The 108,882-nt window shown below is 54.4% G+C and overlaps 6 protein-coding genes across 16 annotated transcripts; 5 read left to right on the top strand and 1 right to left on the bottom strand.

The window, feature by feature from the left end:
• The first annotated feature begins 1,583 nt into the window (after nucleotides 1-1,583).
• ING5 (inhibitor of growth family member 5) lies at nucleotides 1,584-19,068 on the top strand. 5 transcript variants are annotated; one of them, XR_008557466.1, is made up of 9 exons: nucleotides 1,584-1,638; nucleotides 4,100-4,171; nucleotides 6,231-6,397; nucleotides 7,475-7,586; nucleotides 7,749-7,842; nucleotides 13,143-13,278; nucleotides 13,530-13,591; nucleotides 15,715-17,529; nucleotides 18,344-19,068. XR_008557466.1 is itself a non-coding variant. In XM_008138487.3 (8 exons), exons 1-8 carry the CDS (start codon nucleotides 1,602-1,604, stop codon nucleotides 15,755-15,757), a joined length of 723 nt encoding a protein of 240 aa, XP_008136709.1. In that variant the 5' UTR covers nucleotides 1,584-1,601; the 3' UTR covers nucleotides 15,758-19,068. The 5 variants fall into 5 exon arrangements, 2 of the variants coding, with proteins under 2 accessions (XP_008136709.1, XP_054579215.1); XR_008557464.1 differs by having other exon boundaries at nucleotides 18,070-19,068; XR_008557465.1 differs by having other exon boundaries at nucleotides 15,715-18,204.
• A 2,315-nt stretch (nucleotides 19,069-21,383) lies between these two features.
• Nucleotides 21,384-44,211, top strand: D2HGDH (D-2-hydroxyglutarate dehydrogenase). 7 transcript variants are annotated; one of them, XM_054723248.1, is made up of 10 exons: nucleotides 21,384-21,489; nucleotides 22,854-22,961; nucleotides 25,945-26,002; nucleotides 27,754-27,893; nucleotides 28,769-28,962; nucleotides 30,376-30,544; nucleotides 32,466-32,609; nucleotides 34,327-34,469; nucleotides 37,184-37,349; nucleotides 43,069-44,211. In XM_054723248.1, exons 2-10 carry the CDS (start codon nucleotides 22,955-22,957, stop codon nucleotides 43,326-43,328), a joined length of 1,281 nt encoding a protein of 426 aa, XP_054579223.1. In that variant the 5' UTR covers nucleotides 21,384-21,489; nucleotides 22,854-22,954; the 3' UTR covers nucleotides 43,329-44,211. The 7 variants fall into 7 exon arrangements, with proteins under 7 accessions (XP_054579223.1, XP_054579222.1, XP_054579225.1 ...); XM_054723247.1 differs by having other exon boundaries at nucleotides 22,594-22,961; XM_054723246.1 differs by lacking the exon at nucleotides 21,384-21,489 and adding an exon at nucleotides 25,184-25,324 and having other exon boundaries at nucleotides 22,901-22,961.
• Nucleotides 44,212-51,579: 7,368 nt separating this feature from the next.
• On the top strand, nucleotides 51,580-64,237 carry GAL3ST2 (galactose-3-O-sulfotransferase 2). Its single transcript, XM_054722839.1, has 4 exons — nucleotides 51,580-51,611; nucleotides 59,529-59,714; nucleotides 61,971-62,235; nucleotides 62,955-64,237. Exons 1-4 carry the CDS (start codon nucleotides 51,580-51,582, stop codon nucleotides 63,771-63,773), a joined length of 1,302 nt encoding a protein of 433 aa, XP_054578814.1. The 3' UTR covers nucleotides 63,774-64,237.
• A 5,453-nt stretch (nucleotides 64,238-69,690) lies between these two features.
• NEU4 (neuraminidase 4) lies at nucleotides 69,691-71,991 on the top strand. Its single transcript, XM_008138488.3, has 3 exons — nucleotides 69,691-69,891; nucleotides 69,988-70,243; nucleotides 70,997-71,991. Exons 1-3 carry the CDS (start codon nucleotides 69,691-69,693, stop codon nucleotides 71,989-71,991), a joined length of 1,452 nt encoding a protein of 483 aa, XP_008136710.2.
• Nucleotides 71,992-86,176: 14,185 nt separating this feature from the next.
• Nucleotides 86,177-98,336, bottom strand: PDCD1 (programmed cell death 1). Its single transcript, XM_008138489.3, has 5 exons — nucleotides 98,261-98,336; nucleotides 88,774-89,136; nucleotides 88,280-88,423; nucleotides 86,714-86,748; nucleotides 86,177-86,407 (listed from the first exon to the last, which is right to left on the bottom strand). Exons 1-5 carry the CDS (start codon nucleotides 98,334-98,336, stop codon nucleotides 86,177-86,179), a joined length of 849 nt encoding a protein of 282 aa, XP_008136711.2.
• Nucleotides 98,337-105,264: 6,928 nt separating this feature from the next.
• Nucleotides 105,265-108,623, top strand: RTP5 (receptor transporter protein 5 (putative)). Its single transcript, XM_008138490.3, has 2 exons — nucleotides 105,265-105,416; nucleotides 107,265-108,623. The coding sequence occupies exons 1-2, from the start codon at nucleotides 105,265-105,267 to the stop codon at nucleotides 108,550-108,552; spliced, it is 1,440 nt and encodes a 479-aa protein (XP_008136712.3). The 3' UTR covers nucleotides 108,553-108,623.
• Nucleotides 108,624-108,882: the final 259 nt, after the last annotated feature.

The following is a 108,882-nucleotide window of genomic DNA, read 5'->3' as shown; positions in this document are numbered from 1 at the left end:
TGCCCCCAAACTGCTACCATTTGCATTCAAAGGTGAACAAGACAGTCACAGTCCGGTACCTTCCAGAGGTGGGGAAAACTCCTTTGTAAGTTCCTGGATAGTTTGAATTTTCATAATGAATGTAAAGTGGGCAAAAACATTTCAATTTTTAAAAATTTCGGGTTTAGGTGTCAACGTAAGAAACATTCAAACCTATAGAGAATTTTTGTGAGTTTATTTGAGCCGAACTGTCCACAATTGCTGGGAAGCAAAATCTCAATGGATTGAGAAAATGCTCCAGAGAATGGCAGTTTCACACATTTTATACATTATCATAAAAAGACAAAAGTGGGTCACATGAAATCCGTTGGTAATAGATTAGGGAGGCAAGAGAAAGCAAAGCAGGAGAAACCTCTGGGATTGGATAAAAAGTATAATGACAGACATACACATTTTTTAAATAGGTGGGTGCAGGATAGTTAACAGTCAACAATTAACTCAGTAAGGAGAGGATGTGTGGTCTTGCTCTGTTGCAGTACCTATGTTTTGAGGCGTCTGGAAAAGAAATCACTTTGACATTCCAAACGTATGTTATCCTAGATGCAAAAAGACGACAGGTTTAAGGTGAAGATTTACCTGTCAGGGAAGAGTCTAGCCTAGGACATGTTACCCACCATAAACTGATTTTAGTTAAAAAGTTTTAATCTCAGACCATCCTTTGTGGTTATTTTAGGTTTCTGAGTTTGTAAGGCCAGCATGCAGGCCTGCCCTGAGCTTTCCAGGATTAGTATGTGGCCCCTTTTCGTCCACATAGAGAAGGGGGTACTTTTTTTTTTTTAAATTTTTGAAAGGGATAGATTGATGAGAGAAAAATCAATGGGCTGTCTCCTATAGGGCCCCCCTGGGGATGAGCCCTACACCCAGGCAAGTGCCCTGAGGTGGAATCAACTGGTGACCTCTTAGTGCATGGGAGGATATTCAACCAACTGAGCCACACCGCTGGGCGGGGGCTGGTGTTATAGATGCATTTTCAATAAGAAAACTCATTGGTCAGGGCTACCTGAATCCCAAGGGAGGAGGATGGGGGTGTGCGGTTCCGGGTCCTGGATCCTCCCATCCAGGAACCAGTGGTCCCTCCCGCACGCGGGGGTCGCGCGGAGCCCCTCCCCTGCACCCCCGTGAGGGGCCTCGGGCGGCTAGCGCTGGGCCCAGCGTTTCCCTGACCCCCAGCGACACGTGCTGACCCCGTGACCCCCCGTTTTTCTGCGCGCATCCGGTGCACTCCAGGGGACCCTCTCGACCGCTGGACCACGTTCTTCACTCCTCCCAGGCTTCCGCCAGACCTGACCCTGCCAAAAGGACGACCAGGCCAAAAGGGGATTAGGAACCTCCCGTCCCTCAACGCTGCCACAGGGAACGCCCTCGGCCCCCGACCTCGCTTCCCCCGAGGTGCGGCACGCACCCCTGCGGCCGGAAGCCAGGGGGCGGATCCCGCCGGTGGCCGCCCCGCCTGCTGACCAATCCTCACGCGCAGCTCATTAATAGTGAACGTGCCGGCCCCGCCCTCTACTTCTCGCGGCTCCGCCCGCCTGCGCAGACCCAGAGCGCGGCCGCGGACGAAGATGGCGACTGCCATGTACTTGGAGCACTACCTGGACAGTAAGCGCTCCCCCCTTCCGCGTGTCCCCCGGGCCGTCGCCCGTGCGGGGCCCTCTCCGCCATTTTCCCCCGCACGCTAAGAGCCGCGTGCGGATCCCGGGTTCGTGGGGGCTGTGGGACGGCCCAGGGGCGGCGGAGGCGGACGCGGATCGGGCGGGTACAAGGGTGGGAAGCGCGCGGGGGGTGCGGCGCCGGGTCCACCGACACTGCCGCGCCAATTTCTAGGTGCGTCACGGCGGGGCGGGGCCAGTGCGCGGTTCCACCCCTCAGCTGGGCCCGGCTCTCCTGATAGGCCACGCCCTCACAAACAGGTCACGCCCCCATATAAAACCACGCCCAGTCTAGTTCTAGCCTCCCCGAGTAGGCCCCGCCCTCCACAGTCTTGTCTTGGTCTCAGGCCTTGCTCTTACTTGATTTGGACCTGCCTCCCACCACTCAGGCCCCAAGATGGTGGTGAGCCCCAGCCCCCTTGAATGCTGAACTGGGCCTGGGTGGCTCCGGGCCTGGGGGGCTCCGGGCCTGGGGTCCACGGAGTCGCTTCCGGGCACCGAGCCTCAGCTTGTGCATCTGGAAGATGGGGAGGCGATGCTGGCCTGGAGGGTCTCCCAGGATGCCTGCCTTTTCGCGGGGGTACTTACGGGACTGATGATGTGTGCAGGACTGACGTCCATGAGGCTCCTCCAGCAGGCATCCTTCTGTCTATCTGTAGCTCAGGGTGGACCCTCCTGACCAGATGGTTATTTCCGCATTTCACGGAGGCTGAGTAGCTTGTCAAGGTCACACACATTTTGGGAGTGTCTGGCTCTGGCTGGGGCATGGGGCACCTTGCTGCACTGGGGATATTCATGGTCACCCCGGCCTGGGCGCCCCAGGAGTTGCTGAGTAGGAGTGAGCCCCTGCTCTGAAGGAGACAGTGGGGATCAGCTCTCCCCAAGAAGGGGTTACCCAATCTTGGTCGTTTGTTCTGCTCTCCTGGCCCATCCTAAGCACAGGTCAGGTGGGAGAGCACTGGAGGGGAGCCCTCCCTTCATTGTCACTAGAGAGATCTGCACTCAGGTGCCTGCTTGGGAGCACTGGGGCTTGCCCTTTCTGTCCCACCACCTGCCCAGTGGCCCCTATGGGAGGGTCTGAGGAACCTGAACATGAAGGCTGGGAAAGGAGGCACCTGCTTCTTTTTTTGTTTTGTTAATCCTCACCCGAGGATATTTTTTTCCATTGATTTTTAGAGAGAGTGGAAGGGAGAGGGAGAGACATAGAGAGAGAAACATCGATGTGAGAGACACATTGATTGGTTGCCTCCCACACGTGCCCCAACCAGGGCTGGGGATTGAGCCTGCAACCAAGGTATGTGCTCTTGACTGGAATTGAACCTGGGACCCTTCAGTCCGCAAGCAGACACTCTATCCACTGATCCAAACTGGCTAGGGCACCTGCTTGCTTCTTGAGCATGTCCTGTGTTCCAGGAAAGCAGACATGATCCCCATTTTCCTAGAACTTACTATCACATGGGAAGACAGATTATTTTTAAAGTTTATAGAAAATTAAAGGCCACGAAGGAGCCCCATAAGTCTTGAGAGCAGGGAGTGGCCTGTCCTGCAGAATCCTGCAGAGCAGGGATGTCTGGGGAGGGCATGGTGAGCCCTGAGGCTGTGTGGGGAGTTTTCATGGCTCTCTGGGGGCTGAGGAGCACTGGGGCTTTAAGCAGCAGCTTCTAAAGATTAGATTGAGCTCTTGAAATGATCGCTGGCACATGGGGAGAGTGGAGGGTGGCCAAGACTGGACACAGGAGTCCAGTCAGGGCCTGTTGTGGCTGTGCAGGTGTGTGGGGACGTTGGCCTGAACTATGAGGATGGCAGCACAAACAGGTTAGCAGCATTGCATGGGATCCTCCACCTGTGAGGTTCAGCATGTCCTGTTTAACCTTAAGTGAATAAACTTGAGTGAAATTAGAAGTTCAGTCCCTCAGTGGGTTCTCGCCCATTTCACATGCTCAGTAGCCCAGTGTGGCCAGTCCCACATTTTTGGACAACTTAGAGAACGCTTTCATCCTTCGATAAAGTTCTACCAGCAGTGCTGGTTTGCATTACCCAGTGCAGATTTCAGAGTAAGGTGGGGAAAGATCAAAGAGGACCCCAGGGTTGGACTGGGTGGCTGTGGTGGGGTAATCTAGACTGGAGGGTCTGGGGTGGGAGTCAAGAGGCCATCTTTCCTGCCTCTGCTCGCAACTTGTTTCTAAGTTCACCTGTGGCTTCTCCAGCATTTGGCAACTTCGGAAGTGTCAGCCTTGTATCAGTGTTTGGTACTCACACGCCACTAAAAGAGGGTATCTTAATCCTTGTCCTCTTCAAACCCTAGCAGAAAGAGAAGACAAAGTGGGCTTATTATCTGTTGACTTCAGGGTTAAAGCCCAGCAGGTAGATTTGTGTGCCTCTCCTGAGAAGTCCATGTCCTTGTGTTTCAGGTATCGAGAACCTTCCTTGTGAACTTCAGAGGAACTTCCAGCTGATGCGTGAGCTGGACCAGAGGACAGAAGGTGGGCTCAGGCCTCCAGTACATCTGGGGAGAGGAGGCACCAGGATCCTGGGGTGGCACTGGGTGACCAGCCTTTGCAAGTGGGGCTGTGTGGCCTAGTCCTAGGCTATGGCTTCGGATGGTGTCTAGAGAGAGTTGCTGATACTTTAAACCAAACTTAGTTCCTTGGATTCTTACACTTCTTCAAATCAGATCTATAAGGATCATCCTTTCCATACCGTCAAAATATCTGTTACCTTTTCTTTCTTTTAAAAGACTTTCTAATTTCAAACTGTGTATGCATAGTTTAAAAGGTTAGCTAATACTTCTTTTAAAAAATATATTTTTATTGATTCAGAGAGGAAGGGAGAGGGAGAGAGAGAAACATCAATGACGAGAGAGAATCATTGATTGACTGCCTCCTGCATGCTCCCCACTGGGGACTGAGCATGAAAACCACACATGTGCTCTGCCCAGGAAACGAACCATGACCTCCTGGTTCATAGGTTGATGCTCAACCACTGAGCCACACCGGCCGGGCTACATTTTTTGAATAATAGTTTTTCTTGGAGTTTCTAATTGCTTTGTTTGTTGGCTGTGTTTTCCACATTTCCACTGCGTTTTCAGTGTGTCTGCTGCACAGGGTTCTCTGCTGGCTCTGCCTGCTCTGCCTGGAGACCTCTCCAGACGCAGGTCCTGCAGGTCCGTCCGAGCTGGTGGTTTCCGGGCCTGCTGCACATGCAGGTGCTGGGTTTTCTTGGGCTCTCCCTTTGCTCCTCTTCAGTTGGGACTCCATTTCCTGGGTCATAAGCATCCTTTTTCTTTTTTTAAACACCCTTTTTCTTGATTTGCCCTCATTTCGGAGGAGCTTTTCCCCCGATAGCCTCCTGAAAAAGGGTACCTAGGAAGGTAAATGTCTTCTAACGTTGCGTGTCTGAAGCGTGTTTGTTCTGGCCTCTAGTCACTTAATAGTTTGGGGGTAGCATTTCAGATTGATAGTCATTCCCCCAGGGTGTGATAGGCATTGCTGACTGGTTCTTGGCTTCCATGTTGCTTTTGAGAAATCGGAGGCCATTTGGATCCCTCGTCCTTTATACATGCCATCTTTTTCTTGTCCTGTTTAGAAGTTTTGGGTTGTCCTTAGCCCTGAGGCTTTATATTTTGTGATGATGAGCTTGGGTGTCAGTGGTTTTCATATTACCATTTAATTTTCTTATTGGAGTAGCTGCGGTTTTTCACTAAGATACAGCAGCCTGACTAGCAAATACAGAGACTTCTTTTATTATGAAATACAGATTTGCATTCAGAAATAAGCATAAACATTTACAACGTATTACCTGGTGAAACTGTCCCCAGGTAAGGTGGAGCTTCTGGCTCTTGGGGACCTGTGTGACCCCCCTCTGGGGCCACCACCCTGAATCCCACCTGCAACAGGTGTTTTCCCACCTCTAAACTGGAGTTAAGAGTTGTGTCTGTCCCACCTGGATGTTTATGAGCCACACAGCGTGTCCTTTGTCCCTTTTCTTGCTCATGGTCACCTTTTGTGGATTAATACGTGGTGTTCTGTGAACCAGCAGCTGGTTCTTTTTGTTGCTGGAGCAGAGCTATTTGTCTGTTCGAGTGAGGACTGGACATTTGGGTTGTTTCTTGTTTCCTGAAGTTATGGATGTTTTCCCATGTGTATCCTGGCATCTAAATCTTTAGGGTGGGTACCTAAGAGTAGTATGCCAGGTCTTAGGTAAGGTGAGCACACACTTCATTGTTCCGATAGGGACTTTTATGAGTCAGAGCAGGCGTGATGCATGCTCCTGGGACAGCAGTGGTATGCAGAACTGTCCTGGGCACCTTGCCCTGGCCAGAGCCTCTGTCCAGCTCCGAGGTGCCACGCTGTCTGTAGACACACTGCCTGTAGACACGTTGCCTGTGGAGTGCTGTGCCCTCGTGTCCCCACCTACAGTACTTCGGGGTGCTTGTCAGTCACTCGCCGACACTTGATGTTGTCAGGCTTCATTTGTTGCCAGTCTGGTGAGCCTGTTCTGGCATCTCATGCAGGGACTAGCTTTCAGCCATTTCTCTATCAGATAAGAAAGCGGAGATTGATATCCTGGCCGCGGAGTACATCTCCACAGTGAAGACTCTGTCCCCAGAGCAGCGGGTAGAGCATCTGCAGAAGATCCAGAGCGCCTACAGCAAGTGCAAGGAGTATAGCGATGACAAGGTGCAGCTGGCCATGCAAACCTACGAGATGGTGAGAGGCCAGGCGGTGGGGTGGGGGTTGGGGGTAGGAGGGGGGTGGGGATGAGCTGCTCAGGGATCCCAAGGGCAGGGACGGCTGGGGGCTGGGGACAGTTCAGACTCTGGCAGACTGATGCTTCCAGAGGAGTACAAATGGGGGGTGTCATTCACCCCAGACTGTGACTGCGTCTTGTTTTCTCTGCTCTTTTGCTTATTTAAATATCTGTGTTTTCCGATGGTCTTAGGCGACCCTGCTAGCGGTTCTCAACCTGTCAGGCCTAAGACCATCGGAAAACACAGATATTTACATTACAATTCATTAACAGTAGCAAAATTACAGTTATGAAGTAGCAACGAAAATAATTTTATGGTTGGGGTTCACCACAACACGAGGAACTGTATTAAAGGGTCGCGGCATTAGAAAGGTTGAGAATCACTGCTCTAGAAGGAGACCTTAATGCTTGTATTTGGGATTTTGATGCCCCAAGTGCTACATCTTTGGAGTATGCAGTCTGCTTTCTGAAATATTGGCTTTGGTCAATTGTCATTGAGTCAGATTTTTACTATGAGGCAAAACGAAGATTGTAATTCATTTCCACATGTGGAAGGTACTGTCACTCTCCCTGGTGGGCTGTGACTTCAGGATGGGAACAGGCTCGGCTCCTCTCGCTGCCCTGATTGCAGTGCCTTCTCTCCCTTCCTTCCAGCTCATCCATAGCCAAAGCACTGGAGGAATTTTATTTTCCTTTTTTTTGTTTTTGTTTTTTTGTTACTCTGTTTAAGAACCTATATGTTCTTCAGGTTTTTAAGTTAGGACTCGATCTCAAACATCCTCAACCCTAGTCCATTGTGTTTCACAGCTCTCTGTCTCATATTGCCGACTCATGGTATTTCCTGAGCAGGATTTATTTGGTTGAGGTGTCAAAAAGGACCATCTTGTACACTTTGACACGGTGGCCACACTTTAGCAGAACTTTGTTAATGGAAGGCTCAGGTAGAGGCTTAGATAGCGCGGAGTGGTTGGCTGGTGCTGGGCTGTGACTCCAGGCTGTTTGCTTTCATGTTAAATGTGACTTGACCTCCTGTGCAGGTGGATAAACACATTCGGAGGCTCGATGCAGACCTGGCGCGCTTTGAAGCAGACCTGAAAGACAAGCTGGAGGGTAGCGACTTTGAGAGCTCTGGAGGACGAGGGTTAAAAAGCAAGTCTGTCCATTTTTCTTTATTTTGTTACTTTTAACTGGAGTTTTGAAGAATTGTCTGATAAATATGTTAGGAACCTGTCAGTAAATACCATATTTGGGTAAACCTTGTCCTGCTTTAGTGAATTCTGTGACAGTAATTGAGTCTTCATTGTCTTTCAGAAGGTCGAAGCCAGAAAGAAAAGAGAAGTTCCCGGGGGCGAGGCAGAAGGACCTCAGAAGAAGACACTCCAAAGAAAAAGAAGCATAAAGGAGGGTGAGAGGCCTTTTTCTTTTCTATTTTCCCCCAAGGAACACCATTAGTATTTGCTAGATCTAAACACCAGTGACAGCCACCCTGAGGAAGTGCTTACCACGCCCAGCATGGCTATAGTTAGTTCTGTGGACTTTTCGTGTGTCAGTCTGTCAGTCCCTTAAGCAGCCGAGGTGAGCAGCGTGGTGGGCAGTGATTCCCAGGGAGTGCGCCTGCCCCTGCCTGGTGGCCCATGTGCAAGAGCATCAGGCTGGTTCCACAGCCCCTTCTCTGAGCGTATGCCTGCCTCTCGAGTGTGTATTCGGGCTAAGCCGCTGTTTAGTAGCTGCCTATGTATCAATTGATCATTTTATATATAAATATATTTTGTATATATTCCTTATTGTGTGATTGCATTTATTAAACACACATGCCATTTAACTCGACCTTGAAGATGTTTCATGTAAAGCCTGCCACCTGACGCCCTCCCCTGTACTGTAGTGTTGCTTCTCAGAAATATTTAGACTAAAGACAATATGGTAAAATGCCAGCTGGCTTCTGTGGAGATGATTCTGACAGTTATGGGGAGAGGTCTGAAGAGTTAGATCTTGACAGAAAAAGGAAAATTTTTGGTTATTAAACCTGGTGTTCAAACTTTCATCTTTTAAAAACACCCAGATGCCAGCCTTTGTATTGTAAAGCACTACAGGGATGCAGAACATGACACAGAACAAACATAGTGTGATGAGTTGCTGTGAGGGGCGTGTCCTTTGACATGCCTGCCAGAACCATTACCTCCTCACTCTGCCCAAACCAACGTGAGCCACATATACAGTATATATAGTATATGCCCTACCTGTTCTTTCTAGTTTTTTCCCCCATGAGTACACTCCTGGACATTAAACTTTGAGATGGACTTTATTAAGGAACTAGAAGCCCGATACATGAGAGTAGGCCTTTGCAGCCTCAGTGGCTGCCTCGATCCCACGGCTGCAGCCCCGACTTCGTCCGGACTGGACGGTCGTTCCGCTGTTTGGCTGTTCAGTTGATTTGCATACTATGCTTTTATTATTATAGAAGATAATTTACATACAGTAAGATGTTCTCATTTTAAGTATATGGTTTGATATTTTTTTCTAAATTATGGAACTATTTGGGCTTTTTGTATCTTTTTGAGTCAGTTTTGGTAATGTGTCTACAAAAATTTGTAGTTTCTTGTAAGGTGTCTGACTTATTGACATCAGGTTGTTTATAATATTATGTGATTCTTCTAATGTTATAGGATTTGTACAGACGACTGCTCTTTCAGACCTGACATTGTTAATTTATGTCTTCTCTCATTTTGTCTTGATTGAGAACTAGCTTTTGGTTTCATTGATCCCCACCCCCCCCCTCCTGTCTTCTTTTGTATTTAGAGAGAGTAGAAGGGAGGGAGAGGGAGAGAGAGAGAGAGAGAGAGAGAAACATGGATGTGAGAGTGGCACATCGATTGGTTGCCTCTTGCATGCTCCCTGACTGTGGGGCTGGGGATTAAACCTGCAACCCAGGTACATGCCCTTGACCAGGAATCGAACCCAAGACCCTTCAGAGTGCGGGCAGATACTCAAACCGCTGAGCAGCACTGGCCATGGCACCCCTCTGTTTTCTATTGCATTTATTTCTGCTCTTATTATTTCCTTCCTATTAAGCTACTTAGATTTACTTTGCTTTTTAAAAATATATATATATATTTTATTGATTTCAGAGAGGAAGAGAGAGAGATAGAAACATCAATGATGAGAGGGAACCATTGATTCGCTGCCTCCTGCACATTGGACTGAGCCCGCAACCCAGGCACGTGCCCCTGACCAGAATCGAGCCTGGGACCCTTTGGTCCGCAGGCCAACACTGAGCCAAACCAGCCCGGGCTTTGCTTTTCTTTCTCTAGCTTTTTAAGATAGAAGTAGCTTAGATCTTTGATTTTCATATCTTCCTTTTCTAACAAGTATTTAAAGCTGTAAGTTTTCTTCTAATTTCGGTTTTAGCTACATCTCACAAATTTTGATATATTTTTAAATTCCATTCAAAATACTTAAAATTTTCCTTGGTGGTTTTTCTTTGACCCATAGCTTATGTATGAATAGGTTTCTCAGTTTCCAAGTAATTTGGGGTTTTCCTTGTAACTTTCTGATTTTAATTTCTATTTTTGTTAGGATCAGAGAACATTTCTGTAATTGAAATCTTCTACAATTGATTAAGACTTGTGTTATGGGTTATGGTTTGTCTTGCTAAACGTTCCATATCCACTGAAAAGAATATATATTTTACTGTCGTTGGCTGGAGTGTTCTATAAATGTGAATTCAATGGCTAGGTTAATAGTGTTGTTCAAGTCTTCTGTATTCTTACTGGTGTTCTGTTTAGTTTATGAACTATTGAAAGAGGATTGTTGAAATCTCCAACTCTAATTATGGATTTATCTGTTTCTCCTTTCTGGTCTGTCAGTTTTTGCTTCATGTATTTTGAAGCTCTGTTATTTGGTTCTACATGAGCATTTAGTTTTAAAAAAAGTAATTGACTTCTTTATCATTATGAAATTTATTTCTTTATTACTTATAATGTTCTTTGTTTTGAAGTCTGCTCTGTCTGATATTACTACAGCCCTTCCCACTGTCTGATGGTGAGTTTTTGATGGTGTATGTTTCCTTTTTCATTCTTCTACTTCCAACATGTATATTTTTTTTGTATTTAGAGTGGGTGTCTTGAAGGCAGCAAGTAGTTGCATCTTGCATTTTCATCTAATCTGATAATCTCCGCCTTTTCATGCAATATTTAGATTGTTCAGATGTTTACTATAAGAACCTACACACATATTTTTCCTTCCTACTCCTGTTTTTGGTGTTATTGTCAGAATTTTTACTTCTACATGTGACAAGCCCCACAATATATTAGTGTTATTATTTCAGATCAAACCATTGATTATCTTAAATAGATTTTAACCCATTGTACGCCATAAGCGTCCTTTTTAGGGGACTCCAATTACATGTTTGTTATTTAGCTTGACATTTTCCACAGATCACAGGCTCTGCTTAATTTCTTATCTGTGCTCAGTTTAGATAATTTCTATTTCTTTGTCTTCAAGTTCTTTTCCCTTGGTGTCTAATTGAATTTTAGCCTCCTTTAGTAAATCGTTCATTTAACATATTTTCTTCTCAAGAAGTTCTATTTGTTTCTTTTTTTTTATTTTTATTTAGTTATTTAAAAGAAATACATCTTTATTGATTTCAGAGAGGAGGGGAGAGGGAGAGAGAGATAGAAAAATCAGTGATGAGAGGGAACCATCGATTGGCTGCCTCCTGCACACCCCACACTGGGTATCAAGCCCGCAACCCGGGCATGTGCCCTGGCCGGCAATCGAATCATGACCTCTGGGTTGATGCTCAACCACTGAGCCATACTGGCTAGGCTGTTTCCTTGCCTGGCCATGCTGTCTTCTGGCAAGGCAGGAGCTGTGTGTGGACTGGGGACAGTTCCTCCTGTACCCCTCACATCCCAAAGCTTGGATGAGCAGCCGCCCCTGCTGGAGGGCTACTTGCAGTGTTTGGGAGGGGCCCCTGTCACTGCCTGGGAGGGATGTCCCCTATGTCCACGGGAATAGCTTGGAGGACAGCTCTGGTGTCCAGTCAGGCCAGAGCGAGCACCTCAGGCAGTGGGGTCGCCTGGCCTGCTCGAAGGACAGGCTTGGCAACTTCCTATGTGCTTCCCTCCAGGGGTAGCATGAGCGCCCACCACCCTGGAGCCCCCTCCATTCTGGAGTCCCCTCTGTTGAGATTGGAGACGAGGTGGCTCAGGACCAATCCCCAGGCCTGATTGCTGGCGAGGTGGTGACCTTGTCAGGTGGTGCCCTAAGTCCCTCAAGCTTCTCTTGCTGCCACCCACATCTGGCCCGTGCCCTTGAACACAGAGTGACAGGCGAGGGTCAGGGGGCAGCTGAAACATAGTCTGCAGAAGTGTGGAGAGTGCCACAGAGCGAGAGTGTGCCGAGTATGTGTGGTTATTCAGGGTGAGCACCTGGGAGACAGGACAGAGCCAGCAGGTGGGTGAGACAGTGTCATGGGCCGTGGTGACAAACCTAGGTTTCAGTGCAGCAAGGAGCCAGTGTCGTAGCCTGAGGGCTGCTGTGACTGTTGCCTGAAGTAGTGTTAAAGCACATGGATGGGGCAGGTTCTTGTGACATTTATGACTTTCAGATCTAAAGAAAAAATCCTGTCTATTCCCAGAGACGGAGCAGAGGGAGGAGACTCAGATGTGCCTGGAGCCTGCATGGGCGGCACTCATGCTGGGGGGTGGGCAGCACATATGGGGCGTCATGTGGCATGCTGGGGGCATTATGGAGCTTGGTATGTGACCACAAAGGCACAAAACCTTCCTAGACCGGAACCGGTAAGGGGGGGTTCCCTTTGGGAAGCAGACTTCTCATGTCACCCACGTCATGATGTCAGTTGTCCTGGCCTGCCACTTGCTCAGCTTCCCCTCTGCCGTGCTGCCCTGTGAATTAGTGTACATAGCACGTGTGTGTTCAGTGAACATATGTGTTCTCTATCTGGGGGCAGGTCTCTGTACTGATGGGAATATACTGTCTGTGTAACCTGCAGCTTGCAGCTTTATTTAAAAAATACTGAAACACATGAAGAGTAAATGCCCTAGTCCCTTCCCTGTAACAGGTGGACGTCTGTCCCACCACCCCGCTGCAGAGCTGTGGGGTTGGAGGGAGGTGTGGGCACGGTGGATCCTGGCTGGGCCATGCGTTAGAGACTCTGAGGGGAACTGAGGGGGGATGGCAACAGGCCTGCTTCCCAGGTGAGTGGGGAGGGTGGCTGTGGTCAGAAGCATTCCTGCTGATGGGTGGGCAGAGGGGGACTCCTGAGATTAAGACCTTGGAGGGTGAGGGGAGCTGGTGGGCTTCATGGGTTTTGGGGTGAAGAAGATACGTGGGGATGTGAGTGGGAACTCACAAGCCATTGTCATGGGAGAAATGGAGAGAGCTGGTGGGGGCAGGCCTGCTCAGACTGCCGGACCTGTGTGGGTGGGATCCCGTAGGGTGCCTGCCCTGGGTGGGGAGGAGAGGCCCCTTGGAGGTGCAAGAGGGTCGACCTGGGGTGGGGGTGAGTCCTGGGAGCAGGTCCTATCCAGGTGGAGGGACTGAGGCAGGATGGCTTCATGTGCCCAAGTGGGCTGGACCCCGAAGCCGGAAGGTGAATGTGCCTTTGCCCCCACTACCAGTCAGGTACCACAGGAGCAATGTGGTCCCATCTAACTGCTGCTCAACACTGCTGTGTCCCTGCAGGTCGGAGTTCACTGACACCATCCTGTCTGTGCATCCCTCTGATGTGCTGGACATGCCCGTGGACCCCAACGAGCCCACCTACTGCCTCTGCCACCAGGTGTCCTACGGGGAAATGATTGGCTGTGACAATCCAGATGTGAGTGTTGGGCATGCTGTGGTGGGGTTCTGCCGCAAGATGCGGGGCCTTGAGACGGGAAGCCAGACACTGCGGCATCCCTCCTCTCCCCCCCGCCCCGTGGGACCCTGGGCAGGGTCTTGTACCAGGTGGGCTGGGATGGGGAGGGGTGAGGGGATGGTGGGATGAGGAGGTGGCAGACTCTCTGTGTCTGGCACACAGCAAGCCAAGTGCTCACTGCAGCTCTCCCCCTCTCCCCTGCCGCCTTGCAGTGCCCGATCGAGTGGTTTCACTTTGCCTGTGTAGACCTGACTACGAAGCCCAAAGGAAAATGGTCAGTATGGGGCACTGTTCTATCTCCTTCCCGAGAATGAGGTGGGGGTGGCTGGGCCTAGTAACCTTCCCTGCTCTGGCCCCCGGTGGGTTTGGGGATCTGGCTGTGTCACACACTGGTCCTGTGACCCTGGCCAAGTCAATGAGGGTCATTTGCTGCCCACCTAACCTGGGGCATCTTCTATTATATTTGCAGAACACCTACATTTCTGTTGTTCTATATAATGGCCATTCTGACTCTTTTGAGTGAGGTAGAGGTAATCCTAAATAAAAATGAGAAATGAGGGGTTCTTTTCTGCTGGGGAAGCTTTCAGAGAAGATGAGGAACACAGTATTAAACGAATGGGACCAGGTGGGCGGGCGCTGTGCCTGGTCAGGGACTTACATGCTCTGGACTGAGCCCCTCCTGTTCTTCATCCTGGTATTCAGTTGTCCCTATGATGCCATTTAAGTAAACACCTGGTTTTGTTTAGTTGTGCTAAAGGCAGGCGTGTTCTAGGCTGCAGCTGTGGAGATGTCACCCTCCCTGTTTGTGTGTGTGTGTGTGACACAGTTGCTGTATGTAGCCGGGGACTAGATGCCCTGAGGACAGTCTGCCTTATTCTGGGTCCTCAGTGGATGACAGCAGGGCCGGGTGCGGTGCTGTGTCTCAGCCTGTGCAGTCTTGTCCTGGCAGGGGCTCCCTGGGCACCGGGACGCACCAGCAAGTCTGAGAAGTGATGCAGCAGCCCTGACAGTGCCCTTTGGCGTGGGTGATGGGAATGTGATGGGACTGTGGTCAGGGCCCTGGCTGATCAGGGCGGCCCTTTGGGCTTGAGGAGGCCGACCCACGGGGCAGGCTTGGCCTGTGATGACGGGGAGCTCCTGAGCTGATGGAAGGGGCATGAGGCAGGAGGAGTTTGATTAGAGTTTGATTCTGGACATGTTGTGTTTGAGTTGTTTGTGGAGCTCCTGCTGGAAGTTTCCTAGCAGGCCTTGGAAAACAGTTTTGCCTCTGGGAGAACAGGCAGAGCCCGGAGGCATGGTGGGGACCCAACCCGGATGTCCTTCTGATTTCTTTGGGGTATTTTTATTTTTATATGTTTGTATTGATTTCAGAGAGGAAGGGAGAGGGAGAGAGAGATAGAAACATCAGTGATGAGAGAGAATCATTGATTGGCTGCCTCCTACATGCCCCCCACTGGGGATTGAGCCCACAACCCAGGCTTGTGTCCTGACCAGGAATCGAACCAGGACTTCCTGGTTCATAAGTCAATGCTCAACCACTGAGCCACGCTGGCTGTACGTCTTTGTGGTCTTTTTAGAGATCACCGAGTGTGCATGCTTCTTGGTCAGTGAGATGTGAGCTGATTGCCGTGCTTGTACTGTGTGTGCCGTGTATGAGCATGATGCTGGGCGCTGCTTCTTCAGGGCTCAGCCAGGGCATGGGCAGTCGGCAGGCAGGGGCCAGGGGCAGGGGTAGGGTCAGGGGGCAGGCAGGGCAAGGGGCCAGAGGGCAGGGTAGGGCCGGGGGCAGGCAGGACTAGGGCAGGGGCAAGAGCCCTCTTGAGGGACTGAGGCTTCCTCAGGGCCCATTCGCTAGTGTAGACCTGGCCTGGGTGAGCTCAGCTACATGGTAATCAGCTGCCTTCTGATAGGGAGCTCAGGAGGGCTGAGGTGGACAGCAGTTTGGACTGTCCTTGTGTCCCTGTGTGCTGCCATGGTCCAGGAGTGACTGAGAAAGCGCTCTGTGTCTGAGACTTCTGGAACTTGCTTGCGCAGGGTCACCTGACCACAGTCTGCAGGATGGGCCGGAGCCTGTGGCCTGCCTGGTCGGCGTGCACCTCATCCTACACCCACACTAGGCCACCAGCTCAACAGCAGGTGTTGTCTCTGTTTTGGTCAAGAGGAATGCTCATGTCTGAAAGCAGTTTTGCTGATGGATTTATATCTATCTATTTGAAAACAGCCATGCTAGATAGAGCGACTTGCTAAGGAGATTTTTCCTGGTGGGAGAGCTGTGCACTGTGTTTGTGGGTCTCTCTTCTGGTTCTGGTGCTGTTTCACTGGGAGGCAGGGTCTGGGCCTCCCGAGTGCTGGCGGAAATCTGCAGAGGGCTAACGAACACTGTCTCTCTCATCACAGGTTCTGTCCTCGGTGCGTCCAGGAGAGGAGGAAGAAGAAGTAAGGAAGAGGCTGACACCAGGCCAGAAGAGCAAGTTGATACACTCCTTTATTCACGTTGCAATATTTTACCTTCATCTTAAAGCTACCTTGTTTTGAATGATATTTAATAACTCAGTGGCCAGTTGTAATTCTGGATATTTCCTAAAACCAACAAGAACCCACCTGATACCCTGTTTGCACAGAGGAGGGATCTTGCCACAGTGACTTTGTTCTCATGACTTTTTGTACAGACCCAGCACTGAGCACAGCAGTCCCACGAGCCCGAGTGACTACGTGGGTGTGTGCATGCGGTGTGCTGGGTATGGTGGGACGTGCCAGCTCGGAGCAGATACTGCCATCAATTTGCAGCTAGAGGTGTGAGCCTTGTGTGGTCTGCAGTTTCCTGGGCTTCCCCTGAGAGCCCACACCACTCTATGCACATTGGCCACGCTGAGTGCACGGGTGTGTAGTCTGGTGGGCGTTGCCGGAAGGCGCCCTCCCTACTCAGGTGCGCTCGGAGCTGGCAGCTGCACCGGAAGGGCTGCGCCTCCCAGAAGGAACTCTGCTTGGCTGTGCACTGCCTTTTAGTCTGGACTGCCATTTCTTCCCTGAGGTTTCACTGTCTGGAGTAAACCGCTCTGGATGGGCAGATGGGCCGTAGGTGACCATGACCAGCACCAATGAGAAACAGCGTAACAGACTGGCAGATGTTCCATTTCTCTGGGAATTCCGGATGTTTTTACTGTGAAGATGAAATTATTGTAATTGCATGAAGTCTGTTTGTGAAGTGAATCCAGTCTACCAAGAGCCGATTTTGAACCTGCTTCTGTTACACACTGGGTCAGCACTTTGTCTCCCAGAGGACTACAATTATGTGATGTGATTTGTGAATTTCTTGTGCCACAATAGCAGTTCTGGAATGAAGCTAGGAAACTAGAGTGTACTTTCTGTTTAATCAGCATTCACCAAACTGGTTTTAAACCATCTCTTTGGTACTAGTTGGGGACATCGCATACATTTGGTATGTTGAGATCCACTTGTGATGGTACCTAGAGTGGGGCCTCCGGGAGCGTCCATGGACTCTCCAAGACCCACCCTGCGTGATTCAGACAAGTCAGGGTTTCTTTTGCCAGAAAAAAAGATCCAAGAGATAGAATCAAGGTGTGAAATGCCCAGCTTCAGAAGAATCTCGTTCTCTTTGTGAGGAGTGTCCTCTGGAGTGGTCCACCTGCTTCCTTCCAATGGCCTCCTGTACCACATCCTCTCCTAGCCTTGTGTTTCACCACAGAGAGGACATAGGGCAGAGGAACTGGTGAAGCTGCATCCTAGACCAGCCCCTTCCTGCAAATGAGTTACTATTTGGCAATTGGGAGCAGATATCAGAGGGCAGCTGGGGTCCAGCTGGAATCTGTGGCCCTTAGTGGGTCTTACCCTGCACGGAACGTGTCCGGACTGCTGTCCTTTCTAGAGCCACCCGAGGGAGCAGGACTTGCTTCCAAATGACTGCTGGCGGGGGTTACTTAAGCTTGTGTGCTGGTGGTTAGAGTAGGGGTCACCAGCTGCCACAGCCTGTCCCTGGTGGGTTCCAGGCCTGATGCACTGTCTCAGAACCGATGTCTTCTTGCTGCTCAGGAAGAAGTTGGGGGCGCACCTGTAACTCAGCTGCACTGGAACACGAGGCCCGCTTGTATTTAGCAACTTAGTTTTTACATTACAGGTGTCTAAAGATTGTGAGGAATCAGTTGTGGAAATTTTTTTTCTTCATTCTTTTACCAGTTTTTGTGGAGAGGATAGGTAAGTACATTAAGTTTGTGATGATTCTTTGGAAGCGAATTTAATATTTGCACTTCATCTTTGAACACACTCACTTGCCACTGGAACACAGTGTGTTTGTGGATGCAGGTTAATGGCTGGCTAGTTTCAATTGTCACCTGGTTTCCTGAGGCCATGCTCATTTCCTGAGAATGAGACCAACTTCTGTCTTAAGCTTTTGTTTAAAGTTCAGTGTTGTCATTCTGCTTGTCACTGTGCAGCACCCCATGTGTCGACTTTTTGTAAGTTTCTGTGCTTATCTGTTTCTAGTGTTTACTTTTGCCAGTTACAATAATATTACCAAAATAATATGCAGACAGCTTTGAAAAAAATGGAAATCATGAGCATGATAGGAAGGTCCTCTGGGATGTTTGGAGAATGCCTGAACGCCATTCCTGACCATTAATACCGTCGGAGTCAGAAAGACGAAAGGGTGTCTCTCTGGTTGAGAGAGAAGGTCAGGCCACCTGGCTGGCTCTGGCCCTGGACGGCTGGAGCACCACAGTGATTTGCTCCCCACAGCTTAGCTGCCCTTGTCCTGGGGGTGATTCAGGCTGGAACCCTGACTGTGCCTGCCAGGTCCCATCTCTGATCCTGAGGACAGCTGTGGAGCCAACCCCATCCCTCAGGTTGCAGGATCTGGGCTGGGCCCAGCAGGTGAGGGTGCGGCCTCCAGGGCTGGGGTTTACTGGTAAGGGAAGAAGTATCTTGTTCAGAGGAGAAGCAAAACCATTGTTCTTATTCTCAGTGCTATGTTTTCAGCTAGCATTTGAGAAACCTCCTTGTTTTCCAACAGGACACATCTACACTAACAGTTTTTTAAGCTGAGCTCTGCATCTCTGGCTGTGCTAGTGGAGCTGTTGGCTGGGCTGAGGCCTGAGTGACTGTCCCCACTGTGCAGGCTGGGCCCCAGGCAGGTGGACGTGAGACTGGGACTAGCCAGGGCCCTGGAAGCCGGGTGTACAGCCGTGTGTGGTGAGATGCATGGGGATGCCGGCCAGCCTTGTGTCAATGCTGTTCCAGGGAGCTGCACTGCACTTGCCTCCTGCCCTGTCCCTGGCAGCCCTTGGTAGGGGCTGCTTCAAGCAATAACTGTCCACATGCCACAGCCAAGGCCTGCCCCGTCACAGGATTCGGACACTTCTCATGGGCATTCTTGAGTTAAGGTTTTCCTCCATTTTTAATGAACACTGATTAGTTGACATTACCTGTGCTGAGAGGCATTTAAAGTGGGAAGTCTAAGAAATGTTCTCATTCAGGAGACAGTCCTATGAAGTTTCTTCCTTCGTATGTATTTTGTGGTGTTCACTTTTACCACATCTCATCCAAAAAGATGATGCAGCTTTAACATGAATGTTACATTTTATTTTCAAGGAATTATTACCTATGTTCCCTTTGTAAAGGAAAGATAATATTGTAAATCTTTTTATTAAATAATGTAAAGATGTATATCTGTATTTTTTGATCATGTTATAGATTATGGATATATTGTTTAATAAATAAAGTATTTTTTTGAACAAACAGTAGAGAATGCATCACTTTGGGAAATGATAAGACTTCAGCGTTGTGTCCAGAGGTGGTGAGTGTATCCTATGTTGAAATTTGAAGGGCCAGGGAGAAGTATCTGGGTTGTCCTGCCCTCTCCCTGCCAAGACAGTGATGCAAAGGCAAACACATTCCTGCAGGGAGGTGCAGTGGGATATACTCAACACCCCCGATTTACGAAGTGAGGTGAACTGGAGGAGAGCTGTTTGCTGGCCATGGGCCCGAGTAAGACCCTGGCCTCACCTTGATTACTGACCAGCTCTGGGCTTCGGCTGTGTTGTAGCGTCAGAAGTTGGTTCCCAGGCTTACAAGAAAGACGTGTGTGTGGATGAGAGTGCCGTGAGTTGCTGTATGGAGACTTAAAAGTGCTTTGTATGGAACAGGATTGCCATCAAGACCAGCAGTGTGTCAAGATCCCTTTGAGGACTAACTAGTTCTTAGGACATTCCTTGAGAGTTAATGGTCAATGTCCAGAAACCCAACGTGGTCACCATGATGGAGAGGCACAGCCTAACTTTCCAGGTGAAAATCATTCACAGACCTGGAGTGAACCACAGGCTGTCCCCCTCTGAGCACTCCAAGGGCAACTGTAGCCATTTCTTTGGGTGACTCCCTGGGAAAAGGACACACCAGCTCTTTGTTTGGGGATGGGGGTGGCCATCCTCACTAGTTCTAAACTGTTACCAGTCCCCAGAGGTCCCAGATGCGGGTCTAATCAGTGTGGGGCCTACGGCTGTCGTGGCAAGTTACATCTGAGTGGTTGTCTCCCTGGGGCCCACCTGTGTCACTGAAACAGACCTGACAGCTGGCGGGATTCCCACAGCAACTGACCTGTGAAGCAAGGGCCATTAAGGCAGGAAGGGCCAGGTAGAAGTATCTGGCTTGTCCTGTCCTCTCCCTGCCAAGACAGTGATGCAAAGGCAAACACATTCTGGCAGGAAGGTGCAGTGGGATATACTCAACACCCCCAATTTACCTGTGGGAGTACAGGTTACAAAGACAGGTGTTGACTCCAGCTGCAGCATTGTTGCCAGAGCACGTCCGCACTCTTGGCACTGGGCATGTGGCCAGTGGTCTGGCAAGGGCCTGGCTATTCTTGTCAAAGCTATCAGTGCAACTCTGGAATTATGATTACATGAACACTCTTGCTGTCTGCAGTCTGGCCACAGATCCTCATCATTGGGACATAGAAGAGTATCCCTCCTGTGGGCATCACTGACCACACAGGGAACTGGAAATGCCTCAGTAGGACCCCTGGGAGCCAGAGGGTGGGAGAGACCCCTATTCGGCACCAGGACTGTATTGTCAGGAAAGCAGGAGCCACGTGTTACTGCAACAGTTTAATTCAGGGTACTGGAGGGCCCAGGGAACAGTAATTGCAGGAAGCAGCTACCACCCCTAATCCTGGGGGGCCAAGGGAGGAAGCTGGAGTTTCTGGATCTGACAGCGTCAGGGAGGGGACTGATTAGGACTCTGCTCTGAGGGGGGCTGGCCTCACAACTGATGGGCAAGTGCTCTTAGGCGGGATTCAGCCACCTGGGGAGTAGGTGCTACCTGGCTGGTGGAGCAGAAGCTTAGGGAGGGGGTGCCCGTGGATCTGGGACTCAGACGTCTGGGGCGAGGGCAGCACCTCTGAGGCAATGGGGTGAGGCTGGGAACTGGCACGGGTGCCGCTGGGGTGAGGGCCATTACTGGGATGACAGAGGAACGTCCATCGGGCTCCTGCCCTGTCTCCCGAGCTGCCGAGCTGCCGAGCTGCCGGCGGGCGGAGTCTATGTAGCAGGCCACACAGAGAGCTGCGGGCGGCCCGGCAGGGGCAGGTGGGACCTGGAGGGGCTGGAGAAGGCTGAGGTCCTGCTGTGGCCTCTCCCAGCCCGGTCACGCCCCCGCCCCTCTGCGGTCCCCTCACTCGAGTCCCAGGCCAGGGCCTCTGTCCAAGAAAATGTTCCCGCTGCTCGGCAGGCAGCTTGGGGAACTAGCTCGGGTTCTGCCTGCCCTTTGGCGGGAGCGGGCCAAGACTCGGGGCTCCTGGAGAGAGGGAGCGGGCAGTTTCCCTGTGGGGCCCGTCCGGCGGACTACGGAGGGGCCGGCCTCAGGGAGGGGGTGGGAGTGTGCCGAGACCCCTGCTGGGCGGTGCGGAACGCGGGTCGAGGCTGGCGGTCCCCGCAGTGAGGGGTGTGGACAGCGCCGTGCGCCTGGTCGCCGGGGGCCCGCCCTCGGCCTGGGGGCGGGACCTACGGGAGGGGCGGGTTTGAAGGCGGGGCTTGAGGGAGCGGGGCGGGGCCGGGCCGGGCCGGGAGGGCGGCAGTGCGCAGGCTCAGTCCTGCCGGCTCTATCCACTGGCTCCGGTTGCTGGAGGACGGCGACGGCCGCTGCGGCCGGGACGGGGACGCGGACGTGAGTGCGCGCGCGCGGCCGCCAGGGGTCTGACCGGAGGGGCCGCGGGCTGCGGGGCGGAGCGGCGACCGTGGTCGCGGATGGCAAGGACAGGGAGCGCAGGCGCGGTCCGCGGGGTCGATCCCGTGCGGGCTGCGTCCAACACGTGACCACGCACGCTGCGCGCGCCTGGCGGTTCTCGCGGGAAGAGCCTGAGCTCGCTCCGCGTCCTTCCGAGCGCGAGGGCCCGAGGCGGTGCGGCGGGTCCTCCCCGCGCGGGCGGCACGCGGGTGCCGTCGCAGGGCACCGAGAGGCCGGCTCATTTCCCCAAGCCACGCAGCGGGCGAAAGCGCAGCCCCCGGTGCCGTCCTGGTGGTCTGAGCGCCGGGTGAGGGCAGGTAGCCACCTGTCACCTCTCACTGGTGCGGGGTCAGTGTGCGAACCGTCTCCACCACGTGGGCAGCCAGAGAAGCTCCCTCATCTGTCCTTTTTTTTTTTTTTTGATTCTGCACTTTTTAAACTTGTGGTAACATATACATAAGACATAAAGTTTACCATTTAGCCATTTTTAAGTGTACAGTTTCGTGCCATCTGTCCCTTTCTTTGAACGCCTTGAGTCCTGGTCTTGTTCTGAAGGAAGAGGGCTGAAAGGAGGCGAAGATCAGCCACCTAGGGATGGACAGCTGTGAGTCCTCAGGAGGTGCAGGGGGACCACACCCCGGGCAAGAACAAGGGCAGAGCTGCCACCGCTGGCCTCCTGTCCCCTGTCCCCTCCAGCCCGCCTCTCCCCGCGTCCTGTCCTCACTTTCCCAACTTCCGCCCTTCCTTGGGCAATTACTTCATATATATATATATTTATATATATATATATGAGTTCAGAGAGGAAGGGAGGGAGAGAGAGAAACATCAGTGATGAGAGAGAATCATTGATCGGCTGCCTCCTGCACACCCTTCACTAGGGATGGAGCCCTCCCCTGGGCATGTGCCCTTGACCAGAATTGAACCTGGGACCCTTCAGTCCGCAGGCCGATGCTCTATTCACTGAGCCAAACCGGCTAGGGCAATTATTTCCTTTTCATGGCTCATAGTAGTCCAGGGTTACAGGTCCCATCACTTGCTTTGTAGGGCAAGAGCTATGGTGCCCCGTCTGGCCCCCAGGTGGCCTGTGTGGCTCTTCCAGTGGCGGGTAGCCTGCACTCCTGGAGCCTTCGTGCAGCAGAGGACATGGGCAGGGGCCTCCAGAACCCCCTCGTGGGGCAGACTTCGTGGGGTCGCGGGCATTAGCCCCCTGGTTCGCAGAGGCAGCTCCTCCACGTCCTCCCAAGCCCCCGAAGTGGCGCTGACCTGCGAGCGCTACCCTGTGCGGCGGCTGCCCTTCTCCACAGTGTCTGAGGAAGACCTGGCCACCTTTGAGCGCATCATCCCCGGGAGGGTCATCACAGACCCAGAGGAGCTGGAGGCTTCCAATGTGGACTGGCTGAGAACCATGCGAGGTGAGCAAGGACCCCACACGCCTTTCTTATGCTGCCGAAAGCTGCCTAAGAGGTGACTGTAAGATGCTCTGAGGACAGAATTTACAGAAGTTTATTGGTGGTTGTCATGGACACTCTGGCTGTGAGTATAGTCTTTCCTATAAGTCACTCGATGTCCTGACCCCCAGATAATATCAGAGGTGCTTGATCGAGGCCCCTTGGCCCTCTAGGTTCTCCACACCAACACAGGTGACTATGCCGTCCATTTAGCTTTTATTACTTGCAGTTTTAATCCAAATTACAAACACATCAGAACACATACACACAAGTATTGGGGGTTAACAAATTGTTCTTCAGTCCAGGCTATTCACAGAGCAGTGTTTACTGGTCATTTGGAGTCACAGAGGCCTCAGTGTCCGGGGATGGGGTGGGGGGTGTATGTCTTGCAAGGAAGACTGCTGAACTACCTTGAGACAGCAAGGCCCCGAAATAATCAACAGTCACCAAGCCAGACACACGAGCTGTCAGCACGGTTCATTCACAGGAGGACAAATAGCAAGTGTCACCTGTTCTTAGTTTCACTTTTATCCTTCTTGTCGAGGTGTCTTCCTTCATCTGCACTTGTTGGATTAGCTTGTGGTCTCTGAGATTAGCCCTCGAAATCCAAATAAAAATATTTGGCACTGTCCACGAAGATGCTGGGTCATCGTTATAACTTACACATGTGGGTTGCCTCCCTTTTGTTGGCAGCCCAGGACTTGGCTGTTGGCCTAGGCCCGTGGTCAGCAAACTGTGGCTCGCGAGCCACATGAGGCTCTTTGGCCCCTTGAGTGTGGCTCTTCCACAAAATACCACGGCCTGGGCGAGTCTATTTTGAAGAAGTGGCGTTAGAAGAAGTTTAAGTTTAAAAAATTTGGCTCTCAAAAGAAATTTCAATCATCGTATTGTTGATATTTGGCTCTGTTGATGAATGAGTTTGCCGACCACTGGCCTAGGCTTATATGTGTTCAGATGATAAGGTTCAGACACAAGTCGGGGTTAGTTATTAACTGCTCTCCACAGCGGTGCGTGACACCTTCACATTAAAGGACCAGACAGTCCCCTGGCGGCTCTGAGGCGGTCTGTGTGTTTACTGCTTGCTTCCTCTCAGCTCCTGTGTTGGCTCCTGGAGTCATTGTGACAAAGAATCACAGACGGGGCTGAAGAGAACAGAGATGGGTCCTGCCAATTCTGGAGGCAACAAGGCTGAGATCAGGTGTCTGTAGGACTGCACTCCCTCCTGAGACTCCAGGGAGGGGCCTTCCTTCCTCCCCCAACTTCTAGGGGACGTCCTTGGCTTGTGACAGCATCAGTCCAGTCTCTTCCTCTTCCATTACATGGGACCTAAGAAACGGCCCAACTTGTAGAGAACTTTTTAAAATTTATTTTTATTTTTAAAAATTGATTTCAGAGAGGAAGGGAGGGGGAGAGAGAGAGAAACATCAGTGATGAGAGAGAATCATTGATTGGCTGCCTCCTGCATGCCCCCTACTGGGGATCAAGCCTGAAACCTGGGCATGTGCCCTTGACTGGAATCAAACCTGGGACCCTTCAGTCTGTAGGCCAACGCTCTATCCACTGAGCCAAACCAGCTAGGGCCTGTAGAGAATTTTTATAAGAGCTTATTTGAGCCAAACTGATGACATATACCGGGGAGCAAGATCTCAAATGCTCCAGAAAATAACAGTTTTGCAGCCTTCGTGCATTTGAAATTAAGGAGGGACCATAATGAAGATTACATGAGGGTGGGAGAAAGCAAGGTAGGGGTTGAATTACAGGATAGTTAAGATTAGTGCTCGCTTGATAATGGTAAGATATGTACACATATAATGCCTTAATAAAAAAATTTAAAAAAATATATAAAACAATTAAAAAAAAAGATTAGTGCTCGCTTGAGAGTGGTTATGCTTATTTCAAAAGTGTGTTGATGTAGAAGATGCACAAGAACAATTGGCAGGGCTTGCTTAAGGCAAAGGTAAACCTTTTACTAAAGTTATCTGCAATGGGGCGTGACTTCCCAGTTAGGAATTGAAAAAAAACATTTTTATTGATTTCAGAGAGGAATGGAGAGAGAAAGAGAGCAAAACATCAATGATGAGAGAGAATCATTGATTGGCTGCTCCCTGCACGTCCCACACTGGGGATCGAGCCCACAACCCGGGCATGTGCGACCGAGAATCAAACCATGACCTCCTGGTTCATAGGTCAAAGCTCAAGCTCTAAGCCACACCCACTGGCCTGATCTCACGGCTTCGTGAAGAGTTAATGATGTAAGAGGAACATGCTCGGTGCTCCTCCTGCCTCTGCAGCCTCCACTCATCTAGAGTTCTTTCAACAAAACAAAGGTACAGAAGGGGGGTAGTTGTTAGGGATGCCGACGGACTAGTTCAGGGGGCTCCCACCAGCCTCATCTGGACCTCAAATCATGGCAGCAAAGAATTGTAACCAGTGAATAAAAGAAAAATGAACCCATGAGCCCACACTGTTATGATTGAATAGCTAAATAAATAAATACACGAGAGAGAAGGAAGGCCCCTTCTTACAGTACAAGGTCAGCTGTTCAATGCAGGATGGGTGAAAATCCCCGTTTGGCAACTATCCTAAGAACTGCTTCAGGCAGGAAAATCAATAGATGCTAAAGCCCTGGGGTGAACTTGGAGGAGCAACAGGCTATCTACGTAGTGTCAAGTGTCTGCCCACAAGATCCTTAGTAACTTGCAGTGGAGAAGCCAGGCAGGTGCCCCTCCCCTCACATCCGACCACCTTCACCATTACTGCAATCGGGCACCCTCTACTGGCCTCTCCACCTCCTCTCAGTGAGCAGACGGACTGCTCTTGTCCTTGAGGTTTGTGGGTGACCGTGGTTGTGCGGGTCATCTCACTGAGGAAGGAGAAAGTGCTTTTGAAGAACCGTCCTTTTCCAAGGAGGGCCCCTTCCCATGTCTAACGCCCTTTTCTGTCTCAGGCTGTAGCAAGGTACTGCTGAAGCCCCGGACATCGGAGGAGGTGTCTCACATCCTCAGGTAAGAAGCCCGCCCTGTGGTACGTGAGTTTGTGTGATTCCTCCTGAAGACACACAAACACAGACCCCAGGAAGCTGGCAGCCTGTGCAGAGCCAGGCCTCAAACCTCAGAACCTCAGAACCTTGGGTGTGGAGTGGGAGTGGCTGCAGACTCCAAGGAAATGGACCTTTTCTTGAAATATACCTTTTTTAATTTTTTTATATCAATAATCTATTATGTTTATTATAGGAAAACTAGCAGCCCGTTTGCATGAAGATTCGTGCAATAGACCTTCATTCACCTGGCTGCCTGCACCAGTTTTCTGCCGGCACCGGGGACCCAGGCGTTGGCTGTGGCCACCGCCTTCTGCCTTCTTTCAGGGTCCGGGCTTGGCCCCGGGCGGTGGTCTTGGCTCTGCTGCACCCCAGCCTCCCTGCTACGGATTGTAGGAGCCGACCCCTGTGGTTGCCTGCGATCCATGCAGGCTCCCCGCTGGTGCCCAAGGCCGGGAAAGCCTCTGCCCCAGGCTTTCCCAGCCTTGGGCTCGGCCGCACCCAGCGTCCCTGCTATGGATCGTAGGAGCGGACCCCCTGGTCGTTGCCTGCGATCCGTGCAGGCTCCCCGCTGGTGCTCCGCCACACCCCAACGTCCCTGCAACAGTTTCCTGGTGGGCGTGGCTTGTGGGTGTATCGAAGGTACGGTCAATTTGCATATTACTCTATTATTAGGTAGGATTGGAAAACAGAAAATCATAAAGAAAAAAAATGCTGCCGTGGCCAGTTTTTCTCAGTGGTGAGAGCATCGGCCCTCGGACCAAAGGGTTGCCTGTTCGATTCCTGGTCAAGGGCATGTATCTTGGTTGCAGGTTCCCCAGCGTTGGTAGAGGTGTGTACAGGAGGCAACCAATTGATGTGTCTCTCTCCCCCGCCTTAGTTCCCTCCACTCGCTCTAGAAATCAGTGGAAACAATATCCTCAGGTGAGGATTAAAAAAAAGAAAAGAAAAAAATGCAGCTATGGTTGGTGTGGCTTAGTGGTTAAGAATGCTGGCCTGTGCACTGAGGGTCTGATTGCTGGTCAAGGGCATGTACGTGGGTTGCAGGTTCAATCCCCGTGTTTGGTGGTCGGGTCACAGGTGGGAGGAAACCAATCAATGTGTTTCTCACATCAATGTTTTTCGCTTCCCCCTCTCTCTTTCCCTTCCTCTCTTCCCTTCCTTCCCTCCCTTCTACTCTCTCTAAAAATCAATGGAAAAAACATCCTTGGAAGAGGATTAACAAAACAAAAAAAGCAAAAGTAGCCATTAATTTCACTTCCAGAATTAACACTTGATGACATTTGATTTATGTAGTATCTTTTTTGCTGCATGTGGTTTTAAATGTTGTCACATTGTATCTAAGACATTGTCATCTTTTTTCCCCTTCCCATTTGGCAAATCCATGGCCATTTCTTGGTGCAAATTATTATTCCATGCCATTTTTGACCCACCTCACAAGTGCCCTACATGTTACAGTCCCCCAAAGTTGCCAGATCACATCAAGGTGGCCTCGAGTTTCACATTATTATATATCATTGTCCATGTGTGCCTGCTCTCAGAATTCATCACTAGAGACTGGCACCTCACAGGGTGGGTTTACTTGATGCACGTGGGCACGCCTGTTGCTCCTTTGGATTGTCATCGCTGCTCTCAGATGTTGGTCCAGAGCATGTCTCACAGGATGGTGGTGTGGGTGTGGGGATGAGGGACCTGATACACCTCCTGTGCTTGTCCCAGGTACTGTCATGAGAAGAACCTGGCCGTGAACACCCAGGGGGGCAACACGGGCCTGGTGGGGGGCAGTGTCCCTGTCTTTGATGAGATCATCCTGTCTACTGCCCTCATGAACCAGGTCGTCAGCTTTCAGGACATATCTGGTGAGCCTGGCTGCCTGTTGGTGCCGTCCTCATCCTTGTCATCTGCTGGGGCTGGGCGGTAGGGGACCTGGGCCCTGGAAGGAAAGGACCAGGGCTGTCCATGCCCGGCCCTCTGGACATGTCCTCACAGGGGGTGTTATTTAGTTGGTCACTTAGTGACATATTGTGGGCTTGAGGTGAAGGGGATGGGCTGTCACTGTGGCCCTTTGGACTCAGACATTTTCTGGCCAGGACCACCTTTTGGGAGTGTGAGGTCACATAGCACGAAGGGGCTTCCTGCTCAGGATGCAGCAGCATCATGGTGTAGGCTTCTTGAGTGGGACGTGCGGGCTGGATCATTCTCTATGCTGGGGACACCTGGGCACCCTAGGGTGTTGAGCAGCATCCCTGGCTTCTACCCACTGGACACCTATGCTCCCCCAACCAAAAATGTGTTGTCACATGTGCCCTGGGGGGAAGATCACCCCTAGTTGAGGACCACTGCCTTATAACAACCCTCTCTTTTCTGCTCCCTTCCGTAGGGCTGCGTATATGCATGTACGCATGCGTGTGTGAATACATGTGCATGCATGTGTACAAGGGCACATGAGTGCATGCGCACGTGTGCATAATGGGCACACACATGCATGTGAATGTATGCAGGTGTATATGTGTGCATGTGTGTTTCCTCTCATCTTTGCCTTACGAGTTTTCCTCTTTTTCGCAGTACTCACAGAGATAACTTCTTGGGGAGGGATGGGGCCCAAGCTCCTTTTCTGGGTTCTGTGTTGGATCGTGAGGTGGCTGCTCCTTGGGGGTGGAGGGAGTTCGTACCACAGGCTCTGCCAGAGTCACCCTGTGCTGAGAGCACCGTGGCAGCTCTGCTTGCTCTGCAGGGATCCTGGTTTGCCAGGCGGGGTGCATTTTGGAGGAGCTGAGCCGGTACGTGGAGGAGCGGGACTTCATCATGCCCCTGGATTTGGGAGCGAAGGGCAGCTGCCACATCGGGGGGAACCTGGCGACCAACGCAGGTGGCCTGCGGTTCCTGAGATATGGTTCTCTGCGTGGGACTGTCCTGGGCCTGGAAGTGGTGAGCCGGAGCCATTGCTGTGTGTGCAAGTGCAGTCCCGCTCCCAGGGACACCCGGCCTGGCACCCGGTGTCCAGGTGCCAGTTTCAGGGCTCTTCCAGCCTTTTCCCAGCTGTCAGTGTGCTCACAAGGCCTGTCAGCTCCACACCCTGTGCCTTCGGGTTAGTGTTCATTCCTCTTGTGAAGGCCCACAACTGTGTGGACACGGGTGGTGCCCAGGCTGCCCTCAGGCCTCAGGTGGTGCAGGTGATTGGGCTCCCGTCATCCCTCCCAGGCCGGGACCTGTGTGTTGCACATAGCACCTGCTCAGGGAGGCCCTGCTCTGGGTCCGTGGCTTCTGGGTCCACGTGAGGCGCTCTAGGCACCCTTCACCTCGAGCAGGCTCCCACGACCCAGCAAGTCCCACCAGTCAGCTTCCCAGGTGGGCTGTGTGCAGAGAAGGAGCAAGGTTCTGTTGGCCTTTACTCACACCATCGCTGGCTGCACCTCCAGGGGCGTTGGAGTCCCTTTCCCTGAACCCTCACTGGCTCCTGCTTAGACACCTCATGGTTTTGTTTTTTTAAAAATATATTTTTATTGATTTCAGAGAGAGAGGGAGAGAGAGAGAGAAACATCAATGATGAGAGAGAATCATTGATTGGCTGCCTCCAGCACGCCACCTTCTGGGGATCGAGCCCACAACGTGGGCATGTGCCCTTGACCAGAATTGAAACTGGGAGCTTTCAGTCCGCAGGTCGACGCTCTATCCACTGAGCCAAACCAGGTAGGGCACACCTCTTAGTTTTTTAAAGCTTGGAACCTTCTGTCCTGTTTCCCAAGGGTGGACTGAACATAAATACACACTGAACTTCCACCTGCTAATTTACAAAGTTTCAATAGCTTTGTTTTCTGGCCAGCTGCACATTATTATTTTTTTAAATATATTTTTATTGATTTCAGAGAGGAAGGGAGAGGGAGAGAGAAACATCAACGATGAGAGAGAATCATTGATCAACTGCCTCCTGCACTCCCCACACTGGGGATTGAGCCCGCAACCTGGGCATGTGCCCTGACTGGGAATTGAACTGTGACCTTCTGGTTCATAGGTCGATGCTCAACCACTGACCCACGCTGGCTGGACTGCACATTATTTTGATTGTAACTCACTTTGTCATATTTATGAGGTGTGTCCTGCTCCACCCTGTTGTACCCCCAGGTGTGAGTCCTGTTGTAGCAACAGGTGTGGGCCCTGCTCCATCTCCAGGTGTGGCTCTGCTTCGGGCCAGCCTCCTTTGAGAACTGGGCCCTGAGCCTCATGGTTGTGGGTGGGGGGATTTCACTCCAGCCAGGGAAGAAAAGTCCTTCCTTCAGCCTGATTGTCCCCACCCTGGAGCCCCTGCTTTCCTAGACACCTGTTTCTCTTCTCCCTCGCCAGGTGCTTGCCGATGGCACCATCCTGAACTGCCTCACCTCCCTGCGGAAGGACAACACCGGCTATGACCTGAAGCAGCTCTTCATCGGGTCAGAGGGCACCCTGGGGGTCATTACCGCCGTGTCCATCTTGTGTCCGCCCAAGCCCAGGGCTGTGAACGTGGCTTTTCTTGGTAGGTGGAGTGCCTGCCGCCCCCATGGTTTGAGAGAGCGGATGGACAGGGCCCTCACAGGACTCCCCATTTCTCCTACCTTCGCGCTCTTTCCAAAGGGATCCAGGACCTGGCCTTGGTGTTCAGTCAGGTCTGGAGTCATGCTTGCGGGTTCTGGGCATAGTAAGCTCACTCTGTAACAAAGTCGAGCTTCCTCAGCTCTCTCACCCACTCGTCATTTACGGAGCGTGTACCTAAGATTCTGTGGGAAACATTGTCATTGGGCTTAAGGCCAAGGACACCGATCTTCATTATGAGGGGTGATCAGATGGATGCCCTTCCCAGCACCTCAGCAAACGCACACGTGATGTTTCCACCATGGAGGAACCGTCACCACCTGCCTCCCTTCCCAGCGGACTTGAACCACAACCTTACACCTGCTTCCCTCAGTCCCTGCCCTTCATCTGCTCCCACCTCCTTTCTTGCCTTCATGCCATTGGGTAGATGTGTGGTCCGTCTCCTCCTGTCCTCGGTCAGGAAGGATGCAAACCACCAGTCTTCTAGAGGCTTCTGCAGGCCTCTAATGGACTGGTGTGGTCAGTCCGTGCATCAGTGTCTTCCCGCTGGGACAGTCAGGATTGTGGGAACATTAGCTGTTTCTTCCCCTCCTGACTTTAAATGTCCCCTCTTCTGGATTCTTGATCCCATTTGTCTTAATCTCTCAGATAATAATTACCATTATTTTATAAATGTGCCATTTTCCTTCCTCCTCATTCCTTCTTCATCAGACTTCCTGCTGGGCTCATCTCCTTGTAAACACATCCTCGAGCATCCTTTGGGGAACACCCGCTGGCGATGAGTTCTCACTGTCAGTTTGTCTGAAAATGTCTTAATTTACACTCATTCATGAGAGGCTCGATCACTAGGTGTGCAGGTTCAGGTGGGCACTCGTTTCCTTCTTCCACTGAAAATACTCCACTCTGGGCAGCCTCCACGGCTGCTCTGAAGAGGTCTGTCTCTTTCTTTCTTTGGACCCTTGGTCTTTCGTGGTTTTCAGTACATTTCTCTAGGTCTCCCTGGCCCGGTGTCTTGTCAGTTGCAGTATTGCCCATGTCCTTTCCTCCACCTGTGATTACACACGTGGCATCGTTTGTCTGCCCTCCTGTCTCTCACCCTCTTCCATCCTTTCCATCCCGTTCACCGCCTGTGTTGCATGCCAGCTGTTTCTTCCGATTTGTTCAGTTCGCTAATGTGTTCTTTTGCTGGTGTCCCCATGCAGCCGCACCCTCAGTGCAGCTTCCGCGGGCCTCTGCAGTGTTCACGTGAGGCGCTGCCTTCTGACCTCATTTAACTTTCTTAAAGGCCTGATCTCCAAATGGTCACATTGGGCTTGGGTTAGGACTTCATCATGGGAATTTGGGGGTGGCCGGACGACGACACAATTCAGTGCATACAATTATAAATATGGAAAGACTCCAATTTTGAATGAGATGCTACTTGTAGTATCTTCCCGGGCTCTTCTCTCTGGGACACTCTTCTTGACATCTCTGTGACCTCTGATCCCTGACCCCTTCCCAGTGCCATCCCAGCCCTTTCCACCTACAGCAGTCCATTCGGTCTCTTCTGCCTTCCAGCTGGAGGGTCAGCTCCCCTTGTCCTGGCACCACAGTGACCTCTCAGTGTTCTATGAATATGTCTTGAGCGAGTCACGAGGAAACCGTGGGCAACCTTGGCGAGCCTTCTCTGTCTTCATCATCTCCGCTACCTGTGATGTCCTTGTTGGCTGACCGGTGGCATTTCCCTCAGCAGTGCTTCTGCAGCTCCGAGAGGCTGCCCCGCACGCCAGCTGCGAGCTGGGTTGGCAGGCTGTTTACAGGGGATCTGGGTGGGCTTGGGTGAGGCTCTGGACTGGCGTGTTCCTGAGGTGCTGTGCCCTGTGCAGGTTGCCCAGGCTTTGCTGAGGTTTTGCAGACTTTCAGCACTTGCAAGAGGATGCTGGGGGAGATCCTGTCAGCGTACGAGTTCATGGATGCTGAGTGCATGCAGCTGGTCAGGCAACACCTCCAACTCACCAGCCCAGTGCAAGGTACTGACCCCACCCACCTGCCACTCGTTTTAGGCTGTCTGCACAGGATGGCTCAGGCTGTCAGGCCATTCTGTGCGAGAGAGAGGGCGGGAAGGAGGATACTGGCCCCTCTGCAGTTGTGGTGTCACCACTATTGGATGAGCACAGGATTCTCATTTACTTTTGTTTTAACCTTTTGCACTCGGATGTTGAGTGTGACTCGACATGGTTAGCATTAGAATAAAGGAATCGAGTAAAAAGCAAGCGAGTGCAAAGGGTTAAATGTGCCCTCGGTTAGTTCACTGAATGCAGTCCATTGGGGCATAGCTTTGGGATCTTCAAAACAACCAAGCACACTTCTCAGAAATGTTGTTCTGTCTCCAGAACCAAGAGATGTGCCGTTCCATGATACGCTCAACCTCTAACCTCAGCAAGCAAGTCACAAGTGCTGGGTGTGACTCAGATAGGGTTTGGAAGGCAATTTGCGTTGTGAATCTAAAAATATTCAGCTGGAGGTCTTGGTGATTTTACTTCTGAGATCCATCCTAACAAAATCGTTATTGTCTTAGCTGCCCTGATAGAACCCCATGGTTCTGGAGGCTGAGTTCCATTAGGGTTGATTCTGGGTGAGCCCTACTTCCTGGCATGCAGGTGGCCACCTTCTCACTGTGTCCTCACATGGTGGCCAGAGAGAGAGCTCTGGTGACTCCTCCTCCTCTTAGGAGGGCACCAGCTCTACAGGATCAGAGTCCTGCCTTCTGACCTCATTTAACTTTCTTAAAGACCTGATCTCCAAATGGTCACATTGGGCTTGGGTTAGGACTTCATCATGGGAATTTGGGGATGGCCGGACGACGACACAATTCAGTGCATACAATTATAAATATGGAAAGACTCCAATTTTGAATGAGATGCTACTTGTAGTATAAAGTAGGAAACAAACTAAATGCCCAGTGGTAAAGAAATAAGACATACACAACCTTTGGAAAGATGGTGGGCCCCTGTGTGAAGGGTGCTGCCGGGGTTCTTTTCCCAGCCTTACAAAGGGTTCAGCATTCTGGAGAAAGGGGCTGTGCATAGACGATTAAGGAGTCCAAGGACGAAAGATAATTTTGAAAGGCATTGGGGGTCAGAGGATCTTCAGCTGAAGGAGCTAAGGACCCATGACCAAGGAGCCCTGCTTTTTTATTCAACACAATTTGTCCTAAGGCAAGGTGGACATACACACTTCAAAGGGTAGGGTATCAAAGGATATTGTCAGATTGGGGAATAGCCTATAGCTGTTCAGTTGTTCGGCCAACAGGAGGCAATAAAATGCCCTGAGCTGTCTGGCAGCAAACTATTATCCTATTCAGGTTTGGGGGAAGTGCCGTTTAGCCGTTTCCAACAGGTGAACTGCATATGTGGCTCACCCCTGTTGAGCCGCCCAAGCTTCACCAACCTTTTGGTAAAACTTGTAATTATTACATGCTGGAATTGGTTCTCGGCAGGGCGTGTCTCCCTCGGTTGGTAAGAGTGCCTCCTGCAATGAGGGCTTCACAGTGTCACCTGGGCTGTTCCTGTGTTTCCAGTGAATGTGGTTTGTTACAGTGAAAGATCTGTTTTTAAACTGCCTGGATTTTAGCCTCAGCAGAGCTCCTGCCCTGCTGGCCCCTGCTCTGCAGGCTCCTGGGCCCAGAGCTTCCTGACTCAGCCTGACTGCCCTGCCTCTGCCCATCTTGCTTTCTGCCCTCTCCAGAAAGTCCGTTCTATGTTTTGGTGGAGACCTCAGGCTCCAAAGTGGAGCACGATGCCGAGAAGCTGAGCAGCTTCCTGGAACATGCATTGGGCTCCGGCCTGGTGACTGACGGGACCCTGGCCACCGACCAGGGGAAAACCAAGGTGTGTGTGTGCTGGCGGCCCTCGTCCTCTGCCCAGCCAGGCTCAGCTGGGCCGTGTGGAAGGTTCTGTGTCCACTGTGAGTGTGGCTGGTGGCTGGACCTGAGTGGCTGTCCCAGCTTTGGTAGAAGAACCTCTTTGGAAGTGCACTCTTGGTGTCCAGGTATTTCAGCAGTGTTTTAAACAGGCAGAGAGAACTGCGCGGGCTGTGGGAGGGTTAGTGTGATCCTGAGCTAGTTGTGGGGGTGAGACGTTTCCCTAAGGATGACTCAGCACCAAGAGTGACTTGGCCTCTGAGGCCAAAGGAAGGAAGTGGGGGGCCTGGCACAGGGGAGCCATCATCACCATGGGGGGTGGGGCTAGGGCAGGGGAGCCATTGTCACCATGGGGGGCAGCTAGGGCAGGGGAGCCATTGTAACCATGGGGGGCGGCTAAGGCAGGGGAGCCATTGTCACCATGGGGCGGGGAGGTGAGGGCCGGAGCAGGGAAGCCATCCTCAACAGCACAGGGCCTTTGTCTCCCCCCCCCCCCCCCCCCCCCCCCCCCGTGGTCCCTTGAGCTGCAGTGTGGAGAGTGGCCAGCAGGGGGCAGGAAGTCCACAGGACAGTGGCAGGAATGGGAGCCAGGTGGGTCAGATTTGGGGTGAGTGGAGAGTGGGATCTCGTTTTCTTTTCTTTCTTTTTTGTTGTTAATCCTCACCAGAGGATATTTTTTCCATTGATTATAAGAGAGAGTGGAAAGGAGGGGCGAGGGGAGAGAGAGAAAGAGAGGAGAGAGATCTGTGTGAGAGAGCCACGTGGATTGGTTGCCTCCCGCACACACTCTGACCAGGGCCGGGGATCAAACCTGCAACCCAGGTACGTGCCCTTGACCGGGAATCAAACCTGAGACCCTCTGGTCCTCAGGCTGACGCTCTAACCGTGGAACAATACTGGCCAGGGCTCATTGTCTCCTAGTGGCTGCTTATTGACTCTATTTCTCTACTTTATAATTAAACCCTTTTCTGTACAGTTACTTTTATGTTAGTTAGATGTTATATGTAAGGAGTTATAGCAATACCTGACCCAGGCCCCTAGTGAGCGCAGTGGCTGGGCAGCCTGAGCTGCCGCTCTGCCCACAAGTGCCCTCCCTCCCTATCCCCCGGCCCAGGCAGAGCCGCCTCCATTGGTCTTGCTGCAGAAGACAAGACAGACACCACTGTGCTCCGGGGGGAGCAGGTCACATGAGCCTCAGAGGATGACTGCTATCCCATTGGGGGGAGGCAGGAATACGCTGGTCCTGGCCTGGCAGACTGCTGGCTCCACAGCCCTGTTCTCAGGTGGTGGTGGGGGTGGGCTGGGCCGGCTTTCCTCCCAGGTGAGCAGGAGTTGGGGGGGCATCCAGACGGGGAGATGGCTAGGTGTAGGGGCTGGGAAGGGGCATTGAGCAAAGGTGGGATCGAGGGGACGCCCCAGGAGGCCTGTGCAGAACACCCCTGAGCTGGTGGGACAGAACAGGGTGGGCAGGGAGAGCAGTCTTGTGGCCGTGCACTGGCAGTGAACGTGAATGGAGGTGAGCGGAGCCTGCAGTCAGCAGTGTGGGCATGACAGCTGTGCAGCAAGTGAGGTTTGATCCCGGCCCTGGTCAGAGTGTGTCTGGGAGGCAACCAAAAAATATCCTCTGGGGTCCCCGGGGCTCCGGCATCTCTGCGGGGACGTCGCTGGGCTCTGGGTGTGTGAGGGGCCAGGCCAGTAGGACCTGCTGAAAGTCAGGGCACGGATGACCTGCGAGGCTATAACAATCGATGAGAGAATTGGGGAAATCTTTTATTTTTTTTGTTTTATTTTTTTAAAAAAATATATTTTATTGATTTTTTACAGAGAGGAAGAGAGAGGGATAGAGAGTTAGAAACATCGATGAGAGAGAAACATCGATCAGCTGCCTCTTGCACACCCCCTACTGGGGATGTGCCCGCTACCAAGGTACATGCCCTTGACCAGAATTGAACCTGGGACCCTTGAGTCCGCAGGCCGACGCTCTATCCACTGAGCCAAACCAGTCAGGGCGGAAATCTTTTATTTTTAGAGGTGCTTATGTTAAAAACAAAAGGAGCATCCTTACCTAGTAGAAATTTCTCGGTGATGTTTCCTGAGATGGTGGGGCATGTGGGAGCAGGAGTGGGGGCAGGGCCCGGGGGGGACAGAAGCGCCCAGTGGTGGCACAGCACACTGTCTCTGCTCCCCCACAACGGCTTCAGATGCCCACAGTGACAAGTTAACAAGTAAACCACAGCTGGGTTTGTGTGGGAGGGCAGCACTGCCGTAACAAGCTCCCCCAGACCCCAGCCCCAGGCCCTGCACCCCCCACTTTCCCTGCTCCAGCATCCCTGTCCCACCCGTGCCCCATGTGTCCCCAGCCAGCCTAGGGCCCATCCTTGGGGGCCTTCCCAGCCCCTCGCCCTCAGGCAGCCCTGACTAGCCATGCCCACCCTATCACCCAGACCTACAGGGCATGCCTATAGTGTCATTGCCCGTCCCCTTCAGAAGGGGGCTCAGTGACTCAGTCGCTGGCACTCAGTGCTGTCGTGGGGCTGCATCTAGGACCTTGTCGCATATGGCAGCCCCATGCCCGCTACACAGAGCAGTGTCCCCCCAAAGCAGCTGCCGTTGTTGTGCCCATCACTGTGGACACACATTGCAGTCAGGTGTGGACTTTGCCTGTTTCTTCCTGTCCCCCAGATGCTGTGGGCCCTGCGGGAGAGGATCACGGAGGCGCTGGCCCGGGACGGTTATGTGTACAAGTACGACGTTTCTTTGCCTGTGGACAGGCTCTACGACCTTGTGATCGACCTGCGTGCCCGCCTTGGCTCGCAGGCCAAGCACGTGGTGGGCTATGGCCACCTGGGTGAGCAGAGCTGGGCAGGTGGACCGTGGTTAACTATGGGCTAGCTCAGCGCCACGTCCGTGCTCTGAACAGTGATTGAGGAAACCTGGGGTTGAGAGATTCCTAACCATTTTTCTGAGTCGTTTAGGTGTTTGGGGGAAGAATGACACTGGCCGTGGGGAGCTCCTTGGAGCGCGGTAGGGCATGGGCCCTGAACCCAGAGTCTGAGCAGGTCTGAGATCCCTGACCACACCGCATCACACTGTCTCATGTGGGCTGGAGGTCCCCAGTGAGGGCAGCAGTGACCCTGGTTAGGGGACAGCACAGGACAGTTGTGGGACTCGAGTCGGTGTGAAGCATCAGGAAGGATTGGTAACTTCGGCTACATGGAAAGTGAATGATCCTGTTCCTCAAACAACCTTTAGGGGAATGATGGCTGGCAAAGCTTGGATCTCGAAACTCTAGTGTTTGGGGAGAGGGCGGGAGGTGGACACAGAGTCACTGGAATAATGTGAAGGTGGCTGTTTTCCCCTGAGAATTTGGACTCTAGAGTGGGTGAGTCCTCTTCTGGGGAGAGCAACTCTAACCCATCGTGGTCACAGTGGACTGAGGGCTCTCCCTCTGTGAAATCAGGAGCGAATGTTGGTTTTTTGGTGCTTCTCCTGTAATAGTCAGGGATCAAAGGACATTAAGCCCTCCTGACTGACGGGGCCATATTCCTGGGATGGGCTTGCTTGGCTATGGTCCCTCCGGTATCTCGACTCCATTTATTTAATTCTACATGGGATATTTTTAGGGTGATGTTGCCCTGTCAGGATCCTTGGTTCTGTCTGGGTTGATGTTGAGGTAGTGTTTTCCATCTCTGGAAGTCTGTGCACGGTGGAGTTTTCTCCTCGAGTGTTTGGAGAACTTGCCAATGAAGATAAGTGGCCGGAAGTTAGTGTTTGGGGGCAACTGCAGACCAGTTTGCTGAATGTCTGCAGGTTATTCCAGCTTGCCTTTTCCTCTGAACTGGTCCTGTCAATTTTTCTTTCTAAGAATTTTTCCATTTCTTCTAGACTTTCAAATATATTACATAACAATGTTCATGGTATTCTCATGTTTCCTTGCGTGGTATCAGCATGGTCGGGGAAGTACTCAGCCAGGACAGTAGCTGTCACTCAGCCACAGTGACTCTGGTCCATGTGTCATCGTAAGCAAAGCGTGGCTTCCCTTCGGACTTCAGTGGGAGGGCGGAGTGTCCATGCATGTGATGTTTGGAGGCCACTTGCTGGGACTCTGTTTCCTGGCCTCTCCGCTGCCCTGTCCTTCTGCAGCCCTGACCTCAGCCCCAGGCTCCCAGAAGGCCTGGCGGAGGGCGACTCCAGGTCAATGGCTCCGGGGCGGGTCCGCCTCAGCAGCTAGAGGTGCCCCAGCATTTGTGCGGAGGTCCCACAGTTGTTGTTTTTTATTTTTGTATATTTTTATTGATTTCAGGGAGGAAGGAAGAGGGAGAGAGAGAGAGAGAAACAACAATGATGACAGAGAACCATTGATTGGCTGCCTCCTGCATGCTCCCTACTGGGGATCAAGCCCGCAACCTGGGCATATGCCTTTGACTGGAATCGAACCCGGGACCTTTCAGTCCACAGGCTGACGCTCTATCCACTGAGCCAAACCGGCCAGGGCTATTTTTGTATATTTTTATTGATTTCAGAGAGGAAGGGAGAGGGAGAGCGAGATAGAAACATCAATGATGAGAGAATCATTAATCATCTGCCTCCTGCACGCTCCCTACTGGGGATCAAGTCCGCAAAACCGGGCATGTGCCCTTGATCGGAATCGAACCTGGGACCCTTCAGTCCGCAGGCTGATGCTCTATCCCAGTGATGGGCAACCTTTTGAGCTTGGTGTGTCAAACTTGGCCAAAAAACTGAGCATAACTCGGGTAGTGTGTCACTTTGAGGAAAAAACATTATTTCGCAAATGTTTCATCCTCAGGAGCAGCAAATGTTTCATCCTCGGCATGCGGCCGCCTCAGCGGCCTTGTGTCATCAGAAATGGCTACGCGTGTCAGTGCTGACACGCGTGTCATAGGTTCGCCATCACTGCTCTATCCACTGAGCCAAACCGGTTAGTGCTGTCCCACAGTTTTGATGGCACTTTCATCATCTTTAGTTCTAAATATTTTTTCATCTCCATTGTCATTTCTCCTTTGACCCATGGGTTAGGCAGAAATGTGTGTGTGTTTTTTCTTTTTTTCAGAAATGTGTTTTTAAATTCACAAACATATGTGAATTTTCTAGTTATTTTAAAAATTGTTGACTTGCTTTTAATTGCACTGGAGCCAGAGAACTGGGCCTGTGTCACACTGAAACCAGTCAGCGGCCCAGCGGGCCCAGCGTGTGGTCTGATTCCACAGCTGTGATGACTACTTGGAGAGAACTGCCCTCTGAAGTCCTGGAGCCGTGTTTGCCTAGATCCACAGAGAAGTGCTCACGTGGAGTTTAATCCTCCACATCCTGCTGGCTGTCAGAGCATCAGTCCCCAGGTGACAGGATAATCTGTCTCTTTATAGCTGTCAGTTTGGAAGATAGGAGATTAGAACTGTCCTTTCATTCTACTAAATGAATCTTTTAATCTTATTATTACAGTTTCATTTGCCATGGAGCCTCCTTTGTTTGATGTTCTACAGGAGCATTAGCTTTCCTCTATTTGCCTGACGTACTGGTTTTCCTCCTGTGACTTTCAGCTGTTTTCTGTCCATGACTTACATAGGTGTCTTAAAGACAGCATGGAGCTGGGGTTTCTTCTTTATCACTGGCCAGTCATTGTCTTTAAACTAAAGCGTTTGGTTTGTGTTGGGCAGGGAAGGCTCAACTTCTCCCCTACCCTCCTAGAGTCTTTGGGGCCCTGGAAATAAGACCCATAAGACACAGAGTACAAGAAATAAACAAATTCACTAACAGGTGCATATCACACACACACACACAGGGCTCAGCGATGAGGAGTTCAAAGGGAGCTCAGGACACGGGCATCTCATCAAAGAAGTCACAGAGGAAGGATGAGGACTTGTAGCTTCTCAGGCAGCAAACCGTGGGAAGGTCAATAACTACCTGGGGAAATGGACCACCAGCTGTTATGTGATTCCTCTCCTGCATCTCAGGCTGATCAGGGTCCAGCATTTCTGACAATGATCTCCATTCTTCCTGGTAGAGGGGGGGACAGCGGGGACACCTTTACACGGATATCCTGCTTTAGGTGAAAGGCTGGCCAGGTTATCACCCGCCTGTTCATACACTGTTTCTGGAGTAGATCTGTCTAGCCTTGTGTTTCAGCCCACGTGGCCTTGCTGTTGCTGGTATTCGTGTGGTCAGTGTTGGTCCGGACCTGGGTAAACCTCTAGTCCTGCTTTGTCTGCTTTCATAGCCTCCGTCTGGGCCTCATCTTTTAGAATTTCTTACTAGTGATGTTGGTGACACATCTCAGATTTTATTTGCCTGAAAAGGTATTGATTTTGTTTTGAAACGAATTTCAGCAATTTGGGTCTGACAAGTTCTTTTCTCTCTGCAGCATGAGGTGTCACTGGGACTTTAGCTGCCAGGGCAGGTGTCCCTTGGAAAGGAATCTGTTTTTCCTTTCTTGCTGCTTTTATGACCTTGTGTCCTCTGGTTCATCTGGGTGACAGCGTGTGTCCTGGCGGGTCTGCCCTTGTGTCTTCAAACGCTCTTCTCCCTCATCCTGCTTCCCCAGCTCTGTTTCTGGAACTGCAGCCCAGTGCTTGAGGTCTCCTCCGCCATCACTGATGGCAGGTTCCTGTGATGTGGGCCTCAGTTCTTGCTACATTCAGAGCATTTTGCCATCTTGCAGGTCACGAGTCTCACTTTGCTGTGTGCTGTGTCCTGTTAAACCTGTTCACTGAGTCGTGCGTTTCAGCCATTACACTATTTTTTCTAATGTGTTTTTACTGATTTTTTTTTTTTTAAACAGAAAGGAAGGGATTGGGATAGAAAAATAGAAACATCAGTGAGAGAGAAGTATCAATTGGCTGCCTCCCACACACCCACACTGGGGGGTTGAGCCCACCACCCAGGCATGTGTCCTGACCAGTAATCAAACTTTGACTTCTTGGTGCATGAGATGATGCTCAACCAACAGAGCCACACCAGCCGGGCAGTGTTTTGTATTTTTTAATCTCTCATTTCTTTAAACATATGAAACATTTACATTCTGTTTCTGGAAATGGCCGGATGGCGAGTCTCTGTGGTCGGATTCTGCTGCCCTGGCTCTTGGTGGCTTTGTTTTGTGTGGATGTAATCTGTGGCCCGGGCTCGTATGTCTTAGTCCTTTGCCTGTGGAAACGTTGAGGCCAGGGTTGGAGTCGATTTGCTCGTTTGTGCAGTGGGTGGGTGCAAACGTAGGCCGCCCAGCCTGGAACCTCCCGAATGTTCTGAGCTCAGTGTCTGTGGACCACCAGGTAGTGTGAACTTGGGTTGTAAACTCTGCGCTGGTTGATGGTTGTGAATATCCAGGTGTTAGTGGCGGTGGGTCTCCTCCCACACACAGTTCCCTGGGCAAAGAAAGCCCGTGGTGGCATTTTCAGTTGCCTTTGCCCTGCGTGTGTCAGTGTGAACCATTTTTAGTTGAAGGGGTCCCTGCTGTGCACCCCACATTTGAAACACCCTCATGGAGGGAGGGGGTATAAAAAGCTCAAGGTCACTGGGTCAGAGGCCACATGCCTGCCCCCCATTGCCCCCTGTGTTGCCCTAGGTTTTTTGTGCTTTTTCCTGCCTCTGGGAGCCCCTTCCTCTGGCCTCCAAGGTCCCTGCCCTTCAGGATGGATAGCAACCCTCACTGGGCCTGGCCCACTATCTGCTCAACCCCTCTACTTTCCTGACTGCTGACTATGGTCATGGGGCCTCTTCTCTGTATGTGTGCACTGGTCACATCCAATGCTTCCTGGGTGTTACCTCCCAGGACTCCCAGGGCCAACATAATTCCTGCCCCCCAGACTCCCTGCAGCGCCCCCCCCCCCATCAATGGTAACTCCACTGTCTGCTCTCGTGACCCCACTGGGTGCAGGCACACCCTAGGCTTCCTCCAGCCACTCATGGCCCCCGCCAGCGCACGGGTTGCATTGACTTGGGTTAATCTCATGTCTCTTGTTGTTGCTTTGGGACCCCGGAGAGAGGGTGCATGTGTGCGGTGAGCCCGGCTATCCCTAGGGCCAGAGTCAGCATGTGTTTGGACAGTTCTGGAAAGCCAGGGCCCAAGGGGTCTCATTGAGAGCAACAGGGGCCAAGTGGACCTGAGAGGAGGCAGGTGGGGATCCAGGACTTTGTGGTGGGTGTTGGCTGGGCAGCCTCAGAGGAGGCATCCGGGGGTGGGGGAGGCCCCCATGGTGTCCGTAGAGGTGTCTGGTGGGGATGGGATCATACTGGGCGTTGTTGGAGATGTGAGTCTGGTAACAGCCATCAGTGTGATCAGATTCCAGGGCTCTCAGTTGGGAGCCCATGGAAGATATTGAGCTGATGGAGGAAGGAGCAGGTCGGGAGAACTGGCGAGAGAAGTGAGCAAAAGCCAAGGGATCTGGGGCCCCCCGAAGAGGCTGCTTCTGTCACTGCAGGTCAGTGGCTGCTGACCTGAAGGGCTGGAACCAGACAGGGCGGGAAGGGGCTCTTTGGGAGGGGCTTAAGAGGTGGAGAGGACAGGGCTCTTGGGGGCCCTGCCCAGCCTGACCCATGGTTCCCTGTCCCTCCAGGGGATGGCAACCTGCACCTCAATGTAACAGCAGAGGCCTTCAGCCCGTCGCTGCTGGGTGACCTGGAGCCCTATGTGTATGAGTGGACAGCGGGGCAGCGGGGCAGCGTCAGCGCAGAGCACGGTGTCGGCTTCAAGAAGCAGAGCGTCCTTGGCTACAGCAAGCCACCTGAGGCCCTGCAGCTCATGCAGCAGCTCAAGACCCTCCTGGACCCCCAGGGCATCCTGAACCCCTACAAGACGTTGCCCACCCGGGCCTGACAAGGCATCGGGGTCACCAGGAGTGGCCTTGGTCCAGTCCTAGTTTTGCCCATTGGGATGGGTGCACAGGGCTGGCATGGGCTCAGGCCTCCAGCCCATGGAGCCCCCTGGTTGGAGGGGTTGGGAGCTGGCTCTCAGGATCTGGGACTCACTCTAGGGCAGTGAGTGGCTCCACAGGTTACGTTGTGTGAGCAGAGAGGAGAGAGCGGCTTCGTGCTGCCCTGGTCACTCTGCCTGGCCTATAAGTAGACACCTCATGTCCCTGCACAGGCGGGGAATGGGGTCTCCTGCCAGCATGTCCTGGATGGGCCGGTGTATGAACGGTTCTGCCCACTCAGAAATAGGCCAGGCGGCACCAGCCTTGCTTGAGAGCTGAAGCCCTCGGAGGAGCATTGTGGTCCTGCCCCCCTCATCCCCCGACCCCTGGCCCAGGCTGTGCAAGCCACTCGGTCGGGGCAGTGGTGTTCAACTCCATGTGAACAGCCCAGAGCACCCATCCCTCCAGGGCTCTGACCACCAGGGCCTGGTTCACCAGGTGCTTTACCGGGACATGGAATGGGTGACTGCTGGGCCCTGGAATGCATCCTTTCCCTCGACAGTTGTCAGAGCTCAGGCGTTCATTTCTCACACTTGGCGGTCTACCGTGATGAGTCCACACAGATGGGCTGTGCTGCAATGAACCCCCCTCAGGCACACGTACTAGTGCACGCTCACTACACACAGCCCTCTTGTGCTCCTGCTTCTTCAGTGACCCTAACTCAGTTGTCCCTGCTGACCTGTGGCCCCGGGCAGCTGCTAGGGCTGTGGAGACAGTCTGGGAAGTGGGGCACGTTTTCTCCTTCTGGCTGTTGTGAACTTCCAGTAAAAACTGAATTATTCAGGACACTTGCCTTGCTTTTGTTACTAGAGAAATAATCTAACAGCCCGTGGTGAAGTGCCCTAAGCACCGAATACTGGGGGCTGCCAGAGAGACTGGGCCTGACCACCTCTGGGGGTGTCTGCCCCTCCCTAGACCCTGTCCTGTCCAAATCCCGGCCCCTGCCCCACCCTGAGGCTTAGAGCCCTGACTCATGGGGCCCCCGTGGCTTAGGTTCAGGTGGTTTTCCCACCATCCGTTCATGTATGCAATGACTTGCAATAATAGTTTTGTGACTAAGCAAGTTTATTTTGGAGAATTCAAATAATGCATGAAATATTAAAAAGCTAAGAATTTTGAGGCATTTTCTGCTAGAGTAGCAGCAGGGCTTTGCAAAGGTGGCCCACGGATTCTGGGAGCAAGTGTTGGAGGATCCTCCATTTCCCTGGGACACATGCTGGTCCCCAAAATGTCAAAATGTGAAGTGCTCTGCAGTTCACTCCTGGGGTCGCCCTACAGAATCCACCTGTGCACAGGTATATACATGTATGCAGTACATACTAGCACACATGCACAGATACTACACAGACGTGGTTCACACAGGCCCACATAACATACATATACACATACCACACACACACAGGCTTGTCACCAGGACATGCACAGAGCACTGTCTGTACCTGGCATCCGTTGCTGGACAGGTGGGGGCTGGCCTTTTAGAAAAGGAGGTGACGTGCGCCTCTGAGACCCCCAGACAGGGACAGCAAGAAGAGGGGAGAAGGGGACAACCACCTGCTCCCAAGAGAGGACATCGGCTTGAGGAAGCTGGTTGCACACAGAACCTTCCGGTGTGTTGAGACTGTAGCTGGGCTCCCTTTGGGGAAGGCGCCTGGGTAGGAAGGAGATTATTTTTTGTAATTTTTGGATGCCTTGCACTTTTTTTTTTGGCTAAGTGCATGTACACTTTAGAAACAAAACAGGACAAACCAGGTGACAAGCTGATTCAGAGATCCGGGTCGGGGGAGCCAGCTGCCTCCTGCATGCCCTCCCCCACCCCCCATCCCCCACTGGGAATGAAGCCTGAAACCTGGGCCCAGGCATGTGCTTTGACCAGGAATCTGACCGGCCGGCAGAGGCATCTTATCTGTTTGCAGCCTAGATGTTTCATCCTTCAGTTTCCCCAGGTCTGTAAGCAAACTGAGCTATGCTTAGGAGGGTGAATAATTATAAAACAACTGTGGCTATGTTAATACGAGCCCTCCCCACTACCTTTCCACACACCCAGAAAATCCTGTTGGAACCAACAGGAAAATCTGACTAAATGTCTGGACGCGCTGCAGACCCACTGGGCCAAGGCCGCATGCCCTTGTGCTCTTGAGGAACTCGCTCCCTGTGGCCCTGACTGTCACCAAAGCTGGAGGAGTGCCCATCAAAGCAGAGCGCACCGTCCAGGCCACACCGCACACGAAGCATCACATTGAGCGGTCGGGAATGTCTGCGAAGCAAAACCTGCCTTCCAGTCCTTGAGCCCCGAACCCCAGGGCCCACGCCCTGAACGCTGAACCTGGACCCTGAACCCCTGGGAGTGGAGAGACAACTCCCCTCCGGGAGCCGCTCCCACCAGGTGGGGCATCTGCTGATGACAATCTCAACAATCTCGAATGTCCTGGACGTGTGGAGCGATGGCCATTGTGTTTGGATGAGGAAAAGCTTATGATTTTTGCCTCTAAACTGAAATGTGAGAAGAGGTTATGTAAGGGGCCCCCGGGGAGGGATCCTCCTGGAGGGGCCCAGGGAGTGGTGAGGAAGCCCCAGCCAGAGGGCAAGCGAAGGAGAGGGTGATTCAGTGGTCTCAGCTCTGGGAGCAGGTTGGGGGAAGGTGGGGGGCAAGGAGTCTGCCCCTCAACCTTAGGATGTGGCTGGGGATGGGCAGCCCCACGCAGGTCTACAGGGAGCAGTCTCTGAGGATAGCAGTCTTCCATGATTGTGGGCCTAGAGGGCTCAGGGGGAGAGTTTGGGTTCTTGTGGCCTGCAGGGCACCTGAGGACAGCCACCAGGATGCTGCTTTATGGAATGGGGGAGATGACAGGTCACAGCGCAATGTGCCTGACCCCTGACCTCAACCCCACTGACAGGTGACAGACCTCACAGTGGACGCAGTCCCAGGCTACCTCACCATCTCCTCTCTGACTCCCTCCCACCCTCACCTAGTAAATCATCCACCATCCACAGCTGGAGGTCACTCAGACTTAGGGGACTCAAGGGCCTGGAGCAGAGCAGGCTCCTCCTTAGGGACACGTGGTGGTGGGAACAAGTGAGTCACGGAAGTTTCTGGAACGGCTCCTGGTGCAGGGGTGCATGAAAAAGGGGCTTCCCGGACAGGCCCTGTAAGGCCTGTCTCCTGGCTCCCCGCCCCACTGGCCCTGGTCCAGAGGTGCAAATAGGTGTTCTGGGGACGTGGCTGGGAAGTCAGATGATGTGCCCTTGTTTCTGGGCAGAGTTTGCAGCAGCCATTAGCCCTCTGAGCGGGGGATGGGTCATAGTGGGTCTGAGGGTGACTGGTGGGAGGATGGGACATTAGACCTGGTGGCTCACATTCCAGCTTACTGGTCTGAGGCAGAGGGCTGGGCTCTGGCCCTAGTCCTGACTCAGGCCTTGGGGTCATTTCATCAAAGCCAGGGCCTAGAGGGGCTGCTGCCTGAGGGGTCCTCTGTGGCATATGGCCAGCTGGCAGTCCTGGTGCTCACTCCCCTGGCAAAGAGGGTGCACTCCTGATTCTGTGGATGGGAGCCCATCCCACTCATGGTCCTGCCAGCCCCTTGCCTCTGGTTATCCCCACCCAGGGGAGGAGGAAACACGTGGCCTGGCTGGCCTCCCCTCACGCCTTGGGTCTGCCCCAAAGGCCATCCATTCGCACTGGATCCAGGCCACACACCTGGCACAGAGGTGTGAGCGTGAGCGGCTGGAGGCAGCCCTGCACAGGAAGCAGGTGGCAGAGTGGGCTTGGAGGTGACCCTGTGTCCTCTGATCAGGCTCTTCCAGTAGGGTTGCCACCTGCCCCCAGACTTCATGGTGGTTTCTCTGTGCTCCTACACCTCTGACCTGCTCTCATGGGGGCTCCAGCCAGGTCCCACAAGTCACAGGCGGCCTCCCTCTCCTTTCCCAGGTCACCTGGGTGGCTAACCTCAAAAATCCCCATCACGGGCTTTGTCTGAGCTGGGTGGCAGCCAAGGGCTCTGGGCCTCTGGCTTCAGCTCACACTTCCTGCCTGGATCCCGGAGCTGGGACCCAACTGGAGTGCAGTGTCCCTCGGCCCTAGCACGTGCAAGGGATCAGAGTGGTGGTGACACCTGAGGTGTGGGCGGCTGGGTGGAAAGAGAACGTTTCCTTTAAAGGAAGAGCAAGGCAGCCCCCGGACCTTCATGGAGAGAGGAATGGGGGGACGGGGGGCGGGGTGTGGGGTGTGGTGGTGCAGGAGTGTCCAGGTGGAGAGCTGCACCATGACCTCGGGGTATAGACGGAGGAAAGCAGGGATGATGGGCCTCCCACCACAGTCGGATGCTCTGGGTGAGGGAGGTGGGGCTGTACACCCACCAAGGGTCTTTGATGCTGGAAACCAAGATCAACAGTAATTAATATAAATGCGAGGAGTCCACCAGAAGGCTGGGTTTGGACTCCCCTTTGATATTCACTGGTGAATATTTACATTTTATTACCTACTGCTGACTTAATGGCCTAAAGCAAGCTCCCCCAAACCTGATAATCTTACTGTTGACTAAACATTACCATTGATATGTCTGTTTGCATTAACAAAAGGGAATTGTGGATTCTAGTAAATAAAAGCAGCTGGGAAAGGAGACTCAGTGAAGGAACTTGACTGCTACAGTTGAGCTTTTCCCTGGCCTCCCCCCATAATCAAATTAATATTTCTTGTGTATCAATTTGTGCGTCAGCCCTTTCTCCAAGCCTTTGAACCCGAAAGCCATGCTGGCCATGGCTTTTCACACTTTGAGGCCAGGGAGGCCAGGTCTGAGCATCTCCTGGAGCTGCGTCCACACGGCCTCTGGACCCCCCTGTGGTGGGTGACGTGGCTGTCCTCCTTCCAGACCCCTCCGCTGTGTGACACCCAAGCCTGGATGCATTGAAGGTGAGTGGCTGTCTTCGCCCTACATGCAGGGTTGACCCCCTCCCCGCAGGGCAGAAGGCACAGGGAGACAACAGCCTCACAGGTACCTCTGTGCAGGCTACACAGAAAGCTCCTCCCTCCATTCTATCACCAAGTCCTCCAACCTCTGCAAGGTTGTCAAGGGGCTCAGGCCACCCAAGGACCCCCTCTAGTCCCCTTCTCTCCCTACACGCCCCCCCCCCCCAGACTTGGAAGGTCAGAGGAGGGGCATTGAGAGCCAACAAGACCTCCCAGTTTGGAGTGGGAGGGGAGGTGGTGGGGTTCAGGAGGTCCAAGGTGGGCTCTTGATGGGGATAGAAGGACAGGCAGGGGATGACATGGCTCCTGGTCCTCCATTCCCTGCCTCCTCCTTGACTCCATAGGGTGTGGGTGAGGAAGGGGGCTCAGGTGAAGGACCCAGCTTGCTAGTCAGTGAGCCAGGCCTCCTGGGGGCACAGTCTCCCTCCGTCGGCGGGCAAGAGATGGACTGGCCAGGAGAGACGTGTGTTCCGTTGGTACAAACCAGGCTGCACATGGCTGCTCCCCAGCCCTGGTCTCCATGGGACACCCTTTGCTCAGGACAAAGGAAGGCCAAGTCCCTGCCACCCACCCCTGGCACTCCTCTCGCTGCCTTCCAGGTTTGAAATCAGTTCCTCTCCTGGAGCCCCAGCCGTCCCCATCACCCTTCACCGGCTCCCCTTCCCCCACTGACCCTGTGGTCACTCCTTGGTCCTCATCCACCTGACAGCTGACCCCCAACCCTCCCCCCTCAGCGTCCTTAGCTGCTGCCTCCTGCTCTCCAGCCTTCAAGCCTCCGACAGCTGAGGCTGAGCCCCTAACCCCTTCTCTCTCCTGCTGGCTGCTCCCAGGGGCCCTCCTGGGGGCCCTTGGCTTTGGACACCAGGAGCTGAGGCTGTGGCCTCCATCCAGGCCTCGTCCTTGACCCGGCATGCAGCTGCGGTCTTTCTCCACAGACTCCGTGCCTTGGGCCAGCCCATCGCCAATTGTGCCAACACCTCAGGACCTGCACCCCCTGAGGGCTGGTGGTTCCGGGGTTCCCCTGTTCCCTCGGGAAGGGGCCCTGTGGCGCTTCTCACGGGTGTTCACACAGCTGCCCTTTCTCTGGGGTTCCCTCACCAAGTGTCCTGAGAATTTGACCTTGTGAGGTGTGGTCACTGTCTACACCACGGCGTTGGGTTAGGGTTGGGGTTACAAAAACACACAACAAATTGGGAGGAAAGTACACATTTGTCACAACAGCAACAAAGTCTGAGGCCCCAGCAGGTGGGGATGGGGCCTCGGCACTTGGGCCCCGAGATGTCCCCACCTGTGGCACTGTGTGTCCCCCCGCCCCCCGCCACACCCGGAACCCCTTCCCAGCTGTAAATGGATGAACAGTTGGCTGCCCTCGGTCGGTCTGTCTGTTAGAATAACTGTCCTTTTCCCCGGCCCAGTGCCCTGAGTGTGCCCCAATGAATCAGAGGAATGGCATTTCCAAGTATAACCACGCAGTTTTCCCCGGCTCATTTGCCCCACTGGGGCTCCCTGAGGAGCTAGGCTGATGCCTGCATCGGGCCCAGGGAGGGCTGGCCCTGAGGAAGCAGTGGGAGCCCCGTGCCCTGAACCCTGGGGCTTCTGCCTCGGGCAGGACACAGGAGAGGTGGGCACCGTGGCGGGGCCTGGAGGAGGGAGCACCACCCCCAGACTGCCCTGGGCCTGGCCCCCTCCTGCCCATCAGTGAGCCCTTCCCTGTCTCTCACCTGACCCAGCAGCTTCTTAGAGAGGACTTGGCACTCCCCCGAGAGGCGCCCGTGGGATTGCTGACCCTGGCTGGCTTCACGACTTTCCCCGGGACCTCGGGCTTGGCCGTGTGGCTTCGCTGGCCTGTGAGATGGGAGGGCCTCCCCGCTACCCTCTATGTAAAGAGCGTGTAAGGCGGCTGCTAGAGCGCAGGGCAAACCCCATCGGAAACCGAACCTCGGACTGACAGTGAGCTTGCGGAGCCACGCCTGCTGCTGGGCCTCCGAGGTTCTGGGTGGTTTGTCACGAAGCGTGAGTGTGGGGCTCGCTGGCTAATCCACCGGTATCCTAACCTGCTGGTCAGGTGCAATCTCCTTTGGTTTGTGCTGCTTGGATTCCTGGCCAGGTGGGTGCTGTCCACGCACTGCCTGCCTTTCCTTGGCGGCCTAATGCCGTTTCTCTTTTCAACTCCCACCCCCATTTTAGAAGTGAGGCCCAGGGTGCTTAGCTCCAGCTCCTCTGAGAATGGAGGCAGGGCCTCATGCTTCTCCTCATCCTCTTTCCCTTGAGGGCTGTCCTGGGGTGCAGACCCCATACCCTCTGAGCCCCGGCCCCGGAGGTCTGTGTGTGTGGAGATGCCAGGGTGGAGAAGGAAGCCCCACCGTGGTGGCCTGTCCCACCAGGTGTGCAGTGTCCCCCTCCCCCAGAGCCTGGCCTCCTCCACATGGCTGTCTGTCCTGTCCAAGCCCCTCAATGGGCCACGGGACCCTTTTTTTTTTTTTATGGACTTTGCACGTGGTCAAGTGCTGCAAACATTTCCCCAATCTGTTGTCTGCTGTTTGTCTTTGAATGAGATTCATTTATTTCCTGAAGAAAGAAATGAGCTTTTATGCAGTAAAATCTACTAGTATTTTTGTTGAGTTCCTATGATGGAATCCTCATTGAAAAGTTTTTTCCAGCCCAAGATACACGAAATAGTAAATGTCCTCCTGGCATCAAGCACACTTTTCAGAAGAAAAGGAGAGGGAGAACAGCTCCTGAACTTGGTCTCATATTTCCCTTTTTCCTCCTCAACAGTGTTGACTGACTTTGCTTCACACTCAAGTATTTGCACCTCCTGAGTTCTGGATCCAGAGGCCCTGGAGGCTGCCCACAGCTCCCTCCAAGCTCACCCTAGGCCGACTGACCCTTGAGGTGGGCAGGGAGAGCAGGTGTGGACAGCGAGGGGAGCCTGGAGGAGAGGCTGAGAAAGAAACCAGTTCCCACCTGTGCCCAGGGAAGGGCTGGTTCTTCCTTTGGCACGTAGATAATCCCTCCCATTGGGGTGAGGGTGGAGGGTGTGGCCTCATACCTGAGCTGGCAGGTGAACTTCTCTGGGAATCAAATTCATACTCTGCAAGGGGCCACATGCAGCCGGTGGCCTGGGGCAGGAGCTGGCAGGGAGCCTGAACCCACCTGCCCTGCTGCGCCAGCCCCCAGGACCCGCCAGCATGCCGCTGTCCCTGCGGGGCAGCATGCAGAGGTAAGGCAGGGAGTCGGGGCGGCGGGGGGGCGGGGGGTGGGGGGGAGAACTTGGGTCCTCCAGGGGAGACAAAGCACTTCTTTAATCCTCGGATGTCCTGAGAACCTGGCAGAAAGGAGTCATTCTGTGTTTGTCTTAAAAAGGGAAGTCACGCGGTTGGGGGCTCTAACATCCCCCTGAATTCACCCCCAGGCTTGGGCCTCTGGGGGACAAGAGCCCAGGGCTGAGGAGAAGATGAAGATTTGAGCTTTGGGGTGAAGGCCTGGGTGGAGGACTGCTAGGGGCCCGAGATTTGTAGTGATCTTCCATCCTCCTTCATGGCATTGGCAGTTACCTGCATTTACATTTTGGTGTCTCCCTTCCTGTGAACTTTGTCACCGTTCTGTGAGGAGGAGGCATGAAGGCTGGGGGGTAGGGTCACTCTAGCTGGGACCAAGCTGGGTTTCTCTGGCTGCTCAGCATCCCGTGCACAGGGCAGGTGAGGCAGCGTGGGGAGCCCCAGGCTGTCTGGTTGCTCTGAGTGTCCCAGGCTCACGGGCTCAGCTCAAAGCACTTGGAGGAAGGGGCTCCCAAGTCACTGCAGCCACAGAGTCCCTGTCCCCACAACCCTGCCAAGGGCCACCCAGAGCCTGTTCAGTTCCCTTGAATTGTGCGAACGTTTGCAGGCTTCTCTCGCTTGGCCCAGCAAACGGTGTGCTTGTTTGTTGAGGGGCAGAGAGAGGACAACCATGGGCAGGGCAGCTGGGTGGGCAACCTCGTGGCCCTGGGCAGTCCGAGGAGCTGAGAGCAGAGCCAAGACTTTCTGGTCAGATGGGCTGTGGCGTCTCAGTGAGTCAGTCCCCTTGCCTGTGATGAATTTAGGCACAAACCCTCCTCAGTGACTTCAAGGTTTTGGGGGACCCCTGATTTGGGGGGCATCTCCCCAGGCTCTCATGGCTGCTGGGGACCCCAGCCCAAGACTGTGGACTCGTTGGCTGTATGGCAGTTGTTGGATGTCTTTGGGATATTCGCCTGGGCCTCTAAAAACTGGCATTTCTGTTTGTTTGGGACTCAGTTCTGTGGGAGCAAAGAACCCTGAGAGTGCTGAGCCCTGAGGATCTGTGCTGTGGGGGCTGTGTGGCCTGTGGGGGCTCCATGCATTTCAGGATGCTTGCTGGGGGGGGCTGAGTGCTGAGAGCACCTCCCTGCCAGCTCTTGGTGACACGTGGCTGTTCCCTTTATAAGCAGAGGAGGTAGAGTCTCAGACACAATGAAGTTGGGAGGGAGGCCAGCTGTAGGGGGGCTCCCAACCAACCCTGACAGGACCCCACTTGCCGATTAGGCAGCAGAACTTTGATGGGGATGGTGCTGCCTCCCTGGGGGACCTAGGCAATAGGAGCTCTGGGTTTCTGGGTGTCCTGTGGGGCTGAAGGAGGAGCCACTACAGGCCCACAGCCCTGATACTTCCTGTTCTGTCCTATAATTATTTATTCTATGTTTATCCTATATAATAAAAGGCTAATATGCAAATTGACTGTCACTCAACACATAAGATGGCTGCCCTCATGTGGACACAAGATGGCTGCCCCCATGTGGACACACGATGGCTGCCACAAGATGGCCAGCAGGGGAGGGCAGTTAGGGGTGACCGGGCTGGCAGAGGAGGGCAGTTGGGGGAGACCAGGCCAGCAGGGGAAGATAGTTGGCGGGGGGGACAAGGCCTGCAGGGGAGGGCATTTAGGGGAGGGGAAACCAGGCCTGCAGGGGAGGACAGTTGGGGGGAACCAGGCCAGCAGGGGAGGGCAGTTTGGGGGGACCAGGCTTACAGGGGAGGGCAGTTGGGGGGACCAGGCCGGCAGGGGAGGACAGTTGGGGGGACCAGACTGGCAGGGGAGGGCAGTTAGGGGTGACCAGGCTGGCAAAGGAGGGCAGTTAGGGGTGACCAGGCCGGCAGGGGAAGGCAGTTAGGGGCAATTGGGCTGGCAGGGGAGCAGTTAGGGGGTGATCAGGCTGGCAGGGAGACGCGGTTAGGGGCAATCAGGTAGGCAGGCAGGCGAACGGTTGGAGCCAGCAGTCCTGGATTGTGAGAGGGGTCCCAGATTGGAGAGGGTACAGGCTGGACTGAGGGACACTCCCCCCATGCATGAATTTCATGCACCGGGCTCTAGTTATTTTATATTCTACATCTAGTATATATTTATTCTGTTCCATCCCATCCTACTCTATAATATTTTATTGTATTCCATTTTTATTTTACTGTTCTATTTCACTCTAGTCTACTCTATTCTGCTCTATTCTATTCCTCGCCACTCCTCTCCCTTCCATTCTATTCTATTCTGTTCTACAAAAGCTCTGGCTGCATTCCCTGCATTGATAGTGAGACCCACTGAATCGACTTCTCAGCAAATGGCATGCAGCCCACAGTTGAGAGTACACCATCCTAGGCTGCTGAGCGTGAAGCAGTGATTGGGAGGAGGATCGGCGTCCTTTGGGGTAATGGGGACATGGGCTGTACTGGGCTCTCCTTGTACCAGCAGTCTGTTAACAAGCCCCTGGGACCCAGCCGCTGGAAGAGAGGACGTGGCGTTTCTCAGGGACAGTGGCCCCTCTGTGCCCACTCCTGGCACCCCTCTCCCCCCAGTGGCTGCATTCAGCCTGACAGTTGAGGGGCTGGAAGGCCCTGGACAGCCTTGTGCTCACTGACTGTTGGCGGGGGTGCCTCAGTTTCCCCCACATGGCCTTCCAGGGGTATAACAGCTTCCTTGGGTGGCTGTCTTGAGCAGGGTCTCAGGGCAGCAGAAGCAGACGCTGCATTATTCATGCTGTGCTCAGAATCGCACAGCGTCACTTCCGGCACATTCTACTGGTCAAAGCGACATCCTGTCATTCCCAATTCAATGGCAGTGAAATGGGCGGCATCTTGATGGGAGGGTAGCAGGTCGGTGGCCACGTTTCTCCTCTGCCACATCCTGCAGGTGGTGACAACGTGGCCTTCTTTTCCTTTTCTAGATGAAGTCCCCGGGAGCAGGGTGACCCACACTCCTCTCCTCTGTGATTTGGGGGATGTTGAGTTTGGATGCCTGGCACCCCAGCACTTTCTTTTTAAAAAAAATACCTTTTTATTGATTTTAGAGAGGAAGGGAGAGGGAGAGAGAAATAGAAATATCAGTGATGAGAGAGAATCATTGATTGGCTGCCTCCTGCATGCTGGGCATGTGCCCTGACTGGGAATTGAACTGTGTCCTCCTGGTTCATAGGTCGACGCTCAACCACTGAGCCATGCTGGCCGGGGGCCCCTGTTTCTTTTTGATTTGGCCTTTATATGGATGGCTCTGTGCTCTGAACTTGCTGACCCATGGTCTCCACTCTGCACTGACTAGGTCTCCGGCACTGGGAACTGCCCCTGGCCTCCGGGAGCCCTGTGCCTGGCCTCACGCAGGTCTCTCTGGGAGGTACTGGAGGCTAGCTCCTCAGCCCACTGAGTTGGCAAGGCGTCTAGGCCGCCTGTTCCTGAGGATGCAGCCTTTGCTGCCAAGTGCTTGTGTGTGTGTATGCGTGTGTGTGTATGTGTATGTGTGAGTGTATGTGTGTTGAGTGTGTGCGTGTATGCATGTGCGAGAGTGTGTGCGTGTGTATGTGTGTTGAGTGTGTGTATGCATGTGTGAGTATGTGTGAATGTGTGAGTGTGTGCATGTATGTGTCTGCAAGTGTGTGCACGTGTATTGTGTGAGTGTGTATGTGTGTGAGACTGTGTGTGCATGTATGTGTGAGTGTGTGCGTGTGTGTATGAGTGTGTGTTTGTGTGTGAGTGTATGTGTGAGTGTGTGCATGTGAGTGTGTGAATGTGTGAGTGTGTGCATGTATGTGTGTGTGAGTGTGTGCATCTATGTGTCTGTGAGTGTGTGCATGTGTGCGCGTGATTGTGTGCATGTATGTGTAAGTGTGTGCGTGTGTGTTTGTGTGTGAGTGTATGTGTGAGTGAGTGTGTGCGTGTGTGTGTGAGTGTGTGTATGAGTGTATGTGAGTGTGTGTGTGTGTGTGTGTGTGTGTGTGTGTGTGTAGGGAAGCCCTGAGAAACTGTTCAGTCTCATCCTTAGCCCTTGCTAATTAAATGCTCTCTCTGCACTCACACCCTTCCAGCTAAAGTGCCATTAGGGTTCCATAAGGACCAGGCGAAGGGACAATAGATGGGTGGATGAGCAGTGACTACTGTTAGGGGATAGCTTTATCTGATGATTTTGGATCCTACACATGAGCTCTATCTAGGTGGGGGCCCTGCATTAGCTGAGGAAGAATTTTTTCTAAGAAAGCCCAGAGCCCAGAGGCCAGATGGGAGCTTCTAGGCCATGTGTGTGGTTGGGGGGTGGCAGTGTCCCTTTCCAGTCCATTCTGCTTCCCTCCGGCTCTGGCACCCTGACAGGAAAGAGAGGATGGGGCAGGTGACCGGGTGTGTGATTCTTCTACCTGTAGTGCTGGATTTTGGGGGTGATTTATAAGATCACCCCCCAAAAATTAGAGATTAGGCTGGGTGTTGTTTTTCTAGATTCCAGCTAAAATTGGCTGATCGCTGAATGATGGTCAGACATTGGGTTCCATGTCCTTTTATAACCCTACAGAGGGCAAATGTTTGTCCATTTCTCATGAGCTGGTCAGATGGGCCTGCAAGGTGTAACCCTGGATATAAAACCATTGTGAATCTTGCTCATATGCTGGCTGTCTTGCCTGTTTATTGCTCACAATTTTATATATTTTTTATTGGTTGTTACCAGATGCCAGGAATTCTTCCTGAGCAACCTGGGAATGGCCTCACCTGGGGCACTCACTGGTCAGCCCTCGGCTCACCGGGGCGTGGGCTTGGGCCTGGGCGCCTCACGCTCTCCCCACTGGCCCCCAGTGGAACTGGACCAATGCCAAATCCTGTTCTCAGTTCCAAATGCGGGGAGTTTGAGGCTCCTGAGCAACGCGGGCCACCCCCAAAGGGAAGGGGGTGCCACAGAGAAGTGTTTGAGTGGTGAAGTTTTAGGGATTGCGGTGGCCCCTTCCAGCTAAAGGCACTTGGAAGCATGATCGCATGGTTTATACTTTTCAACTATTTTTCATAATTTTTCTCACAATTATTGGCTTTAAATTTTTTTTTAGCAGCTGGAGTCATTTAAACAGTGTTAAAATTTTATTTTTTCAAACAGCTTTATTGACATGTAATTCACATACCAAGCAATTCATCCATTTAGCCTTGTGCAACCAGTGGGCACTCGTTAAAGGCTAACCATCTATGAGCAACTCCTGGTGTCAGGACAGGCCGGAGAGGGACTCCCTGCCTCGGCCCTGAGGGTTGCTGGCCCCTCTGGGCTGACCACTGGTCCCCCCTTGGCCACTGCCTTCCCAGGTCACTTCAACCCCCACAGCCCTACTGACCCCACGGGCGGGTCTTGGAGCTAGAGCCAGAAGAGCCTCTCTTTAGAAATGGGGAGTTCTCTACAAGACTTCCTGGTTGTCACTGAGCAGCTGCAAAGAACTGAGACACATTCATGCTGCCTCAAGGCCAAAGAGATTACTGTAAGTTCCAAACAGATGGTCAGTGTGAGCAGAATCTTATTAAAGCCTCTGCAAGGAGTCGGTAAACCGCAGTATTTGTGGGAGGGAGTTTTATGGTGGAACAAAATGTCGACTGGAGAGTATCGTAAGGGAGACCAGCCTGGCAGGCGTCCCAGCAGGGGTTAAACCCAGCAGGTGTCAGGGGACAGCACACCGCTTCCCTGGGAGGGTCTCATGAGTTCAGTGGAAATGACTGTAGCACAGTAACCCTGTGGCTCTGTGACCACAGTATGGCCTTCTAGAAGGGCAACCCTCTGGGGTTTGGAAACTTGTCCCTTCTCACTCTGGTGCAGGCTACTGGTTCCCCCAGATCCGTGCACCTCACTGGGGCCCTGCTTCTCCTAAGTCCCCCGAAGTCCCCCACCTGCTTCTCCTGGTCACTCCCCTTTCTGCATCTCAAGGGGTCCCTGTGCTGCTGCCCACAGGCCGCTGCTGACTTGGGTGTCCTTCCCTATTGGGCCCCACTCACTGCTGTTCTATCACTTACTAAAATATATATATTTCAGAGAGGGAGAGATAGAAACATAAATAATGAGAATCATTGATCGGTTGCCTCCTGCATGCCCCCTACTGGGGATCGAGCCCTCAACCTGGGCATGGCCCTTGACCGGAATCGAACCTGGGACCCTTCAGTCAGCAGGCTGATGCTCTCTATCCATTGAGCCAAACCAGCTAGGGCTATCACTCCCCCACCCCCACATTTATTTATTTAATTATTTATTTTGCACTTAACCATACAATATACAAACTAAATCTATTACCAGGTTGTAGATATAAGATAATTAGCCACTTACGTGCAAAAAAATTAATATTTCAAGAAAAATGAATTTAAATATAATAAAATCGTATCACTTATTTAAAAAATATTTTTATTGATTTCAGACAGGAAGGGAAGAGAGATAGAAACATCAATGATGAGAGAGAATCATTGATTGGCTTCCTCCTGCACACCCCACATTGGGGATTGAGCCCACAACTCAGGCATGTGTCCTGACTGGGAATCGAACTGTGACCTCCTGGTTCACAAGTTGACACTCAACCACTGAGCCATGCCAGCCGGGCTGTTCTATCACTTACTAAGGATCAGCTATTCCCACCTGTCATAAGGACTGCGGCAGCATCAGGGAGAGAATTACTTGGAGAACAAGGCTGAAGTGAGGGAGGGAAAAGCTTATCTAGTGTCCGTGTGTGTGCATTGTGTGCAATGTGTGTGCAGCACGTGCAGTGTTGACAGTGTCCACAGTGTGTGCTTTGTGTGTGCAGTGTCCACAGTGTGTGCACTGCGTGTGCTTTGTCTGTGCAGTGCCCACACTGTGTGCAGGGTGAGCAGTGTGCTCAGTGCATGCAGAGTGTTAAGGGTCTGCAGCGTGCACATTTCCCTTCCTGGGCGAGCCCTCAGGGTCTCTGGCATCCGCCTGAGCTTGTCCCTCCCCACATGGTGCCGCTGTGTCCTGACCTGGTTCTTTCCACTGGACGTGCTCTGCTGGGCGTGCCTTGGCTCTTCCGGCGCCCCAGGAGGCTTCCCCACCTGCCCGTGTGGAGAGGCGCCGGTGCGTGCGGGTGGGGACAGTGTGGCCTGCTGATGAATGTGTCTCTGGGCACAAGCCTCTTCCCCAGCGAGTGGCCTCAGGCGAGACATGGGATCTTCCTGAGCCCAGTGGGTACCAGTGACCCCCTGGGACTCCATGGGGTAGAGCAGGTCAGGTGCCATGGGGTACTCGGTGACTCCAGGACAAATCCTTGCACATGTCCTCTCTGGACAAAGGCTCTGTGCACTTTAACTCAGAGGTCCTGAGAGGTGGTGTCAATCACAACAGTGAGGGACAGCCCTACACTATGGGGTGCCCCTGTCCTAGCCTGTCTCTTCCCTGATCTGGTCACAGTGTCTCCCTTGGGTGTCCCAGCCCGGGGACTATTGCCTGAACCCCACCTGCTGCATTCCTGGAACCCAGGCGGGCCCTCTAAGTGTCCTCTTTTGTGGGGCTTCTCCCCTTCTGTGTGTGTGTGTGTGGGGGGGGGGCGGAATGCCAGGATGTACTACCTCTAGGCCCCCACCCAGGATGTGTCCCTGGGGTATGAGTTCAGGGGTCTCAGTCAGGCCAGTCTCCAGGGACCCCTGACCTGCTCTCACCTCCACCTGTCAGATTCCTGCCCACTTCCCGGAGAATGGATCTGCCTCTTAGCTTCCCCTGGCTTTGGGCAGTGGGTAGTGTGGCAGGGGGCCAAAGGGGAGTAGAGTCTGATGATCCATCCACCCAGGGCCTGCACAGGCCGGCACACAGTACAGGAGCCCAGCCTGTGGTACATGAGGGGCAGAGGGTATAGCCACTTAGGGTTCAACAGGAGCTGTTACACATGTGATGCTGAGCTGAGGTGGGTGGGGTGGGTGACACCAGTCCCTCCTGTGCCCCTGACTCGGGGGCTCACTGGCTCACCTACCCACAGGTGCTTCTGGACCCTCCTCATCCTGACCCTGCTCCTGCTCCTGCTGGTTGGCCTCCTGCATGTGGATATGGAAATGCTCACACCGTGAGTGCTGCATTGGGTGCTCTGTGGTCTGGGCACTGCTCCCTCCCACACCAGTACAGGGCCCCAGCCTGCTTTTCTCCAAGCACTGGCCAGTGACCGGGCAGGTCACACCTCCTAGATGGGGTGGGCCCTTCCTTTTGGGGACCCATTAGCTTCTTGAGGCATGGCTAGGGCCTAGGTTTGGGGAGATCAGGACCCCTGCTCCCTGCCTGTCAGTGGTATGTCCTCTGTGAAGCCCAGGGCCCACGGGGATGGCCACACAGGCCCAGCACTTGAGCCTGGTTGCTGGGAGCGTTTTGTGACCTCAGGTCACCTCCCCCTGTCCCTACCGCCAACTTTGGTTGGATCTCCTTGGGGTACGGGGGAATGCCAAAGTCCCTGGGTCTCTTTGCCACCCCTGCCTCCTCACTGTCCCCAGGGCCAGTGCAGGCCTCTGGACCCTGCCTCTCTCCCCCATCCTGGATCTCTCTTATTGGCCCTGCTTTGGGGTCTTGCTGCTCCAGGCTGGCGTCCACCGCTGGGGGCACCAGCCTCCACTCTTGCCCTGAGGTCAGGTTGGCCCATCCTGATATGAAGAGTCAGCCAAGAAATGCCAGACACATGGCCCAGGCCACAGGGCCAGCCCCATGTCAGGTGCCCCAGCAGCCAGACAAGAAGTTGGGGGGCCAAGAAGGGTGCCAGCATCTAGGGGTCCAGCCTGTAGTACATGAGGGGCAGATGATGCAGCCACCTAGGGAGAATCATGTTTGTGCCAGTGGGTCCTTGGGTAAGGTGACCAGACGGCCCACTTTTGGTGGGACAGTCCCGATTTTTAACAATTTGTCCCGCGTCCCGCGGCGTTTTTAAAAAGTCCCGATTTTTGGAAAGAATGCACAACAAGCTAGGGAATAGCGGGAGAACGGGAAGGGAATATACGGTTTTCGGCGGCCATGTGGCTATTTAGCCAGGATATGAGTTTTATATTATTTTTGTTAATTTTATAATGTTAAACTTTAATAATAACAAATAATTGTTGAGAACTGATTATCGAGAACTGCTTATCAAAGTTCGCATTGTTGATCAGTTGTTAGAATTCGACCACCATGGTTTGGACTTAATGAACAATGGCATTTTTTGGGATTGGCAACGACGAAAACATTTTGTAACTGTCTCTCAGACGATACACATCGTACTGCGTGCTAGTAAGCTAGTTAAACAAGTGATGTCATTACAAATCAGCTATTCAGATAATTTAGGTAAGTAATTTATTTATTTATTTCAAAAATACATAAATTTTCTTGAATTTAGCAGACAGTACTCGTATTATTTATATTTTATAGTGGCGGCAAAAAGTCTAGCACCGGCCTTGAAAGTGACACTTATGACTTACGTTACGGCAAATTCAGAGGAAAGATAATACAAGTTAGTATTGTTATTATTTAGAAAGAAATATAGGATTAAAATAATTTTTAAAATATAGTTACTTTATAACAATCGAATTAATTTAATTTATAAACTAACAATAAAATATGTTCATGTAATTATGTACCTACTTACTGTGTTTTTAAGCAATATGTATATAATAATTTATAATATAATTTTAAATTATTTTTTTAGATTTTTAACATAATGAGTAAGAAAAGAGGATGCAAATTCAATGATGATCTAAGAAGTGAATTTCCTTTTATTAAAAAGAAAAGTGATTACAATATAGACCAAATTTTTAATCAAGAACCATCCCCTCCCCCCCCCGCCACCAGGCCGAAACCGGTTTGGCTCAGTGGATAGAGTGTAGGCCAGTGGACTCAAGGGTTCCAGGTTCGATTCCAGTCAAGGGCATGTACCTTGGTTGGGGGCACATCCCCAGTAGGGGGTGTGCAAGAGGCAGCTGATCGATGTTTCTCTCTCATCGATGTTTCTAACTCTCTATCCCTCTCTCTTCCTCTCTGTAAAAAATCAATAAAATATATATATTTTAAAAAGCTTCCCCCCCCCCCCCGTCAATGGTGTCCCGCTTTACCAATGTTAAAATCTGGTCACCTTATCCTTGGGGGCTGCAGGGTTGGGGGGTCTCTAGGTTAGAGGGACCACAGTGATGCAGCTGGGAGGGTTGGGATATCACCACTATGGGGAGTGCGGGTTGGGAGGCTGCTGGGTTGGAGGTCATGTAGTTGGGGGTCGCTGGGTCATGCAGCTGGGAGGTTTGCTGGGGATTTCCGGTTGGGGGGTGCATGGGGGGCAGTGTCCCTCACTGATGGCAGCATGCTGTCCTCCCAGCCTCCTCGGCGGCCAGACTGAGGGGCTGCCCATCACCAACATCATGTTTCTCAAGACGCACAAGACCGCCAGCAGCACGGTGCTCAACATCCTCTACCGATTTGCTGAGATGCACAACCTGTCGGTGGCGCTGCCAGCCGGCTCGCGCTTCCACCTGGGCTACCCCTGGCTCTTCCTGGCGCGCTACGTGGAGGGCGTGGAGCAGGATGGCCCACAGCGGCACGTCAACATCATGTGCAACCACCTGAGGTTTAACCCGCCCGAGGTGGGGCTGGGGGCGAGCCCTCTGCAGGTGGGAGATGGGGCGTCGTGGAGGGGCAGGACTCCGCCGCAGGCCTTGAAGGCACTTTGTGGTGTTGAGGCTGACCATGCGGGAAGGCGTCAGGCCTGGGCTCGGGAGAGACTGTGGGGTGTGTACAGGGACCTGGCTGGAGGGGGCTGGTAGCGGTCCATTGGAAGACCCTGCCACTCCAACCCCCACTTCTCTTGGCCTGCAATTGCTCTTGGAATCAGATAGGGGTGCCCTCACAGCCTGCGGCCCTCTCCTCCTTCTCCAGATTCCTCTTGTTCCCAAACCGCACAGTCTTCCCACCCCAGGACCTTTGCATGCGCTGCCCCCTTCAGTGTGATGCTCTTCACACCTCCTCTTGTGGGCCATTTGGGTCTCAGATTCTTAGAGATCATCTCCTCCTGGGGGCTTCCCTGACTTCCCTTCCAGGAGAGAGAGGGGGAAGTGGAGGGAGTTTGGGGGAAGGGCAGGGCCAAGCTCCAATGTTTTAGGATCATTCTGGACACTCGTTGGAAGTGGCAGTCAAGGGAGCAAGGTAGCATGGACGGGATGCAGGGAAGCCAGTGGGAGAGGTGGTGGGCAGCATCAGGTGTGCAGCGAGGGTGGAGGTGGGGGTGGGGGGAGGACACCTGCCCCCTGAGCGAGCTTCTGGAAGAAGCCGGAGCGTCACCAGCCCTCATTCTGTCTTCACACAGGTGCAGAAAGTGATGCCCAACGACACTCTATACTTTTCCATCCTCAGAAACCCCATCTTCCAGCTGGAGTCCTCCTTCACCTACTACAGACTCATCGCGCCCGCCTTCAGGGCCGCCCCGAGCCTGGACGCCTTCCTGGCGGCCCCGCACACCTACTACAACCAGAGCCAGAGCCTGAAAAACGCCTGCGCCCGGAACCACATGTGGTTCGACCTGGGCTTCGACCCCGACGCGCCGGTGGAGGAGAGCTACGTCCGCGCGCGCCTGGCCGAAGTGGAGCAGCGCTTCCAGCTGGTGCTCATCGCCGAGCACTTCGACGAGTCCATGGTGCTGCTGCGGCGCCGGCTTCGCTGGCGGCTGGACGACGTCGTCTCCTTCAAGGTCAACTCGCGCAGCCAGCGCACCGTCACCCGCCTGACGCCCGAGGGCCAGGAGCGCGCCAAGCGCTGGTGCGCCCTGGACTGGCGCCTCTACCAGCACTTCAACCGCACCTTCTGGGCCGCCCTGCGCGCCGAGCTGGGCCCGCGGCGACTGCGCTCCGAGGTGGCGAGGCTCCGGGCGCGGCGGCGCGAGCTCGCAGCCCTGTGCCTGCAGGACGGCGCGCCCAAGAACAAGACGCAGATCACCGACCTCAGGCTGCAGCCATTCCAGTCCGGGCAGGCCGACATCCTGGGCTACAACCTCAGGCAGGGCTTGGACAACGAGACGCTGCGCATGTGTCAGAGGATGGTCATGCCCGAGCTCCAGTACATGGCCCACTTGTACACCTTGCAGTTCCCCGAAAAGCCCCCCAAGGTCATCCCCTTCCTGAAGGCATAGCCCCTCGGTTTGATGCCCGTCCCTGTGCTGTCACGTTGGGAGGCCCTGGGATTACAGCCCCGCCCCCCAGTGTCCAGGGAGGAAGACACCTGCAGGAGGAGCTCCTGTTGGACGCAGTCCAGAAGGGAGCCTGTTTGTCGTTCGTGGGGAGGGACTGAGGGCGCCCTGCCTGGCAGGACATGATTCCTGGCTGCTCGGGGGTCCAGCGGTTAGAGTGCGATGCCCACCGTCAGTGTCACATGCCCTGCGCCCTTCAAAACGCGCGGTGCCCGGAGCGCTGGAGGAATAGCTCCTCTCCCAGCTCAGCCTGGAGGCTCAGCCTGGCCGGCCTGCCCGGTGCTGGGGGCCCCTTCCGTTCCCCTCAGGGCCTCCAGCTCAGAGGACCGGGCAGCTGGGCTGGGCACCTGCAGCGGTGGGTATTCCGGTGTGTAGGTGTGTCCACACTTTTCAGGTAAATCAGCATTTCAAAGAAGGGGAGCACCCGTCCCCCCCTTCCCCCCCCACACACACCCAAACGATCAGAACAGGAGGCAGCAGCTCCCTGGAACACTGGGAGCAGAGGACGTGGCTAGTGCCTTCTCCCAGGAGGGGCAAACTTTTTCAAAGTGATTTTAACCCGCAGAGCAGGGTAAACAAGAGCTTTCTTAGTACCATGGCTCCTGTTAGGAGGACACTCCACACGGTGCTACCACCAGGTGACTTCAGCTCTTTCGGAAAACCCGGTCCAGTTAAGACAGGTCAGTCAGCCAGGGAAAGTAGAATAGGAAAGTTGAGACAAATATTTAAATGACCTAGCAGTTTACAGCCAGCTAGTAAATCGCAAAATCCTATATTCTGTAACCAACGACATCTAAGAGTAAATGGTTTACACTTCTTCCTAACCAGAGGGTATACAGCTTAACTGACTCCTCAGAGAGATAGATAGCAGAAATCCAGTTAGTACAGTTTGTACCAACCACACCCAAGGATGATAAAGTTAAAGAAATGAATTTGCCCGGCCTGGCGTGGCTCAGTGGTTGAACTCTGATCTATAAACCAGGAGATCATGGTTAGATGCCCAGGTTGCAGGCTCGATTCCCAGTGGGGATCGTGCAGGAGGCAGCAGATCAATGAGTCTCTCTCATCATTGATGTTTCTATCTCTCTCTCCCCCTCCCTCTCTGAGATAAAAAATAAAATAAAATAAAAAGAAATAAATCTCATGTTGGTGCATCACCATAAATCTGATGAATATTCTGTTGAAATCCTCTCCTATGCCCTGGCCGGGTTGCTCATTTGGTTAGAGCATCTTCTCAATATGCCAAAGTTTCAGGTTCGATTCCCAGCCAGGGCACACACAAGAATCTACCAATGAAGGCATAAATAAGTGGAACAACAAATCTATGTTTCTCTCTTCCTATCTTCCTCTCTCTCTCTCTCTCAAATTAATACAAATTAAAAATAGAGATCCTCCCCTAAGACTACTCCCAGCCTTTAAAACCCTTAAAACAAAGGACCCAGTGTGAACTTTTCTTCCTGGGAGCGTGCCAAGCCTTATCCTTCCTCCTCTTCTTCCCCCACAGGCAGGCACCTCCTAAACTCTAAGGGTCCCATGAGACTTGCAACCAGGGGAGCAATGGGCAGTGGCAGCTCATCCAGGGCTCACCCCCTGAACCTGTCTCCAAGGCCCCCTTGTCTCTGACTCGAGTGAGCTGACGGCCGCCTCGCCTTGGCTCACTTATTTCCCCTAAAATTCCCAGAGAGCCAAAGCAGCTCCGCCTAGCCTCTCTCCTGCTGCTTCTGCCCTAAGCCCTTCCTTGCTTCACTGTCCCCAGCTTTAATGAATGTCCTCTCAAATAAAAAAGAAAAAGGAGAATGAGTTTTTAGTGAGATTAGAAGACATGTTGCAGCAAATTTTAAAAGAAAAGACAATACTTGGAAACAGAAAAAGTGACTTCCAAAACACCGAATGAGATGGTGAAGAACAGGACACTACAGAGCCAGGGTGAGCTGGGGTCCCTCTCCCTGACCCAGGGACAAGGCAGAAGGAATCCCTGGGGAACGCAGAGAAAGGGAGTCAGATGCCGGATGAACGGCAAGGGGATGACAGGCGGCTCAGAAGGACACTAAGAGCCATGGATAAGGAACTATAGTCAAATGAGAAAGACTCAGAAAAAATCCAGTGCCCTGAGCATCAGGCAGGCTCCACCAAAACCCAAAGGAAGCGAGACCCACACCTGGGCTAGCCTGGGCCCGTGTGGACCCAGGATAAGGAGGAAAGCTGCTGCTTCTGAACCCCGAGCAGGCTGCAGGTTGTGTTGTAATGGGGGTGGGGGAGCAAATTTGAAAAGAAAAGACAATACTTGGAAACAGAAAAAGTGACTTCCAAAACACTGTAGGGGAAATAACTGAGCCAAGGCGAGGTGGCCGTCAGCTCACTCGAGTCAGAGACAAGGGGGCCTTGGAGACAGGGTCAGGGGGTGAGCCCTGGATGAGCTGCCACTGCCCATTGCTCCCCTGGTTGCAAGTCACATGGGACCCTTAGAGTTTAGGAGGTGCCTACCTGTGGGGGAAGAAGAGGAGGAAGGATAAGGCTTGGCACGCTCCCAGGAAGGTGGGGAGGGAAGCCTCCACCTCTGCCACGTTCCATCCTCGGCGGCACAGAACCTTGACCGCTGAGTCACCATAGAAATTCCATGGCGTCTGCTTGTGCCTTTGGGGTTGGCAGGAATATGAACTGGTACGGTTTTTGGAGGGAAACTTTGGGGTATTTATTACCGTATAAAGTGCATGTGGTTTGTAATAAGAACTCGGAAATGATCAGTCCACCCACCCCAAAGGCCGAATATGCTGGCATCCTGTGCAGCTAGTGAGAGCTCGGAGCAAACTCTGCCTCCACCTCCTTTTGGGGGCAGGTGAGGGGCTTTGGTGATCACTGTCACCTCTGCCCGCTCCCATGAGCCCCAGGGCCACCCCCACTCTCCCTAAGACAAGCACATGCCCTCTGGCAGCAGGCAGCCCCTCACTGCTGTCTCCAGGCCAGCTCCCGCCTCCCACAGTGGGGGTGTGGTGAGGGTGAATGGGCCAGCTGGCTGGAGGGAGCCCTGGGAGGCAGTTGGTGCTGGGGAGGGGGTGGGAGGGGTGGGATGCTGGCCTGCCTGGTGGGAGCCGGGCCCCAAGCAATAGACATGGGGCTGGAGCCCAGTGAGGGCCCAAGAGGTTACATCCTGGAGGCCAAGGGAAGGGTCACGGAGTGTTATGTAGTTTTGAGGCATCTCTGCAGGAGACCTGAGGGCAACTGTGACCCCCCCAATCCCAAGCCCCCAGCACCCCAGGGTGGAGGGGGTCAGCCAGAAGAGAGGAGCCCTGTGTGGCCCCGTCCTGACCCTGGCCCCCACCCCGAGTGCCCTTCTGTATCCCCTGACTGCTCTGCCGAACCACAGCCACACAGCTGGCGGGAGGGTGCTGGGTCCTGACGCACGCAGCCCTGGGACCAGGCCAGCTCCCGCCTCCCGCCCACACAGTGGGCCCTTGTGTCCACTCAGCTCGCTGGGTCCGAAGGCAGGCAGGCAGTCCTGTGGCCGCACCACAGCCCGCTGTGCGGCTTCCCTGCGGTGCCCGGTGAGTCCCTTCCCTGCTACCCAGCCTCCCAGGCCGGGACCCCGCTCCTTCTGTCCTCCCTGGCTGCCCCTCTTTGGGCTGAGGGCCATGGGCACGTGGATCCCCAGTGGGACAGTTTCCTGGCTCAAGGGGCAGGCATGACACCGAAGGGCCTGTAGATAGATTCAGAGAATGGGATGGATGCAGACCGGGGGTCCAGTCTGCAGGACCAGGTGGGCCTGTGGGTGTCGCTCCACCAGGCAGAGGGGTGTGTAATTGAGTCATTGTCCGGATGGAGCACAGGGCAGGCAGGTTAGACTGGAGCCCCCGCGGGGGTGACAGAGCCAGGGCCCTCTGCCTGATTTCTATGCAAAGAACCTTGGCTCTTCCTGTGCGGCGTTTCAGCAGGTGAGGGGCCCAGCAGTGACAGGTCCAAAGGATGATAGAGGTGCTGACTCAGAAGGGAGGTGTGGGTCGGATGACCTGTGTTGGCCCATGCTCCAGGGCGGAGCCCAGACAGGACAGGCTTCAGGCAGGTCTAGGGTAAGCCCCTTGGAGGCAGAATAAGCCCCAACAACTTGCCCGGGATCCAAGGTCAGGGGACCAGGTTCTCTTGGGGGTCCCATGGCCTCCCTGGGCCTCAGCTTCCCTTCTGCGATGTGCTGCCTCCGAGAAAGGCCCCCCTGTGGAGGTAGATGGGCGCCCAGACTTAATCTGCTGAACTGGCCACACTGGGAAGGGACAGCTGCCTGGGAGACCTGGTACTTCCTCCTACAAGGGGGGGTCTCCCCAGAACTTTGGGGCTCTGGTCGGGGCAAGGATGCTCCAAGTGCTGGGCAGCCCTGTCCTGCTCTGTGCAGCCAGCAGACACAGCAGCTGGTCTTGGGAGCCTCCCGCTCTGCCGCTCTATCCCCAGGCCAGGCGTGGGCCTGGGCTGCCTGTTCTGCTGACACCAGCTCGGGTGGTCCCAGGCCCTGGGGAGGGAGCCAAGTGGAGAGAATGTCCTGCTGTATCCATTCAACCCGGAGGGACACGTGACACCCACACCTGCTTCCTGCTTTCAAGTTCAATACACTGGGCCTCAGTGCACAGACTAGAGTCCCCCACTTCCCCCTCCCCGCCCCCCCTTCCCCCGCCAACTTCCCATCTCCTGTGGCTCCTCTCTGCTGGGATGGGGCAGGAGCAGGACTGTAGGATGGTGGCCTCTCTGGCCTCCTTGGGGTTCCTCTCACTGCTCCTCTGGCCTACCTCATTCCTAGGTCTCTGAGGCACGTGTGCGAGTGTGGGAGCTATTGGGGGCCCCTGTGGGTAGCAGTGGCTCTGTTGGACCTCCCCAGGACCCCCAGCCTCTCTCAGGAGCCCAAGGGACAGGGTGGCGGGTCACCTGCCCCCGCAGATGTCCCCCTGGGGCCTGGAGTTCAGGCCCCTTCTCTGCAGACCTGCTGGGGCCACCTTGGTCAGCAGGTGATCCCCACCTCTCCTGGCTACTCCCCAGAACCTCCTGACCCTGGTGACCCTGCAGGCCTGAGAAAAGTGGTGGCAGCAGCTCGGGTGCCTTCCTCCTGTGTGTGGAGTGTGACTGTTTGTCTCCCAAGCCTGTTTGTATCCGTGTGGGTATCTGAGGGGATGTGTGTGCATCTGTGTGTGTCTCTGCTTCGTGTGTAAGTCTCTCCCTGGTTTTGTTTTTGTTTTACTTTTTTTTTTTTTTTTTTTTTTAAGGGAGAGGGATAGAGAGCTAGAAACATCGATGAGAGAGATACATCGACCAGCCGCCTCCTGCACACCCCCCACCGGGGATGTGCCCGCAACCAATGTACATGCTCCTGACCGGAATCGAACCTGGGACCTTTCAGTCCGCAGACCGACGCTCTATCCACTGAGCCAAACCGGTTTCAGCTGTTTTTGTTTTTCTGACTGGTGTGTCAGTTCCTGTGCCTCTCTGTGTTTGTGGGGCTGGCTCCCGCGGTTGTGGGGCCCCTATTTGGGGACACTAAACCCCTCCTTGTCCAAAACGTTGGGTCCTGAGTGTGCACTTGGCTGGCCTCCTGGGCGGGTGGTGCTGACCTGCCCCAGGCACACAGGTGTGTAGGGTGAGGGGGCTCTGGCCAGGCTCCCTGCGTTCCCTCTGCGGGCTATGTTGACAGCAGGAAGGGGCCAATTTGGGGGTGCCGTGAAGAAGAAGTGGGCGGGGAGCCTGGGCCAGAGGGTTCGAGGTGGGTGCAGGGAGGCGCCTGGCGTGGTTCCGCGTCTGCACCTACAAAGCCCCTCCACCATCTGACGGGGAGAGGGGAGTGCGCCTGGACCCTGACCGCCGAGCCGCTGTCCCGGGCCCGCAGGGCATGGGGACCCCCCGCGTCCCCAGGCGGACCGTGCTCTTCCAGAGCGAGAGGAGCGGCCTGACCTACCGCGTGCCCGCGCTGCTGCCCGTGACCCCCGGGCCCACCCTGCTGGCCTTCGCGGAGCAGCGGCTCAGCCCCAACGACGCGCACGCCCACCGCCTGGTGCAGAGGTGCGGCACGCTGGCGGGGGGCTCCGTGCGGGTGAGTGACCTTGCTGCGGGCGGGGGGGGGGGGTTGCCCGGTGCGGAGGGGAAACTGAGGCTGCCCCCTCCCTCACCCCCTCCCCCTTCCCGGCAGTGGGGCGCCGCCCAAGTGCTGGGCTCCGCGGCCCTGGAGGAGCACCGGTCCATGAACCCCTGCCCCGTGCACGACGCGCGCACCGGCACCGTCTTCCTCTTCTTCGTGGCCGTACGCGGCCAAACCCCCGAGGTGGCGCAGATAGCCACGGGCAGGAACGCCGCGCGCCTCTGCTGCGTGACCAGCCGGGACGCGGGGCGCACCTGGGGCAGCGCGCGGGACCTCACGGCGGAGGCGGTGGGCGCCACCGAGCGGGGTAGGCGGGCACAGGCGCCGGGATACACCTGGGGGCGGGCCTGCGCGGGGTGGGGTGGGTCCGCCCCGCTGGTGGGGGCGGGTCTGGCTAGTGGTCCCTCGGCTGCCCGGCCCCGCCCCCCGCCTAAGGACCCTGGAGGCTACACCATCCTCCACCCCCGAGTCCGCAAACGGGTGTTGGCCACGCCAGAAGGAGCAGTCTGTTCATCTTCCTGAGCTGTGTCTTGATCTGAGCCCCCAAACCCCAAGGCCGCCCTCCTTAACCACTTCCTCCTCCTCCTCCTCAGCGGCGGTTGCAGGCAGGTTGACCTTACCACGGCCTCAGGGGCCACCCCAACCGTGTCAGGGGGCGGCTCTGAGACCTGGAGCTAATCAAAGAGCTACCTGTTGGTGTGGACCCCACCCCAGGGGACTGGCCCAGGCTGGAGGGGCTACCAGTCCTGAAGCTCCCCCCCTCACCCCCCACATCCCTCAGCTGCCCCTGCGGGGACAATGCTCACACTGGCCACCTGCTCACATGCTGGGAACCTGGCCAAGTGGCCTGCCTGGGCTCCCACTGGTGCTAATGTCCTCAGGAGGCTTGTCCAGCCCCAGGGGACTCAGGGTGGCTTGAAGGAGTGGAGGGCGGAGGCACGGTCAACGGGTGGCTCCCTTACTAACTGCTCCCTAGTCGGGCACTGCCCCCCACCCTCCCCACCACCTGCGGCTGTGGCTGTCCGCTCCTGAGGTAACCAGCAGCCCCTCCCATCTGCAGACTGGGCCACGTTTGCCGTGGGCCCAGGCCACGGCATCCAGCTGCGCTCGGGCCGCCTGCTGGTGCCAGCCTACACCTACCACGTGGACCGGCGTGAGTGCTTCGGCAAGATCTGCAGGACCAGCCCCCACGCCTTCACCTTCTACAGCGATGACCATGGCCAGACCTGGCACCATGGCGGCCTCCTGCCCAACCTGCGCTCGGGCGAGTGTCAGCTGGCTGTGGTGGATGCAGGGCAGGCGGGCAGTGTCCTCTACTGCAATGCCCGGAGCCCCCTGGGCAGCCGTGTGCAGGCCCTCAGCACAGATGAGGGCACCTCCTTCCTGCCGGGAGAGCTGGTGCCCACCCTGGCCGAGACTGCCCGGGGTTGCCAGGGCAGCATCCTGGGCTTCCCAGCCCCACCCTCTAATAGGCCTGGCGATGAGGGATGGTCAGTGGGCTCCAGGAAGACTCCCTTTCCTCCAAATCTCTGTCCTGGAGCCCAGGAATCCCCAGAGGCGGGGGCTGGAGACACCCAAAGGGGTGGGGGGCTGGGTGGGACAGAGAGATGTGGGGGCGGGACAGAGGGATCAGGGGACCCCAGCCCAGGGCCTGAGCTCGGTGGGGACAGGAGGGCCTGGTCCCTGCAGCTCCCTAGGCTACCTGCCGCCCTGCCTCAGAGCCCCACGTGGCTGCTGTATTCCCACCCAGCGGGGCGCAGGGCTCGGCTCCATATGGGTGTCCACCTGAACAGGTCCCCCCTGGACCCCCACAGCTGGACGGAGCCTTGGGTGATCTACCAGGGCCCCAGCGGCTACTCTGACCTGGCATCCATCGGGCCCACCGCTGAGGGCGCCCTGACCTTCGCCTGTCTATATGAGAGCGGAGCCAGGGTGTCCTACGAGGAGATCTCCTTCTGCATGTTCTCCCTGCGCGAGGTCCTAGAGAATGTGCTTCCGGGCCCCAAGCCAACAGGCCTGGGGAGCAAGCCCCCGGAGCAGTGCTGGCCCTCCTGAAGGGCCCTCTGACCAGGCCTGGCCAGGTGCGCCCAGGAGGAGTGGGGCGGGCAAGGGCCTGGATGGAGCTCTGGGTGGTCCCTCAAGAAGCACCTTTGACCTTCGGCTTCTTTATGGAGAGCCGTGAGGGTAGGTCTTCATGAAGGACCCTGTGCAATGACACAGAAGTTCCGTTTTAATACTGTCAAACAAGCAGGACTGGGCATTGAGAAGGGAGCTCACAGCTGGAAGCCAGGGGAGGTGGGCTCTCAGCCTTGTAGGGGCAGGCGATGGGCTGTGGGTAAGGGTGTCTAGGGACGCTTAGACTAGAACAAGGTGCTGCACTGTCCTGGTATCTGGCTCTTTAATCTCACTCTGCTTTCTGGTTTCTGGACGGGAAATAAAGGTGTTGTGCATTTATGCCCAGAGACGTTTCTCTTGAGTTCTTTCCCTGCCAAAGCCCTAGGGAGGGCACCCGGTTCTCTAGCTCACGCCTCTGACCATCAGCCCAATCTTGTTGCATCGTCTGCTCCCTATCCCCACCCCACTGGCCAGACTCTCCAAGCCCCGGGGCGTCAGGGGTGGGGGCAAGATGAGGGCAGGAAAAGCAGGTCTCAGGATGGCAGCCCCCAGAGCTGTCTGGTCTGCACACGGGCTGCCCTGCGTGTCTGCATTGCCCATTGGAGTGTAGCGAGCAGGGTCACCTCCCAGAACCTGCCCCCCACTGTTTCCTCATGGAAGCTCCTTTTTATTTCTTCTTCATTTTTGGTTATAAAAATAAAATATGCTTGCCCTAGCCGGTTTGCTCAGTGGATAGAGTGTCGGCCTTCAGACTGAAGTGTCCCAGATTCAATTCTGGTTAAGGGCATGTACCTCGGTTGCAGGCTTGATCCCCACCCCCAGGGCATATGTGGGAGGCAACCAATCCATATGTCTCTCTCACATCGATGTTTCTCTCTCTCTGTCTCTCCCCCTCCCTTCCATTCTCTCTAAAAATCAATGGAAAAATATCCTCAGGTGAGGATTAACAACAACAACAACAAAATATGTTAATTGTACAAAATTTGGGTATGTAGGAAACTATAAAGACAAAATAAAAAATGTGCCCTGGGCGCCCCTGGGTCTGGGAGAGGCCACGCGACCCTGGGTCCGGGTGAGGCCATGCGCCCCTGGGTCCGGGTGAAGCTGAATCCTGGGTCCGGGCGAGGCCGTATGCCCCTGGATTCGGGTGAGGCTGGGTCCGAGGTCCGGGTGAGGCCGTGCACCCCTGGGTCTGGGAGAGGCCACGTGCCCCTAGGTCCAGGTGAGGCCATGCGCCCCTGGGTCTGGGTGAAGCTGAATCCTGGGTCCGGGTGAGGCCGTGCGCCCCTGGATCCGGGTGAGGCCACGTGACCCTGGGTCCGGGTGAGGCCACGCGCCCCTGGGTCTGGGAGAGGCCATGCGCCCCTGGGTCCGGGTGAGGCCTCGCGCCCCTGGGTACGGGTGAAGCTGGAACCCGGGTCCGGATGAGGCCGTGTGCCCCTGGACCCGGGTGAGGCTGGGTCCCGGGTCTGGGTGAGGCCACGCACCCCCTGGGTCCGGGTGAGGCCACGTGCCCCTGAGTCTGGGTGAAGCCATGCCCCTGGGTCCGGCCGAGACCAAACCAGAGGGAGTCGGACGTCCGTTACCACCATTTGTCCACCATCCAGAGCTGAGGGGTCAGTGCCGACATGTACACATAAGGAACTGGTGGACATTGAAATTGGGTCTCAAAAGAACTGTTGGTCCAGAAAGAAACTCACTACAGACTGATTCATTTGCCTGTCAGCATAACTATTATTGCTCGTCTCACATTCAGTTCTTATAAGTATATCTCTAGTGATACATGATCTTGCTCATCTAGGGGAAATGATGAACAACATAGACTGATGAACAAGAACAGAACCAGAAACAAGGAGGCATCGATCGGACTATCGATGGGGGGTGGTTGGAGGGGGGAGAGATCAACCAAAGGACTTGTGTGCATGCATATGAGCCTAACGAATGATTAAGTTCAACAGGGGGTTGGGGCATCCATGGGAAGGGGTGTGGGATGGGAATGGGGGGATGAGGACAAATATGTGACACCTTAATCAATAAAGAAATTAAAAAAAAAAAATGTGCCCTGGCCGGGTAGCTCAGTTGGCCAGAGTATTGTCCCCATATGCCATAGGTGTGAGCTTGATCCCTGATCATGGCACATATAAGAATTAACCAATGAACGCATAAATAAGTGGAACAACAAATAGATGTCTCTCTCTCTCAAATCAATAAAAAAAATTTAAAAGAAGATCCCATATGACCTTCCCCCCTCCGCCCCCAAGCCATAACCATGATGTTCCTTTTGGTGTTTCTGACTTTTTTTTCTTTTAAAAAGATTTGACTGTGTTTTAGCTTTCCTGACTGTCACACTCCAGTCATCTACCTTTTGTGCCCCCCCCCCCTCCACCAGCCTGGACATAATTTCATTTTTTTAAAAAAATATTTTATTGATTTTTTTACAGAGAGGAAGGGAGAGGGATAGAGAGTTAGAAACATCAATGAGAGAGAAACATCAATCAGCTGCCTTTTGTACAACCCCTACTGGGGATGTGCCCACAACCAAGGTACATGCCCTTGACCGGAATCGAACCTGGGACCTTTCAGTCCGCAGGCCAACGCTCCATCCACTGAGCCAAACCGGTTTCGGCTGGACATAATTCCTTTACAAGGCCTCTGCTGGGTAACCTGCCTAAAAGATGGGGGTATCCAGGAAGCTTTGGAGCTTCCCAGGGCCTACAGCTGCCTAGGGATCGCAGGGGAACCAGTCCCCATGGGAGCAAGGTGGCCCCTCATCACTTACCTTCATTCTCAGTCCCCTATAAGCATGGCCACCTTTCTGGAGTCACCTCTGGGCTCCAGGCAGCGGCAGCACAGGAGCTTGGATCCAGGGCCTGTCAGTGGCCTGAGCCTGCCTGCACTCACCCAGGAACCCCAACTCAGGCCGACCACCCCTTCTGCGCATCCCAGGGGGACAATCAGTCTGGAGCTATAGAACTTACAGGTGTGTATGGCCCATGTCCTGTCATTCAGTTCTGGACTGGGTAAGTAATGCCTCCCAAATTCATGTCCACCCAGAACCTCAGATTGTGACTTATTTGGAAACAAGTTCTTTGCAGGTGTGATGGAGATAAGGATTGAGATGAGATCACCCTGGATGAGGTCCTAAGTCAGATGGGAGTGTCCTTATAAGAGACAGAAAAGGACACTCAGGAGGAGGCACTGAAGACGGAGACAGAGACTTGGAGGAGCACCCGGGGCCCCGGAAACCGAGGCTGCAGAGAGGACCGTCCTCTGGGAGCACGCCTGGCCACACCTTGGTGTCGGACTTCTGGCCTCCAGCACTGGGAGAGAATGACCACCTGTTGTCTAAGTACCCGATTTGTGACAACATTTAGTTGGAATTTGACTTCTCACCAGAAACCATGGAAACTGGGAAACAATGATGTGGTTCCTTCATAAGTGCTGAGAGGAAATAGCCACCAACCTGGAATTCTATGCTTAGAAAAAGCATTCTTCAAGAACGAAGGAAAAATAGGGACGTTCTCACATACATGAAAATGAATTAGCTTGTCACCAGCAGACTCATTAAAGAAAGCGTGAAAGCTCGTCGTTTCAATGGAAGGATGGTGACTCCAGATGGAACGTCACGGGACAGCAGCGGCAATGCACACAGTTGATAAATCTGGATGAACCTGACTGTGAACTGACAATGATTCCTCGGGAAGTTTCAATGTGCATAGACTTAACCCTTTGCACTCGCTTGCTTTTTTCTCGATTCCTTTATTCTAATGCTAACCGTGTCGAGTCACACTCGACATCCGAGTGCAAAAGGTTAAATATGGAATAAGAGCAGTGTTAAGCTGAGTGGGCAGCAAATGGGATGGAAGAGCTCAGAGATCCTTGTCCTGTCCAAGGAGAGGGAAATGCACCCATGCATGTTGGCCAAGGCTGGGGTCTGGATCTCTAGGGCAATGCTGAAAGAACAGCAAAACTGTATAATCACCAAATTAATAGAGGTGATAAATGGGAAAATAAAATAGAAAGTGCTCAATTTTAAAAAGGCAAGGAATGAGACACAGAGGAGAAACCAAGATGGCGGCATAGGTAAACACCTGAACTTGCTGCCGCACACAACCACTTCAAAACTACAACTAAAGGGAAACCAAGATGGCGGCACAGGTAAATACCTAAACTGCTGCCTCATACAACAATTTCAAAACTACAACTAAAAGACAAAACAGACATCATCCAGAACCACAGGAAGGCTGGCTGAGTGGAAATTCTACAACTAGAAGGAAAGAGAAAAGCACACTGAGACTCAGAGGAGCTGCAGAAGGCAGAGGTACTGAGATGTGTGCACGGAGAGGGCTGGCAACTGAGTACGTGGCTGGCTTTCTCAACCGGGAGGGAGACAAAAGCTCCCGATGGCTCTGAACTCCAGTTCCGGGCGAGATGCTGGGGACCCAGACTCATTTGGGGAGAAACTGGACTGTCTGGCAGCGGGTGAAACTCGAGGGTGGCTTTCTTTCAGAGGTGCTTGCAGTGATTACCGCGGGACACTGAGACCCAGGGGCATCTTAGAGCAGAGCTGATGGGAAGCCAATGCTGTCTGCTCTGCCCTGAGATTCCGCCCCATCCAAGCTGAGCACAGAGGCTTTTGCAAGTCTTATCTCATAAGGGTGTCTCCAGCACAGAGAAGTTCTCCCAGCGTAGACACAGCTGATCCTCACAGCCAGTTGGCCTGGAGGTCAATTCCTTCCAGTGATACCAACAACAATCAAGGCTTAACTATAACAAGACTGTGCACACAGCCCACAAAGGGGTGCACCAAGAGTGTCCACCTCAGGTAACTGGGAAGGCTGAGCCACTGGGCCCTATAGGACACCTAGCACACAAAGCCACTCTATCAACTCAGGGAAGCAGCCAAAATGCGGAGGCAAAGAAACAGGTCACAAATGAAAGAAATGGAGGAAGGCAAACTACTGGATATAGAGTTCAAAACCACAGTTATAAGGTTTTTCAAGAATTTTCTAGAAAAGGCCGATAAATTTAACGAGACCCTCGAGGATATGAAAAAGGACCAACTAGAAATTAAGCATACACTGACTGAAATAAAAAATAATATACAGAGTTCCAACAGCAGATTGCAGGATCGCAAGAATCAAGTCAAAGATTTGAAATACAAAGAAGTAAAAAACACCCAACCGGAAAAGCAAAAAAAAAAAAAAAAGAATCCAAAAATATGAAGATAGTGTAAGGAGCCTCTGGGACAACTTCAAGCATACCAACATCTGAATTATGGAGGTGCCAGAAGAAGAGAGAGAGCAAGATACTGAAAACCTATTTGAAGAAATAATGACAGAAAACTTCCCCCACCTGGTGAAAGAAATAGACTTACAAGTCCAGGAAGCACACAGAACCCCAAACAAAAGGAATCCAAAGAGGACCACACCAAGACACATCATAATTAAAATGCCAAGAGCAAAAGACAAAGAGAGAATATTAAAAGCTGCAAGAGAAAAACAGTTAGTTACCTACAAGGGAGCACCCATACATCTGTCAGCTGATTTCTCAACAGAAACTATGCAGGCCAGACGGGAGTGGCAAGAAATATTCAAAGTGATGAATAGCAAGAACCTATAACCAAGATTACTCTACCCAGCAAAGCTATTATTCAGAATTGAAGGTCAGCTAAAGAGCTTAACAGATAAGAAAAAGCTAAAGGAGTTCATCACCACCAAACCAGTATTATATGAAATGCTGAAAGGTACTCTTTAAGAAGAGGAAGAAGAAAAAGGTAAAGATAAAAATTATGAACAACAAATACATATCTATCAACAAGTGAATCTAAAAATCAAGTGAATAAAAAAATTGATGAACAGAATAAACTGGTGAATATAATAGAATCAGGGGCGTAGAAAGGGAGTGGACTGACAATTCTCTGGGGGAAAGGGGTGTGGGGGGTGTGGGAAGAGACTGGACAAAAATCGAACACCTATGGATGAAGACAGTGGGGGGGAGGGTAAGGGCAGAGGGTGGGGTGGGAACCGGGTGGTGGGGAGCTATGGTGGGAAAAAAGAGGAACAATTGTAATAGTCTGAACAATAAAGATTTATTGTTTGTAAAAAAAGACAATGAATGAGAGAAAATACACACTGAACTGGTAAGATAAAGAGAAAAAAAAATATTAAGAAACCAATCGAAATACAAGCATATCAGAATTACGTTAATGTAAATTGACTAACATTCCTATTAACAGACAAAACGGTCATGGCAGAAAGCAAAACAACAGCAGTAAACCCCACCCCAAACCCAGCGATATCCCCCTGTCAGCAGACAGAAGATAGAAAGAGAAAGGTTGGAGGCTAAAAGAAAAAAATAGCCCAGGAAACAGCTGGTGGCGCTGTGTTTCTATCAGGCAAGGACCTTACAGCCAAACATGTAAAGGGACACGTTTCAAAATTACAAACTTTTCACTCAACAGAAAATTATAGCAGTATTAAGTTTGTATGTACCCAATATTATGCCTCAAAAAGTGAAACAAAAATGGACAGATATATTGGGGAGAATAGACCCACAGTTATAATAGCAAGTTTTAGACACGAGTCTCTCAGTAATTGACAGAGCTAGCAGACAACAATAAAATCAGTAGGGACAGGGCAGGTGGCCAACCTGCCTAACAAGCTAAACTATATTGACACCTGCAGACAGGGCACAAAACACCTGCAGGAGGTGCCATCTTTCCAAACGCACCAAGATACAAAATCAAATCCCCGCAGGCTCCAAAGACTTGAAAAACCACAGTGAAATTGAGCCAGAAATTAAACAAAGGATAATTAAACATCTTCATATGTTTAAGAATTTAGAAACAGTATTCTAAATAACTCACAGTTCAAAGAACCCATAGTGGAGATTAGAAGAGATTTTGAAATTAATTATGCAAACACTACACAAAACTTGTGGGATGATGCTGAAACCAGAATTAGAGGGAAATGCACATGTTAGGACAGAAGAAAGGTGACAGTCCTGCTCTCTCTCGAAAAAGGTCAGCGTATTTGGTCCAGACAAAGCAGAAGGAGGAAATGACAAAGAGCAGAGCAGTGGGACAGGAAAATCCCACAAGAGAGCAAAGAAAGCCAAAGGTTGGGTTTTGAAAAAACTAATAAAATGAACAAACTCCTGATAGGCTGGTCACGAAGAAAGGAAGAGAATAGTCCAGCCGAAGTGGCTTAGTTGGTTGACCATCGTCCCATGCACCGAAAGGTTGCTGGTTCGATCCCCAGTCAGGGCACATACCTGGGTTTCGGGTTTGATCCCCGTCAGGGATGGTACAGAAGGCAACTGATCTCTCTCTCTCTCTCTGTTCTCTCTCTCTCTCTCTCTCTCTCTCTCTCTCTCTCTCAGTGCCCACAAATAACCAATGCCAGGAATGAGAAAGGACATACGGGACCCTACAGACACTCAAAGATTTCAAGGGGACTTGAGGAGCAACTTTATGCTAATAAAGTTGAAAATTTAGATAAAATGGACAAGTTTTGGGAAAATATGACATTGGAACTGACACAAGATGAAAGGGGAAATCTGGAGAATCTTGGTAAAGAAATGGAATCTATAATTTAAAATCTGCACACTAGGTACACTCCAGGTGTCTGTGGCTTTCCTAGCGAATCCTGTCAAACACTAAGAATGGACCAGCACATGTCGTGTGTCCCTGGGGAGAGCCTGGGGCTGACACTGTGGGCGCTGCTCCTGGGAGGAGAAACCATCAAAGAGCCAAGGAATTAGGTACATTTTAAGAAGTAAAGTTCACCAAGCATACTGACACAACACCTAAAGCACGATCCATGAAAGGGCAATTCGATGAGAAAAGTTGACACAACACGCTAAGAGAATGAAAAGACAAGCCACAGACTGTAGGAAAATTGTTGCAAGACTCGTAGCTGATAGTTTCACTTTGTACGAAATTGCCGAACCATCTTCCACCGTGGCTTTACCATCTGTGTATCTTCTTTGGTGAGGGGGTCCAGGTCTTTGCCTATTTTTCAGCTGGGTTGCTTGTTTTCATAGCGTGGAGTTTTAAACCTTGTTTGCATATTATGGCAAGTACGCCTATAAAAAAGATGCCGCACAGCATGTCACCAGGGAAATGCAGAATAAAACAGCAGTGAGATGCCACTGCACATCTATCAGAATGGCCAAAATTTTGCCGGAACACTGACCGCATCAAATGCCGGGAGCAGCAGGGCTCTCACTCATGCTGGCGGGAACGCACAATGGTGCCACCACTCGGGAGACAGTGTGGTGGTTTCTTACAAAACGAAGCAGACTCCTACCATAGGATCCAGCATTGCGCTCCTTGGCATTTACCCAAAGAAGTTGAAGACGTATGTTTACATGGAAACCTGCCCACGGATGTTTACAGCGGCTTGTTCATAATTGCCAAAACTTGGAAGAAACCAAGATGTCACGTCCTTCCGTCTGTGGCCCTGCAATTGACCTCCCAGCTGGACCTCTCGGCCCTGGAGGGAGCAACAGGGCTCTGGCTGTGGGGAGGCCCAGCTGCCCCCATGAGCCTGAGGATTTGGGGATATATGGATATATCTGGGTTTCATTCTTGTCTTTCCACTCTTATCTTGGCTTGGAGATGGTGTGGTTAATTTTATGTGTCAACTTGGCTAGGCACAGTATCCAGATATTTGGTCAAATGCCAGTCTAGATGTTTCTGTGAAGGTTTTCTCCCCCCCAACCTTTTTTTTTTTAAAAAAAAAATGATGAGATTAGCATTTATATCAGCAGACATTGTGTAAAGCAAATGCCCTCCGTGATGTGGTGGGCCTCATCCAATCATGTGAGGTTTAGGAGAAGAGACTGAGGTCCCCTGAGGAAGAGGGACTTCTGCCTCCTGACAGCCTTCGGACTCAAGCTCCTGGGTCTCCAGCTGCTGACTTGCCACAATCGCATGAGCCAGTTCCTTTCACATAAATCTCTATACACACATCCTACAGGTTCTGTTCCTCTGGAGAACCCTGACTGACTCATGGATCTCCCCCCCTACCCCCTCTCCCCCGCCTGTGTTCCCTTCTGTACATCAGTCCCTTTCTGAACTGCAGGCCACCCATGCGTCATCCCACCACTGCATCTGGTCCAGGTGCCCTGACCAGTCCCTGTGGCTCAGGGGCTGACCTCCTAGCCCAGACATGGTCATCTTCCCAAACTGACCCTCTGTCCCTATTAAACACTCATTCTCCCCTCTCCCCACTCCGGTCCCCCTACTCTGTGTCTCTCTGAACCTGACTCCTCCAGGAACCTCAAATCAGTGGAATCACCTCGTGTTTGTCCTGTGTCTGGCTTATTGCACTGAGCGTCAGTCCTCAGGGTCCTGTCATGTCGGAGCAGGTGTCAGTCTGTGCTCCCTTTTCAGACTCAGTCATACTGGGCTGTGTGGAGGGACCCAATTCAACAGTCCTTTCATCCCTCCACGGACATTGGGGCTGCTGCCGTCTGTTGGCTACTGTGCATTGATGTACAAACTTTAAAAATTATTTTAACAGTTGGATAATATTCCATATAACAATTTATTTTTTTGGAATTCAAATGAGGTAAAAACATAACAAAAAAAACAACCATTAATTTGTGCCCAAGGCAGGGGCCCAGAAAACTTGAGCCCCAGGCAGCTCCCGCCATCCAGGCCGCACCCCCAGGCTGGCTTCATTTTGCCTGAAGACCAACAAGAGCTGAGTCCTGGGGATCTGTGTGCCTGGCCAGGACCTCTGGCTGGGAGGAGCCAAAGGGTGGGTGAGGCTGGGAAGTGGCTCCTGGGGTGGACTGAGCGGCCACCCCATGGCAGACATCAGGCTTCAAGGCCACATCCTGGACACGTGGCCGCCTCTGCCCAGAGTCTCTTCCTGCCTGAGGGCAGACAGCTCAGCCACTCATTCTTATGCTTCAGTGGCTCTTGGAGGTGCCCCTGACATGTGGTGAGCTCAGGGCACCCCAAGATGTGGGAGCCCCACACCCCTGTCCACAGTGAGTCAGTGGGCTCAGGAGTCACAAACACAGGGTCCCACAGGCAGGGAGGGCAGCCTGACTGAGGTCAGAGGGTACAGGACTCCCAGGAAGGGTTCGATTGAGCCCCAGTTAGGGGGCTCCAGTGATTGGGGTGAACACTGTGTTGGCCTTGATCACCCTCAGGAGGACTCCCCACATCCTGAAGTCTTCAAAACTCGGAGCCTCACCCACATGCAAAGGGGATGGATCCATTCACGCTGGACCGCTGACCCACTAGGGCTGAGACCCTCAGGGTTCCACTCTGGCGCCAGCCCTGCCTGCATGACCCCGAAGGGGAGCTCCCTTTGAGATCTGTGCCTTCCTCCTTCCAGGAGACCTTGGCCAGAGTCCTACAGGCCTAACCTGTCTTTTCTGTCCCTCCGATCACCTAAGCCAAGGTGTCCAGCCCCTCTCCCTGCGCTGCAGACCTGGGACTGGGAGGGCCAGGGGCTGGTGGGCGTGTCCTCCAGGGCCAGGGGCTGCAGGGTGGGGCTCCAGGGCGGGGCACGGACCCGGAGCCTGGTGGGGTCCAGGGTGGGTGCGGTTGCTGCCACTCGCCTCCTGCTCTGGGCCCCCTGCCCGCCAGGATCCGCGGGCCTCACTCAGGAAGCCCAGGCCTGGGGCGGGGACCGAGGCCGGCCACGCCCGGCTCCCCACCGAAGCCGCCGCTGGGGAGCTGCAGGGACAGACCCGCCGGAGCGCGTGGGTGGGGGTGGGCGAGGTGCCCCAGCCCGGCCGTGACACACGAGGCTGGGGCAGAGCGGGGAACGGAAAAAGTGAGTGGCGGCGGGCGGCGGGCGGGCGGCCGGCGCTTTACGGGAAGGCAGGCGCCGCGCAAAGTGCTGAGGTGTCCGCTTCCACTTCTTATCTGCGCCGCCGCGGCCAGACTCTTCCTCCCCTCTCTGCGCGCGCTTTGGTCTTTTTTTTTTTTTTTTGTATCGATACGATCTCAGGCGATTTTAAACACACTCAAAATGTGTTAATCAATTAGATGTTTAGTTTTGCTGCTGGCGGTTTTGATGCCCAAATGGTGTGTCTGGTCTTTCGCCAGGACCCCAGCGGGGCTCCTTGCCTTCGGCTCCCCCCTGCACACGCCCCCCACGGACCCGCACTGCCATTGGCCCCAAGAGCCGGGGTCTCCCAGTGTCCCAGCTGCTTCCGCCGCCCTCCTGCCCCCACCCAGTAGTCTGTGGCCCCAGACCCAGCTCAGTGACCCCGAGGGAGGTTCATATTTTTGCCCTCCAGGCGCCCCAGGAGGTATTCCGGGTGGGTTGCATGGGTCGAAGGGCAAATGCTTCGCCAACTGCCGGATGTCACCCGATGGTCCTCCAGTTTGTGCTTCCCTGGCCATGGCCACGCACGAGGAGCCTCCTGCGTCCTGGCCAGCAGCCTGGTCCCAGCTTTCAATTTGCCAGCTGATAGGTGCAATGTAACCTGCGCTTTTCTTATTATGAGTAAAATTGAACATGCTTTCACTGTTTAAGCAATGTACCCATCATGCAATGTGCGCATGTGTGTGCATGTCGTGTGCATGCTCATGCGCGTGTGGTTGCTCCATGTGCCTGGGTGTGCCGTGTGCACACTTGTGTTGTGTGCCTGTGTACATATGCTGCATGCATGTATGTACTGTCTGGTCACACTTCCTGCTCACCTTCCCATGGCACCTGTGAGCTGCTGTCTCTGTATTTCTAAAAGGTCTCTGTGTGACATTGCACACTCCTCCCCAGTTGGCCTGTGATAGTTCTGCCATGCTAACGTGCTCTGCCTTCTCTTTCCTGGCGCCTTGCTTCTGAGCCAGTGTGAGGAATAGTTCATCACGTGTTCTCCTGTCTTGTAGGGTTCCTCTCTCACACTCATGTCCCTGCTGCCGGGTGATTTCTGCAAGTGAGTGGCATAAGGTGAGTCTACCTGGATGCGTTTCCAGCTAGCGGTATGGTCCCTGCACTACTCATCAAAAAGTCTACCTTCTGCCCTGGTCCCATTCATTCCTGTCTCTTCATGAGCTAATCCCACTGCTTTAATTGGGGCGAGTTTATATCTGACAAAGCTAGCCTTTCACTTTCTCTTCATGGCTTTCGCGGCTGCTACTCGTTCATTTTTCCACGTGAATTTTACAGGTCGGACATGTGGGTTTCTGTTGGGATCCTGTTAAATTTATAAATTAGCCCAGGAAGAGCTGACACCTCAGCGGTGTCTTGTCATCCCAACCAGGGTGCGTGTTCCTGTTAGTCAGGCCCACACCCAGCTCTCCTGCAGGTTTGCACATTTCTTGATAAATTTATGCCGCAGGCATTTTGTCTTCTTTGTTCTGTTGTAGACGGAACACTATCACATTTTCTGCGAACAGTTAGCAGCTAACTGGTCAGTGTTTGAATATGTGACAGCCCTCTATTTCGGGATGTTAGTTTTATATCTGCTCCTTAACTGGATTTTCTTGTTGTATTTTCCCTGGAACCTACTGTGTTTTTCAGGCTCATGCTCACTGCAGACTTCCCAGCTGTGTTCCCTCGGACGTGTGACCTTGTCTAGCATCCTTGCCTCTTCCTGGATGGATGGCTCCACCTCCCACCACACCCAGGACAGGACCCCAGGGCGACAGACACAGGCTGTGAGCTCAGAGGGCTGGGGAGTGGCAGGCCTGGATGGGGCTCACAGGAGGGGGCAGTTTGGGGTGATCAGGCTGGCGGGGGGGCACATTTGGGGGCGAGCAGGCCAGCAACGGGGGACAAGGTCATGATGCTAGACAAGGTCACACAGCCCCCTAAAGTCAGAGGCTGTGTGAGTGTGGGAGGAGCCTCAGCCTGCTCACCCCCAACTGCCTCCCCTGCTGGCCTGCTCGCCCCCACCTCCCCTCCCCACTGGCCTGCTCACCCCCAACTGCCCCCTTGCTGGCCTGCTCACTCCAAACTGCCCCCCCTGTCCTGATCACTCCAACTGACCCTCACTGATGGCCTGCTCACCCCCAACGGCCCCTGCCATTCCATCCTGGCCTGATCACCCCCTGGCGACCCAAGGTCCCAGCCCCTCCTTTTTTTCTTTTTCTTTTCTTTCTTTTTTTTTTTTTTCAGTGCCTCCTGGAGCAGAGGCCAGGGCTGGCTGGAAGCAAGTATCTAAGATTTATTTATCTTCTATAATTGAAACTTTGTAGCCTTGAGTGGAGGGCAGGGCTGGCCAGGGCGGGCGGGAAGCTTGGCTTCCTCCATCGCTGGGGGACAACCCAAGCCTCCTGCTCGCTCCACCTCTGTGGCTGCCGCCATTTTTGTTGGGATTTATTTATCTTCTATAATTGAAACTTTGTAGCCTTGAGCGAAGGCCTGGGTCAGCCAGGGCGGGCGGGAAGCTTGGCTTCCTCCATTGCCGGGGCAACCCAAGCCTCCCGCTTGCTCCAGCTCCGTGGCCGGCTGCCATCTTGGTTGGGTTAATTTGCATACTTGCTCCTGATTGGCTGGGGGGCATGGCTTGTAGGCATAGCGGAGGGATGGTTAATTTGCACGTTTCTCTTTTATTAGTGTAGATAATATAATAAAAAGGGAAGGGCCTCTCAGTGTGTGTGGAGCCCACAAAGGACACCTGCTTCTGAGCCCCCACAGGCCACCATGCCGGACAGCTGACGCCCTGTGTGTGCTGGGTGAGGAGTGGTAGGTCTGGCTGGAGAGTGCCCACCCAGCACCCCAGGCAGGAGTCTCCAGGGCGCCTTTAAATAGCACCATGAATGGGCGCCATTGAGGAGGCCACTCCAGGATGCTGCCCTGGGTGGCCAGGGACTCTTCTCCAGGCCTGGGGAGAGCCAGGCTCTTGCCCGTCCCTCTGTGCCCTTCAGGTGCGTGCTGGATTTCCTCGCTCTGCAGGCACCTCACTGGCCGCCCAAGACAGTCTCCAACTGGAAGCCCCTCTGACACCCAGGGCGGGCGTGCAGGAGCCCCAGAGCCGCAGTTCAGGACAGCAGGTCTGCGTCTGGAGCCCTGGGCCAGTCTCCTCTCCTCGCCCAGAAGGGACGGTGGTCTCTCCTGTGCCCAGGTCCCTTAAGGTTTAAGAGGAGAGCCCTTGGTGGCCACCCAGTTATCGCAGGGTCTGAAGGCCTTGGGCCGGCGAGGAGCCGTCACAGCGGCCAAGAGCAGTGTCCGTCCTCGAGTCTCAGAGACCAGGGCCCCTGCGGGCTGTCGGCAGAGGCCCTGCGGGGAGAGCCAGGTCTGCCAGGGAAGACGATGGTGGCGTACTCTGTCTGTTCAGGCACACAGGGGATGGGGGGTTCCGGGGTCTTCTCCCGACACTGGAAGTCCAGCTCTCCGTAGTCCACAGTTAACACAGGCCCTGCGGAGGCGCCCTCCTTCTTAGGGGAGAAGGAGAAAGGAGTCAGCACTCTCTCAGTGGCTGGTGAACACGCACAGACACACAAGTGTGAACACAGACCCACACGTGCGTATACACACATACACAGAGGGTCAGGGCTTGAGCCCCACAACCTGTGCTTGGGCTTGGGTCCCCATGTTCAAACAAGGTGACATGGTTGGGGGTGGGTGTGGCTGTTCCTGAGGCCACTCACCTGTGGCGTTGCCTCCACCCCCCCACCCCCCTCCACCCCCACCCCCACTTTCCTGAAATGTCCCAGCATCACCAGAAGGCGAAGGACACTCACCTGAGGCTGGTCCTCCCTCCGGCAGGCACAGCCCCCTGCAGAGACACACAGGGAGTCAGGCCCAGGAGGCCCAGGCAGGCTGGGGCTCAGCAGGCAGTGGGGTGGGAAGACCTCTGGCCATGGGAAGAGCCTAGCGTCCTCCCTGCCTGCTCCCATCCCCCATGCAGCCACCCGAGTCCCTGCTCATCGCCAGGGCCCGTCTGGAAGTGAGCTGCTGGGTGTGAGGCCACACAGGACCGCCTGTCTTCCAGGCGTAGTGCTCCTGTGGGTCGCAAACCTGGCCGAGCCCGGTGCCCACTGCAGGCCACCAAACCCACCGTGGGTCCTGGGCTGGCGCCACAGAGCACACAGCAGACACACAGTCAGCGGTGCTGTGGCAGCGTCTCCCTGACGGATGTGCACACGCACCACGTGCGTCTCCACCAGGGACCAGCGCCCAGGGCATACGGCACATCTCAAAACTATCTGAAGGGGCCTGGCGGGCGCGGCTCAGTGGTTGAGCCTTGACCCATGAACCCAGAGGTCCCTGGTTCCATGCCCGTCAGAGCATCTGCTTGGGTTGTGTGCTCAATCCCCAGCAGGGGGCGTGCAGGAGGCGGCTGTGTTTCTCTATCATCGATGTTGCTATCTTCTCTCCCTCTCCCTTCCTCTCTCTCTAAAAAAAAAAAAAAATCAATAAAAACATATTAAAAAAATATCTGGAGGAGGAAAATGTGATCCCTGGAGAAATGAACCCTGCAGGGCCTGGGCCGCTGTCCCTAACCACCCAGGGGGAGGGCATGGCGGCCGTGGCTGCCCTTGTCACCCAGGGCGGGCGTGCGGGAGGCACAGAGCCGCAGTTCAGGACAGCGACTCGGCCGTCTCAGCAGGTCTGCGTCTGGAGCCCTGGGCCAGTCTCCTCTCCTCGCCCAGAAGGGACAGTGGTCTGTCCTGCCCCCAGGTCCCTCAAGGTGTAAGAGGAGAGCCAGGCAGGGCTGACTTGGTGCAGGGGTGTGATTCCTACAAGGCTCAGCCCTGGGTGGCCACCCAGTTACCGCAGGGTCTGGAGGCCATGGGCCGTCAGAGGGGCCAAGAGCAGCATCCGTCCTCGATTGGGAACTCCTGCTGTTGCCACCCATGGTGCCCGTCCTGGGAGAGTGTGACCGGAGCCTCTGGTGTGCGGGGCCTGCGGAGGGGCTGACCTAGCCCTGGGCTAGGCCCCCTCTAGGAAGCGGCTCCTTTCTCCAGCCCCAGAGGTGTCCACCCACCGTCAGAGTGACTGAGGTCAGCTGCCTGTGACCACCACCATCCTGGGGGGCGGGAGGGCTGTGGCTGTCACCACAGGCCCCCAGCGGCGGTTAGAAGCACCGTCGCAGTGGCTTGTGGCCTGAGATGTGGCCTGAGGCTTGAGGGCAGCCACAAAGGGGCCACAGCCTGGGGGCCTCTCGTTGCCTCCTGTGTGACCTGGACAGCTGCCTTCCCCTCAGACCCCTCCTGAGGGCGTGGCCGGGGTCTCCGAGTTCAGGCCTCGGCAGTGCCTCGGGCTCCACCTGGCTGGGACGGCCGGGCGGCTGGCTGGGGCATTACCTCGAGTGGCCAGGACCCAGGTCAGCAGCAGAAGCAGCAGGACGCCCACCAGGACGCTCGTGACACCGATGACCAGGCCCTGTAGCTGACCTGCGGGCCTGGGTGGGGGGCTGGGCCTCTCAGTGGGCAGTTCCAGGACTCTCTCTGGAGACACAGAGGACAGATACTCAGGCGTGGGGACACAGGACAGGGACTTCGGGTCCTACCCTGCCCCCTTCAAGTCCGAGGGGCCTCAATCCCAGGCTTGCCCTGACCAGTCTCACCCAGGCCGGCACAACCTCATTCTGAGGCGCACCGACCGCCTGCCCCTCCCTCGGGACAAATGGGGTCTGAGGTGCTTCCAAGCATAGGGGCCCGAAGCCACTGGTCACTGTGGCCCTGGGTGTGGGACAGAGTCCTGGGGTGAAGGGAGGAGAATCCGTGCTCACTATGCCTCACAGGCCCTCCCCTGCCCGTCCGCATCCTCACTCCCACCCTCGGGTCCCGCCCTGCACCTGTCACTGTGAGCTCTGCTCGGGGGCTCTCCTGGATCTGCATCTTGGGGCGCAGGTAGATGGCCCCACAGAGGTAGATGCCGCTGTCATTGCGCTGGGCAGTGAGGACACTCATTTTGAAGTCCCGTCCGTTGGGCAGCCGGGTCATGCGGAAGCGCTGGTCCCTGTGGGCTTCCTGCCCGCTGTCCTCGGGGAAGGCGGCCAGCTTGTCCGTCTGGTTGCTGGGGCTCATGCGGTACCAGTTGAGCACGAAGTTCTCGGACGTGTTGGAGAAGCTGCAGGTGAAGGTGGCGTTCTCCCCCTCGGCCACCGTGAGCTGAAGCGGGTGGAAGGTGAGGGGACTCCAGGACCTGTAGGGCGTCTCTGGGGGGGTGGAGAGAGAACCAGCGGGACTTGAGGAAGGCATGTGGGACAGCCCACCGAGACCCACCTCCCACTGTCCCACCTCCCGCCAGACAGGAAGGTCTGGGAAGTCCCCTGGAGTCCCCTCTGCCATGAGCCTTGTAGCTTCTCCTTGCACGCCTCCTGGGGCGGGGTGCTCACCTCTCACCAGGGAACCCCATGGTGGGATCGTGTCCATTGACGGCATCCAGAGATCTGGGCTGGGCTGCCTCTGGCTCCGACCCCAGGCCCCCCATCCCTTTTCTTTCCCAAGCAGTGGCTTAGGGCCTTCACCTCTCCCTCCTTGACTCAGGCCCCCAGCTCTGCCTCCCAGGTCTCTGCACGGTCTGCGCTGTGCCAGGGGGTGCGGAGGGTGGCCTGGGCGCTGGGCTGGGCTGCCGAGGACTGCTGTGGGCTCAGGGGCCAGCCTTCCCCCATTTCAGGACAAGCTCAGAGCTAGGACCCCACATGAGCACTGCTGACCTGGGCAGAGTGGGGCCCCCCAGGTCCTCTTCCAAGGCTCTGGGGACTGAGGTTCAGCTGGGCCATCGCCCCTGAGATGGACAGAAATAGAGTCCCCAACACCCTGGGCTCCAGCCCACACTCCCCCGAACAAGGACGGGCCGGCAGTCTGGGGCCGCCCACACAGGAGGGGGCGTGAGGTTCTCCGACGCGAGAAGGAGCACACATGCTGGGTTATGCTCTCCCGCCCTCACATGCATTCGCGCTCACAGACACACGTCTGCTTTCTACTCGGCTCCATCCTGAACGGGAATACTTGCTGGGCGTGGCTCCCCACACTCCGTGACACTGGCCCCGGGCTGGCTGCTTCAGCCCACCCTGCCCCGTGCGATGCCTGCCCAGTGAGCCTGCGCGGCTCGGAGGAGGATGGGATGGTGCTGGGACCAGCTGCCCTTCAACCTGGGCCACTTCAGGGCACGTGTGACCAGGACACCCTCTGCCCATCCCCACTGGGCACCTCACAAGGGTCAAAATCACAGCTATTCAGAGACCAGGTGGGTCCTGAGGTGTTCCCAGTGTCCTCGCATTTCTGTGGCCCTGCTCGGGGACACAGGACCTTCCTTCTCCACCTCCCACCCGGTTCACACTGAGGACACTGGCTTGTAGAGCCCAGGGCCCAGCCAGCCTGTACCTCCGCCATGTCCCTTCCCGGGCACCTCTCCTGGCCATCAATGCAAGGTCAAGATGGGCACATGGCCAGTCCTGGGGCTGCAGGTACTGGCCCTATGACCCCGTCAAGTGCCAGCTGGACATGAGCCAGGGGAGCATGTGGCCGTGAGCGTGAATGCATGTGAGGGCGGGAGAGCATAACCTAGCATGTGTGCTCATTATCGTGTCGGAGAGCCTCGAGCCCCCTCCCGTGTGGGCATCCCAGAAGTGAGACGCCTGCACATCCTTGTTCAGGGGAGCTGGGGTCCCCTGGGCCCTGTGGAGGGGCAGCTCGGGGGAGGGCATGTCCCACTGGCTGGGAGGGGCCTGGGTGTCGGGGAGGCCAGGGGCTGGAGAAGGGCAGTTCCGGACTGGGGATGGCTGAGGCAGGTGGGGTCCTCTAGGGGTGACACAAACGCTGATGGACACACAGCCCTTCCCTCATTCTTGATTGTGTCCTACCCTCCTGCATGCCAGCCCCGCTCCCCTTGGCAGCACTATCGCCCATCTTCTTCACACATTTATTTGGGAAGCAAGTCTCTCTCTCTCTCTCTCTCTCTCTCTCTAATTACTGGGCCTTTTCCTACACTAATTATGATTTGATCTTAGATGATTTAAAGCAGAATACGTTTACTGTCTACCCTTGGTCTCTTTTTCAGGAGAGAAAAAAATGAGAAAAGACTTAGCGAAAGAGGTGATACTGTGCTTTGCGGTAAAGGGTTTTGGTGTGAAAGAAAGTGATTTGGAGCTGTTAGACTGAATAAAAGATCTAACAGAAACAGTGTGGTGGCAAAGTACAGAAGTGTCCAGGAAAGGTTGGAAAGGCACACCAATCTGGAATAGAGAATCTAAGAGGAATAGTAGTGTGATTGCCTCCCATTGGTGGGGCAAAAAGTCTCCAGCTGCTCAGGAAAGTCCAGTCTCCTTCCTGCGTGAAGTCAGCACTCGCTCATACGTTCTACAACGGGATGTGGCGTGCAGGCGACGAGCGGCACTTTGGACCTGGTCCACAGCTCTTCCCCGGCACCCCCCAGCTTCTCTTCTCTTGGCCGACCAACAAAGATGACTCTGAGCGCAAGGCCCGAGTGATGAAAGAAAGCCCCATCAGCTTGGGTTTCTAAAGAGATGTACGGAGCAGAGCCACCCCGCTAACCCCAAACCACTCAGCACTGTTAGATACGCAAGAAATCCTAAGTTTGAATGCTGCACATCAGTCATTACAATTATCTAAAGAGTAACTGCTGTGGTGTGGTGGTGACAGAAGGCAGAGCTCTCTGTATGGTGTCGGGAAGCAAGTCTCTTTAAAGCAGTGGTTCTCAACCTTCCTAATGCCCCGAGGAGGGTCTTAGGCGACCCCTGTGAAAGGGGTCGTGACCTACAGGTTGAGAACCGCTGCTGTAGAGCCTAAGACCATCGGAAAACACAGATATTTACATTACGATTCATAACAGTAGCAAAATTACAGTTATGAAGTAGCCACGAAAATAATTTTATGGTTGGGGGTCCCCACAACGTGAGGAACTGTGTTAAAGGGTCGCGGCATTAGGAAGGTTGAGAACCACAGCTTTAGAGGAAGCGTCCTGGAAGTGACAGTTCAAGGTGGACAAAGACTCGGCGAAGTCACCGGTGACCCTGCGGCACCAGAGCGCAGGGCTGGATCCGTGGGCCCACCACTGTGCCCCCCGCCACTGTCCACGGCAGCCAGCCCGTGTCTCCCTTCACAGACGCCCAGGATGGCCCGTCCGGATGGTACCGTCCTAAGTCACTGTCCAACCTTCCCCAAATCCATGCCTCCACCTGGGTCCAACTTGCCAGGGCCTCCAAGCAGACCCCCCTCTCATGGCCGGGCCCCCCAAGAAGCTCCCCTGAGAGCCCACGCAGTGCACAGAGCCCCTCCCCTCCTGCCCAGGCCCCCCCAGCAGGCTTTCCCAAGGCGCCCCGGCGTGGACGCTGCTGACCGGTCCCGGGACGCCGTCCTTGCTCTGTGTGGAGGGGGGAGCCCTGTGTCTCTGCAGTTTTGGATCTCATCTGCCCGACCCCTGACCTTTATTTGTTACCAACTGAGTCACTTGTCTGTCGGCTCTTTGTGGTGCCTCTCACGGAATCTGACTGGACGAGGCGGGTCCCCGTCCAGCTGCCCCCGTGCGTCTTTGTTCATCACAAAGGGAAGGCTCTTGCCTTCCCCTCTTTTGCTGGGGGCCCAGAGAGAAGGTGACCCTGGTGGGGTCCCTGGCGGGTGCCCTAAGAAGGACCAACACATTTGCGATCTCCCATGACCAATCACCAGACACACCCAGGTGGAGCCCTCGAGAATGCCAGGGCTGCCAACAAAAGCAAAAATAGACAAGAGGGACCACAGCAAGCTACCAAGCTGCTGCACAGCAAAGAAGCCACCAGACAAAATGAAAAGACAGCCTGCGGAGTGGAAAAAAGATCTGAAGTACTTGTAAATCATATAGTGGATAAGGGGTTAATATATAAAATACGTAAAAAAAACCATATACCTCAAAAGCAAAATTACCCCCACCAACAATCTGATGACAATATGGGCAAAGTCCCTGAACAGGCATTTTTCAAGGAGGACATACAGATGGCCAACAGACACATGAAAAGACGCTCATCCTCATTAATCATCAGGGCAAAACCACCACGAGCCACCACCTCATGCTTGTGAGAATGGCTGTTTTCAGTGGAGAAGGGAAGCCCTCGGGCACTGCTGGTGGGAATGTACACTGGTGCAGCCACTGTGGCAACCAGGATAGAGTTTCCTCAGAAAGTTAAACATAGAATTTCCATAGGATCCAGCAAGTCCACGTCTGGTATTTATCTGAAGAAACCCAAAACGCTAACAGAAAAGATAGGTGCACCCCACGTTCATTGGAGCCTTACTCACGGTGATCAAGCTACGGAAGCAACCTAAGTGCCCACTGATAGACGGGTGGGTAAAAAAGAGGTGTGCATACATACAGTGGAATGTTGCTCAGCAACAAAAAAGAATGAAATCTTACCATTTTCGACAACCTGGATAGACCTTGAGGGCATTATGCTAAGTGAAATAAGTCAGACAGAGAAAGACAAATACCATATAACCTCAAGAATATGTGGAATGTAAAACAAAAACAAACAAAACAAAACAAAAATCGAGCTCCTGGATACAGAGAACAGACAGGTGGTTGCCAGAGGGAGGGAGGTGGTGGTGGGTGAAGGGGGTCAAAGGATAGAAACTTCCAGTTATAAGATGAATAGGTCCTGGGGCATGGCAACTGTACTTCATAATATTCAACAGTGAGCCCTTCCCATCCGTGGGCTCTGCATCCATGGACTCAACCAATCTCGGATCAGAATATTCGAAAGAACCAGAAATCCCAGAACATCCCAAAATGCAAAATTTGAATTTGCCACGTGCTAATTTGCGTGGAGCACTTGCTGAATCCACGCAAAACAAGTGATGTGCGGGCGCACCCGCTGATGTTATATGCAGATACCTCATCATTTTATATAAGGGCCCTGAGCATCCTTGGGGCTCAGTACACAGGCCCCCGGACACCGAGGGCTGGCTGTAGTTGTTTATTTAAATGTCATCTCTTCTCATGGCCAGAACTTGCAAAATGGCTGTGGTAGATACATTTGACCACAGATATGTTGTTGTTTATCTTTTCCCTCACAAAGAATTAAAAAAACACACACACACACACACAAAAACCCCAACAGCCTAGAACTAGCACATAAGACGTACAAGATGTCACATAAAAATTTGAATTTCTGACCTCTCCTTAAATGTCAGAAAATCTGCAACATCTGGTGCAAGGTCCCGCCTCTGGAGCCGAGTCGGGGCTGCCCCTTCCGTGAGAGCGGGCGCTTGCCCGGACACCCAGTCCCCACTCAACAGTTTGCCCATCTCTGACGCCTTTTTCTGCCTCTGGAAACCTTGAGGCTCGGTAGGAAACTATGATGGTGTGTGCATTAGGTGTGAGTCAGTAAGCGTGCTCCCGGTGGTGGCTGCGAGGAAAGGAAAGAACACAAGAGAGGATGTTCAAGATTTAGTGACAATCCCTTCGGCGAAGTGGCCAGGGGAGCGATGATGGCCTGGCAGGCGTGGCCGCTGTGAGAGCTGGCTGAAGGCCGTGAGTTTAAGTTCCGACCCAATTCCTGCCCGACACCACAGGGTCTACTGTCTGACAGAAACCTGGACCTCAGAGTTGACAACGTATTACTTTCTTGTTCAATCTCAGTACACACAAGTGGGCTCAGAACTGCTACCTCACGTCTTGGTGGGAAGCACCTTTACTAACGAGACTGTAGTACATCTGTGCAGTGTAAGGGGCTTGACCAGCATTCCCGGGCGTCCTGGACCCCATCCCCGCGGACACTGAGGCACACCACTGCACGCGTGGAAGCAGCCAAGAGAGTGGAGCGCAAAGGTTTTCATGACAAGAAAAAAGAATTCTGTAACTATGTTTGGTGGGCGCTGTGAACCAGGCTCATCACTTCGCAATGTGGACAAATACGGAATCATCACACTAGGCACCTGGAACGAATGCCTCAGTAAAACATTCCTCGTTCTAAGGCTTCCCGTGCGTGAAATAAAATGGAGATTTGAATTTTAAAAGAAAAAGAACTCCAGGGCCTGCAGAGACAGAGGGAGCCGAGGACCGTGACTGCCAGACAAGCAGTCAGCGCTGGACGTGGGGACATCTGAACGCGGGACTCGCGGAGCTACCGTGCCGGGAGGAGGGGAGCTCTGCGGCTCCATCAGAGCAGCCAACCTCCGTGGCCCAGCCCAAATCTCAGTAACATGCACAGATGGGACGTGGGCCCAGATTGACACGCTGAGGCCTGACCCAGCCCCTCAGTGTGGCCTTACTTTAAGGTGACCAGATTTTAACATTGGTAAAGCGGGACACCATTGACGGGGGGGGGAGAGGGGGGTCTTGATTAAAAATTTGGTCTATATGGAGCAACAAAAATTTTCACAGAACGCAAAAATAGTATTGTAATATATTTTTTAAAATTTCAACATAAGTACAATTTACAAATATAATAAAAAGTTATGTATAGTATTATTTTATTCTTTGGCATATTTCTCATTTGAGTGAATTTTTTTTTTAGTAGATTGCTGTCATTGTTTAAAAGGTCATGAATTTGCCGTAGCGTAAGTCGTAAGTGTCACTTTCAAGGCCTGGCGCTAGACTTTTTGCCGCCACTATAAAATATAAATAATATGAGTACTGTCTGCTAAATTCAAGAAAATTTATGTATTTATGAAATAAATAAATAAATTACTTACCTAAATTATCTGAATAGCTGATTTGTAATGACATCACTTGTTTAACTAGCTTACTAGCACGCAGTACGATGTGTATCGTCTGAGAGACAGTTACAAAATGTTTTCGTCATTGCCAATCCCAAAAAATGCCATTGTTCATTAAGTCCAAACAATGGTGGTCGAATTCTAACAACTGATCAACAATGCGAACTTTGATAAGCAGTTCTCGATAATCAGTTCTCAACAATTATTTGTTATTATTAAAGTTTAACATTATAAAATTAACAAAAATAATATAAAACTCATATCCTGGCTAAATAGCCACATGGCCGCCGAAAACCGTATATTCCCTTCCTGTTCTCCCACCGTTCCCTAGCTTGTCGTGCATTCTTTCCAAAAATCGGGACTTTTTTAAAACGCCGCGGGACGCGGGACAAATTGTTAAAAATCGGGACTGTCCCGCCAAAAGCAGGACGTCTGGTCACCTTACCTTACTTGGAAACGGGTGGCTGCACATACAATTGTTCACAATGAGGTCCAGAGGTGGCCCTCATTCAACATGACCATGACCTTGTAAGAAGAGGGACATCTGGACAGACGCAGACAGGAGAGACCACGTGGAGACAGAGGCAGAGATGGGGTGATGTACAAGCCAGGGGGCGAGAAGGATTGACGGCCACCACCAGGAGCTGGAGAGGCCTGGCCTCTCCGTGCTCCGCCGGCCGACCCCTGGATCCCGGCTCCCAGCCTCTGCGTGGTGGGACCATGAACTTCTGTTGAGAAGCCGCCAGGTCTGTGGCATTGGTCGCGGCCGCTGATACACACAGCGAATGTGCCAATGTTATCAGCTGGCAACTCTGGGGGAAGGAGGCTCGCTGCTGTGTTTTGTAACTATTCTGTATGTTTTAAATATTTTTCAAAACTGTGATTTGAAAATATAAATACAATAATCTGGCTTAGTGTCACGGTCTGTCTGCGTCTGTCCAGATGTCCCTCTTCTTATAAGGTCATGGTCATGTTGAATGAGGGCCACCTCTGGACCTCATCGTGAACAATTGTATGTGCAACCACCCGTTTCCAAGTAAGGTAAGGTGACCAGACTTTTCTAAGTGGTCTGATTTAATTCTCAGGACCCTCAGAGGGCAGGCACGATTGTCCCCAAACTGCAGGTTAACACCTCGGCTCCGAGAGGGCACGTGACTCGCCGAAGGTGAGGAAGCATGAGGACGAGGGCCCTTGTTTGACTCCAGGCTGTCACTTACTCTCGTTTTCTCTCCTTCACTCGCACCGGGTGGGTGGGGGCGTCCTACTGCTGGGTTTGGGATAGTTCATAAAGTGCAAGAAAAACATGTACGGAGAGAGGGGGACTTCCATGGGAATAACTGAAACCATAAATACAGCGAACGAATTAGGAAGGAGGAAGACGACATGGGATAGGAAGTCCCCGTGGCCTGGAGCGCCTGAGTCTGAGTCAGAGCAGGAGCAGGACCCCACAGGCGTGTGACACGTCAGTGCTGTGCTCCGTGCTGGGCCGGGGTCACACACGGGGAAACTGAGGCACTCTGCGTTTGAGCATCTTGCCAAGGCTAACACGTCTGAAACTGGAGGGTCGGGCTGCAGAACCTCACTCTCACCTTTCCCTGCTTTGGGAAGGGTCCTGGTGAGGAGCGGGCCACGGGGAGGTCACAGTCCCCGTGAGGCCCCAGGTCTTCCTCCCAGGGGGCGCTCGCCCCTTCTGCTCCCGTGCCTGGACTCCCCCCAAGGCCCTTCACCAGGCACCTTTCGGCCACGGGCCCTGGGACCACTCTGAGTTTCTTCACTGACCCTGAGGTCCTCCTGGAGAGCGAGGCCCTGCCTAGGAAAAGGCCTGCCCCATCACCATCAAGCAGACCCTGGAGGGGCAGAGTGACCGAGAGCCCTTGGCCCCAGGACTCCAAGGTGTCCGGGAACCCCCACCTCGTCTTGGTCCTTCCAGAGGCCCTCGGTCCCCCTCCCAGCGAGGTCCAGAGGAAAGGCCCAGCCCCGACGTGGGGATCCACCTTCCCCGGGTCGCACCTGTGCAGGGCTGGCTGAGGATGGGGGCAGCCAGGGGGAGCCCCGCTCCCTGACCCTGGGCCTTCGGGGCCTGTCCAGTGGGCGGCTCACACCGGGGGTCAGAGCCAGGGTCCCCTCACCAGAACCTGCCATGGATGCTGAGGTCGTGCCCAGGCTCTACCCCTGGGAATCTCCTCCAGAGACCTCAGCGGCGCCCCAGGCCCTGAGCGGGGTTGGGGGACGATCTTTACTTGCACGGTTACTTTGGATAGAACGAGAGTAAGTCTCTGGGCCATCCAGCCATTCACCTCAAGAGCCAGTCAGCCCCCGTGAGGCTGGCCCATCCCAGGAAAACACACGTTGGGGCAGCTGGGCGCAGGTGTGGGGCTCTGGCCAGCCCGGCCTGGTCATTCTTACAGCAAGGGGCTCAGGCTCACCATCCCAAAGTCACAGAGGAAGACCTGGGATACTCCTGCCTGCTCAGGGGTCTCACCACCAGGTGAGCCCAGAGAGGGCACTTCCCTCGCCCAAAGCCACACAGCACTCTGCCACACAGTCTCCTCCCCACCTGCCAGAGACTGAGGGCCAGAGGCTGTTCCCACCCCTGACCCCGACACCCAGCTGCGATCCACTTACCTAGGAGCCATCCTGGCCGCCAGCCCAGCTGCAGCACCGCCCAGATGAGCGGCCAGGGCACCCACGGGGTCCCCATGCCCCAAGCACCTGCCGCCGCTGACTCCTCTCCTCTGCTCTGGCAGAGTGCGTGAAGAAAAGAAACTGTTCCCTGGGGTTGAAGGTACACGCCCCGCCCCCTCTTCCTCCTCCTCCACACGGGCAGAGGGAGGGTTAGGGGGTGGAGAGAGAGAGAGAGGGGGGGGGAGGGAGATGGGGGGTGTGAGAGAGTAGGGGATAGGGGAAGGAGGTGGGAGGGAGAAAGAAATACAGAGACAGAGACGCAGAGAGAGAGATGAAGAGGAAGAAGGAGAGGGAGACAGACAGGTGGAGGGGGTGTCTGGGTACCTCTCCCCATCAGGGGACTCTCTATCGAGGGCAAATTTAGTTTCTTTATCTGGGGTTGCCCCTTTCCCTTTCCATAGGATGGGGGGGTGACTGTCCTCCCCTCCCCAGCCATCCTTCGGAAGTTGGGTCACCCTCTCCGGGCCAAGCTCCCCCAGGAGGCAGTGGAGGGTGGGCTCGACCCCGTGCCCACAGCCCACTCTGCCTCCTCTGTGGCCTTGTGTTTGAACTCCCCAACTCTGCCACTACTGGGGGCCGAGGCCCAGGGCCTGGCCAGACCTCTGCTGCCCCCCCCCCACGCCCGGCCACCCCTCTGGGCAGTGGACAGTGGGCAGCCAAGGGCTTGCCTGGCCCTCCTGATCCTGGAGAGCCATCGTCCCTCCCCGGGCTGCAAGGCCACCTGCAGGGGGCAGCTGAGGGCCTGCCTGACCCCTGGCTTAGGTCAGGGACATTTCTGCGAGGCCCACCTGAGACCCTTACCCATGTCCCCCCCTGATCCTCCCCACCTCCACGGCGGCCCTACTGAGGGCCATCGGCTGCCTAGCATCCCCCTCTCAGCTCCGGGTTTCAGAAGGCCCCAAGCCAGGCTGGGGAGGCCCCATTTCCAGATCTTTCCACTGTCAGCAGCCTCCTGACGGCGTGCAGTGTCCAGGGCTCAGCCTGTGAGGCAGACCGGCCTTCGGGCCTGCCCGTGTCACAACCCTGGCAGGCGCCCCCGCCCCCCCACTCGGTCAGGAGACGGGGTTCCGGTCTGCGGGGGGCTGTGGCCTGGCTGCCCAGCCAGATGTTTGTGAGACAGTTTTGCTCTAAGCCTTTTATGATAATGAATGGAAAACAAGGAGAAAAGAAACTGCTGATATTAATGCGTAGGTCTCACCAGCTTAAAATAACCAAGACAGAAACCCAGAAACCGCCTGGCAGCTGGCGCCACCGCCGGGCTGGGCTCGAGGGAGGGAGCGCTCAGCGTCAGTTGTGAAGGGAAAACATTAAAGAACAGAAACGGTGGAAACAGCATCAAAGACGCTGGCGTCTGCAGGCAGAGCGAGTGAGCCAGTGAGCGGGCGGCTTCAGTTCAGAACAAAGGGCCGCTCCCCCGTGTGGGTGGCTGGAGGGCCCAGGGTCTCTGCCAGCCGGGCCGCCCTGTGGCCCCTCAGAGGACTGGTACTGGGGTGGGAGGGGCTCCGCGGAGGGCTGGGGGTGGGGCCGGGTCAGGCTAAGGGTCACCAGGCATCCAACGCAGGGAGCCGGCGGCTTCAGCTCAGGCCCGGCTCTGTCCAGGGCACTGCAGTTTGTCCCCAGGGGCTGGGGCCCTGCGCTAGGGACGAGCTATCCTCCGAGGCCCGAGCTGAGGGGACTGTGGGGGAGGGTGGGCCTGTGCTCTGGGTGTGAGATCCCTGGGAGGGGTCTCCTCACCATGCCAGCAGCCCCCTACCTGTGACTTTATCTGCACGAGCGTGGGCATGTGTCCACAGGGGGCCGAAAGCCAGGGGTGACTGAGTCCCTCCTGCCCACCTCCCTGGTCTCTGCTTTGTTTTCCCCTCCCCCTCCCTCTTGTCTCCCTCCCTTCACTCTGCTCCCTCCTGCTGACCCCTCCCCCCCCAGTCCTTCCTCCTGATTCATCCCTCCCTCTCCCCTGTAACTCCTCCCCTCAGGGAACAGTGGGCTGGTGGGGGACATAGACAGGAGGCTGAAAGGGGCACTGGGCACTGGGAGGTTCGGGGTTGGCAGGGGGTTTCTGGGGGGGAGGGGCTGGGAAGGGGAGGACCCAGAGACTGTGAAAGGAGGTGGGGACCTAGAAGAGCCCCCACCCGCCTGGGGTGGGCAGGACCAGCAGGATGACTGGGGAGGGGCATGGCACAGGCAGGTCAGGGACAGGAGGCCTAGGGCATCTCGGGGTGATGCATGCCCAAGATGAGCTCCTCACAGTTTATCAGCACACTGTCCCCCCAGACACGCAAACCCCATGCACACCCTGTCCCCTCACACGCGCTGTCCCCATCACACTGTCCCCTCACCATCCTCTTTAGGAACAGGACGGGGCCCTGGTTGGAGAAAGGTGGGGAGGTCAGGGGCTCCATCGGCCCCGGTCCTGTGTCCCCTGCCGGCTGGCCCTCCCCTCCCTGCCCCGTGCCCTGGCTTCACCCTCAGGGGTGGAAGGTTGCATCTGGGGTCACAGCAGGCTGGCCCGCCTCTCTCCCTCGCCTCTCACCCTCTCCAATGAGCAGGTCCGGGCGGGGTCGTCAGGTACAGCCCACGACCCCAGCTCTGGGTGGTGTCCCCTGGAGAAGCGGGGTGCTGCTCTCAGGCCGTCCTGGGCCGTTGAGAGTGTGAGGACTGACAGAGCGGACCCTGCGCCCTCGGCCCAGTTTCCTCAATGACCCCTTGGTCTGAGCCCCGTCCATCTCGCCGCCAGGACGCTGGCACGGGCACAACCACTGACCTGTTCGGAGCCCGTCTCAGGGACTCAATTGGTGTGTGTGTTTGCCGCACACGTCAGCCATGTGCCGGCTCCATTCCCACGGGGCCCCTGCTGTGTCACTCGCCCGTCTCCCTGCCCTCCGCCGCGGTGACTACGTGTTTCTGTGACGCATAGAAATGAATGACTGAGCCAAAACCGGTTTGGCTCAATGGATAGAGCGTCGGCCTGCGGACTCAAGGGTCCCGGGTTCGATTCTGGTCAAGGGCATGTACCTTGGTTGCGGGCACATCCCCAGTAGGGGGTGTGCAAGAGGCAGCTGATCGATGTTTCTCTCTCATCGATGTTTCTAACTCTCTATCCCTCTCTCTTCCTCTCTGTAAAAAAAAAAAAAGAAAAGAAAAAGAAATGAATGACTGAGCGTGGCCTGTTGGGATGGGCCACGTGGCCTCGAGCACTTCATCCACGAGCACGTGTCTCCCACGGCTCCTCCAGGAGAGCAGAGCTGGGCGTGGTGGGAGCTGAGCGGCTGCCCGGCCCTTTCTGTTGCGTTTTGGTGACGGTGCCGTGGGCACCGCGGCGTGTGGGGTCAGTGTTACCATCAGCCTGTATCACGGGAGTGGTCCCCGCTGCTGCGGTGTGCGTGTTCCTGTATGTGGTGTACCCGCTTTATCCGGTGACTGTGGCTGCCGTCTGCGGGGCCGCTGACGAAGTTCAGGAAGCAAGGGCCCCCCCACCAGGCTCTCTGCAGGGCGGCACCCCCCCCTTCTGGCCGGAGGGTCCTGGGGGCTGGAGACGTGTCCGCTGGACTCCCAGCTTCCTGCTTCGGGGACGGGCACTTGAGAGTTTCCAAGGCGCCAGCCCCAAGGTGACTCGCACACACGGCAGCGGCAGGCGGAGGGGAACATGAGCCAGCACAGATGGAAAGTGGGGGAGAGGGGATCCCCCGAGCTCTCCGGAGGCAGTTTCCATTCACAGAGAAACACAGGAAGCAGGAGGATCATCCCGAAACTGCTTCTGAGGAAGCTGGTGGGGTGATGTCAGTGACCCCGTCCCCGAGCGGTTCCCATCGGCTGGGGTGGGACCCGCCACTGGCCGGCGGAGTTACAGCTACTTCTGAGGTCGGAACAGGAAATGGTTAATAGTGTTTGCAAATAAAAACTTTCTGTTCTGGCCTGTTTTTGAAGCATTTCCCAGAAGTTAAAAGACGGGTGCCTAACTTGTCTGTACAATTCAAGAACCAGTTTTTAAGGGTTAGAAATTCTTTATCACCGCTTATTAAGTACCAGCTTAACACTGCAGAACACTTCAAACCATCCTCTGACAACTCATTCTTCCCTCCTCCCCAAATTCTTGATAACGGACTTTCCAAGTGAAGACATGCTCTCTTCTCTCCTCTGTATAAAACTTTATGCAGTAAAGGCGTTTGCTGTAAAGTGCTGCCCACGGCCAGGGGAACGGTGTCTGCCCGGTCCCTTCACCGTCCGGGTCCCGAAAGACTCTTGTTCATACACTGTCTCCTCACAAAGCCGGTCGGCCACTTGCTGGGTTCATCGCTCTGAGGGTCGAACACTTCCTCACCGAGTCTCAGTCCAGCCTCTTGCCACAGCGGCTGCCAGCAGGCCCTCTGCCCTTCGCTTCCTGTGTGTGTGCGGGATGGACATGCATCGTGTGAAGGGGAAAACCAGGCTCTCCAGGAAACGGGAAGGTTCTGACTCCCAGGGCATACACTTTCTGCTCGCCTTGGCTTTTGGAATTGCACTTTTGGAGTTTCTGTAAACACTCAGAAATGCAGGGAGTTTTTTATACCAAGGTTCTATTAGCTTCATTCTTTTGTTTTTAATTTTTATTGATTTCAGAGAGAAAGGGGGTGGGGGGAGAGAGAGAAACATCAATGACATGAGAGAATCATTGATTGGCTGCCTCCTGCACGCCCCGCAATGGGGATCGAGCCTGCAACCCGGGCACCTGCCCTTGACCGGAATCGAACCCGGGACCCTTCAGTTCACAGGCTGACGCTCTATCCACTGGGCCAAATCAGCCAGGGCATATCCACTTCATTCTTAATTTCACACTTTTTGAAGAAGACATTGGTCTTGAAGTTATAGAAGGCTTCATCCACAATATCTGTATCTTTTGTCTCTCTGGGGCAGGTCCTTTGAACTCATGGTGACAGTGCCGTGTTTCCAGTGAGTTTGGGGTTTGAGAGAAGAGTGAGAAGCCAGCATCTTGGTGGCCGCTGAGTTTCAACCCAGATGAACAAGAACCAAATTTAATTTTAATTTTTAAAAATCCTCACCTGAGGATATGCTTATTGATTTTTTCTTTTGAGAGAGAGAGAGAGAGAGAAACATTGATGTGAGAGAGAACATCAATTGGTTGCCTTCTGTTCATGTCCCAACCGGGGATCCAACTGGCAACCACTAAGTACATGGGATGATGCCCCAACCAACTGAGCCACACCAGCCAAGGCAAGAACCAAAATTTTAAAAAATTAAACAAAATACTTTCCCCATCTGCTACGCACAAGAATAAAGACAGCCACTTGCCTGTTTTGTTAAGGTGGTGGGGTCACAAGAGATTCTCGTCCCCCCTTGTTTTCTAAACTTTCTAGAATGCTGTTAGTAGTTTAAATGTGAATTAACAGTTTGAATTTCCAAATGTGTGTGTTTGTGATATACGTGTATATGTGTTTGTGTGCAGGCGTGTAGGTGCTGCGTGTGTGTATCAATGTGCAAGCATGTGTATGTGCATACAGAAATCCAGGACTGCAGGGTATCGGTTAACATGGCTATGATTGGTTGGGTAATACCTCCCAAACCCTCCGAAAACAGTGCTTAAGAAAGTGGAGCCAGAAGTTTATGTCTCTCTTTTTATACCAAGGTTCTCTCTTGTACATTAACTCAGAGGTAGGCAACCTGGAGGAAGTACGGTGACTCCGACTGTCGTCAAGGATCCAGGGTCTTGCCTTCCTGCTCCCTCAGCACATGGCCTCCAGCCCCAAGATGAGCTCGTGGTCTAAGGCGGCTGCTGGGCGCCGGCCATCACCTCCGCACCGCTGCACAGAAGGCGGTGGACGTGGGTGCTGGGGACGAGGCCTGCTGGCCGCTGAGCTTGCAGTGGGTGCTGGGAACCAAAGTCGGCTCTCAGTCTCCCCGGTCGAACGCTTTATCTCGCCAACACTGAGTGGGGGTTTCAGGGCTTTGGTCCCACCTGACTACCTCTCGACAGCCACAAGAGGAAACCTGCTCCCTGGCGTGCTGGCGGGCGAGCTCCGCGGCTCCGGCCGCTGCCCAGAGGAAAGGCTGCCTGGCAGCCCCCGGCACCGTGGGCCCCAAAGGTGGCCTTCCTTTGCCTCTCACTTGCGTTTTCCAGCCCCTCCCCGCTCTGCCTGACCTCGACTCACTTCTCCTCGTACCTGACACACCACCACGCTCCTGAAGCTCACACCGAAAAGGCGGGCAAGGCCAGACACTCGTGCACAGAAAGCACAGAGGGCGCCTGGGGACCACAGCAGAGGAGTGGGGCCCGGGGCGGTCCCCGCGGCAGGGGGCTGGCTTCTCCTAGGTGCTCACCCACACTCTATCCAGGTTCCTGAAGCTGTGCGTTGATGCGTCAGGCATTTTTACGTAAATGATGCACATTTCCAGCCAATAAAAAGTTTGAAAAAATTGGCAATGATACATATTCAAGAAAGTTCTTGGCAGCTTTGTCTATAATGACAAAGAGCCACTGGCCAGAGTAGAGGCGGGGGCAGGGCAGGTTATGGCGGAGCCGGGCTGTGAGCATGGGCCACTGTCCAGGGTGCATGAGACACAAGGCACAGCATGGTCTGTTTAGTATGTTTTCCCATCTGTGAAGAATACATGCGAATATTTACATGTACATATGCATGGGAGCACGCATGGACGTCAGCACGGATGAACTCTGGTGATGGGGGATGGGCAATTTCATCGCATTGGGTTGTTTTTCCTTTTTGTTTCAATTTTTTTTTCTAAAAATGAAAATGTATTGCTTGCTTGCGTCATGAAAAATATTCAAAAGGATAAGAAAAAGGCCTGTCTCTTGTGTGTCTGAGCCGAGCCGGTTGCCATGGAGACTGGACGGTTGTCAAGGCAGCTATTGGATGGGCAGGGGGGGCTGCGGGTGCTTCCTGGGAGCCGGAGCTGGCACAGCCCGCAGTCTGCACTGCGGGGCCGGCGCCAGCATGGACGGAATGGACGTGTGGGTCAGCACCTTAGCCCAGCTGATGGCCAAGAGGAAGCCAGAGGACACCTGGGAGCTGGTCCTTGAGGAGAACCTGGCCTCCGGGCATCTGGACAGTGGCAGTTACGAGTACCGGCTGAGGGGGCTTTCCAGGTTTGGTGGAGGGGAGGGGTCTCCTGCCAGCTTCCGGAAGGGGAGGGGGCTGAAGGCTGCTGGGCCACGGGCCCTAGGCTGGCCCCGAGTCCTGAGCCAGGCTGGGTGTGACCTGGCTTCTGAGGGGTGGGCACAGGGGCACATGTCTGGCCTGGTCCTGTCCCCCAATAGGTGGGTGGGCTGGGTGCTCATGCTCCCTTCTGGAAAGTGGGGGACAACGCCTGCCCAGTCTGTTTCAGTGGCAACCTCAGACCCTGCCTGGCAGGAGGGGACCCCTGGAGCCCAGTGGGTGCCCTGTCCAGACGGGGGCCAGTGGGATGACGCAGCCGCCCAGGCAAGGCTTTGTCTGCTTCCCAGGCCTCTCCTGGTTTCCATGGCAGCACTGACAGGAGCAGGGGATGGGCAGGGCCATGGCCACCGCCCGGCTCCGCAATGATCCAGGCTGGAGGGACCGGGAAGCTGAGGAGTACACGGAAGCAGCGCAGCCCAAGACAAGGAGCGCACGTGCCCAGCCTGGGCTGTGGGCGGGTGGGAGCCCTGGTGGTCATGGATCACTACGCGAACCTCCATCTTCACTGTCATGACGACAGCTATGTCAGTACAGTGGACGACCCAGACCTGCAGGATCCCACCTAGCCAGGCACCCTGAGGTGGGCTTGGAGGGGACCCTCAGGCCAAGCAGCTGGTGGAATGCTGGCTTTCTCGGGTCTAAGAAACACCTTGAAACACGTGCTGCTCCCACAGCCAAAGTGAAGAACTGCTTTAAGCAGGCAGGCGGCGGGGCGGTCACACAGAGACTGCGCTCTGCAGCAGGGTCCCGGGCCGCCTGCAGCCCGTGAGGTGCTCATTAATTAAAGTAAAGGACGCTCAGCTCCTCAGCACGCTCTCCACGTGCGGGCGTCCCCGGCCACTTGTGACGCAGATGCCGAGCAATGCCGCCGTCACGGGAAGTTCCACCGATGCCCCGGAGGGAGACATACAGGGAGACCTCACACGGGAGCGGGTTCCCATACCTGCGTGCGTGTGCCTCCCCGGGGTCACCTGTCTGGGACCCGAGGGCCCGCCCGCCTGGCCCCGGGGACACACGGGCCTGTGGCACCGGCCCCTTCACCGTCCGGGGAGCCGAGCAGCTGCTTCTCCTCTTCCATTCCAGGGGTGGGGCCCGGTCCCCTGCTCACATGCTCCAAGCCAGTGTCACACGGTGCAGCGTGCACCCTGCCATCCAGAACCTCTGCTTCCCCCTCTCCCCACACGTCTCCGCCTCCTGCACTGTCCCCACCACCCACCCAGCCCCCAACTTTATTTCCCCCTTCCCTTCCTTCCCGGGGGGGGGGGGGGGGGCTCCTCCCTGCACAGACCCGGGGCCCAGACGCCGCAGACGCCTTCTTTTCCTGCCCTCACCAGGACCCACGGGGCTGTCTTTGGCTTTTGGTAACATTTCTTCAGGGTGATGAAGCCCCGAGTCACACAGCGACAGAAAGGCAGCAGGGTGACCCCTCACAGGTCAGGCCAGGCTTGGCCACCCAGCGGTGCCAACCTGATGGAAGGTGTTTGGTGCCAACCTGATGGAAGGTGTTTGGTGCCAACCTGATGGAAGGTGTTTGCCTTTCAGACTGTGGGTTGCAGGCGGGGGCCAGGCACCTGCATCCTGTCCCTGTACAGACAGGGGCTCAGGTTCATGGGGCTCATGCTGGGACCCTCTCTGGGCCGACAGGGCTGAGGGCTGTGGGGCACAGGGGCAGGTGCCCGTCCCCTCCACTCACTCCTGCCTCTCCCCCTCCTTCCCCTCCTCCCCCTCCTGCCCCCTCCTCTCCCCTCCTCCCTCTCCCCCCTCCCTCTCCCCCCCAGGCTCCAGTGCAGCCGCTGCCGGTGGGGCTGGTCCTCTGCCCACGTGCACATCCTCTTCCACGTGCGATGGGACAAGGACCGCCGCCTGGGGCTGGTGAAGATGCGCATCTGGGCCCAGGCGTGCCAGCTGTGCCCGCCGGACGCCCGGGGAGACTGCCAGGTGAGCCTGCTGAACGTGCGGCTCTTCCTCAACCAGCTGGTCCTGTTCGTCCTGCAGCAGTGCTACCAGGAGAGCATCAGCTCCGACCAGTGCCCCGAGGTCTGCTTTGGGGACCACTGTGAAGCCTGCGAGCTGGGCGTCTGCTTCTTCCAGAAGCCCCCAGACCCCGCCTGGGGGCCCGAGGCCAGGAGCCCCAGCACCGTCCAGGCCATGCCAGCCCTGGGCAGCGGCCCTGCGGCCAACGGTGCCTGGGGCTTCATCCCGCCGTCTGCGTCCGACCCCCTCTCCGAGAGCAGCCGCTTCTTCAGCGAGGACATGGACATCATCACCGTCCCCTTTTCCCTGGTGAGTGTGGGCACGGACCCGGGCCCTGCTGGCCCTGGAGAGGGCCCCCCCGGCGAGGCTGGTCCCCAGGGGCTGATGATCATCGACAGCGGCTGCACCGACCAACCTGCCAGTCTCAGGGCCTTGCCCACCAGCATGAGCATCCTGGTCAACATCAAGGCCCCCATCCTCCATGGCAAAGGCCACCTGCTCGGGAGCATCAAGTCCTTCCAGGTCAAAGGCTTCATCTTCAAGGGCTTTGGCTCCCTTTTGGGCCAAGCCAAGGGCCCAGGCGCCGATCCCAGCAGCAACCGTGGACCCGCTGGAGACGCCACCCTGCCCGTGTCCTATGTCTTGGGCCTCACGGAGAAGGGCGAGGGCTCCATCACCTTCCCCTTGTCCTTGGCCAACATCATCCAGGGCCCGGACGCCCTCCCTGACCTCAGCGGCTCCCTGACCTTCCCTTTCATCCTCACCGACCAGTGCAAGGGTGGGGCAGAGTGCGGCTACGACCCTGCCCTCAGCCCCGTCTCCTCGGGGAGCAGGGGTTCCCTCATCATCCCCTTCTCAGTCTTTAGTACCATAACGCTCGGGGGCCTGCAAGGCAGCAGCTACCACAGGAGCAGGCCCTGCGACAGGCACAGGCGCCGCCGGGCCCGGAGGCCTCGGTCCCGCAGGGAGGAGGACTTCTTGGAGGAGGAGGACGGCTGGTGCTGGCCGAGTTTCGATCCCTATGAAGAGGTCTGGGTCTGGATGTGCATGGTCTTCTTCGTCCTCTGGACATTGTACCTGTGCACGTCTTGACAGCTCCCGGACGCGTGTCTGAGGCGTGCCACCTCCCTTCAGGGTCCCCACAGCGTCTCTCCCTCCGCGGGGCTGCCCAGACACACAGCAAAGTGCTGCTGGCCCACCAGCCCCCGCGGCTCCCCCCACCCCCGCCCCCCTGAGCTGAGGCCTCCCAGTGCGCACAGCTGCTCCCTGGACCTCTTGCTTCTGTGTTCTCTCTCTTGACGTGACTCAAGCAGCGGTTCCCTGATGTCCACGTGTGATGTCCACGTGTGATCATTCATCCCTGTGTGATCCCCAGCTGTTCCTGTGTGTGCAGGCACTTGTGTGTGTTACACACCATTAAAA

This window comes from Eptesicus fuscus, chromosome 11 (genome assembly GCF_027574615.1).
Source record: "Eptesicus fuscus isolate TK198812 chromosome 11, DD_ASM_mEF_20220401, whole genome shotgun sequence".
Classification (NCBI taxonomy): domain Eukaryota; kingdom Metazoa; phylum Chordata; class Mammalia; order Chiroptera; family Vespertilionidae; genus Eptesicus; species Eptesicus fuscus.
Note: the sequence above shows the minus strand (reverse complement) of the source record. Positions and strands in the feature narration are given on the sequence as shown.

Excerpts from the sequence above, each read along its gene's own strand:
- ING5 (XM_008138487.3), top strand. The coding sequence starts at position 1,602 with ATGGCGACTGCCATGTACTTGGAGCACTACCTGGACA. Across the intron at positions 7,587-7,748 it reads TGGAGGACGAGGGTTAAAAA|AAGGTCGAAGCCAGAAAGAA; the intron begins GCAAGTCTGTCC and ends ATTGTCTTTCAG. Across the intron at positions 7,843-13,142 it reads AAAAAGAAGCATAAAGGAGG|GTCGGAGTTCACTGACACCA; the intron begins GTGAGAGGCCTT and ends GTGTCCCTGCAG.
- D2HGDH (XM_054723247.1), top strand. The coding sequence starts at position 22,604 with ATGGTGCCCCGTCTGGCCCCCAGGTGGCCTGTGTGGCTCTTCCAGTGG. Across the intron at positions 28,963-30,375 it reads CTGTCCTGGGCCTGGAAGTG|GTGCTTGCCGATGGCACCAT; the intron begins GTGAGCCGGAGC and ends CTCCCTCGCCAG. Across the intron at positions 37,350-43,068 it reads GGTGGGCTATGGCCACCTGG|GGGATGGCAACCTGCACCTC; the intron begins GTGAGCAGAGCT and ends CTGTCCCTCCAG.
- GAL3ST2 (XM_054722839.1), top strand. The coding sequence starts at position 51,580 with ATGCCGCTGTCCCTGCGGGGCAGCATGCAGAG. Across the intron at positions 59,715-61,970 it reads GATATGGAAATGCTCACACC|CCTCCTCGGCGGCCAGACTG; the intron begins GTGAGTGCTGCA and ends CTGTCCTCCCAG. Across the intron at positions 62,236-62,954 it reads TGAGGTTTAACCCGCCCGAG|GTGCAGAAAGTGATGCCCAA; the intron begins GTGGGGCTGGGG and ends GTCTTCACACAG.
- NEU4 (XM_008138488.3), top strand. The coding sequence starts at position 69,691 with ATGGGGACCCCCCGCGTCCCCAGGCGGACCGTGCTCTTCCAGAGCGAG. Across the intron at positions 69,892-69,987 it reads TGGCGGGGGGCTCCGTGCGG|TGGGGCGCCGCCCAAGTGCT; the intron begins GTGAGTGACCTT and ends CCTTCCCGGCAG. Across the intron at positions 70,244-70,996 it reads GGTGGGCGCCACCGAGCGGG|ACTGGGCCACGTTTGCCGTG; the intron begins GTAGGCGGGCAC and ends TCCCATCTGCAG.
- PDCD1 (XM_008138489.3), bottom strand. The coding sequence starts at position 98,336 with ATGGGGACCCCGTGGGTGCCCTGGCCGCTCATCTGGGCGGTGCTGCAG. Across the intron at positions 88,424-88,773 it reads AGCAGAGCTCACAGTGACAG|AGAGAGTCCTGGAACTGCCC; the intron begins GTGCAGGGCGGG and ends CTGTGTCTCCAG. Across the intron at positions 86,749-88,279 it reads CTGGGTCCTGGCCACTCGAG|GGGGCTGTGCCTGCCGGAGG; the intron begins GTAATGCCCCAG and ends GTGTCTCTGCAG.
- RTP5 (XM_008138490.3), top strand. The coding sequence starts at position 105,265 with ATGGACGGAATGGACGTGTGGGTCAGCACCTTAGCCCAGCTGATGGCC. Across the intron at positions 105,417-107,264 it reads CGGCTGAGGGGGCTTTCCAG|GCTCCAGTGCAGCCGCTGCC; the intron begins GTTTGGTGGAGG and ends TCTCCCCCCCAG.